The 144,179-nt window shown below is 29.1% G+C and overlaps 1 protein-coding gene across 1 annotated transcript; it reads right to left on the bottom strand.

Moving 5' to 3' along the window:
* Nucleotides 1-38,789: 38,789 nt before the first annotated feature.
* Nucleotides 38,790-132,411, bottom strand: LOC119662035 (neural cell adhesion molecule 2). Its single transcript, XM_038071573.1, has 7 exons — nucleotides 132,066-132,411; nucleotides 71,348-71,545; nucleotides 69,816-69,941; nucleotides 69,403-69,534; nucleotides 60,981-61,133; nucleotides 45,246-45,734; nucleotides 38,790-39,691 (listed from the first exon to the last, which is right to left on the bottom strand). The coding sequence occupies exons 1-7, from the start codon at nucleotides 132,109-132,111 to the stop codon at nucleotides 39,477-39,479; spliced, it is 1,359 nt and encodes a 452-aa protein (XP_037927501.1). The 5' UTR covers nucleotides 132,112-132,411; the 3' UTR covers nucleotides 38,790-39,476.
* Nucleotides 132,412-144,179: the final 11,768 nt, after the last annotated feature.

The following is a 144,179-nucleotide window of genomic DNA, read 5'->3' as shown; positions in this document are numbered from 1 at the left end:
GTGAAAATATCTCGTATTAAACAATCAATGAGCCATTTCTGGTTCTGGTAGTTTTTAGCAATTCAGACTATGATCGCCATTTGATTAGAAACTTAAAGTTGAATACATAGATTTATGGGCCCAAAAATTTTGGTTTTCATTGTTATTTTATTCGATGTTCATAGGTCGGTTATGATGAACCAAATCCATCAGTAGTGGGACAAGTAGTAGTAGTAGTAGTACATGATATGTATTAATACAGCACACCTTAACATTAAGTTTTTAATTAATAACGAGTAGTGTTCAACGAAAATCAATCCTTATGGAGCAATAAATCTCTAACATAGTAATAGTAGTAAAGGCCCTAACACATTAAAATCCACCATGCATTGATTTAGTAAACAATAATTTCTTCATTTTCCTACACTTTCACCCCCAAGGGTAATAATAATGGTAATTATAATAAAATGCAGTTGAATGTTTGTCCATAGATTAGGTTTTTTTGTCAAACTACCGCCTAGTATGGTTACCCATTTTCAAGTTGGAGTTCATCTGTATGTTGGACTTGCAAGCCCTTACTCATTTGACTGAGATACCCAATTTTTTCAGTTGGCAATGTCAATGTTGAGTTTCTGCACGAAGTCAAATTTTTGTGGTATATCATCAGCTATCTTAAAAAAAGGACAATCATACTTTCTTTAGTATACTCGAGTGACTCTGTCAGTCTTTTCGTATCATCTTACCAATGTTTCTAAGAAAAATTACAGCAGTAAAATCATTTTTTTAAATTTAAATAGTAAATGATGGAATAATTATGAAATCAAAAAGAACCATCATATAATATCTCTAGTATACTCAAGGGATTCCGTTAGTCTTTTCGTATCATCTTACCAATGTTTCTAAGACGAAATTCAGCAGTACATGGTTTTTTTTAAATTTGAATAGTAAATGATGGTATAAAGATGCTCATATATGGTAATTTTCGTAGTGTTTTAATGGGTTTAATTTTTATTATCTTATAAAATATCAGTAAGACCCATGCTTGGCTGAACAGCCATTGGCACACATAACACTACTATGTCGCTTTGTTGGCTGCTTTGTTGAAGGTATGTTATCAGGATTACATATTTTTGTACTGGGTCACAGAAATTAAAATGCTTATTATTATTTAATATATCTATTTTACTATACTTAATAGTACGCATATTTAAATTCTTGTTTGCTTCAAGATCATATTTATTATAATTTATAACTTAAAACTGCTGTGGCTCTCTAAATGACCTAGCTAGGCTTGTTAAGGTTAAACTCATTTGGGTTCCTGGTCACAGGGATATCTCGGGTAATTGTAGGGCAAGCGACCTCGTAAAGGTAGGCGCTCTTCTCCCTAACATTCTCTTGTCAGATATAAGCGTTCCACTTGCTACAGTTGAACTGGCAATCAAACAAAATTACCTGAGCATAGCGAAGAAATACTGGACTGATGAACTTCATTATAACATATCTAGATTAACTTGATCTAATTTAGACAAGAAACGAACTAGTCAGGTATTTAACTAAGGCGGAACCTGCTCAGTACCCCGGTATCTGCGCTGACGGGCCATTTCGAAATAGGAAGGCATGCTATGAGACTGGGTCTACCCTACAATGACTTTTCTCGATTTTGTGGCTCTGAGGATGAGGATACAGACCATGTTCCATCTCAGTCAGTGCTCCATTTCTCATCGATCTGACAGAGCCGATCATCCTGTGATGTTAGGGACCTGGCCAAGTTTATAGAACTGTCAGGTTGGTTTTTCTTTACCAAATGGGGGAGTCGTCATCGTTTTCGGCGTTGGCGGTATACTGATTTAAATATATGTACGTACCAATTCTATTCCTGTGGTACTACAATGGTACCTACCTTGCTTCATATTTGAATAAGAGCAATAATTATATCTTAATTAGCACCAATATAAAGTATAAATAAGACAATAAGACTATTTGGTGACTAATTATGGGTTTATTAAATAAAAATACAAAATATGTAGGAATCTGACAGGTAGTTTGTTTTAATATTTTTAATTTTTTTTTCATTTTTAAAGTAAAATAAAACACACAGCAGTCGTGGTTATATCCATAAAAATGACTATTGAAAAGATAATTGTATCTCATTAACGTACACATAAAATTGCTTCACATTTTTTTTTTTTTTTTGTTAAATGAAATTAAGAGATATTTACTTATCGGATAGTGGTTTATTATATCTACATTAGCCTCATTAGAGTCATTAGAGATATGTAAAACAATTTCGCATACCGCTTTGGTTTTCCACAAAATTACAATTTTATTCGGCTACTATTTCAAATAAAAAAAAAGTATATGATAAAAAAATTCACTAATGGACACAAAAGCTACTAAGTACGTCCTTCTAATAGAGCAAGTTGGGTATGTTTTTAATACAAACTCTGCTTTTTCTACATTTTCGTTTGTAAACAAATTTCGTTAATGAAATGCAAAAATAATAAAATTTAAAAATATTGTGTAATATGGAGAAATGGTAACAGGATATGCTTTGGTGACGCATATGTAAAAATGGAAATAGGATATGCTTAAGTGCCGTACATTAATAGCTGAATTAGCAACGTATGCGGATATGTGCATAGAGCATCAAACAAAGATACTTTACTCGTGTTTGTACTTCGAAGCTTAAATATACATTCTTGTCACATTAAATATTTGCTCGATTTTGGTACTGCACTCATTGACTCATTGCATCATTGAATTGGAATTGAATCCATGAATGCATCATATTCCTTTTTTTACTTCAAAATTCTTTCTTAAATAAAATAGTAAAATAAAAGTTCTTTTTGTGAAATTTTAGTTGGATACGATATTTTCTTTTACCTGAACAATGCAGGTTCCATTATCTACTAAGATGTAAACTCATAGTAAAAAGGACTTCAGCGAGGATGTCCTTTAGAAAATGAAAAGTAATATTTTTAATATGTACCTTTTCTGCAACTAAACGTATCAATCATGATTTACGGGATTATTAACATTTTCTCTATTATATCAAACTATTTAGCGTTATCAGCCAAAACATTGATGTAAAGTTATTTCCTAACAGCTGTGACCTCTTTTCCATTGCAGAAGTTCATATATTACACTCTGAACTTTAAACATTGTATTGCGCACTTTGAACTTATATTTTCGGATTTACATTTTACACGAAATATCAAACTAATCAATATTTTTTTTAATTTTTACACAATTTTCCAAAAAAAAATCTCAATAGAAATTATAATCTGTATTTTATATTTAATGGCAAAGTCTTTATTTCGAATGGAAGAATAGTCTATAATAGATAAAATTAAAAATTAATTTTTTTAATTATTTTAAATAGTACCAAATATTTAATATCTGGGGTCATTGAATTTATTCTCTAGATTTTAATTGGTTTTACGAACTAACGAATTAAATAGGCTACAAGGACTGACGTGCGTATATACAATTTGTGCCAAGCGGACTTGTCCAATGACATCTATTGAGGTCATTCTAGCACTCACACCTTTTATAAGCGGAAAGGGTAGTTCTAAGAATGTAGAAAAGAAACCAAACGGACAGCTAGCATAATCGCAAGAGGTTTGAAAGTCTTGGTAAACAGTGTCAATTCTGCTTCAGCAAACTCTTTAAAACTGAACTAAAAAAACAAAAAAAAGCTCGAAAGTTATGAAACAAACCTATCAGCTGATGGACAACATAATCGTATGATTCACTAACGGTTCGCTTACAGAGAAAGTTGCCAAAGTGGGCATAGTCGGACTATCAGACTGGAAGCGCTATGCAAAAACTCAAGCATCATTCAAAGGGAAATTAACGCTATAGTTAAGTGCGTAGTCTTTAATTTTAAAGGAGAATACCAGGGAAAAAGTATCGTTATATTGACAGACAAAAATTCAATTACTTAAAATGATATGAAAATAGTTTTTGTTGTTGTAATTCACTATTTTTCGAAATCTCTCTATGAAAATTTAGTGGTGATAAATTCTATTACCTTGATGGTCAGTTCACATCACTCTAGTGTGAAGTACATATCCGGAAAATTTCTCGAGCAAAAAAATCAAAATAGTACGTGTTTCATAGTTTGTGGCTCCGCCCTGATAAGATCACATATTCTTTGCAATCATATATTTTAGTTGACGCCAAAAAAAAAGGAAGTGACGATTTGTGGTAGAATTTTATCACTTAAAAAAACGCGATTTTCCAGGTTAAATGTCACTTCAAGTGTCATAGCAACATTTTGAGTATGTAATGGTCATTCTTCAGTTACTCTCGGATTTTTATTACCTCAAGTGCAATGTATCCATCAAGCGAAAACTCAGTTTATGCAACAGTAATTGTCATTTTTGTAGTTAGTTTTATAATATTCACAAGTTCAGCGGTTGTTAAACGTTCCATTTCATTAAATGGCAAATTTTAGTGCTGAAACATCAAGACCATGCAATGGATTGATCTTTACGACGGTCTTTTGGACTAACCTTTTTGTTCTCTGTTTAATAATAACAAATTCTACTAAGTTTTAAATTGTGATAGCATTCTTTCTTTTTTCAGTTGATCAACACTGGAAAAATTTGACAAACTTCATTACAGCTAGCAATCTTATTCTTTTCAGTTGATTGACAGTAAAACAAACTGACACATTATGTTACTTTACTAAATATATTTTTATGTAATATAACAGAGTGAATATCGGATATTATTATGTTAAAGCTGTTTTGAGCTAGTGCAGTTAAGCACTTATACTCTTTTTTAACTCGAGGTATTTTCAAAACTCCCCTTTACACCTTGACTAGATTATTGCTTATTACTTCATCAGACTAAGCAATAATTGACCTCAGATCTGCATACCTCCCCGAGGAGCCTGTAACCATTTAAAGATTTGATAACGCGGTTTTGGTAAGTCTGTCATGCGTCGTTTGAATTCTTTCATTCTGCGACCATCAGAATTGATGCGATGACCATCTATATTACTCAATAACTTAAACCCTTTAATCTTTTTATATTTTGAGATGGTTAGGATGGAAGATCTCTCTGTAGATGTATAGCGATTAGTTCATTCATTAATTTTCTGCTACTAGCTACAATAGTCCATACTGGTGCCACTGTACAGGTGATTTGAATTAATAAAGTTGACCAGTTTTCTTTCGTAAACTTTCGACCTCAAATATTTGACATAAAATTTGTAAGTGCTTGCTCTTTGCTTGCATTCCTGGGTTGCTATAGGTGAATTGAAGGTATTACATTTTGCCATCTTATGACTAGTAGTGTTTGTGACTAGTACATTGTGATGTGTTAGATGTTGATCACATTGTAATAACCAATTACGTGATGAATTGTATAGCTGAAGTTTAGAGCTGCCTCTGGCAATTGTTGAGTTAACAATATTACAACACACAATGTGTTCAGCGTAGCTAATTGATATTGATATTGACTTTTGTATACATTACACATAAACACACATTATATTCCATGGCAAAAGACCAAATACTGATCCCTAGGGCACGCCACCTCACCAGCAAGTTATCAAAATAGTCATGACGTTTTTACAATTGCCTAAATGATACGTATGAGTGTTGGTTTATGTTGGTCAGCTTAGTGGACACAACATATTGTGTTGAAAATCTTTTGTGGATTACCAACTGATTTTATCTACCAATCTATAAAAGAATCCAAATATCTCGAAAACAATTCTAATTAAGATTTATCTAATTTACACATAAAGTGTGTATGCGGTACGGGTACAAAATAACCATGGCGAGCTGAGACAAGTAATTACAAACATCAGGTGGAAAACTGTTTGTGGCATTGCACTCCCGTATGCTTTTAATAAGCGAATATGCTTTTAAATTTAATTAATTTCGTCTCTTTGGTATTCAGCACAATCTCAGCATGCAATCAATGGACAAACGAATTTATGATGTTTTTGTCTAGATACAATATATATATATATATATATATATACAGATACATGTGAATATGCATTTACATATATTTACATGTGGTTACGTATCACATATAATAAATAGAATAAAGTTTAAAAATTATTCCAACAATTAATGTATGCGTTCATAACATATGTAAATATTCAGATATATTTACATATATTCGTAAATTAATATAATTATTTTAATATAGAGCAGAAACACTAACAATAAAAAACCATACATTCACCGTTCTGGATATGAATTAATTATTCACATTTTTAATATATGATGTCCTTTTTATAATGTAATTATTAATCAATTGAAAAATTTTTTGGAATACAACTTTTACAAATTATTGAATGCAATAAATAAAATATAATTTTTTATTGATCATATAAGTAAATAATTAATTAATTTGTATTTAAGTGATTAATAAATTACCATAATTAAGAATTACTAGGCACGTACATGCACTTTCTACTGCATCAAACAGTTGACAAATCAGGAAAAGTAGGTGTCCATTAAGCACTCATTTAAATAAAAAAATTATTTTTATTTAGTGAAGGAAAAATTGTTTTTACATATTGCAGATATTGCAGAACTATATAAAATAAAACAAGAATAAAAATTACAAAATAATCTTTTATTTAAGCCTTTAAAAATCCTTTAAAAAACCCAAAATCAATAAAAAGTTAAAAAAAAAACTTTGACAAAAAAAAAACAAAATATTTTACAGTTATTTCATGATTTCGCAAATTTATTCAATTTATAAATATTTATAAATTTAAAAATAAAATACTACAAAATAGAGCATGCAGTCCAATAAAGCATTAAAGAATGGTTCAGATTTGTAATAAAGTAAAAATTTAACATTTTTAAATTTCGTCATGCAATAGAATAACTAATATATATCCATAGTAGAAAGAAAAATTAATAACCTCATCCAATAAAAGTGAGCTCATCTTCTACTGATAGAGAAATTGGCATACATAAGTCGTAGCTATGGACTAGGGATCAACGCTGCCAAAACAAAAGTTATGTTAGTTGACAGACAAGATAAAAACCAGCCAAATGTGACGATAATTGCAGAATTCAAGGTAGTTGATAAATTTAACTACTTGAGATCCCTCATAACTAATACTGCTGGCAGCTCTGAAGAAATTAAATATCGTATAATAATGGTAATTTCTGTAAAAACAATACTTATAAAAATATGGAATGATAGAACTATAATAAAATCTACAAAGTTTCATCTTGTGAACGCCCTAGTGTATTCTATAGTTACCCATAGTTACCCAGTCGAAACATGGACCATAAAAAATTGAACACGTAAAAGATTAAGGCCTTCGAATTATGGGTCTTTAGTAAAATGTTAAGAATTTCATGATATACACCGAACCTTCGAGTCTTTATACTCGAATAATTACATGTAAAGACCAGGCTCATGAAAATAACTTCTAACTCATATTTAACCTGCTTTCGCCACGTACCGAGGCGATCAGGAACTCTGGAACAATTGATTGTAAAGAGATAAGTAAGATGAAGCAAACGACGAGAACGGTGACCTACACGTTTAGTGGATTAATTGCAAGGTCTTCTTGAAAAAACACATTGCGCTAGTTTGAAATAATTTATTATGCTAAAAGAAAGATCCGTTGCTAACCGCAGGGAAAGAAGTGTAGAAGAAGAAAGAAGTGTTTCTTTTTCCGGTACGTATTCACAATTTCTGAAGAGAGTATTAAAAAGAATGCGCAGTTTCTCTGCATTTGTTCCTATATATAAGCGACCTCAGATAACTGCAGTAAGCCGTGAAATACTCATACGGTCCCTTTTAATGAGTTCCCAATAACTAATTTTGGTATATGAGGGCCATGTTAAGTAGGAAATTACACATGACAGGTGGTTTAGTTTGGAAATAAAATATATGAATTAATTAATCATATGAAATATTGTTAAAATGCAAAAAATTCTTTTTAATAATTTTAATAATAATTTGAATTAGACTTTTTATGATAAAAATTATTATTTTTTTTATTATTATATTATTATTCATTATTAATTCAAATTTAATTTTTTAATAATATCAAATTCAACCACAAGAGAATGGAAATATAAAAAATTAAATTTGCAATAATCCCAATAAAAAAAACAACAATTTTTTTTTATTTATTTATTTATTAGAGAACTTACAAAGTAATAAATTTTATAGTAAAGCTATTTACATATGACATGGCCACAAAGGCCTTCAACTTTGGTAATAAATATTGTCCTTATTATCTCAATAAAAAAAGAAAAAAACAATTGAAGTCAAATTAACACTACCAACAAAAGCGGTAGATATAAATGTTTTAATTAAAAGATATAAAAACAAGGAAATGCCTTGAAGTTCAATATAATATTTTCTTAACTAATTACTCATTAATGTTATATTATTTAACAATTTCTAAATTTAATTTTAACAAGCATATAGATTTTTTTATATTTACGTTAATAAATTTTAAATTTCATCTGGTATTATTAATTAAATAAAACATTCATTATTATATTTTTTTTTTATTTATAATTTTTTTTCTTTTCTACGTAAGCCTCTTTGTCTTATAAAATATTTTGAAGAATTTTTTTTATACACCTATTTTTATTTTTAGGTATTTGTTATTAATTAAACCATTTATTAACTATCTAACAAATCTTAATTTTTATCTGATATTATTTGTGAATAAAAAATTCCTTAATTTTTCTTATTTGTAGTGTTTTTTTATATTTTAAATTTTTTCTTTGTTTTTAAAATAGTATTTAATGAAATATTTTGAATAATTTTTTTACATATTAAAATTTTTAATATTATTAATTTCTCAACTCTCTTATTAACTGTCTAATGAATTTAATCTGATAGTACTAAGCTTTTAAGCTATTTGTATATATTTTTAATTATATTACATATATAATTTTATTATTTTATTACAATTTTATATATACATTTTATTGTTATAGACATAGGACATTTTTTATTAATAAAAATTTAATAAAAAATGAAAATGATATAATATATATAACGTACATACATATATATTTTTGAAGTCGTTGCATTTTTTTCGCATAATTCGTATGATAATATTAAAATATATTATTATATGTATATAGATCTACAAATTTACTATTGTTTGATACCGACATTTTTCTATTAGAGTTTATCTATAGAGTCTATTGACTCTATCTTTTAGAAACACGATCTATTTATATGTACATAGGTATTTATAAATTCAATAAAAAGTAAATACTATAAATCCTTATGATTTCGTATTAACTTTATTGTAACTGTATTGATGTATTTTGTTCTAATACTGCATGTGACTTACAAAAAATAAATAAAAATAAAATACCATTTAATTAATTTTTAATTAAATAAAGTACAACCTATAAAGTACACATGTTCTCATTATTAGTCTATAATAAAATTACAATTCTCAATCACTTTAAAGTGTTCTAACTATAAAAGGCTAATAAGTGGGATATGTCAATTAGGTTATCTATCTGACCAGTAGCAGCTGCTATACCCTTGAATAATTTGAAAATATCGTTTGAATTTTAAGTTCAAGTTCCTCATTTGCATTATTCTGCCTTCTTGGCGGAATTATTATATATAAATTGTACCAACATGACGTCATGCGCGAATGAAACAGAATTCAACTGTGTGATAATGCACTTTTATAAAACACCTTTTGTGCAGAAATGTCATGATTTTTTTTTTATTAGTGTTTAAATAAATAATAATTCTGATTCAATTTAAAAGGTTGTAATAGAAGTTATATAAAAACAATAAAGGCTTATATATCTGTAAGCTTTTATGTATTTCAGTTCAACATTTTGTCAATAAATTTTTTGTAATTTTGAAAACATATGTAAAAATCCAATTATTATTGCAAAATAACTTTATTTAAAAATTATTTTTGTTTGTGAAAAACACTCATTTTATTAAAAAAATTAATTAATAATAATGAATTATAATCAGCGCTTTGAATCGGAATTTTTACCGTTCTGGTTCAAAACAAAAAAAAATATATCGGTTCCTGTTTTCGCTACGACAAAAATGTTTTCGGTTCGGTTCGAAGTCCTGATTTTATTATTAATTTGATTGTAAAGTATAATAAACATATAAGTTATAATGAACGTATTTATTAAAACCTTATAACATACTATGAACATTAATATGTTTATTTTAAATTATGTTTAAAATAAATTTTTATTCCTTAATAATAAAATAATATTGTATATGAATAATACGATAGTTTAATATTTAAATTAATAATTAAGTAAATAGTTATATTGCTGTATTAAATTATTCTTATTACAATAAGTTATAATACAATTTATTCTATCGTGTGACATTAATTTTATTTTATTAAAAAAAATTAATTTATTTTGAAATTATATATGCAAACAACATTGATGAACACTGATGATCAATATCATCATTGTCAGCCAAAAATTTACTTAATTAAAAAAGAAAAAATTAGCGCATTGCGACTCTCAAAACTTCCATGTATTTTAATCTAAAGTACAACTTGCTTCTTATTTTCTATAACAATTAGTGACTTTAGTGTTTTAATAATAATAATAAATACTCCATTTAATTAAAAAAGGCAATATATGTGAAACACTTATATTTATTTTGTTACTATTTTTTTTGCATACTTTTTTCAACTTTAGTTTGCAGTTTCTTTTTTTTTTCTATTTACTTGATAAAGGCAAGTTGATATGCATATAACTAAAATTCTTCATACATTACTTTTATTCTAACTGATATTTTAAGGAGACATACACATATATCATCATCATCATCATCCATGACATGACAGTCTGTGTAGGGACCTAGGTCTCGCTTACAACAACCTTCCATTCTTCTCTGTCATTCTGGACACTGACTTGGCCATCTTTTTCTACTATTGCTTCTGCTATCATTCTCAAACGTCTTGAGTTACACTCGTGTTTTCTAGCATTCTTATAACGTTAACGAGCCCCTATGTATTTTAATGAATTTACTAATTAAATCATGTTAAACTAGTCATTCTAACTCTTGTTTGTGTCTTATGCGGTATACTCTATTTTCTTGTATAGGTCTTAAAATTTTTCTTAGAATTCTTCCCTTGAATACTGCTATCCTATATGCTTTAACTTCAGTTAATCTCCATATCTCGGAATCATACGTCACTACCGGCCGGATCAATGTTTTGTATATTTTAAGCTTCGTTGTTTGGGATATATTTTTGCTTGTCATTAATTCCTTCAGTCCATAGTAAGCTTTATTATCAAGTTCAATTCTGTTCTGTAGAGTGTATTGAAAATCACACCCAGGGTTGTATAGCTACTGACATCTGCTATTGCAAAGTTATCAATATTTAAAGTGCTAGGAGTTGTTTTAATGACTGATATTGATTTTTTTGTTTCCCTTTTTCCGATCTCTTCTTCAATTTTCTTGAAACTATTACTTATATATGTAGCGTTACGAGCAATCAATGCTAAATCTTCAGCATATCAACAAAGCTGCGTTGTTCTGTTTATTATTGTGCTCTTATGATGTATTTCTCCAATCTTCAATAATGCTATGTTGATGAATCAATTAAAGATCATTGCCGACAGAGTATCACGTTGAAGTGTTCGGTGTAAGAGATTTGAACTGCAATCCTTGCTACCGTATTTTCTAAACTCATAAGTATAGTATAAGATTTACGATTTTTCTCGGTATGCTTTGAATGTGTATTGAGTTTTTTATATATTTTCTATTGACACTATCAAAAGCCTGCATAAAGTCTATAAAAAGACAATACATGTCGAATCTATATTCTGTACATTTTTCACTGCTTGCGTTAATAGAAATAATTGATTTGCAGTTCAACCTCCTTGGCGAAAGTCACATTGGAATTCTCCAAGAGATCCTTCCGCAGTGCTTTAAATTCTATTTAGATATATTGTCCTGAGTATTTTGCATGTAACGCATAGCAGTGTTATTCCTCTGCAATTTGCATAGTCTAACTTGTCTCCTTTCTTAAGTACAAGGCATAGTATTCCAATTTTCCATTTGTAAGGCATTTTTTCATTTTTTTAGTTCGATTTTATAATCTCGTACATTAGCCGGTATGGCATTTCACCTCCGTATTTTATTAATCCTTTGTTTATTTAATCTGTAGTTACGAATTTATTGTTTTTTAGACTTTTAATAGATTTTGACACTTCTTCATATTCATCATATATCATATCATATCATTTCATATCATATCATCAACATCTTAGTCGCTACTATGTATAAGTGTACACATTTATAAATACTACACCCCGTTTTTATTTTGCTCTTCTTTTTGCTGGAGAAATTGACATACATAAGTTGAACTTATGGATTAGGGATCAACACTTTCAAAATTAAAGTTATAATAGTTGACAGATCAAACAACACCAAGCCAAATGTATCGATAATTGCAGGATTCAAGGTAGTTGATAAATTTAACTACTTGAGCTCCCTCAGTATTAATACTGGCGGCAGTTCTCAAGAAATTAAACATCGTATAACAATGGCAAGATCTGCAACAATAAAATTTATAAAAATATGAAAAGATAGAATTATAACAAGATCTGCAAAACTTCGTCTTGTAAATGCCTCGGTGTTTCCTAAAGCTACCTATGCAGTACTACAACAACAAGACTTATAAAAATATGGCAAGATAGATTTATAACACGATCTGCAAAGCATCGTCTTGTGAACTTCTTGGTGTTGCCTATAGCTATCTATGCAGCCGAAACATGGATCATAAAAAAAAGAAATGGGACATATAGAAGATTGAGGCCTTCAAACTGTGGGTTTATAGTAGGGTGTTAAGAATTTCATGGACTGCTTACGGACCCAAAGTCTCTGTACCCAAAAAACTAAATGTGAAGACTAAGGTTATGAAAATGATTTCCAACTCATATATAACCTATTTTGACCACATAGCGAGGTGATCAGTAACTCTAAAACAACTGGTTGTACAGGGAAAAATAACGACGATGATTGAAACTACACACTTTGCATAAGATTGAGCAACGTGGCGCCCCAAAACAACAACACGCCACCATGTTCTGTCAAGAGCAAAGCATTGAGAAGGTATGATTCATGTGATGAGAAATATTTTATCGTCATACAGACTCGTAGAGTGGAAACGGCTGCCCCACTATAAAGGTATTATGACTTCATACAGGCCTAGGGTCGATTATGATAAATTAATTTAATCAAACATTTAATGAAACAATTGCTGTTTAAAGTGTTGCATTTTAGAATTAATGTTATTCATGTCGTTATCTAAAGGAGTGCAGTGAGTTTAAAGCTTGGAGCTAATTTTATTAGATTTCCTGTCAACTAATATGCATTCAACTTTGTTTTAAACAATGAAATTACTTTTTCCAGCTTGCAGTTTTCGCGTGCCCCACTGTTCACTGATGTCACATTTTTCCTTTAATTAAAATGCAAATTGAATTCTGCTGTCATGTGTTAAAATTTAAGTTATTTAATTTTATATTAATATGTATTTAAAGTCATGTATACTAATTTGTGTGCAAATGCTTGCAGTTCAAAATGCATGTTACTCATACGCCACGTGTTACAAATGATGCTGTAATGCCTCAATATTGTGTTTTATATTTTAAGTATTGTAAAATAATTGTAAAATAGTGTTAAAAACATTTTTTATTATTTAACATATAACATTTAATATAAGGAAATACTTTTTAATTAAATAGAATTTCTTATTTATTCTGCACAAATTGATTGCATTAATGTAATTACGCAGCGTTTTTCATTTTTCTTCATTTTCTTCATTTTTTAAATGAATGCAACAAATAAATTATGATCTCCATTAATAGTTCATTTGCAATTGCGGTTAACTTATTGTTAAAATGTAATTAATTCATTTTTAATTTTTTTATTGACATTTGACCTGATATACACCAGATTCGGTATTTTTTTATTATACTAATTTGCAGCAATTTTTTTTTTTATAAGTTTGCATAACTGGTTACTGAAAAATTAATATTAAAAAATATACTTAATAACACATGCCAATTATTAATATTTTTATTATTTTTTTTTATGGTGCTTTTGTGTTTTTTTTTTTTTGGTTTTTTCAGAGAAAAAAACAATCAAACGAACAGATTCAAAATTTCATTAAGTTCGTGTTTGGCATACTTACACATCCGTAAATTCACATCGTCATACACATAAAAGTATTTGCTTTTGCCGTCTATATCGAGCCTTATCCATTCCATTCATTCTATGGCTTTGGCTTTCCATTATTGTCAAAAGTCAAATTTGTTTATAAATTTGCCTTTTAACATAAATATTTGCACAAATTTACATACTTGCACAAATCAAATGAAAGTCTGTCAATTAGTATCAAGTGCAGTGATTACATGAAAAAATACTTATGCACATATGTACATGACCTACCAGAGAGATAGATATATGCGGCGCACATTGTATGGCGAACAATATATATTTTGATTTTAAATAATTTTTTTTATTTTTTTATTTTTTTATTTTGTTATTTTTTTAATTATTTTACGAACTCCCTGAGGGCCACATTATTTAAAAGCTATTTTTTGCTGAATTATTTACACTTATTTATTTTTCATAGCAGATACCACCACTGCATGTGGTAGTCATAAACCGCTGGCCATCGGCAAGCGGCAACTGGCAACCGGCAACCGGCCACCAGCCACCAGCCACCAGCCGCCACTCCCACAATTCATTGATATTTGTTGATACTTTTTATAACAATGCTGATTTGCTATTATCTTGATGCACCAACAAGCGCATTTACATATACGCTTTATTAAATTTATTGAGCAAGAGCTCCCGTACCTTGGCCTCAGCATAAATGGGTGCATATTTAATTTATTTCACACACAAAGAATTCCATGAACAATAATTAATTATGCTAACGAGTTAAGCAGGTCCACACCAAAAACAAAAACGAAAAAAAATGGATGAGAAATGAAATGGATGAGATGTAAAAAATAATACAAAATATTAAAGTTGTGTTGAAAATTAAAAATTTTTAAATGGTAGATAAAAAAAATTAGTCAATATTTATCAATATATTATCTAAAGTGATAGGAGACATATATACAATATAAATGGAGATGTCTTGTTATTTGATGAATTTAGAGTTTCTTTATAAAATTGACACCTACTTCATATAACATATATAACATATATATAACATATGCCAATTAAAAGAACGTGGTAGTTAGATACGTAGTGCTGGTTGGTTGAAACCTCTCATACAACTAATAGATCCGTAGCGAAATCTTGTTGTTTGGTATTATTTGGCTTGGTGTTGTTTGGTTTGTTTTTGGATCTGAGAATTTTTTTACAGATACGAAATCAAAAAAACATGGCAGCTATATAGAAAACGCGGCTGGATATTACTTTATGCTTGGTGAATTTCATTTTTTTTGTAGAAGGGCTCGAACAGTAATAAAGAAAGAATAACAAATATTTTAATTAATTTATTGAATTTTGGCTGAACAAACAATGCTGCTTCAAGTATTGCCAACTACTTATCACTCATCATCAGTATGGTTAGCAAAATTTCAATAAATTAGTTAAATTATTTGTTGTTATTTCTTTATTACTGTTCGAACCTTTCTAACTTATAAATAGTTTCTTTTCAACACAAGTCGCATTACATTCGACATGTAAATATAAAAATTAAAAAACTTATTATTTTTCTTTAAAAAAAAATATTATACAAATTCATTAATTTGGATGTTGTGTCATAAGATAGTAAGAAAATAGAATCTTTCAGATATACCTATTTGATAAAGCCATATTTCTCGGCCGTATCCATTGATATAGCATAACAGTCAAATAGTCAGACTAAAGAGTATTTAAAATCTTAATACGATTGCAGATGTTTAGTACTATATAACAGGAAGTATATTCTGTATAAAATGAAAACATTTTATCTATGTTTAAGAATATATAAGAGTCACTATATATATTTATTGTTAATATTAAAAAGAAATTGTAATTAGAGAAATATAGTAAAAATTAAAATCATTTCTTTTCCGATGTTTTATTATATATTAATATTACTAATAATTTTAATCTTCTGCATACAAATTTCAGCACTTATATAATAGATTAATGCAAAAACCTAAATTAAATTGTCTCTATTGGAACATCTGTTAGGGATATATGTACATCTTATAATCCACAATTATAATTATATTAAACAATGAAGCATGTTAATATATCTGTCATTATTAAATAAATACCATTTTTATATAATTATACTTAATTCTTAACTAAATTGCTATATTGAAGCATATCTATGAAACTGCATCAGATTATCTATAGTGTTTTTACAAAATTCTACAAAATGTTTTAATCAGATGTTTTTTTATAAAAATATTTTGTGAAACACTCATCCATTTTTATTTTTTCATAGTATTAAGACTTTTGACTCGATTCGATTTCCCGGGTAACAAGATTTGACAACAGATTCCAAAAATATTCTACAGTCTAAGCAAATGTCGCTGTTACGTTATATGACAATATAACGTGTTTAGTGTGGAGACATCAAGTTAAAAAATTTTTTTGTTAATGTTTATTATTTGCTCTCTAAGTCCTCTTGCATTCCATTTAGTTCGAGTTTTGGAAAATTCGAGTCATAGAAGTTCGAGTTATGGAAGTTTGACTGCATGCATTTTTCAGAGTATTTTGACCATTTATCAATAATAAACAGAATAATAAGGTATAATATGTTATCTAGAAAAGTAAGTTGTTACCACGTAGATTACAAATAACGAAGTAATATTTTAATTACTTACTTTTTAATTATTAAATAATAGGCTATTTAAACACACCGAACTATGCACCTAAAGACCCAACTACAACCATTTTAGACTACTTATAAATGCCGTAATTGCTGTGGGCTTTTTTTACCTTTTTGATTTGGGACTAAGATCCCGCTTCCAAGGTAGTCGAGTTTACGACTTGTCGCCGCTGGGTAGTTGCATAGAATATGTTCTGATGTTTTCTTCTCCTCATAGCAGAGTCGATAGTTTCTATCGCAGCTATACTCTTCATGTGGTAATTAAGTCTGCAGTGTCCTGTAAGAAGTTCAACGTATATTTTAATTCGTTTCTGCTAAGGCCAATGTTAGCATGAAATTTGATGTGTTCAGGATCTCCACTGTTTAAATAGATATTGTTCCTCCCGTTCACATAATAAGTTATTTGTGAAGCTATTTGTTACCCCGAAGAAGGGCTCTGCATCAATGCAAGGAGTACATGTATCCTTTTATGCTAGAGAGTCTGCTATTTCATTGCCCTCATGCCCGTCATGTCCCGGTACCCACATAAGGGTAACATAGTTCCTTACTATGTTACTTACTTACTATTACTAACTTATGAGACTTAGATAAAGTCTCATAATCTTGCTTAGGATGACCAAAATGTAAGTTTAAGATTTTAATTTTCAAACTCCCTTGATTGGTTGATTTGATTTATGAGCACATAAATATTGTATCACATATTGTATCATTTCGTAGAGTAGCTTTACTTAAATGGTCAACACGACTATATGGACAGACATCAGGACGAATATCAAAATTGATCTAAAACGCCACACGAGAAGCCCAATTGCTGTGAAAAGCGTGGAATCACAGTTGATTGCTCCACAAAAATGGTCATGTTTTCATTGTTTGCTCCATTGGACGATTAAATTGACCAAAAGCATTACCAATTTCGTGAAATTTAGTTCTGGTAGAACATTGATTTTGATAATAAATTTTAATGATGCTAACACGTTATTTTTGTGTTAAACGCTAATAAAAAATGCAGTTATTTGAGAATAGTATTTATTATAATATGCGATATTAAAACTATAGTTGAAAATTCTTTATAATTATTTTGAGAGTCTATGTTTGATATATGTTTTGAAGAAAAGTTAGATAAAAGTTAAATTAGATAAAAGATTTTAATCCCATCAATAACTGCATATTTTTGCTTTATTGTCATGATAAAATTTTGATCAAATAACAATATTTACTACTCTTTGATTAAGTTACCGATTGGCAAAATCGGTAAATATAAATATAAATATTCATACATATTTATTAAATTAAATACATATAAAAAAGTGATATGATATTGCATATTAATGCAACATTTGTGTATAGCAAAACTCAATGCTTTAGGTTTATTATTACTTTTACTATATAAGAAGAGTAATATTCATGAAGCGTGTTGAAAACTTAATGGAGTTAATATATTGTACGACTTTTAAGAATGGATTCAATTATATTCTCTTCACAGACTGGCCGTATATCTTTGAATTTTTTTAACAACTTGCAGTATCGTATTAGCTTCACCGAGTCTTATTTCATTCGATACATAATACCTATAAATCTATTTTGTTTGTACATCAGTGACGAGCATTGTATTCGAAATTATATGTGAATATTAAGTGGAGGGTTATGCATTCTAACCTTGAGATCTATTGTGCCCCCTCATGAATTAAAGATTTATTTTTTATAAATTTCTTAAATTAATTACAGTATCACTTCTACTTTACCCAGTTTTAATTAACATTCGATATATTATCACCATTTAGAAATCTTCTTCGTTTGTGCATCAGTGATGAACAGAACGTGTTTTATATTTTTATTCTATTCTCCATAAATCATGAAAATAAATTCCAAATTTTGTTTCGTTAAGTGAAATTCTAAATAATTTTCATTGTAGTATCTCTGAACGCTTGATTCTGTACTTTCTCTTTTTTCGTTTTTATCTTTCTCATTAAATCCTATTGAAATTTCAGGAAATTGTTTTGCAAAAATATTATACTTATTTCGAATAAAACGCTATATTTAGTGACCCGCAGAGTGATCCCAATCGCTTGGGATCAAATGCTTTAAGAGAATTTCAATGATTCCAATCGGTTATGTATGTAAGACTTCCATGTTATAGAAATTTGTAAATATCTATATAATATTTACTACCCCGATCATTATTTATTGATTTTTGTAAATCTCTTCATCTCTTAAATCACTATTGCTCTAGAAAAAACGTGGATCTGACAATTACTCTATAAGTTTACCTCAATAATTTTCTTGTAGAAATCCAACTTTTTCCCACCTTGTATCTAAATTTCATAAAGATTTTGATAGCTTTGTTTATCAGTTTCTTAATGCGATAAACAAAGTTCGAATCTCAATATTATTCCTAAGAATTGTGCTATGTAATGTCCTTCTTATGTTATACCTTTTGTGCTTCTCTATGTCCTTCTTATGTTATACCCTTAAAGCTAATGGATTTAAGTTGATTAAGTATACTAGTTTTGGAAAAAAACTGTGTATGATAACGGTATTGTTCATCTATTTAATATTAGCAAGTTTGCTAAAGTATCGAATATTGTATCGTGAAAAATAAATAATATTTTATTAAATCTTTAAAACCGCAACTTTTGAATTTTTACCCATTATTGACAGAGACTGGGATGTCTGCTAGGAAAACTGTTTGTCTGGTTGCAGAATTGAGTTAAGTGTCTAGCAGAGTGGCCAAGTACGACTCACGTCTGTAATGGTCAACTAAGTAAGTACTAAGATCTGGCAGTTTAAAGTTGACAAGTAACCAATAAAAAGAAAACCATTTCAATTAATTTAAAAGTAAGAAAAAAATTAAATTTTTAATTGTGTCAAGAGTTCACAGTATCTTTACACCTTTCTACTTACCTTCTACAGGCACAATCATAAAGCATCAACATCCAACATCAACGTTGAGGGCGTATTCGGAATTCTTAATTTATATTATCACTAAATGGTTGCGATTAATTTTTAAAATCAGTAATATACTATAATATTACTAATATTCCTCTATAGAAATTCAAAAACAAAAAGTTCAATAAAAGTAAAAATAAAAGAGAACGGAACAAATAAGCAATAAAGCAACGGAGCGCCTTTTTGACGGCGCCAAAATTTATTAGCGAAAAAAGGAAAAATGCTCCTTATCAGTCTAGACTAAAACAACGAGACTATGGAACACTGGTGTGTTGCGCCCTGTCGTCGGCATTTTATTCCTTCTCTGTGCGTTTTCTGTGTCACTTTCAATACAAATTATTCTACTCTTAAATTCCAGCAAAATTTTCCCACAAATGTTTTGTATTTAGCGTGCTTTGTTTGTAACGTTCCATTTAATTCTAAGAGTTTTGTGACCTCTGTATAGAGTAACGTATCTTACTAATTTAGTTGTATACTTTCATATTGTTTCCAGTCATTTGCAGTACAAATAATGGATCTCATTTTGAATAGAGGACGCATTCATTTCTATGAGTGTATTTTGATTCTCGCAGCTATAGTCTATGCCACCAAGCTCCGAAAATTTCAATTTACTTGATTGCGAACTTTCCTCGTTTTTGATTTTCTTAGATGAAGTTTCGTTCTAGAATTGCCATTAGTCAAAAAAGAGTTCTTGATTGATTTGTATAGCGGAAGTTGGTTTCGCACACTTTATTTACAGAATTCTGAAATTACTTTGCCGAGTATAGCAATGTGTCTTGACACTTTTTCTTTCAGTGACCAATTTTTCAATTAATTTTTCAATTTTATCTGAGATGAATTTTCCGTTGTCAAGTTGCTAATTTTACTTACAATACAATTGAAAGATTTTAGTTTCCCGGTTAAATAACGTATTTCATCACTTCATGTTATAGAAATTTAGGTTTCTTATAAAGGGCTATCTATTTTCTGATTCAGCAAATAAATGTAAATAAATTGATTGTGATTTCAATCCATTTATTATTTAAATAGATTGGTTGGACTTTACTATTATGTGGTATGTAAATCATTCCCTATGATATCTTGTAGTACTGCATTTGTTTACGTTATGTAGTTAGGTTGGAGTAGCGGCTTTGTATACAAGAAACTACGCTTCAACTCAAAAAATGGACCACTGTCATACCACAGCAGTAGCGTTGGTTCGTACATAGACTAAAACGTCAATATACGACCATCGCCGAAAAATAGGTAACTGTACCCCATTAGGTAAAGGCAGATCAATGTAACAGTTCCAAGAATTTGGCTAAGTCCTTAATATTACATGATGATAGCTCTGTTGGGTTGGATGAAGAAAGGGCCATGAAGATTTTTGATCTTTTCCTATCACGTTATTTATATGGGATCGTTAAATGACTTTTGTTATATGCAAATGTAGTGGTGAAGTGACAAGCTACACTGATTTCAGTCAAGATTAAATATTTTTTCCGCAAACCAACTTTAGATGTAATCGATAGTCGATTTCTTTTTAAAGAATTTCTAACTAAATCTAACCTCAAATATCTCATTTCTGTATAAATCAAACCAAAATACAAAACCAAAAATTGCGTTAATTATAAGGAAAACACATACATTGTCCAACACTACTTGAAGCGAAATGGAAATAGTTAAGTTAAGAACCAAACCACAAAGATAAGTCAATTATTGATCAAAACTGTTTTGAGCACATCAAATATTTTCTCCCCACTATAGTAGCAAATATAATGCATATATACCATACTTATATTTATATTTAAGTATATGTATGTGTGTGTGTATGTGTGTACGCGTATGTATGTGTACATAGAAGATATGAGTTGCTAGCGACAAAGTTAGGAATTTAAATTCCTTCGACAACACAAAGCAATTACGAAGGATTTAATGGTACATTGAGCATTCATAAATCAGAAAGGAATGGAATCTTTTTACTGCATTTCAGGAGTGAATTTGTAAATATTTATTTTTCTGTTACATTTGTATTTATTTATTGATAAGAACTCTTATTTGTATGTTATGAAATTTTGATAAATTTTTCAAGCATGAATAATTAAAATTACAGAGTTCGCTTGGTTTGCGTTGACCAAATTTCTATATAAATACTCGCCGCACACACTGAAAAAGACCAAATAAAATCCCTTTTTGCGGATATTCCTTTACGTTTCGCAATTAATACACGTATACATGTATCCAGCGTATTTTATCCAGCATGTATGTCCACCATTGCAAGCTGAACATACTATCCTATATGGATAGGATAGGTGTGTGTGTGTGTGTGTGTGTGTGTGTGCATGGGCGAATAGTTATTTATGTGTCTGATTGAGTTGAACATTCATATTTTTACTATCACTTTTATTGTCGTTTTGGTTGATTTAAGCATTTAATGTTTGGTTTTTGTGGTAATTGAATCCTGAGTAATTATTGATGTGATTGAATTCCGATATTTGTTCCAATATTTGTTTATAAAATGTTATACAAACTGATTAAAAAATGTAGTACGAAAACCAAAGTTTGTTAGTTTTAAAAATATTTTTTAATATTGCTTTAGCTTATACGGACATTATTTGCATTCATATTGATTTAACTTTTCAATTTCAAATATTTTAAATTAAAAACAATTTAAAATGGAATTTTTTTGACGTGTCCAAATAATGTTCATAGATTTGTTGTGAAATTTTGGGAAATGATTGAGGTAAACAATTTAATCGAATGTAATAAAAGAATTGTCCAAAATTCGTATGTAATTCCCGAAACAATTTTAACAGGTATTTTAAAGCCTTTAAACTCACAAAACATTTGAGTTCAGTGCTTTTTGTCCATCAGGATTTTACATTTCCTTTTTTTTTTCTTTATTTTTTTTTTTTTTTTTTTTTTTTTGTCTTTTTTGTTATTTTCAATTTTAAATCGAAAAACTATTGAGTCTTTAACATTGCATGCACCTGTGAAAATACATCGCTTATCTCGAATACAACACATAATTTAAAATGTAGCTGCACCGGCACTTTATCCGTTATCCCTTTACCCCTTTAATCTTATTTCCTTCCTTCTCAACCAACAACATCCTTTTAATGTATAAATAAGGGCCACTTCCGTTTTTGTTTGTGCAGTAAATTAGCAAAAATAAGAAAAGAAATTAATTTCGCCTCTGCTGAAGCTCAAGCATCCTTCACACATTACTGCGTTAAAATTTATTTATTTGCTATGTAAAAACTTTTTAAATTTTATTGAACTCATGAAGTATTTATTGGTATTTACTTGGACTCGAATAGAGAGAAAAACTTGTGTTAATCAAAATATATCCAACATTGGTTTAAATACAAATTTAATAGAAATTTACTCAACAAATAACATATTTCTGTGTATTGTACATAATCATTATCAATTATAAAATATATAATAAATATAATAAATAATAAAAATAATAAATAATTATACGATTAATTATATTTACTAACTTAATTTAGGAAGTAATAGTATACTTTCTTACATAAGAAAGTATAATATAAAATTAAGCAACAAATAATGCCTCTACAAACAGAATAGTATTGAAATTTAAAAATTAAAAATAAAAAATATAATTAATTAATTAATTCAATTATTCTACAGCTGGTTTATGATTTCGTTATAATATAAACACAACAAGTGAATTTGTTAATAAAAACTTTCATAGCAAAAGCAACAAAACTCCAGTCAAGTGCGGCTTTGAGTCAGTTGATTAAGGAGCGCTGACTCTGAGCTTCGAATTTGGCAGGGCAAGAATTCAATTACTGATACTAGCAGTTTCAAAGAAAAAAAAATTATTTACAAATAATTAAATACAAGAAATAATTCCAAGAATACTAAGAATAAATATTTGGCAATACTCGCAACAGTTCTATATTGAATCAAAAATTGAATTAATTAAAATAATATAAAAAAAAATTTTTTGTTGTTGTAGTTCATTACTTTTGAAAAACTCTTTATGAAATATACTAGTTTCTATTAAAATTAATAATCACTCTGAGTCCGTCTGAAAAATTGACGTTAAATTGCAATATATATTTATATAAATAAAATTTGGATTAATTTTAAATTAATTCTTAATAGTTTAAAAATATGATATTGTCAAATTATTAGTTCAATTATTAATCGTATTGTTGTAGTAATTTCAAGTGTTTATTTGTTCACTTATTCATGATTTTGAATAACTTTAAATTTTATGTTAAGTTTTCTATGAACGTATGTATTTATTTCTAATTGGTACAGAAATTTGTATTGACCCGCGATCGTATATGGTCTGGACAGCCTTACTATATATATAACCACTACTTTATTCCCAATTCTAAAAAAATTGTAAATTGTAAAATTTTTTTTTAATAGTGAATAATTATTAATTTCACAAAAATAAAAATAATTTAATGACTTTAACTTTTAAGTTTTAAAAATAATTTTTTTATTAAACTTTCTGTTGAGATGAATTTTTGAGATGGATTTTAAAAAGAAAATTAAAATCTTCACAGCGCTGTCACTTCTATGACTTCAACTCTTTACAGTCACTTTAACTTGAACATTAACTTCTTTGAAAACAGATACTCGTATCTCTCCATCTCTGTTGATTAAAGTTTCAACGATATCAACTAATTACTCCCACATGCTGCCATCCACGTTCCGTATGGTCTCTAGCCGCACTTGTGGCGGAATAATTCGTTAATAAAAAATGTCGCTCGTTGAATGGAACTACTTTAAATAATAGCAATCCAATTCAATTTTCAATTTTTATTTTTATGCTAAAATTTTCCTGCCTGCCGCATAAGTAACCACAATTAAAAAATTTCGAATCGTTGATATCTGCAGTGAAATTAAGGGGGAAAATATGAAATTTTTTATTTCCTTATTCGAACTACATATGTCATGTGCAGGACATGTCAACTGTAGAAAAAATTACATTCAATTATTTCTTGCTCCGAGAAAAGTATCTCAAACTGCCTTTTTGAAAACGTTTGTTTTTTATATATTTTTTTTTTTTTGGGTTTTTTGTTTTTTTTGGTTTTTTTTTGCTCTTTTCAAATGACAATGAAAGGAAATGAAAATGTTGAAATTGCTGTAAAAAAGAAAAAAAAAATTAACAATTTGTACTTCACAGTGGCTGCACTGCCTGGTATATTTTGTAAGTTCAAAACTAATAAGCCGAATAGTTTTGTGAAAAGTTTTGCTCCAAAGAAGCTTAAATGTTGGATGTTATTCCATTTAATATTTTTATTAGAGTTTTCAGCAAAATCGTTCTCATCCCATTGTTACGTACTACAAGTTCGTTGAGTAACTGAGGAATTATCCAATAATGCCTGCAGCATGTTGAGTTGGAATAGAACAAAAACTACGAGCATTCCGAATTCATCAGTACGCTTACTGTTGCTTATGAGTATATCCAAGACGAATGGTGCTAGAATAATTGTTTGATGTTGATAATTCGGTTGCTAATAATTCGTAATTTTCAAAGACGCACTAACGTCTCAATGGAGTGATCATTATAGTTTTGTGAAAATTTATGCATTTAAATTATCAGAAGCTTTGAGATTAATCACATAAGGATATTACTTTGTTGTTAAATAATGAATTCGAATAAAGCAAAATTTTTGATTATTATTAGCATGAGCGAATATAGCTAGCCTTCTATGTTGTGGTCCAATTAACAAATTGCAATAAAAAAAATAAAAACGATTCAATATAGCAATTGATGATTAATATCTTCTTTGGACCAGGGACTGAAATTGATAAATACCTTTTTTGTTATTTCATTCGAATTCGTTATAAAAACTAGTACAGTCGCATCGTGATAATTCGTATCCAGATAAATCGAAAACCTCAATATTCCATAACAAACTGCTGATCCCTTTAAAAAACCTAATTAATTCGTACAATTTCCATACATTTTGGTCCACTCGTAAATTTGTATCTCTTATCATTCGTAATGCAAAACAAAAAACCTGTTTGCAAATTCAAGATTCTACAAGAACATTTGCCGCTTTCCAATGCTTAACCGACAAAATAAGAAGCCGTAGTTGACAATGGATCTATTTAACGAATGACTCCAGAAGCTGAATTATAGCATGAAAACTAAAAATCCGAAGATACTGTTATTTATGGACAATTGTATAGCGCATGATGGGTACTCTAATCTCAGCCACGTAAAGATAAACTTTTTGCTAGTAAACACCACTTCCATACTGCAGCCCCTTGATCGGGGTGTTATAAAAAATTTTAAATTATTTTACCGCAAGGAAATGGTTATTAATCTGGCTAATAGCATTAATGAAAAAAATGAGCTCAAATGTACTCAATTTATGGTAATGCAAATTGCTTATAAAGCGTGGAAAATGTCAGCTATCAGTTAGTTAAAGATAGTAGATATAGATAGATGAGGTTTCACTATCTGTGAAACTAGAGATTTATAGTGGTTTCGAAAATATATAAAATATATTAAAAAATTTCTGAAAAAACCCTACAATTTAACTTTAAGTTAATAAAAGCAGCCGATAAATGGAGAAATACTTAGCTGCAATTAAAAATCAGAAGGAACACCCTTTGTTCGTTTTGTGATATAAATATTAATTTTTAAAATTAATTATATACCAATTATAATAAATAAAACTAAAAAAACTACAATAATAATAATTAATTTTTTTTATCTGTATTGCATTTATAGATATATAAGTCTATATCTATTAAATTTATTATATTGTAAAAAGAGGCTAAGGGAAATCAGTGGATCGTTTTTGAATTACAATATAATCTTTTGGTTTTTTTTTTGGTTTGAAGATATTGAAGAGTGAAAGTTCAAAATTTATTTTTTTTCTATTTTTATGGCTAAGATGGACATGGATGATATATATACATAGCTTCAATCTTTTACTTCAGTTTCAGTTATTTTGTTTTAGGCATATATAATAATACATAGATAGGTAATTTGGCAGTGCGTTTTGCTCAAGTGAGACAAGTAAATTCGTTTATGTTTGATATCATGAAGTTGTGTATTGCTTTCTGGATAGTTCCATCACATCGAATCATTCCGCATGATATCATGATTTCAGTGCAAATGCATTTGTGTTGTTGCTACTTTTTGTATTAAATCAGCGTTCGAGTTTATATGCAGAGTGAAATATTAACAGCAAACGCAAATATTTGTAATATTTAGCACCATTTATACTGCCGTTAATTGCAGCAAAACACGTTTGTATTGAAATTGAATTCAGTTATTCACATTAAACTAAAAACTGAGCGAAATATTTAAAAAATAGTTAGATGTTCCTAACTTTATGTACTAAAATGGCACAATGTTAACGGATCTAAGGTTGTGAAAATTTTTGTGACCATATTTTGGTTGAGAATGAGAATGGTTGCCAAATTCAAATAGTTTTAAATAATAGGACAAAGAATAATGAGACAAAGAAACAATAATAAATTAAAATGTCTCGGCTTGGCTTATGATCATCATCATCATCAATTTGTGTGTCTCCCATTGAATCATAGGACTCATAGCACTTCCATCCGGTTCTGTTTTTTGCCAAAATCATCAATTCGTTCCACGCTTTCCCGGACTCCTCCATTCCCTTTCGCAATGTTTTTCCCTATGTGTTTTTAAATCAACAAATTTCCATGGTATCCTTTTACAAGGTGTGACCTAACCAGCAATATCTTTTTAGTCTTATATAACTGATTTAAATAAATTTCTAAAAAAAAATACATTTCGTAAGATATTATTTTTTTTTATTGTGGGCAAAGAAGGGTACATGTACTCCTTTCGTTGGTCCAAAGCCCTTCTGCGGCGTAACAAATAGCTTCATAAATATCTTAATATGTGAACGGGAGGAACAACATCTACTTGATGGAGAGTCCAAACAGGCATGCGGCAATCAAGAAAATTCATTGATCCTGAACAAGTCAAACTTTACGTAATCCTTTACCTTGGCAGAAATAAAATTAAACTCTACTCTACTATACTTCTTGCAGGACAATGTTGACTCTATTACCACATGATAAGGAAAAGGAGAAGTGGAGAAGGAACTATCAGAATATATTCTATGCAACTGCCCAGCGGCAACAAGTCGTAGACTCGACTATCTTGGAAGCGGGATCTTAGTCCCAAATTAAATAGGTAAAATTAAGTCCACAGTAATTACGGCATTTATAAATACACTAAAATTGTTTTAATTGGGCCTTTAGGCGCACAACAGATCTTTTAAATCGGACTGCATTCATAGCCTATTATTAAATAATAATAATAATTTTGTGTTTTCGACACCAAACAATTTCTTCGAAGTTAAAAAATTAAACATTTTATTTATTTAAAGCCTTCGCCTATTCTAATTTATTAATATTATTCGTATTCAAACAATTCGAATTAATTTTATAATTCAAAACGTTAGTTGTGCAGTGGGATTGTATTATAGAAACTAGTCCTCCTCAATTTGCCGTTTTTAATCCACAAAACTTGTAATAGTAGGTAGTCGAGTGAAGGTCAAGCTGAAACTAGCCAGAGACATTTATAAAGGCAAGAATCTGGCCAATGCTAATGCTGGAAATATCGCCCGGTGTGTTGAAGAAGAGGGCCCCCAGAAACTTAAGTTCTGACCAAACTTAGGCATTCACACATCAGGTATTCTGATTTTTCTTTTTCGAGAGTTGGTAGATACACATTGCCGGAGATACCACAGGATAGGCCAAGTCCAGCTCCATGTCGTCCAGTGTTCTATGAAGACAGATATTAACCTAGGTACCTCTGATTTGCTTCTGTGTATTAAGTCAGAGGTTTTACATTTGAAAACCTCAAAACTACTTCATTAAAATTTATTTTACATCTGACATAAGTTGCTTATCTGAAGATCTTAATAAGTGCATCAGTGCATTTTGTAGAGTCTCAGGCTTAATTTGCGACGACTTTTCTTTTAAAACTAAGTTACAGTTACAAAATTACTATAATAAGTTATTTGAACATCATATAACTGCTGATATTTCAATGTTACATTTTAATTCCTGGGTTATTATATTCGAAAATCATCTTCACAATTAATCCTCTGTGGGTGCGAAACTTTTTATACATATTTGTAATGGACACATTATAATATACCAAAAATCTCATTCATATACCAAATAATTGCTGAAGAGTTAATTAATTGCGTGTATAAAAAAAAATAGCATTTAAAACCAGGTTCATTCGGTTCATGATTCGTGCGTCATGCCCCATGACTCATGACTCCTGAGGCATGATCTATAATCTGTAATGATTTCGCAGACTTTACTTGAAACACCTAACAATGTAAAAAATTTTTAGCTTTTCCATTTGATGCGCTGCTCATTTCACAAATGCATTGCATTACCGGAAGGCAAAACAACAATAACGACTGCATTTTTAAGCCTACACGCAATTGCGAGGACTCCATTCAACGCAAGCCATTTAAAGCTTTTGGCTCAGGCTAGATTGCTTTCATTTGATTCCTGCTAATATGCAATGATGCCCAGCTTCAATAATTTTGCGAAAAGCATTGATATGCTCTTTTTTTTTTTGGTAACGACGGCAGTTCATCCACCACCTTCGCAAAATTCATCGCTGACAGGAGCATTGCATTGCTTGAATACTGCAAAACAATTATAAACTGCAGCTGGGATATTGTTCCATCACAAAAAGCCACTGCAACTTTTTCCGTTCAATGTTGCCGACCCAGCTCCAACCTACATGAAAAAAATCTATCTCAAGCCTTTGGGAGAAAATTCCATTTTTTCGCAACATTGCATTTGTAAAAATGCTTTATTAACTGAAAGAGCAACGCAAACTACATTCTGTTTTTCTGTGTACGTGATTTTAAATAAAGTGTAAACTTTTTCAAAAACTACACGAACAAATAAATCAAAAAAAAAAAAAACAAAAAAATTGTTATAATAGTATTTTCTTCAGATTCTAAAAACTTTCGAACTGACCTCTGTAGTTAATCAATTCTTTTCAAACAGTGAGTAAGGTTTTATCTTGATGTCACTAGGTTCGTTACATGTACAGAGTAAAGGAATATCGAGGACTCAGTTTGTTTTTACTTATTTGTTATCAGATGGATCAAAACTATTGTTATCCATTACTAGATGAAGCTCAAACTGTTGCACCATGTATCTGCTTCGACGTATTATTGCGAAATATTAAACTTCTGAGGATAGAACGAAGTGGATTGTTACAAAAATTTTTAAATAAACTTTGCTGAAAATATTTTTTCATTTATAAATATATTTCGATTAAATATAGATATATATTTAATAGCTTTTTTTAGAAATACAAATAGATTTTACTAGTTACCCGCAAGCTGCAACAAATAAACCTGCGGGTCATTAGTGGCATTAGTGGAGAATGTTTTAAGAGTCCTGAAAGTTAAACAATGATTAAAGTCAATCTATAATTAGTAAGTGATTGAAATATTGATTGAAACTTTATGAAATTAATAGTGAAAACTGATTGTGGAATTGTTGCCATCATAATGCATCTTAAAGCGACAATTTTTGAGTAGTTCTTGGAGCGTTAGATACAGCCGATTATAATACCAAAAGCTCCAGTCTAAAAACATTGCAAACTTACCTATATTAACTAAGAGTGTTATATATACATATAAAAAAACAATGTACTAGCGTAAACTCATACACCTTTGAAGAACAAACCACAGATTGGTTTCGTTAGATATTGCTGTCATCGAAGTCTTCCCTTAATGAATCGATGGTTTCGCTGTTGGTATGGCATCTGGTTATAGGTCACAGATTCGTTTCTATAAGTATTCGTATTATCAAACTTCTGTTTTAATACCTTAAAGAGCAAGCGTAAACTCTTACAGCTTTGAAGAGCAGACCACACACTGGTTTCGTTAGGTATAGCTGTCATCAAAGTATAGGTCTATAGGCTATAGGTCACAGATTCGTTTCAATAGGTATTCTAGTTATAAAATTTCTGTTTCAATAATTTAAAAATAACATGTTTTCTTGTATAGTTAAAGTAAAAATCAACCAACTTTAACTTTACCATTAACTGTTAACCAATAATATAATTACCCATTTCATAGGTTCATATGTTTTTGAAGAAAACATCAATAATCATGTCGGCAGCCATTGGTTGTGAGGTGCTACAGTTTCAATATCATGACTAGTTTTAAGAGGAATATATGTTAAGAGGTGCTCGTTAATGTTACTACAGAAAATCACCCAATTATTACTTTTGTTATGGGGTTTTAAGACGATATTCGAATAAATTACTGGCAGAAGAGGAGAGTGGTCAAATGAAGGATCTAATCACGACCGCAAAATTACATTACTTGTGGATACGCTCTTACAAATTCAAAAGTCAATGACATCTGGTGTTTTATTTAGGTCTGTCGGTCAGTAAGTGGGATCGCCAGTATAGAAATAAAATAATTTGTTTTTTTGTATTGTTTCTAACATCCCACGTCCTCTAGGTGTAATTAATTCTGAGCTACAATGAGTATGTTTGGCGTTAAATTGATTGATTAGTTGGACAGTAGATAGAGGCAATAGTTATTTTACCATAAATATCTCGTACTGTTATGGCTATTGATTGCAGATATTCTTATTAGTACACTCATAAAAAACCAAATATTAAAGCATATGAATGTTTTTCTCATATACTAACTATATGCACTCACATTCGCCACAGAAATGATTCATACGTATGTTCCTTAAAAAATGCCGGTGTTAAGGAATCAGCTTTACAAGAATACATATGATTCATGAATCATAGCATATGCTCAGGTGAGTATGAATAAACTCATCGAAAATTAATGACTCGATCATTTGTGGTATTCAAAATGATTTTGTGTGAGTGCTGTTATTTGCTAAGCAAAAAATTTGCATGTGTGAGTATCATATAAGCAGAGCGTTTTTCATTATAAATACCGTCAGTTGTATGTATAAATCAGATAGAGTCAAATATACGAAAAAGAGAGTCAGAATGCATATAAATGAAACACAGTCAATGATTCGAGTATGATTCGAGTATTTAGTACTCATTGCAGATCTCTGGTGTATACTTCGTCATAACTAATAACTTTTGCTACGTCTACAACAACTAATTCAGCCTTAAGGTTACGTACAATTTGCTGTACAACTTGCTGTCAGTTATTAAAAATCTTGGCTGTAAATATTTCCTTAACCGTATCTATTTCTCAAGCCATTGGTTGCCGTTTATAATGAGGAAAAACATTGTCTCAATCTGTGGATACCAATTTAATCTGAATTACTGTATTTCGATTTTCTTTTACCATGTATTTGACCTTTTTCTTATCGGATTGACAAAACTGATATAAAAAAGTATTTCCAAAGCCACTTAGAATCGAGTACATAACATTTTCACTACTTACTCATGAGATATGAGTAAGTATAGCATGCATTATATGATATTAATGTATTGTATAATTTTATAGAGAACATAATTTTAAATTCAGATTAAATATTATAAACAATTTAAATGAATAACTAAAACAATTAACAAATAAAATAAGCCAACAATAAAATTGATAAACGGATGCGAGCATCTAAATGAAGTAAAAGTTTTGGAAAAGTAAAAGTTACTCTAGCGCACCTACCAGAAATGCTGAGTTACATATGCTTGGGTCATGTTGCTAATTAAAGTTTGCACTTCCAAGGACTGCTATTGTTTGTCGACTAATTTTCATACAAGTTGTTTCCTAAAGTTGCCAATTGTCATTTGCTAATGCGCTTGTGGCATAAAAATAGCTCTGATGCAGATCCACCCTCAACCCAATTATTAGTTTACATACCAGATGCTAGATTCTGGATGCTGGATGCTGAAAACTTCGCTTCGATGCGCAGACACTTAACAAAATATAAAGTAACACAAAAACAACAACAAAAAACAACAAAAAAAAAAGAAATCAATTAAAACTTTTAATAACTTAAAAATATGTTTGGTGGTATGTTTTTATTTACAAATATATAAAACTACCTACATAGTATGTACATTGTACATACTTACGACAGGCATAAACTCAGTAAGCTGTTCACGAATTCGGTTAAAATATCGATTAAAACAACGTTTACCTTTGTTTGTTTCTTATTAAAGAGTTTGCCATTTGCGAGTATCTATCCACCATACCTTAAAGGCAAGCGTACGAGGCTTCGCTTACCTTTGATTTAAAACTTCATGAATATTAATTTAAATCCATTCTGCTGCCTGTGATACACTCGAATATCTCAGAGCTCTCCCGAAGTTGAACAGGTAAAGGCTCTTAGTTCATCATTTTTGAACCCGGGCGCTTCAAGCAAGCATAACCGTACACGTCATGCTACGAACTGCATAAGTGTGCAAATGCTTGCAAATTAAGTCGATTGCAGTAAAAAAGTGTATGCACTTGTGAGTGCACATGTATGTGTGAAAACTAAGTATAAACTGCACTATTGGGCAGTGTTTGGTTGTGTCTGGATTTAGGTTGAACACAATAAACTGAAAAATTGATACCATCATCCACGAATTTTATATTAACTACTGGTACTTATAAAACAAATGCAATTTTTTTTAAGCTTGAAAAAAGTATTTCATTTTAAATTCTTACTACTGATCATTATGAGCGTAGCTAGTAAGTGACCCAGCAGAACACATTTCTTTAAACTACTGAACTTATAATCATTAAAAATAATTAACATATATTACTTATTTCTAAACAGAGTTCATCAAATTGGAAACTTGATTTCGATTACTATCCTCATAGCTTCACCATTGGGATAAAAATTCCAATGACCGTGTTTTTACTATGAAATGTGATGAAAAATTACTTCAAATTACTTTCAAGAAATTGTCTCTATATAGAGGCATGTTGAGTAGTCAAGTAAGGCACTTGACTTCTTAGTAATCACTTACTTACTTAGTAACATTTGCCCATTACAGATGTGAGTCGTTCTTGGCCGCGTCGAGTAGCCTCTGCCAGCCTGCCCGAATCGTTGGATACCTGGTTTTTCCACCGTAGATGCGGATGTCCTCTACCGCATTTTCCATCTGCGGGTACTGAATCAAACACCTTTCTAGCCGGAGCACTTTCTTCCATTCGCATGACATGACCAAGCTAGCAAAGCCGCTAGCTTGACCGCTTGCACCAATTTCATGCGTTTATACGTTTACATCTTCCGAAAAATTTTTCTCTCGAATGCTCCTAACTCCTTCTCGTAACTGTTGTTTATTATCCTACCGAACCGAAGTCCAAAAACCACAACGACTTCGTCATTCAAAACATTGTTGGGAAATGTTTATGCACAATGTAGCTGATTGTGACCAAGAAGAGTTGAGTGGTGGCAATTGATGAAATAGGGATTCATTACTTCACACCTGAGCAAAAACAACAAGCCCCTGGCAGACCAAAAAGGCCACGCGTAGACCACTAAGGCTCATTGCGATACTAGATCAGAGTTTTAATTTTTTTTTTCTTATAACAACACATATTTTTTTTTCATTATTTTATCTTATATATTATATTGTACTGTATATCAATCAACGAATTAATATATATATATATATATATTATATATATATATATATTAACCATTACACGAAAACAACTAAAGGTTGATACATATATTTTCTATTGAAAAAGTTTTGAATATTTGAAGAATCTTCACTTTACTTTTATTCGTTATAATATATAAATTAAAATTAATTAAACTCAATTAAAATTATTAAAATTATTATTAATTAATATTGTTATCCAAACAACAAGGTGTCGTCTACCACCAAGCTACAAATCGTTCTTCAAGAAATTGAAGAATGTACAAATAAATGGAAACTGACAGTAAATAGTTCTAACCACGCAGACTTTACTAACAAAAGAGAAAATTAAATTCCATTATTTCTAAATAGCGTAAAAATTCCAGTTGCTGATTTGGTGAAATATCTGGGCATGAGCCTAGATGCCAAGCTGAGATGGAAGGCACACGTAAAGAAAAAATTAACTGGGCTAATTATAAGATATAAAAAGCTAACTTGGCTTATTGGAAGGAGCCATACTGGATCTTCAAGCCGTTATGGCCTTATGGTGTCCAAATTTGGGGCTGTGCAAAAGAACATATAATAGATATGATGCAAAGGTTCCAAAACAAAGCACTCAGGGATGCAGTTAACGCTTCGTGGTATGTGCGAAATGCTGATCTACATCGTGACCTTGAAATACCTACTGTCAAGCAAGAAATACACATTATGACAGGCCGAAACAACAGTTAAACAGCACCATTCCGGCGTTACTTTGCGATGTCACACACAGACGCTTATACCGGCTAAAACCAAATAACTTTTTGAAGCGTTTCAATCAGCAAGGAGATGATTAGCTCAGATCTATATGTCCACTTTAGATAAGTAAACTTACTAGTAATATTAATTAAAAAACCTCTTGTTAGTCAATATAACTAGTTGTTGTACATTTAAACTCTACATTTTGTTTAAATACATTAAAAAAAATTATATATAATTAAAATTAATATTAATTAATATTAAATTAAATAAAATTTCAACCGATGTAATATAAGCAATACCTTTGATTTGTCTACTTAAAGTCACCGAAATTTATGATAACTAAACCAAATTAATCTAAAACATAATCCTTTATAATAGAATAATAAATCCTATCTTAAATTCATTTAACTATTTAAATGCCGTTAAAATCATGCTTAATCCTTTTTTACACTTCCAACATGTAAATTACCCGCTTACTGGTCAGCAGTCATTATAAAGACATTAAGTAAAGTCCATATAACAATTAATTAAGACCTTCAAAGAGTGAAGAATTAAAAAGTAAATTAATTGCCACTAATGAAAATATAAACAACCAATAATAAATACAGAACACAGTCCACAGTCCATAGAGCACAGTTTATAGTGTACACTGTACAGTGTACAGTGTACAGTGTACAGAGCTCAGAGCTCAAAGCACAGAGCATAGAATACGGACAGGAAAGAAGGAAAACAGTGCGAACCCATAAGTTCATCTCGCGCACTGAAATCTGCTTGTTTCGGTTTCTGCTGCAGTGGCAGGATTAAAGCCTACAAATTAATTTATTCCTCTGTATTTTACGTATGTTTAAAAGGTAATGCAGCTATCGCAATACAAACATACAAGTATGGAAGTCCATATTGAAAGGAGAAGGGAATGAAAAGTATAGTTTGGAGTTATTGAAATCAAATTGCAAAAATAAATTATAGCCATCTTAAATATTTCTTCTTGAAATTATTTGTTTTAACTTAAACTTTAAAGATGTAATTGAAATGCAAATTATAAGTCATTTTATTTATTTACGCTCCATTGCGTGGATGGGTGAGCTTTTAAGTTATGAGTATATATCAGTCTATGCAAGATTCATTACATTTCATTCATCGTACACCATAACTCGACTTTGCCCAGAAGCAATGAAATGCGAACTTCGAATCCAATATTTATGAGATTCCATTTAAGACCAACATTAACGAAGCTTTGCAGAGGTCACCATTTACTGCGATGAAAATGTAAATTGTTATAAATTAAAAATGGAAATGTGTTTACATATTGACGTGTTCATACACACGTCATACAGAAAGTGCAAAAATGAGTTTAATATAAATTTTCAAAACGCGTACTAAAAGCTTTATATTTTCATATTTAATCTGCACGTATTTAAAATATTTTTGAAATACCAGAAATTCAGTTGCTTTTTATTTTACACTAGTTTTCAACTTAAATATGAAATTACAACGCTATTAGTGTATGTTTCGGAAATTCAATTAAACACATGTATATAATATATATATATTTCTTCTCAGGTATGAGTTCTAAACTAATTTAAAAAAATTTCAAATATTTGTTAAGACCACTTAGTACTTGACAATATTCGAAATAGCATTATATGATCAGCCAAATTTCAATAAATTAATTAAATTTTTGTTCTTGTCTTTTCTTTGCTATTCAACTACTTTTAAAATGTATATATTTTTTTTTGAATACTAGAAAATTAGAATTGTAAACTTTCACATTCATTAAACTATTTTTAGTTTATTTTTTTTTGTTTTTAGTAAACCAAAGTAATTCTGTTCATTTTTCAAAAATATATTCTTAATACTGGTCAAATACCTCTGTGAATTTTTTAGCAGTTGTTAAATTCCATGTTCATAAAAGTAGTAGTATTTATCGACAATCACTAATCTTAGTCATGCTTGGCTTCCATACGTAATGAAGGATAAGTACTTAAAGACCGGAACAGAAAATTCTCAAAAGTGTTTAGATTTGGAGCACATATTGTAATGATAAACAAATTGTTAAAATTTTTGGTAATTTGGCTGATATATCTTTTTATGGTAGTGAAACATCATACCTTTCCTTTTTAGCAACTCTGATCATTTTTGTTTGATTATGTTATTCAATTTGTTTAACCAATGACAATACCACTTACAATCGAACGTGATATTGTCTGGTAAAAGCTAGAAAAACAATGATTTTTTTTTAAATCCGACTAAAGATGCAGCAAAATTTTTTTATTCATATGTTATTCATATACCCTATGTCAAATTTTTATTAACATCCTATTTTTTATATGTAAATGTAATTCGCTTTAAATATCGATCCTTTTTAAAATGTATCACAGACGTCAATGTGTCAGAGCAAAGTTTAGACATTGAATCCAGGGATTTCTCGTGATCATGTCTACATTTAATAAAATAATAGATAAAAAATATTGTTTGAACTATCAAAACTTTCTCACTAACGAGTCCTTTCTCACATCATATATCTTGCGCCAATAATCGCTTAAGAATGAAGCTGTTTCTGAAAAATATATTTAAATCCTAAATTTAAAAAACAAAGAAATTTTTTTTTCAAATAACATGATATATTGACAAAAGCTGATAAAACAGTTTGCAGCTACCTTGTGCCATTTTTTAGTAATATATTTTCAAATCATACAACTGAAGGCTGAGAACCTGGCCTTCGGTGCGTATGAGTAACAAAATTTAAAATTGTATGCATTTATATGCTATTGTTAAAAAAGTATAAATCTAATTCTTTTAGGCGAGTATTCTACAAAAAATTTATGCAGTCATTATGTATAATTTATAATATTATTAATATTATTTTATTATATAATAATATTATAATTATAATAATTATTTTATTATATTACTATAATAAAACAGTAAAATACTAACACTATAAATGTTATAATATAATACTTATACTTATTACAATATTTTAGAATAGTAGGTCAGTGACACAAAAAACATCAAATTTAAATAAAAAAGTTGATCCTTCTAAATTTAGAGACAAATCCAATTTTTTTGTTTAGAAATTGGTCTTCCTAAATTCAGAACCAAACCAATTTTTTTTTGAAACATCATGGAAGAGTTTTTAAAAAAACTGTATCCAAATTGAATTATGATGACTAAACTAAACACAATTATTGTTAATTTTTGCACTTTCAAATAATAATATTAGTTGAATCACTGCACTTGAGCACTGCACTTCACTCTTTATTTACTGCAAGCTTTCTTCAAGACCCCCCTCTATGCCTTGACTGGTGTACTGTTTATCATTTCATCAGACTAAGCATTAATTGACCTCAGATCTGCATATTTCCCCGAGAACCCTGTAACCATTCTGTACTGATATTCTTACTTCTTATTTATAGTCCTTTAAAGATGAAATTTTGTATGGTGTCTGATAACTTAGTAATATCAGAATTGGCACACTTTCTCACATATCATCATTTCAAAAGCCGTATTGAAATTACTTAAGTTGAGCAAGAAATAATTACTTCTGTCTGTCAAGACCCTCTATAATACTTCTATCAATCTAAGAAGAAAGTAAATAATGTGATGCAATTGGAGTAGCACAAAATTTTACTGCACTGATCGTGTTAAATTCATTAGTATAGTAAGATCTGTAATAGAACTTTAAATAAAACACCAAAAAATCTTCACATTCAATAGAATTTATTAAATTAAATTATTTTTGCGTTACTTAATTGTAATGTCATCAATTCTCATAATCATTTTTGGTTTCTGGTATTTTAAGTATATTTAAGCTATATTTATTTCTTCATAATTTTTCTCGTACAATATTATAATTTAATATTATTTACTTTATTTGGACTTATTATGCATTAGTAAAATCTTCGAAGTTTGTCTTATGTTTCTTATGTTTTACATTTAACATTGATCAATAAATTTCATACAAAAATGAAAAACTTTGGTATCAAAATTATTCTTAATAATTAACGTTAATGATGGCAATAATCTTTTAAATTAGTAACAATCAAGCTTTAACAACTAACATAACCACGCACATATATATGTAACTATAGACTCATATTAAATAAATATATTTATATTTATATATAATAAAAATAGAAATTATGTCTTAATTAATGGAAATGCGGAATTTGTCAAACAAATCGGTCGGTCGTCGATTCTTGAGTGCGAAATCATAGTTCAAAGAATTGACTAAATCTATCACAGAAATACAAATAAATATTTTCGTGTATTTTCCTCAAACTTTAAGTATACGAAATAAATCAGGTACAGACAAAATAAATGAGATAATAACTTTGACGATTACAATAAGTATAGATTAGGTTTATAGTATATTTTTACTTTGTTGTTGTTCTTGATTTTATTGTTTTGTTTACGGTTTTTAGTTCTAAACAATTTAGCTTAGAAATGCTTGAAACGGTTTACGACGATAAATCCTACGAGAACTACGAGACACGTCTTCCATATCGAGACGTTTGATAATTTTATGGAGAAATTAGATAATGTAGCGAATTGCATGACTGGAGTCCAATCACTTAAACCAGCTAAGTTCCTTGATGAAGCACGCAAAAAATAAGTTGTATTTCGGTCTAGACCGACTATGATGAATCGGTTACCTAAAACGAAATTTAATAAAAATTAAAAATAATTTCAATAAACAATAATGTATAAGTCATGAAGAAGAAGATGAATTAAATTTTATAATAAATTTTAATTATTGAGAGTAAAATAAAATTAAGATTGTTAAGACGAGAGCTTTTTGAGTGAAACAAAAAAAAATAATTTTAATAGAGAAATTTTTTCAACAGTAGTAAATTTTATTTTATTTCGAAAAATTTTATTATTTGTTATTATTAATTATTAACAATCATTTCTATTAAAAAAACAGTTCCTTTCTTTATAATTAACGTCAAAATAAAAAAAAATGGAGTAGTAGACCTTTTTAAATCCTATAAAGTTTTGGGGTTTATTTTGGGAAAAATATCTAATACAACAGAAAAAATTAAATATTTCAATTAAATATTAAGAAATATTTTTATTAAAACCCTTCACAGTAAGTTAACTTAGAAATACTGAATAAGTTAAACTAACTAGTTAATGTTAATTATATTATATCTGTGGCTCTATTTCCGCCACAGATTTGTAGAATTAGTTGTTTAGTATATCTATATTCTCATTTACTTAGTAAAAACTCTTAGCATAGACATTACCATAGACTGGCAGTGACAGATGAAGGCCTATTGAAAACCAAATTAACCTAAAAAACCTAAAAATTATCTCAAAAAGGATATTTTATTTATATAGCTGATTGATATTATTTGAAATATTTCGCTTGTAACTAAAGTTGCCGATGTACAACTATATGTACATATTAGCAGAAGTATATATAATCATTAAACTATTTAAAGATAAATCTATATCTTTTGCCTTTCCTTTTATCTTCAAATTTTTATCTTTTATCCTTTATCTATTATCTCTTGTCATTTATGTTTCATCTTCTATTTTTTATCCTATATATTTTATCTTTTATCTTTTATATTATATGTTTTATATTTTATCTATTATATTTTATTTTTTATTTTTTGTCCTTTATTTAATATTTTTTACGCTTTGTCTTATCTCTCATCTTTTCACAGAATGATTTGCGACTTGTGAAAGAATCACCTGTTTTGCCTCAACAATCTGCCCTCTTGTTATCAGGTCAATATATAACCTATTATAAAGGAAATTCGAAGTTGTAAATTGGATTCTTAAATTTTTTTTCTCAAGAAATGTAAGTTTTGATAAAATTTAATAAAATATATTTTATATATTTTACTATATATTATAAATATGGCAAATAGGTATAAGCTTAAAAATTTAGAAATCGTTTTCACGAATTTTGTAAAAAGCTGTATCTCTGCATCTGTTACCACTTTTATAACCTACTCATACAAAAAGGAATTGATGACTTGAAAAACGTTCAGAAGAAAAACGTTCAGATTTTGTCTTTTCTTATGTCTAAATATGCATTCCCATCAAAATTGGAGAAATGAAATGTGATAATAGAAGATACTTACTCGTGTATATTATATATATATATTCTGTATAAAATATACCCGAAATATTTTTTTTCTAAAAGTATGTGTAAAAAAATATAAAACTTTACAGGAATAAGAACTCAAAAACGTAAGAAGTCATCGATTATAAATAATCAGGTACCATACTTACCTAACGAAGCCCCATATAAATATTATTTTGTACCAATTATGTTAGGTTAGGCGATCCCAAAGGTTTCGCTTAGTATTTTAGATCCATTGTGTTACCGTATAATTAAAAATTCAAGGGTTAGAACCACTTAGAACATTTCGCAATGCTTATAATGTTTTTCAGAGGAAGGTCTTACAGTTTGCCAAGATTCTCAAAAAAGAAAGCACCTAAAGTGATAAGGCGATACCGTGTATATGCTGGGCAGAAACAAAGCAGATGGGAGGCATTTTTATCGTCCTCTCTACAACTGTGGCAGGTATAGTTAAAAGAGAGATATCGTACCATATATGATAATAAAATATAATTATTTGAAGTAAGGCAATACACAATTCAGTTTAGAAAATATGTAAGGAGAATTGGGTTAACCATAGTTAACATAGCTGTATTGTAATTAAAAAGATTTACTTTTAAAGCAGTAAGGCATAAAATAATTGTTGAACATTTTTTTGCACGTTTTCTGTATATTTTTCTGTATATTTCTAATAGTTAAGTAAATTTATATAGCTGTTGTTTATGCGTTTATTCTAAAAATAGCACAGTTTTGTCAACAAAAACTGACAAAACTTGAAGTTTCATTAAGATATTGGTCTTACACGTTAGAATCCAAGCTCGTAACTTGCTATCGAGAAAATTATATGAAGAAGAAATAAACCCGTAGGTGTGTTCAACAATCTTTGATGATAAATATTTGATAGTTTTCAAAGCAGCTATACGTTTAACCCAAGAATACAGTCGGTTACACATAGAATTTAAGAAAGTTTTTGCTGGTAGTTCCTTTTCTTTTTCTGGGAATTATAATTCCTATCACAGTAGCTACAACTTAGTAATATTAATTACTTTGTAAATAAAGAATCATTAATAAATCCATTAGGAAAACTAACCATGAGAGAGAGGTAAACATTAAACAGCTCCAGTTGAATTAGTCTGAGAGATGCCAAACTATGTCTAAATTTATATCAAATGTATGAAATAGCAAATAAAACCTTTATAAAAACCATTTATTTAATTTATTAGTCTTTTTATCCTTTTTCCAACATGCGTTTTATATCAAATGTATTAGTGACAGTAATATAAGCTGAAAAAAAAATAAAAAAATAATTCCTCATGAATTTGATCCTGATTGATTAATTTCCATTGAGTTTATTAGTATTCAGAACTCATGTCTACGCATTCATTATATTAAGTAGAACAAGCCTTGATTCAATTAGTTTTATATTTTTATTTTATTTTAATTAAATTAAGTTTGTGTCTTTGGAAATATATTGAATTTTACAGAATTGAGCTTTTATTTAATTATTCTGCAAACTACGAAGTGCTTTTTTATTGTTAATTTTTGCTTTAATTAAAATTGATTTGATGCAATATTCGTTAATTACTTTAAAGCACTTATGCGGCATGCAAATGATTTAAAATATTTTAATAGAAATTTCAAATAATATATTAAAAAAAAAAAGAAAAATACGATTCAGAATTCATTTATATAAATAAATTATTTTTTTTTAATCGTTTGATGTACAGACTAAAAAATTCTGTGAATATAAATAAATAAAAGATGATTAAAAATTTTGTTTATTTTATTTGATTATTATTTATGTGCATGTCATTACTTTTATTTATATTTATTTATTATATATAGTTAAGTGTATGTTTACTTACATATTTGTGCAAAGACATATATACTATTTGAAAACACACTTCACTTATGTTTTCATTTGCTCGGATTACAAACTCTAATAATCCTTTCATCTGTTACAATAAGTAGAATTTCGGAAGGGAAAGAATAAACTCTACGAAAGGTCAGTTCACTTGATTAATAAATTATAAAGTTTATAAGAGAAAAATAACTATTTTTATTTGTAGAAAAATTTTATACATTGAAAATTGTGGCAACGAAGAAAACAAAAATAATTGTGCTTATCTATTAAACGCAGTCATTGGTCAGTAATATTTGCAAAGTTCCAAGTTAAAAGTGGTTGGGTAATACGTTATCATGGATCATAGTTTGGTATTACCTTCTCATCTTATACTATTCACTCGCAAAGTAAATAAGTTAAGAAACTCTTCAAATATAATGCCCAGTGCGAACAAAACTCAAATAAACAAAACTCCATAATGCACCCAATGGAAATGTTTAAGATGAACTTTACCACAACTAAGAATGAAAATGCAAAGAAAATATACTTCACAAAATTAAAAGAAATTAAACGAATGTAAAGGAGATCAGCATTATAAAATGAATATTTGCAAAATAAAGTTTTGTCTAATCAAAATTGCGTATATCCCATGAAAGGAGTTCAAAAAGTTTTTTTATTGAATTATTTGTAGTTTATGGTTTCCCTCATTGAGCGAAGTACATGCGGAATACTAGCAGAAATGAGCCTCACTCGAATTCCGAACTTTTTACTCACAACTAGGTTCTTAGCTAGAATTTTACTTGGAAGTGTTACTTTCTGCTCATTTCAATCATCTAAAATATTTTTCATGTTATTAAACAGACGATGAATTACGAATGATAAGGAAAATTTGTATGTGTACATATGGTTGATTATAGTGGCAGGCCATCAAATAACTTCCATGTACCTCAATTAGCGATTTTTCGCAGTTTGGTACCACATTCTACGCACGAATGCCTTATATAGAGAAGTATAGAGTAAATCCATCCCGTCGAATTTAGTTAATTTAATAGTTCTTTCGTCTTTACTGATAAACTATCGAAAAAATTACTTCCTAAAAACCTATATCTTCTGGACACCAAAGCGTGGCATTCACAAAGAAAGTGTTTTATGATTTCTTTTTCCTGCAGGTTTCCACAATTCCTACACTGAGGATTATGAGTAATGCGAATCTTTTAATGAGTTCCCAAAATCTAGTTTGTTTATAGGTTGTCCATGTTAATCTGGAAATTGCATATAACTTAAGTCCCTTTCAACTGTTATTGGCAAACTGAAGAATGTAAGACTTTCATTATTTTCTTTTACTACATCGCTAAAGCTGAGTGTCGCATTTATTTCGAATGGAAAACTATTTCTTAGGGAATTGAAAGTATATTGATGTAATAACTTGATCATTTCGATGACCCTTTTAAAAAACCATTAGCAAGCTAAAAATATCTTTAATCATAATCCCGTTTCATTCATAATAGTTTTGCCTTCCACTAACCTTGCAACATTGTTGCATTTATTAGCACCAAAGGACAAAAAAAAAGGCGAGTTTCTTTATTTATTTTCTTTTGTTTTTTTAAAAGCAATAACTTTTCGTTGAATAATCCGATTTCCGGTTTTTTATTTTGATTTGTGCTATTGAATGCCAACTGTCGAACCCATTGCCATCCATATCCAATAAATATTAGCCGTAAAGCCTTAAAAAGCAAAGCTGCAGTCGGCGCATATATATATATATATATAATGCTAGCGTACATATTATATATAAATATAGTATATATATATGTTAATATGTATATACAAGTATTCGTATATATACATATGTAATGTAATGAGACACATAAAGAGAAACGTAAGAATTTTAAATATTTTTGCTGCTTGCATTGAATTTCATACACTACATTCTCGTAAAGCAGGAAAAGCTTTCCGGATCTACGCTCCACTGCTTCGAAAAAAAAAAACAACGAATTCTAATATTCGTTGTCAACTTAACGTAATTTTTTATTAAAAATACAAGAATATATAAAAAAAAATCTTTATAAAAACAGTAGCTTTGCTAATGCATGTGCATGGCTGGACACAGCTATCATCGGACGGATTAAATAAGGAATAAAATGCATCTTCTAATGACTATTAAAAGCTTAAGTTACTCCATTTCCTCCCAAAAAAAAAAACAAAAAGAGAAAAAAGGAAGATAAATCCGTCTCGTTCAAACTTAAAACTATTTGAAAGCAATTAACAAGTTTGTGTTTGGGCTTACCTTGATGGAATGAGAATTCCTTTTTTTTTGCATAGCTCCAATTTCCTGCGCTGTATTTGAAATCATTGTCACTCATGTACTCAACGCAATAACCAAAAATTTGCATGTTTTCCTCCACATTGGAGTATTTAACTGATTTAATATCTAGTTCGAATCCATCAACGAATAAGCGTTTTAGCTGAAAGCGTGTTGGCCTGCCAGGTTTTTGTCCCTTGCTCAGATTAATGGTACGCTCCAACATGCCCAAAGGATTTGAAACTTTGCACTTGTAATCGCCAAATTGCGTTTCGTTTTTCACATGGATTTGCAATGTAGAACCATAATCGGCGTAGAAAACACGATAATTGCGACCAGCTAATGCGCTGCCATCATGCACCCATTTGAAAGACGGCGGTGGTTCGCCCATGGCTTCGCATGATATGTTTACTGTCCCACCAACGTAGGCGAATTGTATGCGCTCACTTTCATTAAAGGTCCAATGCGGCTTATCTGCAAAATGTGAAAAGGAAATTCAGAAACAATGTGTGTGCGGGATATATAGAAAAAATTTGGTAAAAAACTAAAAACTCAAATATAAAATCAAAGTGGAAATGTAAAATTCTGCATAAATTTCAATGCTTGCCAAAGAATTTTATTTGATTTTCTTTTGTTTTGTTCAGTTAAACATTTTAATACACCACATGCATTTTTATTTTCTCTGTTGCTCTGCTTTCAAATTTACTCACTATTCACATACTTTATATCCTTGTCAAAGGCTTTTATTCTTCGACTAGGAGTTTAAGTACCTTTCTTTTTTTCTTCTACTTTTAGTTTTTCAACTTATTGTGTGTGCGAAAATAGTTTGTGAAAACTTTATTTAAATGTGCCATCTGCATTGCAATGTGCAACAAATACACAAAATTACACTCCAATATGTTTAAACTTACCCACCAACCAACAAGCGCACAAATGCTTTCGCAACAAATATACAGACATTGTTTTGTATTGCTCACTTTCACCTGCTTTACAAAACCCTACAGCAGCGGCAATGGCAACGGCAACGGCAACGGCAACAGCAACGGCAACAGCAACGGTGGCGGCATCGACAGCGGAAGGAGTTCGACCCAATCAACCAATCAATATGATCGTAAATCCTTAAGGTAATTTTGTGCATCAGGTACGCTTTTGTATTGAGAATTGGGAATTATTTGCTTCGAATTCTAACCATATATACATACTTATACATATATATATATAAACACATATATATATATTCATATTTGGATATATAAAAATATTGGTATATATATATATATACATAAGTACTCCTTCAGTTTAGCTGTTGTGGGAGTAAGCTCACCTATTTTTGTTTTTAGTTTTAGTTAAAGCTTTCAGTAAGGGTTCATTTAAAAAGTTGAGCTCTATTAAGAAGGACATTATTTTACTTTGTCCTAACATGGCAAATCTGTTTAGTTTTTGTTCATACTGAAAAGTTTTAAATAATTCAGTTTCTAAACAATTCAAAAAGAAAATATCAAAACACAGAATTTCGAATTTTCTGTATTTTATTTTTTTATTTGTTTTTGTTTTTTGTTTTTTGTTACAATAGAAAATAAAATTTCTAATTTAAAAATATTTTAAACTTTAACAAAATCTTTCTTCTTCCTTTGTCGATTTTCACTAGCAAAAGTTAGTCTTGCACTGAAGGAATCCAGTATCAAAACAAAACAAAATACAGGAAATTTCTATTTCTGCACGCAATTAATCGAAACGAGTTCCAAAGTTCCTTCTAACAATTAAACTTTCAGGGATCGAACATTTTTATTTGCTTTTATTTCTCTGGGTTTGTACAGCGAATAATATTGTCTTATAGTCAAGGTTCAATTATCTTAAATTTAAATACTCCATAAGACAATAACATTAAACGCTACATACAAAGATAAAGATAAATACATATGTAAATAAATATGTACATTCTCATAAAGTACTTATATATTATAACAATTTTATTAATATAAAATATTAATATAAAAAGTGTGTACATAACACTCATAAGGTATATATACTATATATTATAACAATAATATATGTTATTACATATATATACATATCCATTCATATACGTACGTCTTTATACATTCTCATATATGCTACATGTATACACGACCGTACTCCTTAACTGCCGACTGCTGACTGCTCACTTCACTATTACTACCATTACCACTTGACTATAAAACTGCTTAACCGACTTTTACTTGACTGCTTAACTTAACCACTGCTACTGCTTGACTATAATATATAACTACTTAACAGGCTGACATGTATTGTATAATAATATTATATGTTATTACATATATATACGTATCCATTCATATACTTTATACTTTCTCATACAGATATATTGTATAACAATATTATATGTTGTTATATATATATACTCCATATTATTATTATTATTATTACGACGTGTTCTATTAATTACAATCACAATTCAAGAACGTAGTCTATTCACATATACTTTCCAGACACCCCTTTTACGCGCTAATGCTTTAAGCTCGCTAATTGATTTGTTGGTTTCCCCATTTATCGATCTTCTCCACGTACTTTTTGGCCGTCCACGATTCCTTCTATCTTGTGGATTCCATTTTAATGCTGAGTATGCAATTTTACTCCATATAACAATATTAATATATTTTCACTGACAACAATTCAACATTTCAAGCACTCCGCTCACCTCGAGTGACTTCAAAACTAGTGTGCGAATGCCTTCAACCCAAAGTTTCGCTGGAAGGAACAGAATCTACTTAATATGAATTCCAGGATAAAGCGAATTTGAAAGAAACGAGAAAGGCGATGAACAAGCCAAAAAAAGGCTGCCTTAAATTATATTGGACCAAAACTATTCTGCGTTCATTCATGGAGTTTTTCAAATTCGAAATTAATGAGTGGCTAGAAATAGTAGCTCAGATTGATTGGAATAATGTAATTGGCTGCAGACAATCTAAGGAATGCATGCCGAACCAATCAAAAGCCAGAACTAGAAAGCTACTAATGCTGATAAGGCAACCGACATGTCATAGGATTTCTAACTCAACATTCCGCAGTTAAGAAACAGCTATTGAATTTAGGTATTAGAAGTGACGTTAACTGCAGACTTTGTCACAAAGAAGAGGAAACAACAGAACACATTATGTGTCACTATGATAGTCTTGCTAAATTCCGACTTCGGTACTTATCAACTGCCTAACCACTTATAATGAAATTAGGCAACATCTCTACAAAGGATGTATTGGCGTGGTGACATAGTTCACATCCCTTTCAAAATCTTTCCAGGTAGATGGAAACATTATTAAAAACTACATATAAAGATATATACGTAAATATTCTTATAATGTACATACAATATATTATATTATATGTATTATTATATATGTCAAGAGAGTTATGTTAAATAGTTTATGTTACGAATTCTAGATTTAGGAAGTTATGTTAAGTAAAATAATTCCATTATATCGGGACTAAAAGTCCTAAAAAAATTGTATAAAAACAGCAGAAATTTGAATAAAATTATCAGTTAAAATCGATCTTATATATCTAGAGTATCTAGATGGGCTAGATGGACTCTAGAAATATCTAGAGTGTTATAAATTAATCATGAGTATTAAACATTTTGCCCAGCTTTACCAATCTAAAAATGCAATGAAAGTGCAGCTCGATTAAAAAAAATTACCCTAGACTTACCAATTGAAAACGTTATGAATAAAAATTAAACTTAAATGAATAATATTTTCTTAATTAAAACGGTTTTAAATGATAATAAATTTTATTTTATTTTTTAATTATTAAATTTATGTTTGATAATAAAAGTGTTTCAAGTATTGTCAAACACCCATCATTCGTAAATAATTTCTTAGAAAGCCCGTGTCAACTTGTGAACCCTGTCAAATTTAAAGTTCGGAGTCACGTTTATATGCAACTGAGTTTTGACAATTTGTCACTAATTATCATTAATAGATTCACTTGCTTTGTTATATTGAAATCAAAGCATGAATCACTGCCATCTATTAATTAAATTAGCTTATTATTATCATTGTTTCTAGATTTCAGTAGTATTCTTTTCGTAGAGAGAAGATGTAATTGTTTGAATGTAATTGTATTTAATTAATAACAATACATTGTAATTATATTCAATTATATTTTGCTTATGATTTTTATCAGAAAAAAATATCTTCGTATGTAAACATCATTATGAAGTACGGAAGTATGTAAATATTTGACATCAATACTATGTCAATATTGTCTATATTCCTTCGGTTTAAATAAAAATAAAGATTTTTCTTTCCTTTTGATTTGTATATACATAAGTATTTTTTTCTATTGATTTGTATGTATTCCATTTATTATTATATATATAAATATATATTATATGCATACATTTTTAAATACATAATTCTGTATAAATTTGATTTACCATAGCACGCAACCCTTAGATTGGACGCAAATTCTTTAGGGGAAAACTTAGCATAGAGAGATAATGAGTTCAAACACTTTGAGTGGGAAAACCACATTTTCCAGATGTCTTGTCAGTGAAGCCAGTCATTTATTCTATAGTGACAATCTAACCGACATAAATTTGTAACGTATCTGAAATGTCATACGGAGCAAAAGACATTTAAGCACATATGGCAAGATTCGAGTACGCAAAATTTGTGGGGACGCTGCGGTAACTGACAAGTATGCCAATAATAAATTCTGCATAAAAGTATTAATATAAAAAATTGGTGGCTTCGATATAAATTGCAGATCACGTTAAGGGACACTTAACATATGAAAGCCACTACACTAGCGCTGTCGCACTCCATGTCGATAACATTTAAATGCGTTCTAAAGTATTACAAAAATATTTAACATATACGAGTGCACATCTGCGGTGCAACAACGGATACACGCAACAAGAATAAAACATTCGCATATCCGGGAAGGTGTTTCCACCTCAAATTTCCAATTGCATACCAAACACGTGAATTTTTATTAAATAAATTTATATTTATTTATTGTGAAACCTTAACATAAGGTGGTTCAGTTCAACAGAATATGGGCAAGAAATTGTTTTATTTATCACTTCAATAAAATTGAATTGAAATTTTTCACATTAAATTATATGATCGACGTAACTCCGGAGTTACATGCAAAAATTGCATTTATTAAATAAGATGAATACAAAAATGATTTTTATTTTTTAAATAATTCCCTGGTGACACCGATGCCTGTAACATCTAAAATACAATTAAATATGTTAAATGAGTTCTGACATATTAAATTGACTCACGAACTAAGTTACATTGGTATGAGAATGCTTTTGGAAAAAAAATAAAACTTATTAAATAATTTAATATGGACTAATTTCAGAGTACTTCACGTTGACCGTTTAGTGGACAATCTGTTCTTTAAAGATATTTCATATGAAACAGTAATTTCAAATTATAAAGTCAATCGTTGGCATATTAAATTGACTCATGAACTGAGTTACATTAGTATCAAAGATCTTTTTGTTTCAGAATAAAACTTATTAAATAATTTAACCGGGATTAGTTTCAGAGTAGTTCATGTTGCCCGTTAAGTGGACAGACAACCTGTTCTTTTAAGATATTTCGATCGAAACAATGTTATCAAATTATAAAATATTTTTTTTATATATAAATTATAGATTATTATAACGAATAAATTATAAATCGTTGCCAAATCAATCGATGGCATATTATATTAACTCATAAACTAAGTTACATTAATATCAGAATGTTTTTTGTTTTTGAATGAAACTTATTAAATAATTTAACATAAACTAGTTTAAGAGTAGTTTATGAAGAACAGTTAGCGAATAATCTGTTCTGAAGACATTTCAAATAAAACAATAAATACACATTTGTTAATAAAACTTTCATAGCAAATTAAAAAACTCCAGAAAAATGTGCGAACATAAAAGTCAAATACGACTTTGGATTAGATTGTTAAGGAGCGCTGACTCTGAGCTTCAAATTTGGCAGGGCACGAGTTCGATTCATGGTACTTACAGTTTCAAAAAAAAAAATTATTTACGAATAATTAATTACAAGAAATATTTCTTTTATTTCAAGACCACTAATGATGAGTATTTGGTAATATTCGAAACAGCAGTATAGGCAGCCAAAAATTAAATAAACTAACTACTTTCCTCAAACCTCTTAATAAATGCGTATTATATAAAATTATAAATTATTTTATTTTATATAAAAAGCATAGATTAATTAATCAAATTTTAATTATAGTAGACTTAAATTAAAAAGTTTAATGCACACATTTTATAAATCGTTACGTATTTTATTTAATGTCTTCACCTATAAATCATTATTATTTATATTATCTTCGACTGGCAAATCTGTAATTGCTTTTGATCTTTCAACTTTTACTGGAATGTTTTAGCTTAACCGAACTTGTTTAGGGTAATCCTAACAGACCAAATATATTTCAATTTTATTAATTTGGCAAAATATCTTGAGTCTTATATATTAATTTCGAGTGTTATACACCTTATCTGAGCAAATAAAAGTGATAATTATACTAAAATTAAATCTCGGATGAAAAAGTTATCCAAGATGTGCCAATCAAAAACGATATTAGATTTAACTTAGCTGGCAAAAGATAATTTTTAAACAAATAATAAAAAAAAAAAACAAAGAAAAAATAAATAAAATAAAATAAAATGAATTTTTTAATTTAATAAAATAAAAGCGCAAATAAAATTGTAGAGTATTGAAAATAAATATTTACATTCGTTGATCTTTTATGTGATTGATTGAGCTCTTATTAAAGTAAGCCATCAGGACCGATCTTACACCAGCTCTTATAAGCTATTGGCTCATCTTTTATGGGATCAATTCAATTCAAATAGTCCGGCTACATTAATGATGGGTCCAGAACCTTTCTGCGGTCTAGGCAAACGAACTCTATTCCTTTTTATGAACGGTATAGAAGAAAAGGAAAGAGAACTCTATTGAGAAAAGTTACCAGGATAATCACAATCTAAAATGGTTTTAGGGACTTACAACCTGAAATGCTTCTTGGATTGGATAGAACAAACAAAGAATACTCTAAGAATTATTACGAGACTACTAACTGGTCGCTCTAGATTGAATAATCACTAAACAAAGTTATGAATCCAACCCCACTCAGACTGCAGATACTGTAAAAAAGAGAGAGAAATCGCATATTATGTGCTAGAAAAAATGACCTAGAAGGACATTTCGTGAAACATAGGGATTCAAGACTAGGAAAGATAGGCTCTATACTGTCTTTCATTAAAAAAATCGGACTTTGAGATACACTCTAATCCGACCAAGGGGCATAATAGCTATTTTAGGTCGCAGTGCACTATCCCTTTTTCGAAATAACATGAGACAATACCATTACCATTATTTCAATTAACAAAGTTAAGAGAGTAAAAAAAAAAATAGTGGCGAGTAGTTGCACTAGTATTAAAGTTTTTTATTTTAACGAGGACACTAACGAGGACAGTGTACCCAATCCATTATTACGACATTTTGCTGATTTATTCGAGAAGGTCTTTAATTATTGCTTTATATATTTGATTCGATCGATCGCTATGTATGTCAGCATATCTTGACAGATCGATCCGTTTCCAACTGGATTTTTATATACTCATTAATGAGGCTAAGTTGCGTGTACACCATCGATTATTACGACATTTTGCTGATTTATTCGAGAAGGTCTTTAATTATTGCTTTATATATTTGAAGCGATCGATCATTATGTATATAATCATATCTTGACCGATACGTTTCCAACTGGATTTTTATATACTCATTAATGACGCTGAGTTGCGTGTACTCCATCGATTATTACGACATTTTGCTGATTTATTAGAGAAGGTCTTTAATGACTGTTATATATTTGAATCCATCTATCGCCATGTATGTCAGCATATCTTGACAGATAGATGCGTTTCCAATTGGATTGTTATATACTAAGTAATGACGTTTGTGTGACACTTATATGAATAATATGAGAGTATGTCTATTTATATCTTATTACTTCATTCAAAAATTATATCAGTTATAATTGAGGAGATCATATAGAATGTGTAAAAAATATATTTTATAGTGAAAAAGCTAACTTTACCTTATGTATATGTTTCCTAAAATTTAAGTGATATGTATTTACTGTAGCTACTTTAGAAAAATTATTAAACTAAATTCTTAAATATTTTCTTGTAAAATTTTCCTTGTGTTCATTTTTCTTTCCAATAAAACACGTAGTTGACACCTATAGAATGCGTCTGTTTGTCTAGTGGCGAAACGAGATGATAAGTCATTTACTTACTCGATTACACTGACAAGACACTAAACCAACTTCACTTAAGTTCATGTTATATTACCAAAGGAGATATCAATCATTGCGATATGAGCTCAAAATGGTCCCTCATGCTAAACTCTGGCAGAGTTGGAGTTGACAGAAGAATAGCAAAGAAGAAGAAACTTTTATTAAAACGAAGGCGCGCTGCTGTTAAATGATGAGTTTTGTTCTTATTGTTGGTATTGGTGTTGTTGTTGTTGCTGTTTAAGTCCATTTTACCTCAAAAATGGTTAAAATTTTGGTTATCTTTTGTTGCTAAATAAGATAGAATTTAAATATGAAGAGAATTTTGATGCGGATTTCAAAAAGGTTTCTTGTTTCTTGCATTTCATTAAATAATAAGATTTTATAATTTATGTTTTCATTCTTGTCTTTAATTCTGCAATCAAGTTAAATTGTCATAATCATAAAAAGATTAAAAGCAATTAATCCATTTTTGGAATTTCGTTTTATAACTTTTTCACATTAACATAAACCTATTTTAGTGTTAAAGTAAAATTGCCATAAATAATTTATTTGCCTAGTAATTGCACAGGAGCGGTTCATAAATTATTCACCAGAGAGAAAAAAGGTATATTCCTATGAATTGAATTGTTAATGCAGAGGAAACGATAAAAGTTCTAAAACAAATTTAGAGAAAATTTCATTTTTTGAACAATGAAAATCAATTGAGGACAATTTAAATAGCAGTTGACAGCTATTAATAAAATGCTTCCAAAATTTCTTCAGCACTTAAATACTTTAATATGACATACACAAATATACGACTATACCACTATACCACTACACGACTATACGAATTAAGGTGTATTTTAAGCAAAATTTAGCAGCGTTGTGGTTTCATTAAAGTTTCTAACAACTTTTAATCGCAATTTGTCTTGGAAAGGCTTTACAATTAAGAAGTTATTGAATCTTCATAAAAATGTTTCTACTCGTCATAGGGTGAAACTTAATTTTTTGACAAGACTGTGTTCGAGAAGCTATAGAAAATTGTCAACTTAAGTTATATTAAACGAGGGAAGTAAATGTAGTAGATTGGCGTGAAATTATGAAGTTAATTTATGTCACAAGATAGTAGATACTCTATTAAAGTATCTACCTTATACATAGTTGGCATACTTGAAACTTACTTAACATCTGTTTAACTACTCTAATACAATATTTTATTTATTTATTTGTGAGTTAACACTAAAATTAATTTTAAAGTTAACTAAGAGTAAGGAACAGCTGGTTCATCCCTACAGTTAGGGTAAGGTATCCTTCTTTAGCAGAACAGATTTAAGGTTGATGGTAGGATATTTAACGGGTCACCATGCACTGCGTATTATCACAGAAGACATTCAGAAGAACAGAGTTGAAGTTACTGGTGGGATAATAAACGGGTCTGTCCAAAGAGATGGATTGTCAACTCTACTTAGAAGCAGACGAAACTTTTAGTCACATTTTTTGTGACTGTCCAATCTTGATCTGGGCCAATAGGTGGTCACTGAGTCGAGAACTACTCTCCCCTTCTGACATTAGGAGGTTCTTAACGGTCGACATTCTGGCTTTCAGTCAGATGGCAAAATGTCTTCTGTTCAGTTAGGTTCTGTTGCAGCACAAAAGGTCAATCATTTTTGCAGTGTTCCGCTCCGTTGGGAGCTAGTGCCCCGTTTATCTCTATTCCTACTCCTAAGAATAAGGAACTGAACTACTAGGACTTTCGCCATACTCTAATACAATATACTTTACATAAATTATTTTATTTGGAATTAGAATTAAAAATTATTATGATGTTTAAGCAGTAAACTAATTATTTTTAATAAAGAAGTATTCAAAAGTAGTGAACTACAACAACAAAAATTATTATTATAGTAGAAGTAGTAGTAGTAAGTTTATTTACGATTAATAAATTATAACATATTAATAGCAATTTTAATATTTAACTTATTTTACAAATTAATAATATGGAACATAAGAACAACAGAATATTCAAGACAATAACTATTAAGTTGTCTGTCTATAACTATTAAGTTTAAACGCGATTCGAACAAATTCTTTTTATATTATTTTAATTAATTGAATTTTTGGCTGAGCATATAACTGTTTCGTGTATTTGTCAAATACGCATTATCAGTGGTCTTGGAATTTTTTTTTTATTTAATTATTCGTAAATAATTTTTTGAGCCTGCAAGTACCAGACATCGAACTCGTGCCCTGCCAAATTTGAAGCTCAGAGTCAGCGTTCATTAGCCAACTGACACAAAACCAAAACACAAATTATTTAATGAAAATGTTTATTTAATATTATTTCTATTAACTATTTTTTTGATTTTTTTTTTCAGTCTTGAAATATTTCATAGTATTTCATAAAAAACTGCTATTTCGAGTTCAGGAATTTTATGAAGTGCATTACTCTTTAAAATTCCATACAAGTCAATAATTTCGAGTATAAATTGTTTAAAGAGTTAAGGCTAGCAGCGATCCCTGGGTAAAAGAACGACGACTTTTTAGCGTATATCAAATGGTTGCGTTATTTTTCCGTAGTTTAAGTTCAGCAGACACGCACTGCGAAGGAACAAAAAATTTGCTGTTAAAACATTTTAACAGAATCGATGTGCTGCGCTCATACATAGCGCAAGTAAACGTTATTAATGAATGCAATAACAAAGTAATAATTTACGATGCAAACTCCTTAATAAGAACGGAAGGAAAAACGCTCTTCTTTGGTAAAAAAGTAGTAAAATAACACTACTCGTATTTGGAAACATACGGGAAAATTCGCATGCGTTCGTTCGTTCGTTCGCAAGGATATGTATGGTTTCTCCTCACAGCACATTAATTCCGAACGCAAGCTGGACTAAGCAACCCCAGCAACAGTATCAGATTACAAATCATATCGATGTTGTTATTAATGCTCACAAATAAGCTGTTTTTCTGTTTACAGGTCCCTGTTCCATATTTGTAAACAATTTGTTGGCACTATGTAAGTGTAAACATAATTTTATTATCAACCATTTAACTAAAAATATTCCACAACACGCAATTCGTTACACTAATATTCACGTAAAACAATCTATTTTTTTTTGTTTCCTTTTTTTTTTATTTTTGGTTTATCTGTTTTAATCTTCTCCCATCTATTCTTCTTTCCCTACTCAACCATCACTTTTACTTCATATTTAGGCTGTTAGATTGTTTTATTCCATATCTCCCATCTATGCCCTTTATAAATCATTCTCTAAGTCTTTCTCAATTCATTTCTCTACTTTACTTTTCATTCAGTTTTCTACGGCAGTACATATTTCAATATCCGCTTAATGGCTTTTTCCCTTTACTACCATTCCTTTACTTTTCATTCCACTTTAGATGTCATGTATGTCCGTATCAAAAAAATTATTATTCTTCGTATGATCAATAGTACCCAAAGTAGAAATAAATACAATATAATAAAACTAAAAACGGTAAAAGAAACTATTATTCGAGAAATACTGATATATTCGAAAGAACTATAATATAAAACTGGATGTAATTTTTATTGTGCTCATAACTCAGTTTTAGACAAATTTGAAAGGATTTGATGAAATCAAAAACTCATAGCAACTATTTAAGAACTACGGATATTATTCGAGAATTACTGATATATTCGAAAGAACTATAATATCAAACTGGATATAATTTTTATTGTGCTCATAACTCAGTTTTAGACAAATTTGAAAGGATTTGAAAAAATCAAAAACTCATAGCAACTATTTAAGAACTACGGATATTATTCGAGAATTACTGATATATTCGAAATAACTAGAACATCAAACTGGATGTAATTTTATTCACAATCCAGTTTTAGACAAATTTGAAAGGATTTGAAAAAATCAAAAACTCATAGCAACTATTTAAGAACTACCGATATTATTCGAGAATTACTGATATATTCGAAATAACTAGAACATCAAACTGGATGTAATTTTTATTGTGCTCATAACTCAGTTTTAGACAAATTTGATAGGAAACGATTAAATCAAATACACATAGCAACCATTAAATGAATAGAGTTTACAGATGATAATGCATATATCAATATTTTTTAAAAAGTATCTTAAATAAAAATATCTAAGTAAGCATCTTATATCGCATGTATTTATAAGACTTAGTAAAAATCGGACGTGGAAAAATACTCTGAACCCATTAAGTAATAATAATAGCTGTAATTTTTGTCTTTCAGAGTAGCAAAAAAATATTCACCACTTGCGAAAGAAACTATGTAAAGCAACAACAATGCTCTTAAATTCTGCAGAGTAAGTTTTTACTCGCAAATACTTTTATGTCTTAAATTTTAGTGCAGCCAAATTCAAAAGTTAGTTTATTGTGAATGTTCACTGGAAAAATTTCAGTCATCCGTTAAAATCATGTGAAGATTTTATTTTACTAATAAATTTAAATACATAAATAAATAAATAAATTAAAATATATAAGATAAAAGTGCTTATCATTGCCTTTCTAATATTCATTTTGTTTTCTTTTATTTAAATTAATTAATTTTTAGTGTTAACAATTTTTATTTTTTATTTTGTACAAAACACAACAAAAAACATAAGCATTTAACATTTTTAAAAGTGATGCCAATTTCTTTCAATCAGACTTAATGCTGTTTTTTTACAACTCTGGAAGAAAAAATTATGCCAAGTAATACTTTACAATATACACTGTTTTTTCATCACCAATGAATTCCTACAAGTATTTTATAAAACTACATAATATAGTGAATTATATTATGGAGAATATTCTAATCATGTCCATTTGAATATATCTCTGTAGTTATGGTTAAACTTGCTAGACTACTTATATATACCAAAGATATTGAATCGCTTGAAGAGCTTCTTATGTAAAGTCATTGCGGCATATGCGGCCCAAAAACAACGCACGTATGCCCTTAATCTTATCAAAATAATTATGATATACCATTTCTTTTTAATAAAGGCATTTATAGAAATATTACAATCATTTAAAAAAAAATCAAAAAAATAATTCGCCAACTTCATCTATCTTCAGCGCAATGAATTATTCGACAATAAATTGATCTACGCTTTTTCACTTCAGTATGTATTAATTTTTTTTTTGCATTTCAATAAGAGTTTAAAAAAAATTTATCAATCAAAGTATATTTTAAAAGATATGCAATAAATATACGAAATTAAAATTGTGTTTTACTTTTAAGTAAAACCTTACCTGGTACTGCTTTATAAACGAAAAGGTACCTAGGTGTAATCTCATATCAGATGAAATAATAACCTTTTGTTGAGTTAATTCAATACTATAACTTATTGAGAAAATCGGGCAAATAATTAACTTAATAATTAAAATAATTTATGGATTGATAATTTCCTTGAAAACAAAAATATAATAAGGAAATCTTGATTATATGGCATTAGTTAATAAAATCAGTTAACATTTGGATGATAAACAAAAAGACTCATTCTATATTGGCTTCAGATGAATGTATGATATTCAGACATTTGGTAATAATTAGAATATATAAAGAGTCTATGCTGTCACATGTTTTTATTGTTAAAATGCAATGCAAAGCAATGTATTAATGAAATATTAATATTAATATATATTATTAGTTATTGTTTCTAATTTGACAGGCACGAGTTCTAAGTCTAGCGCTTGCAGTGCAAACAAATTATATATGGACTTCAAACCAATTAAAAAGAAATTCGAATATTTCCTAAGACTACTGATGATGAGTACTTGACAATACTCGAAACAGCATTATATAGTCAGCCAGATTTCAATAAATAAATGAAATTTTTGTTCTTGTCTTTTCTTTACTATTTGACCACTTCTAACTTTAAAAAAAAATAACTTCTTCTTTGTCGTTAAGCATTAATTTGGCAAAAATAATTAACTTTAAAAATGTTTTTTGTGTTTAAAAAGTTTCATTAAATGAAAAAGTCAATTAATTAAAATTTGTTTATATATGATCATCATAAACAATTATTTTTAAGAAGCTATAAGTTATTTAAATGGCACATGCTATGTTTGTAGAAATATATTATTAAACGAAGAATTCAGTCATATACTCTGTATAACTGAACGAAATATACTATTAAAAAAACGTGTAAAGTAAATGAGAATTATATTAGTTTACATTATTTAATTGAATCTAATTTATATAGGAAAATTATGGAGGGTTACTAATTTTTTTCATAGTATAAAATTCATGATTGGTAATGTAACTTGATCTAATGAATAAGCAAAGTAGTGATATTATAAGGTAAAAAAAAAGCTTAAGAATGCGGTGGGTGATTACTCAGAGCAATGTTGCACTTTGAACTTTACAAAATATGTTTATCAAAATCAGCTGTTTGTATCTATTAATTTAGAATTTCTCGGCTTTATGATATTCACTACCAGTTTAATCCCTAGAAAAGTTGCATTAAAGCGTTTCTGGCTTATAGGAAGGAATGGTTGCGTGATTTAGCTGCCATACGTGACATAAGTTGTCTTCACCAAGCATGGCCATTGCTCATTTATTACTACGTCACTTATCAATAATTACTCGCCATTTTTATTCTGAAGTCTTAGTCCGCTAATTTATCTTTCGACATGTATAGCACGTACCGCTTTACTAACGTTACGTGCAATACTCGTACCATTTACGTAAGTACAGTACACGTGTGAAATTGCGTCGTATGTCTTACAACATACGCTTATGTGCGAAAGTTTTCGCATTAAATGTCCTTTGTGCTGTCGTCAGTTTTTGCTGTAACAACAATTTTAATACTTTTTTTTTGGTGCAATTATATTAGTGCTACTCGTCTTCCGTTAGAGCAGATGGTGCAGTTACGGTTTAAGTTGGAGGTGCAAATGGAAATAGTAATGATGGTACAGATACGATAGTTGAGTGAGATGGTGGTAATGGTGACGTTGGTGATGATGGTGGCTATGTTGGCAATGGTGGTAATGGAGGTGTAGTTAGAGTTGGAGCTTCACGCAACTTTATGGAGTTTAAACCAAAGTTGGATGTGCGCTTGCTGTACAAGTTTTAGTTTAAGTGTAGGTGTAACTACGTCAAGCCCTTTGTGGACACATAATTTAACCGACACACTTACCGCATTCAAACTCACAACTCCTGCACAACTATACACTACACACTACACGCTACACACTACACACTATACAGTACACAGTACACACTACACACTACACACTATAGACGGGCATAACTATGCAACCAGTATATATAATCATATATACAACTAACTATGTATTTATTATTCCTTTATGTATATGCATTCATGTATAAATAAAGGTATATATATGTATTTGGATAAAAACGCAAAAACTAAGTGCAAAATGTATACTTACGTTGTATCCTTAGCAATATCGTAATTTGATCGGAATCCGAAAAGGTTGGTGTTATTCGCATGGCGCGACATGTGTACTCGCCAGCATCCGCCTGCGTAACGTTCTTAATGAAGAGTCCATCAGAGAGCCTTTTGTGTTTGGTCGAACTGGCAGCTGTAAATCAAATAAAACTCATGTTCAATTTGTTGTTAAAATTGTTGTTCTTGTCGTTCATGTTATTGGTGTTATTGTGTGGTTGTTGCCTGAACTTTAGTTGAATTAACATGGGAACGTAACAAAAGTAGTGTGTAATGATGAAATAAAGTTGCATGGTCATTTATGCCTCAACGGATGTATACTTGCCTCTGGCCAAACTGGCAAAATTGGCAGAACGGGCAGGACGGGCAGAACGGGCAGAACGGGCAGAATGGTCGCAGTGCATATACGGAAACACTTCCATGTGGTGGGAAATGGTTCATTTTTGCACCTGAATTTATTGTTGCTGTGTGAAACAATTAACGTCGAAAATTTCGTCAAATTGTTTACACGAAAGTAAATTAATTAATGTTGTTTAATAAATTTAATTGATTTTTTTATGGCATTTTCTTTCATTTTTATTCTACCTTAATTATACAGTTAAGGGCTCTCTTATTGCGAATTAATGGAGCTCCTTTTGCAACAATAAAGCAACAAAAAAGTGTTTATTTGTTTTCTTCCGTACTTTGATCTCTGTTACACGAGGAGGTGTGTGAAATGGCATCACTCGGCAGGATATGCACATCAAGAGGAATATTTAAGTTTTGACTCATCAGTGTCGTAAGACGGAAGGATAGAGAATATATTCTTGATATGCTTGATAAAGAATATTAGCAACATTTTAACAATATTTTGTATATTCATAAAAACCGAAACGAGTTTAACACATTTTTCTTCATAGTCGTAATAAGAGAGAATGCAAGACCATCGATAAACGTTGAAATTTTGTGTAAGGAAATTTAATCTTTTCATTAAAATGGAGACAGCAAAGGAAAAAGTATTTTGTAGTTTTTTTTTAATTCTTATTAGTCAATTTTTTTTTTGTTTTTTGAGCTCATTACTTCTACTAAATGAATGTAGAAGAAATGTATATCTAAGAACTACTTCCACTAACAACACCTAATCGTTTTTATACTGCATAATTAAATTAGTTTTCTAATAAGTTTAAAAGTTTCAGTTTTTAGCTATTAACACTAACAAAAGATTTATTTTAATTTAAGTACAATTTAATTATTAAAGATTATAATCTTATATATTTTGACTGAAAATTAAAAGAGATAATACACATCTAGTACAAAAACTCATAAGTACACTTGGAGAAGCAATTAGTTTATAAGGAGTATTTTTTATATTTATATAAACATAAGAGTAGAAAAATTTATAATATAAAGTTTTAAAATATAAAAAAAATATATAAACACTTTTAAAACTGCTTCCTATATCTGTTAATAAATAGTTTGAAAAAAGAATATGTTTACCATCATGAGCGTACCCGTACCCGATGGGGGGTTGGGGTTGCTGGTATGCTTAAACAACAATATCATATACTTTATGCAACCATAAAGTGGAAAAACTACTATTTAAGAAGTATTTAATATTTGTATGTCATATATATGTATGCGCCCCTACCAGTGTACGCCCATGTTTTTCATAATACCATGATTACCATGATATCATGATGACTTGGCAATACTCTAAACAGCGTTGTGTGGTCAGCCAAATTTCAATAAATTAACTAAATTTTTGTTCTTTTATTTTCATTGCTATTCGAACCCTTTCAGCATTTAAATAATTTCTTTTTGTCATGAGACGCACCACTTTTGGCAAGAAAAAATTTCATTGCAGTAATCTCAACTTGTATTACTAAAATTTGCTTATTTCTAAAAATGTTACTAGGATCATTCGATATGACACCAATGGACTTTTTAATGGGATTACATAGATCGTATTTGTACAAAAATCTTTAACACAAATATAATAAATATACAAAGGTCATGTTAAGTCTTTATTTCAGCGAAATATTATAAAGGACTTTGCCTATCTATGGTACATAGAGTTTTATTTTCAAGAACTTTTATAGGCGTAACCAAAGTAGACTTAAGACTCGCTAGTTCCTCGTGAAAATGTCTTCGACGTAATATTTTTAAATGAGAAGAACGCTTATGGGGTTAAATCTACTAATCGACATAGAGTGGATTTCAACCACGAAGAGTTTCCATTTTGTCTCAGCTGTGAAGGGCTTATTGAGTGTGCGAACCACATTCTTTTCTCTTGGCAACATTTCAACGAAGCCAGAGAGAGATGAGTGAGTCTATTGGCAAGCCATAATGCACGGGAAACTTCATCTTGAAGATGATAAGCTCGCCGGATGCATGGCGAATACTATCGACGGCAGCTATGAGAATCGGTACTCAACTGAGAGTCACTGAACGAATACATGCCAGCGAAAACGCTGCAACAGAGATCCCCTCTCAAGAAGGTATATGTATATTTGTATAAACAAGTTTTATTGAAATAATATTTAGAAAAATGCTTACTTTTTAATTCAACGTTGACAAAAGCAAAATTTACCACAACTTCAGATGCATCTTTAACTACCATATTTAAAGTTTTTTAAGCAATTTAAAAAGAAAACAAATTTTAAATACTGCCAATAGCTACCAGAAGTTTTATTCTAATAATTAAGGTATTCGGACTGAGATGGGCAAACTAAGAAATAAAACAAGTATTGCATGAATGTAAATAATATTTACGAAAACGAAAAATAAAATCTAAATAAGATGTAACAATTTTGGCAATATATGCTCAAAATTTTGGACAAAAATTCCTTCTTCCTCAGTGAGTCAGCAAAACTTGTTTTACCTCAAAGTTTGTGGACCATTCATAATTGACTGAACAAGACATTACCATCTACCGCAAGGACTGAATGTATGTGCACTTTTTTACTTCTTAAAAATGTTTCCCATTCTCAACGTACGTAAAAGGATATGAGAAGAAGTATTTTAGGACAGAAATAAAGAAAGTAAAACAATGAAACGAAACTTATAGCTTAGATTCCTTCTCTAGATTTTTGATATTTTTTTCTGTTTTTCTGTTGAATTTTTCAGATTTTTTTTTATTTTTTTTCTGTTTTTGTTATAGTGATATGTCCTTCCTTCGGTTGGAACATTTTTAAGTACATTCTTAACTAAGTATTAAGTTTCATTTTTTGCTTTCTTGTATTTCCATATATGTTTCTATTTTTATATTTCAAGCCATAAATGTTTAAGAAGATTTAACAATACCCTGAATTCACTGTAATACCCAGAGTTCTGTAAAACATCAAACAACGTCTTCATTGCAGCTACAAGCACTACTAGTAATTCCGTGGCAGAGGGCGTAACATTTTAATTAAAAGTACAATTCCGTACCTCAGTTTTAGTTTCAAATTAGAATTTTTTTTTGTATTTCTGGGTTAAGAAGTATCTCTACGCAGACAATGATAATGTTTATATAGAATATATTAATATTAAAGTGGAACCACGTGCTGAGTTCTAGTGGAGAAATGTGGTAAAGCGGTTAAAACTTCGACACCAACACAGACATTCCCACTTTAATTTACTCCCTTTAACTTCTTGCTCCTTGCCAACTGCAAACTGCCAACTACCAACTACCAACTGCCAACTGCGAACTGCTCACTGTTCACTGTTCACTGCTTACTACTGACTGCTGCGCTTGTTTGAAAAGTGTTTTGTGGTAAGTTAAGTAAAATTTTGGGAACATAATTGCCAACAAAAGTATTCATGTGACAAAAAGTCACTTTTAGTTTCTTGTTGTCTTTTTATTGTATTATATTTTCCTCACCTCTCTCTCTCACTCTCACTCTCTCTCGCTCTTATTATTATTTTTTGTCTCTTCAACTTATATTTTATTGCAATATATTGCAGGATATTTCCGGATATTGCAGCATATTGCACTTAATTGCAGGATATGATGGTTTAATTAAAAAGTGCAATGGCAACGAATAAATAAAAATAGAACCCCTCTAACAAAGTTAGATGACGACTCAGATTTATGAAAATTAATAGATAGATATATAAGCGCGTATATAACATGAGAAACTTAGACAATTGTTTCTGAAAGTGCAACTTACACTTTTGTATGCAGTTATCTCAAGTGTCGTGTACCAAAGGTTGCCTCAGCAATATAATATGACTATTTTGTTGTCTTATGCTTTTGTTTAGAATTCAATTGAAAATCAGTATATAATATCAACAAAGTTTTAATTATTTCTCGAATTAGAAGTTTCTGAAAGTTTTTTACACCCTCGAGTAGCAGATTTCTTGTGGTTGATGTTTACAATGACAATCAAACTTTGTTGGCACAAGACTAAAGGACAACAACTTCTCTAGTAATTTTAAACGAAAGCTTACCAACTATATGGTATATTGTACATACATAAGCAAAACATTTATATGAATAAAATTTAATTAAAATACTGAAATTAATAGTTTTTAGCAGCGTTAAAATTCTATTCCTAAAAAGCATCTTATGAACAAGAATTAATTGAACTCATCCACAGGTAAGTCCTTCTTAAATATACTATTTAAGTAAATGGGCGACATATTCATTTAACGATTATTTGGAAATTAATAACAACAAAACCAATCAAGTAGATTAGATAAGGTTAGATTTTGAAAGGGTTGAGAACTATGTCACAATAATCCGTTATTGTAACAAATCCACTTTTACTCCATAGGCACCTAGCAGTTAAAAATGCCTTTATGTCCCTTGGAGAAATGTTACTTACTTCCGTTATAAGTGAATAGGTAGTTAATAAGTACCGAAGTCTGAGTCTGGCGAGACTATTACAGTGACACAGAATGTGTTCTGCTCTTTCCTCTTCTTCGTAACAAAGTCTGCAGCTAACGTCCCTTGTAATACCTAAGTTCGATAAATGTTTTTTGACTCCGGAATGTCTAGTAAGAATAGGAACAAACTGGGTACTAGCTCCGAATGGAACAGAGCACTGCGACCAGATTGGTCTTTTGTGCTATGTCCTGTGAGAAACTCTGTGACAATTCGGATGCTTTTTCTATTCGGCATTAGTAGCTCCCTAGTTCTGGCTTTTGATCGATTTGGCATGAATTCTTGAGCTTGTCTGCAGGCAATTACATTCCCCCAAACAATCTCAGCTGCTATTTTCAGCTGCTATTTCATGTATTAATTTTAAGTTTGAAAAAGCTCCATGAAGAACATGGAATATACAAAAATTCATTTTACACATTAAAAAACAATATGCAGATTATTTTTGCACAAACAAGTTGCCGTCATAAAAGAGAGAGAGAGAGAAATGTATATAACTCAGAATGGTTTTGACCCAATAAAATATGTGGCCGTCCGTTTTCTGGCTAGTTCATGGGCTTTTTCATTTCCCTCAAATCCGTTGTGTCCTGGGATCCATAAAAGCAATCAAGTTATTAAGATAGTGAACAAAGTGATAAATAGTTGTTAATCACAATTTAACTAATAAGTCATAAAGTGTACTCCGACTAAGTCAAATTGAACTATTCCTGCCATAAGACAAAATTATTATACATTTATTCTGTATTTAGTATGTTTTATAATAATCTGTAAAATGGTCAACTCTTCGGAGATGACTAGGGATGTGAGCCGATATATTGAAAAATTTATTTAAAATTATTATTATTATTTAAAACTAATATAATTATTGTAAGTTGATGAATATATTGAATTCAGATTATTTATGCTGTTATCATAAACAATTCTCAAGTTTTCAAGAAATATGATACCGTGGATAGTCTTAAACTATTTTGTTTATAGTATAAGACAACGAATCACCTCACGAAATGAATGAATGTGTCAATATTTTATTTTGAGCATTTATAAAAAAATGTTAAGTTATTTCAACATTTGTTTTACAGAAGCAATAATATCTTTTGCTGCTGACTGTTGAGATTTTATATATAACATGTCTTAAAATCTATTTTACAAAACCGATAATTATTGGTCTATATCTTTAAGGTCGTATTTGGCACGTTGTGTTTAGATGTTTAAAAAAGCAATGTATAATTAAACTAATCTAAACAATAATCTTTTTAAGGATCTCGGCGAACTGCAAGATCTCCCTCTAAATAGCATTATAAGCTATGTAAAATGTTGTAAGTGGTTCTAACCCTTGAGTTTTTAACTATACGGTATTATAATGAATCTATAGGTCTAAGTGGATCCCTTGGGATCGTCGTTATATTCCAACCTAACCTATAATTAAACTACTCCATAATCTGCTGGTACGGAGTTCCTAGGTTGCAGTTTCTTATATATCTGCCATACATTTCTGAACTGATTTGTTTAATATAACTAGTCCGTGATCTGCACGCATGGACTAGTTTCCTATATACCTGTCATAAATTTTTTACTGGAATTGTTTTATTGAACTAGTACGTGATCTTAAGGCACTGATAAGTAAGGTTTTTAATTTTTAAGGTGATTTGTTTTATATAACTATTCCATGATCTGCAGGCGTGGACTTGTTTCCGAAATACCTGCTTTACATTTTTGAGTTAATCAAAGAATCAGAAAAAAGAAAAAAAAAATTTATAAAGGCAGATTTATTTTCAATATTTATCAATATACTAGAGGTGAAAAAAAAAGAGTACTCCGAACAAACATACAAAAAAATCAAAAAAATTTCCAATCTTTTTTGTGAAAAATCTTATTTAGTTCAAAATTTTTGCTAAATCTTATTGACTCATTTTTTATATAGCGTTACCTTATTATTTTGCAAACATTTTGCAATAAAGACCTCTCTATGTAACATGCACACTTTTTCTGGAAACGTCCACTAAAATCCATTGCATATTGTTTTTTCAACAAAAACTCATAATTTTCACAGGACGTATGAGACTTTTTCAATTAATTTGTGCATATTTATGTTATAGAAATATGATATATATATATATGTGTATAAAGAATTAACTACTATTATGTACTATTATTATAACTACAATATTAGGAATTTGCCGAAATACGTGTAGAGATATATAAAATACGACGTACGAAATAAAAGTTGAAATTCCAGTAAACAAAACCGACTTTACATTGTGACCGAAAGGTTTTCGGAAATTCTCATTTAAAATTCGCGCGCTGTATATTTTTCGATATTTTAAGTTTATGTAGTTTGGCAGCATGACTTACTTACTATGCCAAAAATGAGCGCGATCTGTCGGACAGTTCGTTTACGGCAGCTGTTGAAACCAGTTCACCTCAGTAGTGCGTTGCGAAAAAAACAATGGAAAAAAATATTGAACAAAGAGTTTGCATCAAATTTTGTTTTTCGAACGAAATTTCGTGTGCAGAATCGTTGCGAATGCTACAAAAGGCTTATGGGGAATCAGTTTTATCGAAAACTCAAGTTTATGAGTGGTACAAAGCCTTTCAGGACTGTCGTACGACCGTCGAAGACATGCCGCGTTCTGGACGACCTTCGACCTCTACCACCGACGAAAACATTGAAAAGGCAAAGGAAATCGTGTTCAAAAATCCTCATGTGAGTGTTAGAGAGATAGCACGAGAGCTAGGCATCGGTCGTGAGATGGCTCGTTTGATTTTGGTGGACAATTTGTGTATGCGACGTGTCAACGCCCGGCTTGTTCCGATTCACCTCAATTTGTTCAACATTATCAACGATTTTAAGGCCAAACATTCAATAAATACCATCGAACAGCCACCGTATTCACCTGATCTTGCACCGTGTGACTTTTTCCTGTTTCCCAACCTCAAATTACCACTCAGAGGAACGCGTTTTGAATCCATAGAAGACGTAAAACAGAATTCGCAGAGGGAACTCAAAGCCATACCGGAAAGCGCCTATAAAAAATGTTTTGATGATTGGAAGAAACGTTGGCATTTGTGTATCGCTTCTAATGGAGCATATTTTGAAGGAGATAAAATAAATATTGATGAAGGTTAAGAATTTTGCGTTTTATTTAAAATTTCCCGAAAACTTTTCGGTCACAATGTATAATTCTATTTTAAGATTTTGTGTAACAACTACTCGTATAAGAATATTAAAAATAAAATTTCTAATACATATTTAATAAATTTAATTTCCTAATTTCGTAATTTCGTAATTTTCTTTAATACTTTAATAACCGAAGTGCTTCATAAATTTACGATGTATAATTTCTTCTAATTTTGCTCATCATGATTTATAATTCATGTTTAAGTGCTTGAGGAGCTTGAAGTGTGGTAATAAATTGTATTGGGACAACAATAATGAAGCTCAGGTGTTTCTAATGAAAATTGAGGGCCTTGCATAAAAAATAAATGCCTTAATTATTGTTAACAAAACGTATTTGGCAAAGTTATTAATTTTGACGTCAAGTGGATTCATAAGGATACTTACTGTTAATGTACTCGCCATTGTATAGCCAGGAGATATCTGGCATGGGATCGCCTTTAACGAAACAATATACAGTTGCGTCCCGACCTTCGCGTGCTGATTGCACCATTTCCGTTTTGTCGAATGAGATTTTTTCTTTCGAAGCAAAATTAATGTTGTTGACCAATAGCACAAAGCGAACCATGGAAAACGTACAAAATTATGCAGAAAAAAGATAAAGAGAAAAAATGTGAAAAGTTATGGGATAATAAATTTTAGCAAAGATACAAAATATACAAAAACATAACAAAAACATAATTTTAAATGCTTTTTCCAAGCGCGAGAAATAAATAAAGTTTATCAGCAATGTGCAGTTGAATGCATGCAAAATTTATTCAAATTAAAGCAGTGATTTTATTAATTAATTCAACACATACGATTCACAAGCAGCTCGAAGGATTTTTTTGCCTCTCGTGCAGCAGCACCATCTGCCAGTGATGCTTCGCAAGTCCAATTGCCTTTGTCCTCGAGGGCAATATGCGTGAAGACCAGAGCCCAGCCACCTAAAGTGGAAATAAGTCAAGTAATTGCATGCATAAATAAATGTGTAATGAAGGCCAAATTAAATCACATTGAAATTGAAATCAAATTAATTAAAAAGATAATATCCGATTTTATTAATATTTAAAAATAAATTGGATTTCTTAACTCCTTAACTGAATTCATTTCGCGTTGCTTGCATAACATTTGGTTTTTCACAGGTACTTCTCTTCTTACATAAAATACATATAATTACAAAACCGAGTCACTATAAGCATGACTTTGTATGTAGTATGTAATTAAGAAGCAACACTCATCCGCAGACATTATATTCGTAGCTGTAATTCTACGAATACGTGTACGTATGTATCTACATTGTGACCGAAAAGTTTCCGGAAATAAATAAATAAAACGCAAAATTCTTAATCTTCATCAATATTTATTTTATCTCCTTCAAAATATGCTCCATTAGAAGCGATACACAAATGCCAACGTTTCTTCCAATCATCAAAACATTTTTTATAGGCGCTTTCCGGTATGGCTTTGAGTTCCCTCTGCGAATTCTGTTTTACGTCTTCTATGGATTCAAAACGCGTTCCTCTGAGTGGTAATTTGAGGTTGGGAAACAGGAAAAAGTCACACGGTGCAAGATCAGGTGAATACGGTGGCTGTTCGATGGTATTTATTGAATGTTTGGCCTTAAAATCGTTGATAATGTTGAACAAATTGAGGTGAATCGGAACAAGCCGGGCGTTGACACGTCGCATACACAAATTGTCCACCAAAATCAAACGAGCCATCTCACGACCGATGCCTAGCTCTCGTGCTATCTCTCTAACACTCACATGAGGATTTTTGAACACGATTTCCTTTGCCTTTTCAATGTTTTCGTCGGTGGTAGAGGTCGAAGGTCGTCCAGAACGCGGCATGTCTTCGACGGTCGTACGACAGTCCTGAAAGGCTTTGTACCACTCATAAACTTGAGTTTTCGATAAAACTGATTCCCCATAAGCCTTTTGTAGCATTCGCAACGATTCTGCACACGAAATTTCGTTCGAAAAACAAAATTTGATGCAAACTCTTTGTTCAATATTTTTTTCCATTGTTTTTTTCGCAACGCACTACTGAGGTGAACTGGTTTCAACAGCTGCCGTAAACGAACTGTCTGACAGATCGCGCTCATTTTTGGCATAGTAATTAAGGACAGTGCTGCCAAACTACATAAACTTAAAATATCGAAAAATATACAGCGCGCGAATTTTAAATGAGAATTTCCGAAAGCTTTTCGGTCACAATGTATGTATCTCTATCAAAGGTCCTTTTAGCAGTAGCAGTAGCGGTAGTGGCAGCATTGGCAGCAGTGGCAGCACTGGCTACAACAACGCGGTGCCAATACCGACTGACATAATTCATTAAATGATGAACTCACTTTTATCGCGCTGCTCGATATGAACACGTCCTTTTTTATTCTCGAATGTTATGCCCTTCGGATCCCTCCATTTGACGTTGATATCCTTTTGTAGGGGGTTGCACTTTATGATAAAGGAGTCGTTTACGAAATGCGTTATTGATGGCGTCGATGGGGTCAACATGATTAAACTGCCACCCAATTGTCCAAATACTGTGACTGAAATAGCAAAAGAAAAGAAAACAGGATAAGAACACATGAGCACAGTATGAACAAGAATACAAAGAACCGAAAATAGTAAGAAAAATGACAAGGAAAATGGTTGTAGATGAGGGAAGAGGTATATAGGAAGAGGGAAGATTCTAGCTAGTGAGGAAATTGAAAATATGCATATATATTTATGCATTATTTGCTCGAAATGAGTTTTCAAAAAGGATGAAAAGACGAAGAAAAGGACACCAAAAACTAAAGGAAATACTAAATTAAAATAAATTTAGTTTCGCAGTAACTTTGTCATAGTTTGTATGAGGGCAGATATTTAAGTTTGCCTTTTGACTAGTTTGTGCTGGGAGCAATGTAAGCAATTTCGTCCTTTCGTTCTGAAGTAGTTGTACTTTTCTTTTTTTATTTTTATAGAATCTGAAATCTGTTCTATGTGAACATAGTAACTTACACACTTTCACAACTATTTACAAGCAAATTGTATTAATTTAGTTTTTCTTCTTCTGTAGTCTATTACGGATGGCTTCATATTTATATAGTACTTATTTACATACTAACATATTAATTAATTAACAAACTTTTAATGTTTATTTTAGTGCCGTGTAATTTGTAAGAAGGGCAATTATTAAAATGACTAACATTTTATGCACGTCATCCAAATAGTTTTAGCTTTAGTAAATAAAGTTCGCCAATTTTATCTTTTTTTGCAATTACTACAAAAAAATTCAATATTTTAAATCAGGATAGCACAGTAAAAACTCTATTGAACGGATACCGAATCCACTAGCAAATCCAGCAGATTAAGGTGCATTATACGTTTAAAAGAACAAACAAACAAAATTAACTGATTTGCCAGTGTACCCTATTACCGAGAAAGTATTAAAAAGATGGTTTCGGACAAACGTCTATCATTTAATAACGTTACCGTTTACACTGTTACTGACTCACAGCTACATACCTATATTCATTTATTGCAATTAAAAAAATCGTATAAATATTCTAAATACATCTACTATTATAAGATATAAATACTCTTAGGCAAATATAGAAAAACAAATGGAAATAAGTGTATATACTTTCACAGTTATATATGGTATATAAAATCATTTTACTTAAAATACTAATAGTTACTTTGTAGACATTAACAAGAATTCGCAAAAAGTATATTTATATTATTTTTAAGGATGTGGCACTGCGACTATCGGGGCTGTTGTGCCCCCTTTTGATTTTTAACCCTGTTTCGTCAATAAAAAATAGTATAGAACCTACTTCACAGAGTTTTATTGCCCCTTCCGTACGAATATACAATTCCCGTAGTCTATTTCGTAGGCATTCTAACTGGTGCTATTCGCAGAATCTACAGTTTGCATTCATATGTATACCCAGTCCGGTAAGGTGGTAGTCTACAGTGCCGCGCAAAATATATAAGACAGCCAATTCTTTTTTGTTTTTTGTTGTATCAAATTTCAAAGCTCTTTTCTATCAAATGCAAATGATTACAAATCTTTACCATAAAATTGTATTAAGAAGTAGTAGTTACAATATATTTAGCTTTTGACCCACTAAACCAACTATTAGAAATTAATAGAGAAAATTTCCATCGCTATCGACTGTTGGACGACGATGGGTGGGAAACTGTTGATATAGGCACGCTTTTTACTTAAAAGTTTAGATTTATCTATAATCCGAAAGGCATTAGCGTGATATAAAAGGAATGGTATCTATTGTAACTATATGCCGGAAATAGTTGTTTTTCTCGTACTATAATCTACAGTTAATATATAAATTTACAATAATTTTATATCTTTTTATTTGTTCTGGTTTTATTTTAATTTTTCTGTGTAAGTTTCAAGAGTTTTCCATAAAATCACTGTAGTCATCAGTGAAGGATATGTTATTTGACACAATTGTTTCAAAAAGGAAATCCTTTAATATCCGTTAATTCTACTATAATTTTTTTCAAGTATTTTGTGAGTTGCATTACTCAGTTTTAATTTGGCTTTTAAATACGTATGAAATTGCCAATCTGATCAATAAAACATTATCGGATATGGTGTAATCAAAATTTCTTTCTCTCGTTTTAAAATATAAATTGTGGTTTATGACTGTATTCCAAACAAAATGTCAAACTTGCAGAGCCCCTTTTTTCGCTCCATTTATCAAGAGATATAAAAAAACAAGACTAAAGAAAAAATAACCTTGCACAGCTGGCTTTTTTTTAAAGTTCAGCCTATTTTTATTTCCAAAAAATGTTGGCGCCGCCGTTAGGGCGCTGCTTTGTTTTTTAATGGCATTTTTTTGTCATTTTCCGTCCAAATAATTTTTTTTCTTAAATTCTAGCAAAGAAATATTGGGCAAATAAATAATTGAAATAAAACGTTTAAAAACTTTATATGGGTTTATTGTGGCCGCTGCTCTTTGATGTCAAAAAACTGTTATAAATTCCGCAACCACTTTATTGAGAATCTGTAATTGCTTTTAAAAGTGTTATTTACATATATATAGATATATGTTCTAATATACGTATATATACTCAAACACATTGATACACAATAGATAGAGATACAAATGTGGGGTTTATAAAACATTTTTGACATCAAACTGCAGTATTCACAACGGGTGTACTGTTTTTAAGTGCTTGATTCTAATCACTTGTGTGTTTTTTTGTACATTCAACGCAGACAAGTCTATCAAAAATAATTTATAATAAATAAATAGACATCTAAAAACGAAAATGTTTGACAACTGACGTACTCTATGAGGCTTTACTACTTTAATTCAAATTAATAAATTCATTGGAATACAATTTTAATACAGTGATGTATTGGTTTAAAAGTATTGGACCATCAACATGCACTTTCAAACGTCCTATTATATCCAAATCAACTGTAATAGTAGAAAATATTTACCATTGGAACCCACATTAAAAATTTTATAACATATGACAAATTAAAGGATGAATTTCTTAGTTTAACCAGAAGCAACGGCAATTTGCCTACTTATTTTATCATAGGTTGTTGCTGGAGACAGACGCAACTAGATTGATCAGTTATAGTAATAATATTTTTCAAAAAAGAAAACTGGTGATAATTTTTTATATCACCCTCCTGCACTATCGCTAAAGCAGAACACTCTCGACACAATCAGGTTTTTGCTGAGTACGTAATTCTTCGAATACAGAACGTCTCGGAACGTCTCTGAGTACGTAATTCTTAGAACGTCTTTGTTATTCGAAGAATTACGTACTCATCAAAAACTCGATGAGCAGTCCATGTAATTCTTAACAGTCTTCTATAGACTCACAATTCGAAGGTCTCAATTCGAAGGTTTATATTTCAGCTGCATAGGTAGCTAGAGAAAACAGCGACGCGTTTACAAGACGAAGCTTCATAAATTTTGTTATAGTTCTATCTTTTCATATTTTTATAAATTTTGTTCTTGCAGATCTTGTTATTGTTATACGCTATTTAGTTTTTTTTGAGCTACCGCCAATTTTAGTACTAAGGGATCCCAAGTAGTTAAGGTAGTTATCTACTACCTTGGTTGTTATTTTGTCTGTCAACTATCATAACTTTTGTGTTTTGAAAATATTGATCTGTAGTCCACACTGTAGACTTATGGATGTGAATTTCTCTATCAGTATGGTGGTGAGTACACTTTCATTGCATGCCAAAATGAGTGTGTCGCTCGCATAATGCAAGTTATTAATTTTTCTCCTCATATAAATATGCTATCATACCAATTTTCGAGTACAAGTCACATAATATACTCAACATATACGTTAAACAGTATTGGTGAAAGGATGCAAACCGTGCTTAGTGCCAGCTTCAGCTTTGAACATATAGGAAATTATTTGGTTCACTGTCACCTTCGCTTCATTGTTATCATAATGGTTTTTTACCATATTGATCAGTTGATTTGATACACCAAGTTCTCCAAAAACCGACTATGAATGATTCCACTTCTGTCCAAGATTCCACCAAGCTCTTCAAAAATCGATCCTAAATGATTCCATTTAACGGAATCGAACGTTTTAGTATATTCCACAAAACAAAGGTAATCTGGGATTTATAATTTTTTAATTTTCATTATTACTGCTTTGTATAAAACAAAATAATTATTGAATTTCAAAGTATGTACTATCAAAAATATTTATTTTTTATATTAAATTTGGAGTTATCAAGTGGGTTTGCGAATAGTAATGAACTACAACAACAAAAAATTATTTTATATTATTTTAAATAATTAAATTTTTGGCCATCATAAGTGGGTGTTTGAATTATTTCTGGTATTTAATTATTCGTAATTCATTGTAATTTGTAAATAATTTTTTCACTAATTTTTTTTTAAACTGCAAATACCAGAAATCGAATTTGTGTCCTGCTAAATTTAAAGCTCAGTGTCAGCGCACCTTAACCAACTGACCCAAAGCCGTACTTGACTTTTATGGTTGGAGTTATCAATATTAGTCAAAACTGTCAATTCTTAAGATCTCTTAGTTTTTTTTTTATTTTTTTATAATTACTGCCTATATAAATATCGTCGAAATTTCGAAATTTATTTGATTTTTTCCTCATAACGAAGTATTATTACAACTGTTTTTAAAAACATATAATTTTATTTATACTATTTGTACTAAAATAGTAATTTTAGTTTATTTCTATCAAATTATACAAAAGACCACATCCAAATATGGGTGGGCTGATGTTCTATTAAAGAAAAATAAAATGGAAAAGGATTTCATACAAGTCAATTTACAATTATTATAAAAATCATTTTGGTGTAAAAAGTGGAATTGCTTTTCATTGCCAACCTACAAGCACTCAAACAACTTGAAAATAATCATTTTAATTTATATTTTATATAATTACAATATCATTTCCTACTCTCTCCTTTTTGTGGAAGAAAAGAAAAAATAAAAATAAACAATTGCATTAAAATTGAGCCTCAAACTTAATTATAAATTATAAAGCAATCTTGCAACTTTTTGGCAGGATGTGCACGAAATATGAATGTGGGTTAGTTGGATTCCAGTAATTGCGACATTCAGCTAATGACATGAGAACTGAGTCTTTACTGCTTCCTTTTCTTCATCTTGCATCAGTTCTGTGTATCTCATCTAAAGCTTTTGGCAACGCATCTCTAACTCAGTTAGATTATGACAAACTCACACTCAGACTCACACTGAGACTCACACTGAAATTCAAACTCAAACACAAACAAAATTTTATAATTTAATTTATATCAAAAAAACAAGCACGTCTAAATATTTACACTTCAGAACATCATTATTTGTATGCTCATACATATACATATATATATATATATATATATAATCATACATGAATCTATATGCGGAGGTTGATTATATACACCCATATAAGTGCACATAAAATATTTACTTAAGGCAAGAAACTCACAAACCTACATAGATATTTCGGATATATGGTATGTTTGCTGTTAAATACTTTCTCTTATGGAAAACTCTTTACAAAGTTAATATAAATTATTTAGAACATGAAAGTTAAATTGAATAAAATTCTCAAATAGAAAATATCAAATTATATCTGCTATGCGAGGAGCCAGCTATACGAGCTATACGAGCTATATAGCAGCTATAACAGCTATACAAGCTGTACGAGGTATACGAGCTTCAGGAGCTCGTCGAGTGAGCGTCTAAGAAAGTTGCCAAACATACGAGAACAATGCACACCAAATAATTTCGATTTGTGTCACATTCTGTAAATCTATCACTTCAATTCAACAATTTAATTATTTTGCAAAATTTTAGAACTTGTATTTCGGCTAAATAGCTGAAACGACAAGTGAAATGTCTGTCTATATGTCTATATGTCCATATGTCTATCTGTCTATCTGTCAGCTTGTTTGAGTGGGTTTGAGCGTGTAACATAGTGTTGCATAGTGCACATAAAAGCATCTATCTAAATGTCTGACGGTCTAACTCTTTGTCTATCTAACTATTTGACTATCTAACTATCTGACTATCTTACTGCCAAAATGTATGTATGATTGTCTGTCTGTTTGTTTGTCTGTTGGTCTGTTAGTCTGTTTGTCTGTTTTTCTGGCGTTTTGTTCGCCTGTTTAAAATTTTTGTCCATTTGTGTTTGTGTGTTTGTGTGTTGCGTGTTGTGTGAAATGGTAAATGGTAAATGGCAGCAATGCTGGTAGCTTAGCCAAAATATTTTGTTTCATAACGTTTCTACAATATTCACAGTCAGATTCAGTGTTTGTGAATTCGCACAGAATACAATATAATAAACTCTTCTATTAAAATAGAATCCTCATACAGCAAGTACAGCATCCCAACTGCTGCATCCCAACTGCCGGCAAACTAACATTTCAACTATCCTGCAAACATATTTTGTGTATGTAGCGTGCCAAGTTGTAATTTTATTTGACAAAATCGAGCAAGAGCAACACACTGAAATCGTATCGAGCAATTCGAGCAATTCGAACACTGATGTTATTTTTTCTTTGAAAAACAAGCCAACAAGCCAACAATCCATAAAAAAAAACAAAAAAAAAATCAGCTTTTCTAACTTCTCATATATCACACAAAAAATATAAGATGAAAATAAATAAACGAAAAAATCCCTGTAAAGTCCTTAAAATCACAACACTTGTTCAAGTAAAAACTTTTGCACTTAAAAATTTTTTAAAATAAAATCTTTTATAAGTGAAATGCATGCAAGTGGTGAAGTGAAGAGTGCACGTCTGCAATGAACTTCAGATTGTCTGTCGAGAAATTTAAGTTATGATTTTTCGAGCATTGTAACAGAGTCTGAAGGAAAAACACTTTTTAAGATACTCTTATTATAAGAGTGTCAAAATTTGTAAGTATTTCAATAAAAATACAAGCTATATTCAAAACTACAAAAAAAAAAAATTAGAAAAAAAAAAAATAATAATATGGTTCTCCCATAGCTATTCAATCTAATACTACACGTATTAGGCTCATCAGGATCAGCATTTAGGCACATAGTTCAATCTGAACTTATGCTGATTTTATGGCTTTCTATTTTGTACTTAGATATGAGGATACGTTATTTTTAGTTGGAAAAATTTTGGCAAATTTACAATTTTTTCTCCTTCTACTCTATCTGTATCTAATGTATGTATCTATCTGGTTTTTACTTTTACGAATTTTACTTGCCTCATGATTGCTCGCGATTTTATCTCTTCTCCATTTAAACGTATAGTATTTTAGTTTATTAACCTTAGCTTTTTCTTCTTCTTTAGCATTTTATTTTATGCAAAGCGATGACCTTTTGATTTGTGAAATTTGACTGTTCTATGAAATTCCACCATCAGATTTAACCTTAGAATTTTGTATATAGTTAAGTGGTAATTTTACTATTCTTTATTCTTATACTCTACACCAGGGCTTCACAGACCACATAAGATCACGGGACTATACAAATCACTGAATAGGTTGGACGGTCGCAGAAAGAAATACATACGTTCATAATTTTATAGGAGTAGAATCAATATATGGTACAACCATAATGTTAAATTTAGTCCAAGCAAATTATATACCAACTATAAACTAATTAAAAAAATTCGAATTCGTTATTCTACTACCTTTCTATCTTGTCTATCTTGTCTATATAATAAAGACGATAGAACAAAGAGATATATAGAGTATACTAAAAAATATTGAACGTTTTATTATTTAACAGGAAGGGATCTACAGTTAGAATAAAAATATATAAAAAACCATTTTAATAAGGTCGAAAAATAAATTTATATAATTTAACTAACAAAATTGTCATATCTAGGACAGTGAAAATCCTTACCTCAAAAAATTATTTATTAGATCAATCAATCATAGGCTTGTTGAACTCAATGGACTTCGAATTTGTCGTACCGAACTTTGTTTTAATATGAAAATCGTATTAATTGTCGGTATATTTTTTTGGAATACCTTCAAGTAATTTAATTATATAGATATAATTTTGACAATATTTTTAAAAATTTTTTTAGTATTGTGGCTAGAAGAAAAGACTTAATCTTTTTTTTATTTTAGTTTTGGCATGTAAGACTCTAACTAACCACTTTGGCTGGAGTTTTGCTAATGTTTCGGTATTTACTAATATAGTATCTAATAGAGGTATCTTTTTTTAATATTGGTACTGTACATATTACTCATTAAAAATGCTTTTTAACTGTCAATACTATACTTCATTCTAACTGTCATTTAAGTCGTCTTTTGTATTTGAAGAGATGGCAGTATACTTACATATCAGATTTTTACCAGTATTGCTATTTTATACTAATTATTCTAATTATTCTTAATTTGTATATTAAATAACATCTTCTCAAGTAGAAGAAATATTTTTCAAGTATATCACATCATTTTTAACTATAGTATAATGACTGACAATTATATTACTTCAGGGCGAAGGACCTAGTAGGCTAGTTCCTCATTCTTACTTAACTTTAAAATTAATTTTAGTATTAACTCACAAATAAATAAATATATTACTTGTATCTATTACTTATATTCTTGTGATTTCACTAAATATTATTATAATATTTAGTGCTAACAAAACGGCGTCTATAGTCTACTTGGCTAGAAGAGAAAGCTACGCGACACAGTGTGTGAAAATGAATATTAGATAATCAAAATTATGAACCAGTAGAGATATTGAAATGAACTTTTTCTGAAATATAGTTTTTGGTGTATTTTAAGTTCAATTGCCTTACCAACACCCATCCAAATTTGGTTCCATACATAGTCAACTTTCAAATTTTTTTATGTACGTCAAAAACTATGACAAGTACAAAGTTAAAATTTGGTATACCATGACTATTGTAGTTATTGAATTTTGATCGTCTAATCTCCATTTTGACACACTGTGCGCCGCCACCAAATACCAACCAATCAATCGTTTATCTTCAATTCATTTGACTTGTGCAAAATAATGAGATTGTGGCCATTATAAATACTTTTGAAGATTTTGATGATATCACTTTCAAAATGAGCAAAAAAGTTCCATTGCACAATAATATATCGAAAATTATATTCTCTTTGTATATTTGGAGAAACATTTAACGAAACTTATTAGAGAAATATACTGACGATATATTTGTAGTCTATTATTTATAGTCTTTTGTAATTTATAACTTTTTAGTTTATATGTATTAAAACAAAGAGAATTGTTGCAAAAAGAAATTAAAAATAATTTTTAGAAAGTCACTTAAAAATGCTCCGAAAAAGTTCACCAAACAATAAAGAAATAAATAATTGCAGAAATGCAGTTTCAAAGTAATTTATTTAAAAAATATTTTTTAAAAAAATTAAATTAAAATTTTTTCCATTTTTATTCAAAAGAATTATTTATAAATATTAATTAAAAATATGTAAATTATAATTAAATATTATGCTAGATTTGATGAAGCTACATGTTATCTACTTTTTCCAAAAAGATACTTTTTAAATGCATTTGCAGAATTGCAGTTTCAAAGTAATTTATTGTTTAATTAAACTTTTAAAAGAAATAAGATAAAAATTTATTTAATTTTTTTTAAAGATTTATTTATAAATATTAATTATAAATATGTAAATTATAATTAAATATTATGCTAGATTTGATGAAGCTACATGTTATCTACTTTTTCCAAAAAGATACTTTTTAAATGCATGCCGTGTTCTATAAATCACAGGTTGCGAACTTTGCATTAAAAATTTCTAAATCTATCCCTCAACTCTACTCATTATTCCGCAACAAACACGTCCTCGTAACCCCGCACTCTGGGTTCATGCACTGTGCTAAATTTATGCACTTATGTTTATGATGACACAACACTTCTGAAGTGTTTGTGCATTTTGAAGCGGTCCTGTATAAAAATTGTTGTTAAATTTGTTTCTCCCACTTTGACTGACACAACAATTATAAACTCGTTCCAAACAGGCAACGACACAAATTTTTCAATCCATAATCCTCCCTGGCTTCAAAAAAATAGTTCTGAAAAAAGTTCCAGTAACAATACAAAGCCCCATAAAGCACTTTTGTTTAGTTTTTTTGCTTGTGTTTTGTATTGTGTTTTTAATCGTTATTGATCGAAATTAGTTTACGTATGCCCTGAAACTATTTCGTCGAAATTGCACATAAAGCATCTCAGTTGGAGTGAGAAATCATCACGGCTAAAACTGAAAAATCAAAACAATTGATTGTGAATTCAAAGCCAAACAATCCCGCAGACTTTTTTCTAAATTCATTTGCCTTTTATTCAATTAGCATATCTCAGAATTCTCAACTATGTGAGTTAAAAGGCGAGGGTTATGACTTAAGTCGCCACTTAAAATAATTAAAAATTTATTGAAGCCATAATTTTAATTACAAAAACTGCATAATAACTTTGAGATACAAATACCACGAGCGTAATATAAGTAATTTATAATGCTTTTGTTATGACTTTGATATACAAATAGTACGCACCTTGTACCAGATGCACTGCAACTTTGTTCTTGCATTCAACTACTTAGTCTCATGAAGCCTCCTAAATAACATCAAAACATGGTTGCTATTTTTCACACTCTATGTGTAAACACTCTATGTGTTTCTGTATGAATAAGTTACGGCATCTCCTTGAAACAAAATTTATTAGTAGTTAATTCTTTCTCAGTCTTTTGTTTCTTCTTTTTATTCTATTCTATTTAGCATGTACATATATCAGTGACTTAAACGGAAATATATTATTGAAAAATTTGCAATAAAAAATTAATATCTTCAACTAACCATAGATCTGTTACGAATACTACTTTAAAATTTTCAGACTTACTTGTCTCTAGATAGATATAGCACCTAGTACAGCATTTGCAATAAAAAATTTATATATTTAACTAACCATAGATCTGTTACGAATAATATCAATAAACTATTCACTGCGCTGTCCTACTTTAAAGTATTCAGACTTAGTTGTCTCTAGATATATAGCAGCTAGTGCTGCATTTGGAATAAAAAATTTATATATTCAACTAACCATAGATCTGTTACGAATAATATCAATAAACTATTCACTGCGCTGTCCTACTTTAAAGTATTCAGACTTACTTGTCTTTAGATATATAGCACCTAGTGCTGCATTTGCAATAAAAAATTAAAATCTTCAACTAACCATATATCTGTTACGAATACTGTTGATAAATTATTCTTTGCGCTGTCCTACTTTAAAATTTTCAGATCTACCAATCTCTAGATATAAAGCAACAAATGCTAAAACTTAATCCTAAAAAATCTTATTTGAAAAACCATAAATTCATTATAACAAACTATTCCTATAATTACTTTTAAAACATTGTTTGTTTGTGTCGTTGTATATAAAAGGTCTGTATTCAGTTATATTGTTCCACTCAATGGGAGATAGTATCTTAATTATTTTGTATCTTTTCTATTTAAGTAAGTATAGTGAGAATGTAAATAAAAATGTCTGTATTTATTTTTATATATTAAAGAGGTTTCGTGCTGTAGTGAATTACAGCAACAATCATTTTTTTTATTTTATTTTAATTAATTTAATTTTTGGCTGATCATACAGCTATTTCGAATATTGTCAAATAGCCATTATCAGTGGTGTTGGAAATAATTCATGTATTTAATTATTTGTAAATAATTTTTTTTTTTTTGACTAACAGAGATTGAACTCGTGCCCTGCCAAAGTTGAAGCTTAGAGTCAGTGTTTATTTGCCAACTGACCCAAAGCTGTATTTGACTTGTATGTTCGCACATTTTTCTGGAGTTTTCTTAATTTACTGTGAAAGTTTATTAACAAATTCACTTCCTTTGTTTGTATTAGAACGAAATCATAAACCAGCTGTAGAATAATTGTATTAATTAATTATATTTTATTTTTAAGTGCTAAATTTGAATACTATTTTGTTTATATTTTGATTTATGTAATCGGCTTATAACTTTATTATCTATGTGAAGATTAGACAAAGCTTAATTTAACTGACTCACATTTTTAGATGACAAATGTTAAATACAAACGCATACCTGCTTGTAAAATGCCTTTGTGGGGTGGTGAACGGTTGTCTCAGCCTTTCTTAGAAAATTTTTTTTTTTTTCTCCACTTACTTTTAATTTACCACTACTACCACACCCTCCTCCCACAATCAATCAACCATCACCTGTCCACATCCTAACTCATGCATTCATATTGTAAATCCCTTCAGGTTATCTGCTTTCTAGATTCTAGCGGCCTCCAACAATAACAACATTCTTCATTTTTATTATGAAGTCAGTCAAATTCTTAATAAAATTTAAGATATTCTATGAAACTTAACAATGAATTTTGACATTTTATCTCATATTTAAAGATATATGCTAGTTATAGTAAATGTAACTAAAATAATTTTGAAAAGCTCAAATATGTTTATTTTTTAAATAATTAATCTTAGAAAATATTTTACTGAGCAACAAGTTCCGAAAATAAAAAAGGAACTCATTTAGAATGTAGCTAAATACGGATAACGAACATAATAGTTAATATCTTATTGTAGTGCTTTAACAAAACCTAAATAAACAAACTGGCTACATAAAAGCTTCGATATATCATGTTTATAATATGCGACAGTGGCACAAAGGGTGTCTTGTAACTATCCGTATCCGTAGCTCAACACAGTTCTAACACAGTTCCAACACAGTGCACAATTTTAAACTAAACCAACCTTTATTTATTATCGCCACTTATCTTATCATAAATTACATGACTAATGATATTTTGCGTCATGTGCTACTAATGTAGTAACATAAATAACAATTAAGAAAAATCCTTTTAGAATCAAATTTAGCATACACAAAGTAGTTGTACAAATTCCTTACATTCGTTCACACATTTTTATACAATTTATAGATGATGAACTTCCACTTTGTGATTTGTGTGTTTTGCACACTGACAAAAAATGACCCTATTTGTTTTTTGAATGCTCCTAATCATCCAGTCGTTTGCCATTGTGCTGGGGCATGATGACCCACATCAGCTGCAAAGTACATAGTATAATGGCTTAAGCCAGCTTTCTTCAATGAAAGATGGAATAATAAAAACGATATACAAATTAATCCCTCATGTATAAGAGAAAAGGATTTAAAAATGGAAATTTAAAAATTGCACTAAACGAATACAATGAATGGAACAAATTCCAACGTCATTACAGTAATGCAGATAAAAACAAAGAACCAAATCCATGTTGACTATAAAAAGGATATTCTCGGCTTGCAAACAGAAGTTTTTTACACTTTGGCATTTATTTCTCTCTCTCTCTCTCCATCTCCCTCTCCATCTTCCTCTCCATCTTCATCTGCATCTCCATCTCCATCTCTAAATTAGACATTGAATTTTATTTTGTGGGGCAAATTTACCAGAAGAAAAAAATTCCAAAAAATTTAATAAAATCTAAAAACTTAAATGAAACAATCAATGTCCATTTCTATTCGTCCTTTGTTTGATTATTAAAAACGAAATTTAAAAATAAATTGTGAAATTCCCATCTTGTGACCAAGTTCTACTCAAAAAAATAACTAAAATTATTTCCTTACCACAATGAATTTAATCGCTTAAAATTAAATAAATTGTGACTCGATTTGGTTTTCATTTGCTGGCATATCTCTTCAAACAACTCCAGGTCATATCTCGCAGCCCGACTTCTGCAAGTCGAGCTGTGAGATATAACTTTAATTTTTCAATTACAGCTGCAGTACTTCACTATAAATATTTTTTTAATGTTCGAGTTATTTATCCGTAAGTTTATGAAGTCAAACGACAAAAATATTTTACTTTACTTATTTATTGCTTTATTATCCTCTTTTTTTTCTTTGCATTTTAAGTTTATTGTATTTTCGGAGAAAAATGCACAAATAATTCGAAATGTCATACTGATTCCTTTAACCGGACACAATCCAATGCTCGGAATGATTTTAAAATATTTTAGAGCTTAAATTGCTGTATTTAAGTGAAAATAAAGAAGAAGAATGTAAACTGGAAAATAATGAAAAATAATTTTTAAAATTTTCATTATTTTAATTCTATTTTATTTATGAATACTAAGCATTTGATATCATAAATATCATTCACAAAATGATATATATATATATGTATATGTATATACATACATATACAGGATATATTTTAGCAAGGATGCCAAGATAGATGAGACAACTTTTTAGTCTAAATAACGAAAAAACAAACATTTTTAATACTTAACAAGATACAAGGTGTAAAGAAAAAATCATCTTAAATCTAACAATCAGTTAAAGAAATCTTTAATACTAAAGGATTTTACAGAAGTCTTCTCTTTTAAATACTAATACCAAGTCAAAGATACATTAAAAAAATTTTTAGATACAAAGTGTAAAGAAAAAATCATCACAAATCTAACATTCTAACATTAACACTAAAGGATTTTATAAAAATCCTCTCCTTCAAATACCAATACCAAGTCGAAGTATTGGTATTTGAAAATTTTTAGATACAAGATACAAAGTATAAAGAAAAAATTAACTTAAATCTAACAATCAGTTGAAGAAATCTTTAACACTAAAGGATTTTACAAAAGTCTTCTCTTTTAAATACTAATATCAAGTTAAAGATACATTAGAAAATTTTTAGATACAAAGTATAAAGAAAAAAAGCAACTCAAATCTAACATTCAGTTCAAGAAGTCTTTAACACTATAGGGGTTTATAAAAATCCTCTCTTTTAAATGCTAATAGCTTATTATTAAGGAATTTTTTTATATCTACGGTTTTTCATCAAATACTATATATTATAGTATATTGACTAATTTTGTATATATCCTCTTACCTTTTTTCAATAGCGTCATAATTCGATCGGCGTAAAACAACATTAAAATAGTACTACAGAGACCAAAACAAATGGTAGTTAAACGATGATAGATTCAGAGTATATAGTGGATGTGCGTAGCTTGGTATTTTCAAGATAGAACACAACTGTTCTTCTGTCAGTTAAATATAATCAATTATCTTTGATTGTTTTATTCAAGCAAGCTCCGCCGATATCTCAATTAGAGATGTGTACCAGTCAAAGACTGTCCTTGATGTAAATTGGACTGAGCTCAAGGACCATAAAGTAGTTTGACTGTTCAATAGTATGTATATATTGCTATTAAGTATATCATCTACTTCTAGACAAGCTATAGGTAGCTTCACTTGTAGTGATCTGGCCGCCTAAATTAAAATAATATATACAACCCATCTGAGGAAACTTAATAGAAAACACTCTTTTCAGGTTACTGCTCTAGGCTTTAATCTTTGAGTCAGGTGTTTGATTTTTTGATGAAACTTACGGGCATCATTTCTTTTTCTACATACTTTAATTTATTGAAGTTTAGTTTAAAAAAAGACATTTTTTTTTTGTTTTATATCCATTATTTAAATTATAAATTAAATTAAATTGCTTGTTAGTTAATTTCTAAGTTGTGGTTTTATTAAACTTTATAAACATTATAATACCTTAAAATATTATTATGCTTAAAATTAGAGAGGTTTCGAAAAGTAGCGAATTACAACAAAAATTCTTTTTATATTACTTTAAATTATTTTAATTAACTAATTACGGCTCTGGGTCAGTTGGAACAGGTGCGCTGACTCTTAGCTTTAAATTTGACAGCGCACTTGCAGTCTCAAAAAATTTATTTACAAATAACTAAATACGAGAATTGTTTCCAAGACCACTGATGATGGGTATTTGGCAATACTGGAAACAGCTGTATGGTCAGCCAAAAATTCAATTAATTAAAATAATATAAAAATTAATGATGTTGTAGTGCATTACTTTTCCAAAAAATCTCTTAATTATATACTTAAAAAAAATTAAAAGTGCGTTTACAGTAAGTATAAATTGTATGCATTATTTGGACGTACAATCTCATGTACAATTTTGCATGGATCATTAAAAAAAGTGCAAAGTTAACTCCTACATATGTTCATTTCTGTTTTACTGCATTTAAGCTTAACTTAAATAATTTTAGATATCCAAAACAAAAGAATCAAGAACACCTACTATCATTGAAGCATTTTACTCTGAATTAAAGTATCAATTCCTTCAGAAGTTGTTTATAGTGCTTAGACTATTCAGTAGCATTAAACCGCTTATGTTTTGCAAAGTTGACTTCTTTGTTCTAGTAAATATATGTATATATCACACTTTCAGAAAATTTTGAAAATGCTATTCTTTTCCTGTGTTGTGAACTATAGAATGTGATTTTCTTCTATTTGACTTATGTTTCATATTAAATCATCTTAATTACTAAAGAGCCTGTTACAGTATCGATAGTTGTAATATGAAGTATAAGTAAGTGAGTAAGTAAGTAAGTAAGTAAGTGAGTAAGTAAGTAAATGTGGAAGAGCTTCGAGAAAAATGAAGTTTTGCTAAGAATTTGTAGTTTTCTGCATATAAGTGTGTAGTACTTTTAGTCGAATTTTGTTTTAGGATTTATTCAACCACATTCATATCAAGTAAAGGGAGTTTATTTTGACTTTAAACAAAAATTGCATCAATGTAAGTGCATAAGTCAAGCAACAGAAATGACACCAAAAATGCATTACCAAAGCATGTGCATGAGAAAAATCTACAACTGGGACTATATAGCTCCCATCAGTAAAAGCTAAGCTCTTAATGGTAACCAAATTGCAGTAAATATTCCAGTAAGGCACAGAAAGCGTAACATCATTTCTGCATTGCATAAACTAGGAGATAGTAAGCTCATCCTTAACCAACTCGCACATTGCACAACTAAGGTGCCACCTTTGCAACAATGGAACACTCATGATAGAGAACATAAAAGAGGAATGCCTAAATGCAAAACAAATTTGCCAGAAATTGAAATTTTAAAACCTTAAAAATTTCACCAAATTTACGGAGCCAATTTAAAAAAGAAAATCTCGTATGTGCATTTAGCACAGAGCACGAACATTAATACCGGCACACACAACTGTTCTTAATATCCCTACTTATTTGAAATGTAAAAATAATAGAAATTTACAATGAACATGATGCATGGTAAGGGCTGCCTAATATCCTTACTTATTTCAAATCAAAAAATAATAGAAATTTTCAACGGAGCATGATTTGTGCAATGCAAAATAATTTCAGTATTGTGGTTTAATGGGAATAGGACAAAAAACTCTACGCCCCGCTGCGTGTTCGATATGACAAAGGCAGTGCGTTCTCATAGTGGACACCCAAACTAAAATATTACCCAAATGAGTGATATAGTTGATGTTAAGCCATCAACCTCCATTCGGCCACATTTTGAAGCATTGCACATTTGTTTCAACAGTGCAGTGACAGTGTATACAACAGAAAAAATCTGAATCTACATGCCTACGAGCCTGTATTGCCGCAGGACTCCAAAACAATAGACCATAAACAGTGTCGCAATTTCCGCAAAGATGATAACGATTTTTCACGTAAAAAGTACATCTTCCACGTTGAAGTCCATTTTCAACTGACTGCATTGAATGCGTGGTTATTCCAAAAGAGTGAAATTCGCATGCAATCATCGTATATCTACGTATCATTCCTCACCAAACCAATCCAGCTGCAATAAATTACTAATTAGCAAGGATTTTGGTTTGTGCTTTTTTTTTGAATATTTTTAGTTCATTTGTACTATAACTATTAAAAGGCGAAAGTATCTCTCCATGTTCATAAATTTTAAATATGTACTTAGAAAATATGCGATGGCGCCATCTGCGGAATGGCACTGTTATTGCATACAAGCGTTTCCGAATTTATCATCTGACGCTTGGCAACAAAAATTTTTACTCAGATTGCGTCATATTACGCTACCGAGTTCGTTCCATTTTCTTTTTTTTCGGATTACGTGCCCGAAATGCGCATGCCAGCAACCCTCCACAGCTAAATGACGTAATGCGAAGATTTATAATTCAATTAATTCAGATTTGTTTAGAAAATTAAAGAAATATTTCTTATGCCATATACTCGTATAAATAAATTTACACCAACTGCTATATTAAGAAATTTGCTTTGGAGCTGAGCTGCTGTACGTGTTGCATGGTCGTTCAGAAAATGTGCCTTCAACGAAAGCGTAAATTAAATCTCTTCTATTAGACCCCTTTCGACAACCTCTCACAAATTATTGAAGTTAAGAGTCGGAAAATTAGAAAATATTTTCAAACCTTTGCCATGAGTTTCCTTTAGAATGTCTGTGTATAAAATGTCAAATTTAAGTCCAAAGAAAATGGATTCTAAGTAATTCCAAAGACGACGAAATAAGAATTGCATCGAATTATATTGAAAATTTCTTGTATTCATATCGGAATATATATGAATATATATGAATATATATGATCGCATTAAGATCGTAACAGATTTCAGTTTATTGATCATTAATATTATTTTTGGTTTCTTTGCTATAAATTCTGCAAAACACGCTCTCTAGACAGAGATGCACCCTCCAGGAATTGAATATATTTAATCTAATATATAACTTTTATTATTATTATGACAAAGGAATAGTACGCTGCGACCTAATATATCTATTATACCCTTTATTCGGATTAAAGTACTTCTCCAAGTCGATTTCTTTAATGAAAGACAGTATAAGACCTATCTTCTCTAGTCTTGAATCCCTATGTTCCATGAATCACCCTCCTAGGTATTTCTTCCGCTTGTGTATCAGTGCCAAGCACTCCCTAGCACTCTCTCTTCTCTGCAGTATCTGCAGTCTGAGTTGGATTGCATTCCTAACTTTAATAGGTTATTATTCAATATAAAGTGACTGGTTAATAATCCCGTAATAATTTTTAGGTTATTCTTGGTTTGTTCTATGAAATCCTTGAAGCGTTTTAGATTGGGATAGTCTTGCTAGGCTTTCCCAACAGAATTCTCTTTCTTTTTCCTCTACGCCGTTCTACCGTCTAAACAGTAGAAAGGTTTTGGATCTATCATATATATAACTTAAGTAAATTAAATATCTAATTATTATAAATTAATTGTATCAATATCAAAATTAATAAAACGCCATCTTTAAACACATAAGTCAAGTACAACTTTGGATCTAATGAACGCTGACTCTGAGCCTCACATTTAGCAGGACACGAGTTCAATTCTTGGTACTTACAGCCTTAAAAAATTAAAAAAAATTATTTACGAATAATTAAATTCATGAATTATTTCCGAGACCACTGTTGACGGGTATTTTGCAATACTCGAAACAACTGTGGGGTCAACCCAAATTTCAATTAATCAAAATAATATAAAAATAACTTTTGTTGTTGTTCTGAAACTTTTCTATTTATTATATATTTAATAAAATTATCTTTAACACAAAAAAGAACTTCACGTAATCTGGCACACAGCTCGAGTTAGTTTTTGTCTTATAAATAGTTTTCATTTCCAAATGCTCAATACACAATTCTTTCCTAATACGCAACATTGGTCTTTCCTCCGAAGCTGAAATATTTCATCCAGCATTTTTATTGGCATTCCTTCATTTTGGTTTATGTACTCGTACTTTCCAAACTGAGTTTTCGCACTGCCCACTTTATTATTACCCACCCAAATCTTGCTACCTTGACAGATGTGTTTAGATTTTTCCGTAAAACGGTTTTTTTATTTTTGTTTATTCCCCATTTTTTTTTCGATTTCAGCTCTAAGAGCTCTTCATATGCATTTTTTCGAGGTTTTTCTAATCATTTTTTTGCATCTGAATAATACGATTTTCAAAACGTGTAAAATTTTCATCAGTTTTCCATTGAATTTTCTCATGCAAAAAATGTCTTTCAAACAATACATTTTTTCATATTTGAAAACAGAAAACAACCGCTGGGTGCCAAATCTGATGAACACTGCGCATTTGATAGCAATGCGTGCCACAATTGATGCAATTTGGCAACACAAAAGTTGCATGTTGTTGTTAGGCCGGGCCGGGCCGGGCCGGGACGGTGTATTGTCGTCATATCGGAACACCTTTTTTGATGAATGTTTTTCATTTTCGATTCAGAAAGTAAAGTTATCAGTGCATGAAATTCGGTTTGAGCTATTGCTTCAAAAAACCCAATAGGTGTTTACTCTCTACCAGTTAAGCTAGCGATTATATCCCAAAACATAACAGCTTAAAAAATAATTTAGTAACAATTTAAAATGATCACAAAATGCCTATGAGATTAAATTGATTTAAATTTAACTAAACTATAAACCTTTATATCCGAATATACACAAAATACTCTTAACTATAAATATCTAATATTTAAATAAATTGAATTTAATATTTTTAACATGATTTCATTAAGTATAACTGTCGATATGAGTAGAGTTCATATCACAATATATTTAATAAATTTTTTTTTAATTTCAAAAAGAATGACTTACTAAAATTGCTTAAATGGTCACAGATAAATTTAACAAGAAATTTTAATATGGCTACAGCTCACCATTCTCTATATATTAATATGCTATTTTGTTTTTATATTATAGAATTTTAAAAAATTAAATTAGATATAATATTAGATATATTCGGCCGATCTGTAGTATTCCAAAAAATAACAAGCGACAAAAAACAATTAGCGACTTTAAGCGAACGTAAAGTCGCTAATTTGTACGCAAAACAACAACAGTACTCCCTCTATCTAACCGACTAGTTATAAATTGCATAATTATCTTAGCGACTGTTAAAAAAAATGTTACCAAAGCGATAAACGATCTATTGTGTACCTTCATTGGAAATTTCCACGAATATTCCAGGAATCTGTCAAAAGTTTCTAAACAAAAACTCAAACAAAATTAAAAAGTTTTACAAATTTGAAAATTGTGGAAATAAAATATTTTAAAAATATGCAAAATTGAAGAAAATAAATATTTTAAAAACATACAAACATTTTTAAGAGTAAATAAATTATAATTGAAAAGTGCTTTAAATTTTTTAACTTTTTAGTTGGTAACAAGTTAACGATTAGTCAGGTATAAATAGTCTAAACTATTATTAATTTTAAAAGAGTTTGAATAGAAATAAAGAGTCAACAACAAAAATTTTAGTTGATTTATTGAAATTTGGCTGACCATACAAGTACTCATCATCAGTGGTCTTAGTAAATATTCGAACTTTTTACAAAGTTTATAGTCCATACATAATATGTTTGGAGTGCAAGTTTTAGAACTCATGCCTGGCACTTCATTTCTATGCGAACTTTTCTAACGTTTAAGTATTTTATTTTCGATATAAGACGCCTCACTTTCGACATATGTGCACATACCTATGTAAGATTTGCACTTCAAAAAACATAACATTTGACAGATTGCAACCTTGAAGCCAATACGTTACTTAGCGACTTTAAGAAGCGACTTGCTGTTTTTTGTCACTGTTTGAAGCGAAAGAATACACCTATAATTAATTTGCATATAAGCGGTTAAGCCCCGAAGAAAACATTACTTGAAGAACACAAGTTTTGAAGAATATTTCCACAATTTATGTATGATGAATGATGAATTAAATATTTTGACGATTTGATTAGAATATTTGCGAATAGTTTTATTTGTTTAAGCATTTCTGTGTGTTTGTAAGTGTGAGAATAAATATTAATAGAAGTATCCATTTCACCCATGTATTTTCAAATAAGCGAATAAATAAACATGACTTTTAGGACAACTAATACCTGGTTTAAACACATTCAGTGGTGTAAATAATATTTAGCAAGAATTTATCGAATAGAAGATGTTTCTACCTACAATTCATCGCTCTTTTTGGTTCAATATATTTTTAGATGTCTCGGAACCTTGACCAGAGAAACATTGTGCAATTCACTTAAAATAGTCATGCTCTACGTGTTAACATTAAACGTCTTTTATTATTAAATGCAGAGCTTGAATTCAGCAGAATTGAATTCTAGCCTGACCATCTAGAATGGAATAGATAGATATTCTAGTTTAATTTATATATTTTAACTTAATATATAAAGATATTTTATTTTAATTTATTGAATAAATTGATAAATTAACTAAAATTTTTCTTGTTGCTTTCTCATTTCTATTCGAACTCTTCTAACTTTTAAATAGTTTCTTTTAGTCATAAGACGTCTCACAATCGACAAATCAATTGTAATCATGTCAGTCATTCTAACAGGTACTGGACAGGTGGACTGACTATCCACCAAAATACATCAAATTGATTTTTATTTTAATAAAGAAATAAAAACAAAATTTGTAATAAGAAATTTTATATATAAAGTCAATTGTAACGAAAGAAAACTTCTTCACTAAAATGATTAATTTTTCAGTATACATTTTACAAATATATCTAACGACTTGAGAGTACTATGTTAAATAATTAACATATATTATAGAATAAGTACTCTAAGTCTACTTTGAGAATTGCAATAAAATAGAAATAGCAAAATTCGGTGGAATTTCTTGTCGTAGGCAATTTATTTTCAGTATTATTATTAATTTTACTTATTTTCTCAGCATTCGTTTGAGTTTTTTATTGGTCTCACGACTTTATTTAAAATTCTCTACGATACTGTCACATAAGAAATTATTAAATTAAAACAACAAAACAAGCATAAATTAGCAAAAAAAAAGCTCCTTCAAATTTACTATTGTCCTCGATAGAGTACAGGAACGTGCTCCGAATTGTTGAGCAGCAGAAATGGATAACTTTTTCAGTGAATATTAATTTGCAGCTATTCGAACATAAATTTTTTTGCTAATAATAGTGTGTCCCGTTCTAATTTAATTAATAAAAAACATAGTTTCCGTTTTTGTTCTTGACTTCCCCTATTGGTCGCATGACTCAAACAGGATAGCTATCAAACCATGAAACAAAAGTATTAAAAATTGGCAAAAAACATGCTAAACTTGTTGAAATAATACATTTCCTAATTGTTTCATTTACTTTACTTATTTTGGTTATTTTGGTCATTTTGGTCTCAAGTACTCTTTTCCATTATTTGCTACTTTCTATAAGAGCCGGCCAGAAGTGAAAAGTTAACCGTCCTTAAGTCCGCCAGAACAATAGCAAAACGCTTTACGAAAATATAAGAATTAAACATTTTAAACGTCAATTCCCAGTTTTAATTCTTATATTGCATCCGAAAAGTTTTTTAGCAAATAAAAAAATCATCAACTAGAGCAGCCTTAAATAGTCTTAAGAGAGTCCTGAATGTGAATTCTAGTGTCTGTCCGTCCATCGTACTTTCTCTTTACGTATTGAAATTCATACTTGCTTACACACTTCACTGATTATCAGGATTTCTTCTTCAATATTTTTCTTTTTCCTTGTGTAGATAAAGATAAAAGATAAAAATTACAATTAAATTAGCAAAAAATTAGGAAAGAAAATTAAAAAAAAGAAAACTTTTAATAATACTTAGTAAAATTTTTTTATTTGAATTTAAATTTCAGCTTAAAAACTGAAATATTATTGGAAAAGCAGAATAAAGCAAAAGATATTATTGTTGCACTTCATTAGAGTTTCAACAAATTAATTTTTTGAAACAATGAAATATTGCTATATAAGTACTTAAATTTTCTCAACAAATTTAATCCATTAACTCAGTCTTCCGTATTCACTCTAAGATGCTTCAAATACAGTCATGTAACATTCTATCAACCCAGAGCATATCCCTGGCTTTAGATAAGCTTTAATATCCTTAACACTTGCGTATTTATTTTGAAATTTATTTTCCAAATTTTTCAGAATCTTAAGCATCGATAACTTTAACTCCTTTATAAGCATGAGATCTTGTTAAAATATTTTAGTCGTTTTCACATTTTCTCACATTTTCTTTTTATTAATAACATCCATTGCAATTAAATAGAGAGGTTTGCGAGGAACAAAAACTCTTTTCCTTATCAAGTTCGAATATGATGCATTACTCCAAGAAATTAAAAAAGTCATTTTATATATTAGTGCTAAGATCTCCTTCCACAAAACGATCACTCAAATAATCTTCCAACAATGAAGTCTTTCATCGCTAACGGAAAAAATGCCATGTCGATGATACTGAAGTAACATAACAAGTAACCTCCAGAACAAAGAAAACTTGATCTCTCATTTGATAGTAACCTCCAGAACAAAAAACTATATCTTTCATTTGACAACAAAAAGAACATCTTTCTAAAGCAGCGCAGAAATGTGGTTGACGGCGGTATACCTGTTTGGTTATCAAAACTTGTACTAACCTCCCAACAAGTGAGATCTGTTCTTTAATGAAAAATGTCGTATCTGTTTGGAGGAGACAGAGACACTTAAACGGAATTTAAACCAAGATATCTGATGCTTCCTTCCGTGAAAGCTTACTGATTTTACTGATTCAAAGCACTAAGAAATTTGTGATTTTTTTTTAAAAAAAACTATAACCTACGCTTTAAAAATGAAGAATGAAGAAGAACGATGAGAATGAACACTAAGGAGCGATAGAATGTAAGTTAAAGGTGATGAAGCATATAGCCAAACTTTTTGTTAGATGTTTGATGGTCAGATTGATTTAATACTTAGAAACACCGTACACAATAACTTTAAGCTTAACAGAAAGTTAAGTCAAAGTTTCTCTGAACTAAAATTAATCAATGGATGTTGGCTAGTGCACATACGCTTTTAAACTACGTACGGTTTTTATTTAAAGGATGGGACTAAAGAGCGTTTATATATTTAAATGAAAAATTAAAAAATATCTATTGTACGTCATCAGTTGTATACATTAATCTGGCTTGTTTTAGAAAACTTTGTCTAGAAATTAAGCAATAATTCTAATAGCTCGATATTTACCAGTTTTTCAGTTTCAAATATTTACTTCATTGATTTAAATTTTTTTTTACAAATTTCCTTAAAGCTACGATTACATAGTTTTCAGATAGTTCTTAACATAGACTAAGTTTTTATCTAAAAGTATTTATTTTTTTTTGATAGTTAGTTGTTTCCTTCGGTTATAGTTTTATAATTACATTTTTTAAAATTTTTCTTGAATATTTATATACTATTCTTTCTTCATTAGATATATAATATTTTTATGAAAAATTATTATATATATTAATAGCATTTATTTTTTTGGGTTAACTTAAGAAACTGTGTCCAGGAATAGTACAAAAATTTAATAGGCTGAGATATGCCATTATCTCTTCTTATACTGATAATATTAAATAAATTTATTAAAAATTGTTCATACGATTGTCATCTATTATTGATACATGGATTATCCAATTTTTTTGCAACTACTTAAGTTCGAATATATTTGACACCTATTCTCACTATCCAATGCCCACATAACGGATTCAAACATAGTGACTTGACATTATTTCTTCTAATATTGATTTTATTAAATAAATTCATAAAGAGTTTTTTATATATACGATTGTCATCTATTATTGCTACATGGCCTATCCAATTTTTTTGCAAGTTCGAATATATTTCACACCTATTCTCATTATCCAATAGCCCACATAACGGATTCAAACATAGTGACTTGAAGTTTTGTAGTTTTTAAAATTTTCAACATTTTCACATTTTGAACAAAAGTTTACCAAAGTAAACCGATTACTATGGACAAAGTAAATTTTGTTTGCTTCAACTTAGCAGTTAGGAACATATTCGGAGATATTGAGACCTTTTCATTGTTTTAAACATATACCTTCTGCAACATTCTTGTATTGGTGCTTCTGAAGGCTACCATAAATATACTCAGTTTTCTTGTTACTAACGAGCATATCAATCTCTTTTATTGCGTTTTACTATTCTCGTAAAATTCTTCGCTGTAGAGAAAGAAGTACTAAATCGTCTGTGCACGTAATTGTCAATATTGATCGATCGAGCGTATTTACTGATGTATTATACATCCTATTGTGTGATGTGGACAAACAATTAAAATCTTTATTCTTAATATTTTACTTTAATTTAGTTGATATGAGAAAATGCTTTCACTGCATGTTAAATGTTCAAAAACTCTTATTCTTTTGTATTCCTTTGATCTATTTTCTACCTGACAGCTATTCTATGCATGCAGTTAATAAAAATCATATCTGTTATTATGCTAAAAAGACACAGATCTTTTGGTTGAAAAGTACTAAAATGAGATTTTACAGTTTGAAATAATAAACCTATAATGTAAACGAATATCAGGAATAGAATAAAATAGTTAAGCTAAATAAAAGTTTACTTAGTATATAAAAAAAAAAATTACTATTATTAAAGAACCTCAATTAAAGTACGGAAAACCAAAGCAAATACTGTATATTTCTTTAACAAAAAGCTAAACAATAACTAAAGTCTTTTGTTCAGTAATTTTGGAAGTGCCAATAATCCTTATTTTCAAATGGAATACCTCAAATTTAATACATATTCTCTTACATGACATATCTGAAAATTTATCTTTTCACATGTCCAGCTTCAGCATGTTTAATTATTCCCTTGTGAGCTTAAGAGTTAATCCTAAACAAATCCATTCCAAGACGTGTTCACAAATCCAACCGCAATTCGTTCAGCCAAATTGCATTGAGCAATGTAACAAATTAAATTACGTTTTGAGTTATCAATGGAAGTAATGCAATACTTGCTTTTACTTATTACACCTCCAGGGAGCATAGCGTCTGCATTTTTTTCTCATCAACTGTTGATTAATCAATCACAACCGGAGATATTTACTGCAACTGCCAACTAACGTCAGTAAGGAATGACGCTTTTATATAAAGCTACTGAGAAACCTAGGAATGAAATTCTGATGGAAGGACGGGAAGGACGGGAAGGAACACCAGCATAACTACTACATTGTCCGACGAGCTGCAAACCTCATTTACTGACGTCAACAAAATTTTAACGTCAACAAAAATTAATGGAAAAAAAATGCTTGATTCTTCTGTTTTGTTTTTTTAAATAATAAATTTAAAAGACTTTATACAAAGTAATTATTAATTAAATTAATGGAAAATAAACTTTTTATATGAAATTCTGTGACAAGATAAGTGAGCATATTTATGTGAAAACACATATAACATCACATACTTGGTATTACATAGCAATTAATTTAATGAATATCCTTACAGAATATATAAGGCTAAAGTTAAATGCTATATACTGCGTTATTTATAAATATTGCCGTATCGTTTTAGCATTCGATTAATTATTCATAATACGAGAATGAGTGATAGTATTGGGCAATAATCTGTAATCTGTAATTAAATATTGTTTACTTTGATGGTTTCAAGGAGATTTATTTCTTTATTAGCAGAATTATTAGCATAAGGAGATTGTTCTTTGTAGATTAAAATTCAATCCAATTTAAAACTTTTATAAAACATTAAAATAATATTTTCTGCATAATATTTTAGTTATGCATTTATACAGAATACAAATCTTTATAAAGCGCATTTTCAGTAAATAGAGGTATTCGATGAAGTGCGAACATACATACAGAAGATCTGGACTATGCTGATGACATTGTCTTACTAGTGTCAAAGTGGGAATATTTGCAAGCCCAAATCAATGCAAAAGCTGTAGACATTCAAATTTATATAAACAAAACAAAAAGTTATTCAGTCAAAAGTACGCAAATACTATCGCTTATGTTTAAACCCAGGCCATCAAACCGTAAACAACTTCTGTTACCTCGATAACGTTGTCACAACCGATGGCGATATAGCAAGCGATATTGACAGCAGCATACAGAAGGCAAGGGTGACTTTTGGATATCTTTGCGGTATATGGAGGTGAAATGAACTCTCACCAAAAATGAAAATATATGTTTATAAAGCCTGTGTGAAGTCTATACTATTGTATGAATGTGAAACCTGGCTGGTTAACTCTACAATAGCGCAAAAGCTACATAGTTTCACGAAAAGATGCTTAAGAAATATTCCGCGAATGCAAACTATGATCTGTTACAACCTGTAGGCTAAGAAAAAATCAACACACAAATTAGAAGACGAATGTATTCCTGGCTGGGACATACCATACACTAAGAAAACCATAATACGAAATATGTCAAGCTACTCTGGAATGGAACCCGCAGTGGAGCAGAATTGGGAGCAGAATCAAGGTTATATGGAGACGCACTATGTTTAAGGAAATCGGTAAATATTTTAATGCACTACGACACTTAGCTTTAAAGAAATCGAAGTGGAGATTTTATATAAATGACCTTTGTTTCTATTGGAATACGGTCAATAAATAATACACAGCCATTGAGTTTAATTGCTGTTTTAAATAACTCGCTGCAGAAGACCAATTGCAAGTAAAGGATGGATTGTTAGATTGAAATTTCATTAGCAAAAATGTTCGCTAGATTCTAAAGTCTATATATGAAAAAGGAAAAAAAATTTTAAGCATTTTTTGAAGAATTTTGAAGAAAATAACTATAATTAAAAAAAAATACTTTTAAGCCAATATAGTTTCTGAATCCATAACATACAAAACTAAATAAAAAGCAATTTGTTTGAATTATTTTTGAATGATTCAAAGTTTTTGATAGGAAGTCTTTTAAAGGTAGACTTTTCTTTCTCACTTTGTATTTTTGTTAATATTGTACATGATATTGTACAATATTGTACATACTGCAGCAACCGAATCATTTATTTTTTATCAAAGGAATACCCACAAATTATGACTATTTTACACATATAAAATACTAACTGAAAGCAGCCTGAAGCGCACTTCAAATACAGTGATCAGCACATTCCAAATATTTTAAGTTACTCTACAAAGTAAGTGATATCAGCGGTTGGTCTTAATAAAAATACTGCAGTATAGTTTACTAGAAAACATAATCTACAATCTACAGAATTCAAAGTGATTTAATTGTAATAATGTAGGAATTTCGTATATACAGAAAGTCATATATGTACCTATGTATATTAGAATTACAATAGAGAAGAAGATTTAATCGAATACACATTCTGACAACATTACAATGTCCAGGCCACTATCGCTCTGACAACATGAAAATGCATTGCGTGCTGGGATGCATTCCAAAAAAGAAAAAAAAAACATGAGATGATGTGCAGTGCGATTGTTACAACAATAACAATCTATGGCAACGCTCTTGAGCTTGGGCCAAGAAAATACGACAGGAAATCCAAACGAAATTAAAGAGCTACAAAGGTTAGGCTACATCTGCATGACTGGTGCAATGTGCATGTGCCCATCGGCAGTGCTGAATGTGATAATCAACCACACTGCATTGCACCGCACATACAAACACAAAGTACTGCGCCAAAACAATGAAAATGCAATATGCAAGCAGGGGAGCAATTCTCTGCTTCATTGTCCGAATGATTTCATGAAATTAAAGTTTAACTTCAAAGAAACAAAGAAATTTAAACTGGCGACTACTAAGCAAGAAGAAACACTGCGTTGGCTTGACAAGCACAAATCAAGTGAAATCATAGCCTACAAAGTGATGTTCTGACGGTTCATTAACGTGACCCGGGAAAAGCAGCTTACATCACTACTTCAAAGTGAAGTTATTCACAATCATTAGACAATAGCTGCACGTTCAACGTTCAACGTTCAACGTCCAACGTTTACAGAGAACATGACACGAAGGATATATGTGACCAAAAATTAGAAAATAGGATAAACAGAATAATGAAACACGCTGTAATTTTGATGGTAAATAGCTTAAAACACTTTGTTGAGTACAAAGTCAAACTACCTTTCAAGCAAAATGATGTAGGAAGCATATGGACGAGTCTTTAAACTTCAGATAATGAAAATATAAACATATAAAGATATACATTTATATCAAAAGAACAATTAAAAAGTGCCTTTATTATATAAAACAAGATAGATATTTAGATAAATAAATAATAAAATGAAATAGTTTTTGTTCTACTACAAAACCTATACACTGCTGCCAGCAGCTATATGAGAAGGAAAGAGAATCTTCTTTTTATACGGAACATATTAAATCACCAAAAGCGAGAGGAAATCAAGGTGTGTAAAATCAGGAATCGAGATTGTAAATTTTTTATCTCTGCCTACGGACTTATACCTTTAGACCTTGAGCAATAACCTGATAAAAATTGTATTCTAGTTAAGAATATACAGAATGTACTAAAACATTGAAAATATTATTGAGTAATGAAAACATCAATTCCGCTTTTCGAAAAATGCTTTTGGAGTCCCCAATCGAAAATAATGCACTCAGAAAAATAATGTGGTTCATTTGACCAGATTTTAACTAAATCTCAGTTCAAAATATTCAACTCTTACTTGTTGGTTGAACCATACCACATGTTGGTTTTTATATCTTCTTTACCGCAGGAGCTGAAATGTTTCTAATAAAATGATCAGGTCAATTTAGCTAGTATGTGGTGAGAGCATATTTTTCTAAGTGTGATTTTAAAATTCTATCACAAAAGAACAATAAGGCGGCAGACATAGATAGCCTATCTGCAGAATTGAAAGAAAGCATGCAGCACTTTATCTGCAGAATATGATTGGATAAAAGTATGCTACACGATTGAAATCCCAGTAACTTCTGTTCTTTCTTGAAAAAAGAAGCTGACAATTTGGTGTTCTATGAGTTGGCGACAACTACCGCATCCGAATGAACCAGGAGCTGTACGAGCTCTATCACGACATTGTTATAATTCAACGAAACAACATCCAGTGGTTTCACCGGCTTAATCATATCGTGAGAATTGATAAATGGAGTATGGATAAACGTTCTAACAAAATGGTTTTTTAAGCGATAGCTAAAAGAAAAAAGGGCAAAGTTAAAAAAGGCGTAGAGGCATGTCTTCAATAGAATGTTCCAGTTAAGAGAGCTTGATTTGATCCGCATTTGATTTACGAGGCTGGAGAAAGCACGAACACAGCAAATGGACATGCAGAAACAGGCTGCATCAGTCCGAAACTCTTAGTGAAGTAAGTTAGTAAGTACCAGATCCGTATATATAAAATTTTTGTTACATCAGCTATAACAGATATTGCATAAATAACGGTTTACGAAATACTGTCCAATCCATTGGATCTTAAAAATTGCGTTTATATCAGATTTGAAAATAGCCATCTGCAGCATGGAAACACTTTTGCTACAAAGGATTCGGTCATTTTAGTTGCATATGATCTTAGGTCTTACAACGGTTCGCACATTTTAGGTACGTACCCTTTATTCTAAGTCTTTTAATGGTTATTGGTCTTGTCAACCGAGTTAGGGTTCACCATTGGAGGCATTGCTGTTTGATTCACAGAATATATTCTTATGCTGTGAGCTGCAAGCATAACATGAAGTATTGTATTCCCCTGCAAGCATTAATTCACTATTGACGATTGTTTCTGCCTGTTCTAAAAGGATTACTTGGAGATAGACTGTCAGCGTATACGAAGACAAATGGATTGCTGGTGTTCGCGAAGTGAAATAAAATCCATTTTTTAAAGAATTGGAAATAATTAATACTTAAAAATTAATATTTTATTAAAATGGAACTTAGGAATTCTTAAATTCCAATAAAAAAATTTTGAAGAAATTAAGTGACGTGTTTAGTATTAAATGTTTTTCCTCTACTTTACCAAAATTCTAAAATTCGCCTTTAAAATAATAAAAAAAAAATATGTTATGAATGCAAAACTGAATTCGTTAAATGCGATTTATTTAATGCGGAAGTTTTTTATATGAGGTTAAGCTGTGTATGTATGAATGAATTCTGTTATTTATATTGCGATATTATACCCAACAGAAGCAACTATTTCAATCCACAATCTCTCTTTTATATGTCAAAGTTAGAGATTTCACGCTGAGAAAAATATAGTTTCGCGATTGGAAATAGTCCGACTATGCACAACGGCACAAGTCGCAGTGGATACGAAAATTCACTTTTTCACTCACAACAAAATTGTTTTTCAAAATATATGAGATAGTTTCTTCAAGCTTTCACTAATTACTTATGCGTTCTCATGAATTCATTCATAATATTAAAAACTGCATATACTCAAATATATATATTTAAAAGTATGTATGTTTTTTTTCACATTTTATGAAATGCTATTCGCATAAGATTTTAAATTGCAAGGATATGACGAAAATGTTGAGCTTTAGTAAGACATTGTATTTATAAGATTATCTAGTGAAACCAACAATAAGGCTTTTTAAAAAGCAATTATAAATACGAGTACCTTCTGCTCAAAAAGTACTCGAATTTTTTAAATAAAACACACAAATTTAAATTTTATTCCAAATTTATTTTATCTCCTTCAAAATATGCTCCTTCTGAAGCGATACACATATGCCAACGCTTAACCCATCTTCCATACACTTTTCGTAGGCCCGTGAAGGTATGGCTTTTAGTTCCTTCAGCGAATTCTCTTTTACCGATTCAATCGACTCAAAACGCTTACCACGAAGGGGCAATTTGAGTTTCGGGAACAGGAAAAAGTTGCAAGGACCCAGATCTGGCGAATATGGTGCCATATGGTGCCTGAGCGATGACAGTGGTGCCGTGTTTGGTCAAGAAATCGCGTGCAACAAGAATTTTCCATAGTAAAAATCGCTAAATGCACTTAAGGTAGTCTCACATTAACAGCTGCGGTAAACAAACTAATTGACAGATGGCATTTAAATTTGTATCATATGTCAAGAAAGGGTGTACTAACATAACAAAAAATTTTTGAAAAAGGTCTATTACTTAAGGAGTAGTTAACAAACAACAAAATCCGGATACTTTTTGAGCAGAAGGTATTACACTAGAGAAAAGATTTTTAAGGCAAATATGAGTTAGAAGTCTTCCAAAGTCATTTGAATTGCGGATTATAAATACATTTTATTCTACTACGTAGCTTACATATATAATAGAATTTGCTAATACTAGACGAACATTTCAGACTAAGTCACTGGCGATCCCGCATGCTGTATGAGAACCAGCTAAATCGTGACTATGGTTAACAACAGCTTAGAATATCAAATTGTGTTGACATTTTTGTTTGGTAAGATTTGGCAATTTATCCAAATTGTGGTAATTTGCTTTAAAGAAATAAATCTGTAACTTCTATTACGAGGGTTAGTTTTTAATATATTTCTATAAGTATTTCGGTAAATTCGCTTTTGCCTTCTACAGGAGAATCCCAAATATTCATCTTTAAGAAATAAAATCTTCTTCTTCTTTATCTTTTGTATAATTTTCCCAAAAATTTGAAAGACCTATATGTATACGAGTATATGTTATTACTTCTATGTACATGTATTCTGTGTATATTGTATTTTGAGTTTACAATTTGTAAAATATTTGAATGGAATACTGCGTTTTACAAGTGGTTTCCACAATAGAAAACTCAACAACCGTGTTCCACGAAGCAGTAAAATTATCTGGCAGTTCTTCGTATAAATTTACCACTTGCAGGCAGGCGCTTCGAGTCGATTGAAGCCATAACAGCAAACTCTCAGGCAAAGCTAAAGGTCGTACCTAAATCAACCTATGAAGATTGCATTGAGATTTAGGTCAATCGCTGGCATAATTGTATTGCACTCAATAGGGCCACTTTAAAGGCAACGAAATAAGTTTTAATTGATTAATAATTTTTTCGCTATGGTATTAAATAACTTTGGTTATTTTACTGGCTTTTATTTTTGGCAGTAGTCAGTATTTCTCATTATTAGAAGAAAAAAGAAGCTATAAAAGTTTTGATTAGTAAGCTGTTTGATAGAATTTGAAATTTGCATTCAATGTAATAAAATCTAAATATCTATTTCGTTTTTAGATTTAAAACGATTATAAGAAATAATTTAATTGGAATGTCGAGCATCATAAAATTTAAAGCCAATTTTACACCATAAGAGCCTTGCCTTGAGTAACATTTAGAAACTGTAAGAAGAAAAATATAAAGCTGGAAACTACTTTAGAGTTTCATTCAGGCAATCTAAAAACTCTTCAAAAACTACAGACAAACTTTAAGCTTTTTCAACAAATAAAAGAACAAATATTTTCGTAAAGAACGATTTTGGAAAATTGTATTTATTTTACATATTATTTTTCGGTTTTTATTTTTTACGATTTTATTCTTGTTTTTTTTTTTATTTTTTTTATCATTTTTAGATAAGAATAATGGAAATATGAAATTAGATATGAATTTTTTGGTAAAAGAATTGAAAATAAATACGGAAATATATATTAACTGTTTCCAATGCAGTAGCGACTATATGAAAATATAAAATATTTTTAAATGCAAATTCTATTAAATTGCAGTATGTTTTTTAAACTATCTACGCTATACGCTTATGAAGCATATACATATATTGTGTTATTATTTTATTTTTTATATAAAACGCATCTGTTACAGTTTATATTTTATTTTGCAAATAGCATCGCCAATATACAAACAAATTTAGTTATTACTAACTCAAAACTGTTCGAAACAAAAATGTTACTCATACGCCCCCGATAAAAATTCCCAAACTGAATAGACTAAAAAATAGAGCACTATGCCATCACAATATATATGCATGTATATATGCATATGCGTTTGTGTATAGAATAAAAATAAATAAATATAAAATAATATAGAATAAAATAAAAAAAAAACAATCTAGTGAATACGTTATGTTACTGTGAGTTATTAAGGGAATTCACACTATCCCCGTTGACTTACAGTTCATTACATAAGAGCAAAACTTTGTGAGCATTTTTGAATATTTTTCGCTTATGACAACTTCCAACTTTTAATGTAGAGAAGAGAAGTATAATTTCATTCACAATGTTTACATATATTTACGTTACAGTACAGTTTTAAAAATGGACAGAAATAAAAATATGGAAAAACTTAAAATGGAAATGCTTTTCCAATATATTCGTTTATGTAAATATATTTTTAGACAATCAAAATAATAGTTTAGTGTGAGTACTGAAATTTTAAGTAATCTTCAATTTTATGAAAGTACTTCAAAAATATTTTAGATTTAGATATCCAAATGTTTCTCTTTAAGCATGCAGAAGTAATAAATCAACAGATTAAATTGTATGCACATTTTCACTTACACTAAAAGTAAAGGTATCGTAAAGGTAACTTATCGTTAAAGTAATAACACTGCATTACCGAAAATTTGAAATTCATAAGATTTACCACAGAAGACATCATTCAAATAACTTTAAGTTACTGTCTTTTCCATAGAGAGAATGGATAATGGAAAAAACGTAGACATAAACTTTTTGAAAGCACATTACCTGCACAAACATTAAGGATCTGCCCTAAATCATACAGCATTCCTTACGAAAAACACTAGCCAATGTAAAAGGTTATAGGAACGCTTATAGGAACCAAAAAATTTTTCCCGATAACTGCATCTTGTAGCATAGAGATATTTTTTATTACAAAAAAGGATTTATTCCAATTGATATATTGTTGCCTTGCCGTACCAAGTCAAAGGAATGTAAGAAAAATTTATATTAGAAATTTAATAAAAAAGTCACTGCCATTGGCGTGACAGAAGTTAAAAAAGTGCTTAAGCGCTGTCACATTAAACAAAAGTAAAGCAAAGACATTCGAATCCGAGGTGCGAAATTAAAAAAAGTATTTAAGTAGTGTAATTTTTAGTATGAACAGACGGAATATTGTTTTTGCCAATTGCCAAATGAGTGCAAATTTATTCAGCCATATTAATCGGACTCTCCACAGTAAGGAATTATGCTATAATTACTATTTGATCAGGAAATCGAATAAAATTATGCTTATTAAAATTCCTCAACTTATTTATGATATATATTTATAACCAATGACTGATTTTTGTAAACGTTAGCGGCAATGCTAGTGATATCTAATTCATAGACGAAAAATATTATTTTATTCAATTGGAATGTTCAAATCATTCAATTTCAGGCAGCATATTTGATCCGTTGTTATATCTTTTATATATCAGTGATACTCCGATTACATATAATACAACTGTAGCTACTTTTGCTGATGATATAACGTTAATTACAGTGGGCGAGACAGAAGTAACATCAACACCTAACCTTCAAGTTGCTCTCAAGGCTATGTCAGAATGGTTAAAGAAATGTAAGATAAAACTCAATAGCTAAAAAACCTCAATGATGACTACAAAATCTGTATATAAACTGTTTGAAAAGAAATTTTTCCATCCTAATATAAGAAATCTAATTCGAATGGAAAAGAAGTTATAGTAAAGAAACTTTAGAATCCAAATTTAGAATTAATTTCAAACAACTGAAATTCAAGGCTGCGACAATTGTATCGGACAAGTGACATATAATAGTCTATGTGCAGTTTCTGTCCGCACGAAGCTAACCTTGGAACACCTTCGTTATTATTTGAAAGATGTACCACTCGTCGAACTAACCCCATCAGACAATGTCCTTGAATTTTCCTATCATACCTGAGTGTTGGAATTATACCAAATGTTAATTAACAATAAAAGTATGAATTATTATAGTGAAAGTTCTAATAGAAGTAAGCGCTTTTCAGATGACCAGAATTCGTTCCCGAATAGTACGTGTCCGTGTCCAAAGTTTAATTCGAAATGTTAAAAAACTAAGAGAGTTTAATCAATTACATATATATCACCTGTTCGTCTGGAACAGGGCTAAATAAACTCAGCCTAGCCCAATTGGCTATATATATTATGCCATTTACGAAGTTTCTTTCAATGCTTTTCAAAAATGTTGACAAACCTAATTAAGCCTTTTTGCACTTTTTTATATAAAGTGTATAAGAATCCACTTAAGGATTGCAGCATAGCAAATTTATTAGTTTAAATTATATGTGACATTTTTAAGACAAATACTTTATTCTTTGAAATAAATATGATTAATATAATCCATTTACATTTCAAATAAAAAGAATCTTAAAGTACTTATAACGTGAAGTGTATATTTTGATTTTGAGTGCAGTATATAGAAATTGATAGGAAGTATCTTACTTCTTAAGCAAGATATTCTTAAAAATTTAAAATTGAAATATTAAATATCAATAAATTAACTAAAATTGTTGTTGTTGTCTCTTCATATATATTCAAACCCTTCTAACTTTTAAATAGTTTCTTTTCGTCATTAGATGCGTCACTTTCGGCAAAAAAAATTAACTTTTTAAATATTTTATTTTGATTTTGTTTCTAATGTACAGAAATGGATGTGTCATTAATTTTTATGCCAGGTATTTGCAGTATTATTTAAACCTAAATTCGATGAAACGGACTGATGACAAGCCACACATATAAGTATATATTGGTTTGTCAAGAAACATGTTGGAAAATAACCGTTATATGGTTATATAGCGAGCAGCTTATTATAAGTGTATGGTATCCTTAAAGTCCTATTCAATGATGATGAGTTGCATCATTCCTTTTCTTAAACTGTAAATCCCCTTTCTCAAATATTTTAAATATTTTCTTATTCAATAAAGTCCATTGAATTCATTGCATAACATTTAAATTTAATTGCTAAAGGCATACATTCATTCCTCAGTTATTCACTTGCATTAATTTCAGATTTATATGACATTATATCATATTAATTAATATAATAAATTCAAAACTTCTTCATCTATGTAATGTACAAATTTTTCTTTATGAATTTATCAATTTAACATTCAAAATAAATACTCGGAAATTCCCTTAAGCCATTCACCTTTGAATCATAACTATGCAAACTAAGATTTGCAAACTGTTATTTTGTTAATTAAAAATAACTTAATACTTCAATTAATACATAAATTGGTTAAGTTAATGTAGAAGTGCACAAAGTGAATATTTTATATTTGAACATTTTCATAGCAAATTGCACAAATCAAATCAAGCAAAAAGTCCTATATAACATAACATAGATATTTTACTGAAGCACTGCGAAAACACTTAGTTACGAAAATTCTCTCATATCTGCTGCAATGTGAGTTGAGTGAGCACTAAGTCAATTAGATAAATATTATTTGTGCTTCAGTTATGAGAATATACTAAAGTCCACATAAATACAATATCAAAACAAGCCATGGCAGCAATTATTACGTACAATAACTAAATCAATTAAGCCACTCCCGGTCAGTTTTCGTTCCATTATCAGTACGTCCAGTACGTGTACGTCAGGAGACAAGCGGATGACAAAATTGGAATTAAATTTCGTTTGGATACTGCGTTCTGTTGCCACTCAACCATGGTTGGTGCACCTATGAGATGAACCGAACCATTGGCGCACCGAGCATTGGTGCAAACGTCAAATGGATATCGTGACAATTATTGTCAAAAATAGTAAAATTGATTCGATACTTTTTGGCTTGTTTCTGTAGGAGAGTCCTCGAATTCCACAAAAAAGGAAGACAAAAGACTACATTTACTGTAAAAATATGAAATAAAATATTAAGCGAACCAGACATTTACAGCATTTACAGCATTTACAGCATTTACAAGATAAATAAATGTTTTCAGCGAATGTCACAGACATTCGAAAATAAATTGAAAGGTGAAAAGAGAAAAAAATAGAAATGAATGAAATAATGGCAGATGACAAATATTTTTGTTTTAAATGCTTGAGATATTAATTACAAATTATTATTTTTACAAAACGGGTAATGAATGAAGTAAAAGATTTGAAAGGAAAAATCGTAACATTTCTGACGCCTGTCAGGAAACATCACAGAAATTCGCAATGCTCTGAAGTCAGTGCGATTCAAACGAAATGAAGCAATTATAGATTTTTACTCGCACACGATGTGTAATAGTGAATTAAGGTTAATTACTATAAAATACTACTAATCAATAAATTAGTAAATTAAATAAACTAACTCAAATCTATAGCCATAGCACCTATGCTCCAATGGTGGCGAGTTCCAACAAGCGGATTATGCAGAAGTTGCCAAGATGAAGAGGAGGTAGAATCTATCAATCACTTCCTTTGTCTCTATCCAGGACTTCAGATAAGGCGACTTCAATGTCTCGGGGATAGGTTAGCAAGTCGCCTCTCCCGGCAAAAATTTTTTGAAGGCATCACATTGGGCAATATATGCCTCCGAGTAGAAGTGCTGACAACGTTCAGCACGCGCCTTTCGAACCTAACCTAACTCAAGTCTAAATATATAAAACAAATAAAACACAAAATCAAAAACTCATAAAACATTAAAAAGAGATTTTTCGAAAAGTAGTTAACTACAACAACAAAAATGCATTTTAATAATATTTTATTTTAAGACCACTGATGATGGATATTTGGCAATACTCGAAATAGCTGTATGGTCCATCTCTTGGAGCTTGTGTGAACCAAGAATGTTGAAAAAATATCATGTTCCACATTCTTTTCGCCCAGACAATGGCTGTCGAATTCGCAAAATGCAAATTCGAGAAAGGTGAGAGTTAAAAAATATGCCAGTATGACAGTATGGATGCGCTGAAGAAAGCCATTGTTTAGAAATGGGCGAAAATACCGGAAGATCACATTTGTGAAGCAAGCAACTCATTTTTTAACCCCTTTTAAGGCCATAGTCAAAGCAAAAGGTGGCTACATTGAACTAGACTTTATAATGGATTTTGAAATTTTAATTGTTTCCACAAATTTTTGTAATATGAATGAATAAAAAATAATTCCACACAAAAAGGATATAGTCACTTGAATCGGAAACACTTCAGTCGCTTTAGTGGTTTTAGATAATTCAAACAAACTCTAAACTTACTTTACGAATTATGGAAATGTTTGTTATAATACTGCAATTCAGATAAAATTTTAAGATGGCTTATATATCTTTTTTAGATAATCAGATCTGATAAAACTGTATAGCAAATAAATTTTTAATATATTTAACATTTAAATGAAATCATTACATATAACCTATTCTTATATATATCTTATATATCTTTTTTAAATAATTTTCTTATGAAACTGTATACCAAATAAATTTTAATTATATTTAACATTTAAATGAAATCATTACAAATAATATATTCTTATTTATATATATACATCTTATATATCTTTTTTAGATAATTTTCTTATGAAACTGTATATCAAATAAATTTTAAATATATTTGACATTTAAATGAAATCATTACATATTATCTGTTCTTATATATATATCTTGTATATCTTTTTTAGATAATTTTCTTATGAAACTGTATACCAAATAAATTTTAAATATATTTAACATTTAAATGAAATTATTACGTATAATATATTCTTATATACATATATCTTGTATATCTTTTTTAGATAATTTTCTTATGAAACTGTATACCAAATAAATTTTAAATATATTTAACATTTAAATGAAATCATTACGTATAATATATTCTTATATACATATATCTTGTATATCTTTTTTAGATAATTTTCTTATGAAACTGTATACCAAATAAATTTTAAATATATTTAACATTTAAATGAAATCATTATGTATAATATATTCTTATATAAATATATCTTAGATATCTTTTTTAGATAATTTTCTTATGAAACTGTATATCAAATAAATTTTAATTATATTTAACACTTCAATGAAATCATTACGTATAATATATTCTTATTTATATATATATATATCTTGTATATCTTTTTTAAATAATTTTCTTATGAAACTGTATACCAAATAAATTTTAAATATATTTAACATTTAAATGAAATCATTACGTATAATATATTCTTATATATATGGTATATATCTTATATATCTTTTTTAAATAATTTTCTTATAAACCTGTATACCAAATAAATTTTAATTATATTTAACATTTAAATGAAATCATTACGTATAATATATTCTTATATATATATATATATATGTTATATATATCTTATATATCTTTTTTAAATAATTGTCTTATGAAACTGTATATCAAATAAATTTTAAATATATTTAACATTTAAATGAAATCATTACATATAACCTATTCTTATATATATCTTATATATCTTTTTTAAATAATTTTCTTATGAAACTGTATACCAAATAAATTTTAATTATATTTAACATTTAAATGAAATCATTACAAATAATATATTCTTATTTATATATATACATCTTATATATCTTTTTTAGATAATTTTCTTATGAAACTGTATATCAAATAAATTTTAAATATATTTGACATTTAAATGAAATCATTACATATTATCTGTTCTTATATATATATCTTGTATATCTTTTTTAGATAATTTTCTTATGAAACTGTATACCAAATAAATTTTAAATATATTTAACATTTAAATGAAATTATTACGTATAATATATTCTTATATATATATATATCTTATATATCTTTTTTAGATAATTTTCTTATGAAACTGTATACCAAATAAGTTTTAATTATATTTAACATTTAAATGAAATCATCACGTATAGTATATTCAGCTACCAGCACACACTTAATATTAAACTTAAAATTTTAACTAAATATTTAAACAAAAATGTTTTGGATTAAGAGAAGAAAGCATCCGAAGCTTCAGAAAAATATCTATAGAATAGGTTATGTATTTTAATTTTAATTTTAATTTTAATAACTCATATTTAATATTTTTGGTGTTGGTGTTGGTGTTGGTACTTAAATAAACGCAATTCAAATGTTCGTTTTTGTTAACCGGAATCTATCTTTTTTTCATTTGAAAGTGTTCGCTACAATAACTTTCAGTACTAAAATTTAAAAATTTCTTAAAATTCAAATAAGAACTTGGTTTGGTTTCTCCTAAATAGAAAAGAAAAAAATTAAATTAAAATATTGTAAAATCTGTTCCGCATAGTGCACTCAATGTGCACCACCAACGCCTCTCAATGTCAACAAAGGAAATAAGTACTTTTAAACTTTTCATTCACACTAATTTTAGAAAGATATTACTACAAAAGTTTATGAAGTAAAAACGTAAAGCAACAATGATATCGCACTTCAACAGCTGTGGCAAGACTTTGACTTAAAGGACAATACTTACGTACCGGTATATAAAATCATGTTCCCAGCAGACACACTCAATGGATATAATATCTTCACTATAAATGCATTCTACTTTACGGAATTACCAAATATATGAACATAATATTTAGCATTTTTGGATTAAGTCTAGAAATTTACACTATTTAAAATCAGTGAAGTCGAATAAAAAATGGAATTTGGCAACAGTTTGAGATTTTGAATTAAAATTCAACTGATTCAAATGATTTGGTCGCCTAGTTATATTTATTTGACTGTCCATTAGTCACGTTTAGACATGTTGTATGCTACCGATGTCCGCCGGCTTAAGATAAGATAATTATAAAGAGGTTTTCGAACAGAAGTGAAACAACAACAAAAATTTATTTTTTTAAATTATTTTAATTAATTGAAGGTCGTCGGAATGGTGCGCCCGGGCTCCCTAACATTAATATGTAGTAGCGAGACTTATCCCTCGGAACCACTTTCACATTACTGCGAGTAGGGTATCTTTTGTGTTAGCATTTCAAACCACGCTCTCGTTATTTTCGATCTGTTGTCTATTTGAAGGTCCTGATTTGACAGCAGTGTTTTTGTGGCATATGTCAAATAAAACTATCTTACAAGGCATCATATATTTGATTAAATATTTGTCATAAGTCGTTTAATAACCACAAAACGTATTCAAATTGTGAAAGTTTGCTAAAGAAATCTTTATCATTAGTGATGAGGCTCGTTTTTCGCTTGGTGATCAAACAAAACTGTACCATCTGGAGCAGCAGATCATAATATCCACAAAAACTAAAGTGTGATAGGTCTTTAGGTTGTAGAAAAATCAGTAAGGTGTGACGTTGATTCTGTTTACTATCATCATACAATTTTAGCAGATTAATTATTTTAAAACAAATGTTCAATTCTGATCACTTTAGTAATATGATTTCCATTCTTTTTACAGTGACATGGATATGAAATATAAATGGTTTTAGAAAGACGGTGCCACAAATCACATAGCATGTCCTATTTTGGTTTTTTATAGTTTCACATTTTTGTGATTTGAATCGATCTGTTAAATTAGACGATTTATTATCACTGTACTTTTTTTGTGAGATTACTCAGAAAGTTGTATTTATACAGACAATCCTCTCAACACTTGAAGGATTTTAACTAACAAGCTTTAGGTTATGGCATGTCTATTGTCAGCTATATAATAACAAGTTATTAAAATTCATCCCAAAGGATCCAGTACTGAAAGATATTCTTTGAAAAATATTTATGAAGTCCAAATAATATATTGAAATAAAAATATGTTCGAAAATCTTAATCCAAAATTAAAAGTATATATTTTAGTTTTATGCTAAAATAATTGATAAATGTATACTTATAACAAATGACAATGACTGAATTAAATGCTTTTAGAATCTTTTCTTAGCACCGAATAAGGACTATTTCATCCATATATATGACGGATATTTTTGAATTTCTTGTCAAAAAAGCGCAAGTTAAAAATGTGCAGAAGGTTTTCAGATCAATGTGCACGAATGGATCCGTAACTTAAGTAATAACTGATCGGAAATGTTAACGTTAATAATTATTGAATTCAAGATCTTGAAAAAAATGTTAGGCTAATATATATTTTTTACTAATAAAAAAAGAGGAGTGAGTGCAATCAATCCAAAATGAAGTTCATTTGTTGTACAGAGAAAACAAATGTGAAATGCTCCTTCTGTAGCTCTAGCTAAATGTAGGGCAAGCTTCTTGAGCTAATACCCATGTAGTCTAAGTGATGTTAAGTTTCTAAGATTGTAAGATCCTGAACTCTAAAGTTTGTGGTTTAAACCTCAAATAATAAGGTTTGAGGTGTGATTATGAGGTATAATAAATTTAATTTATTTTAATTCTATTGTAAATAACTCACCATTAATAATTTTAATTATTTTAGTTAATATTTAAGATGAATATGTTTAAGATAAGTATAACAGAACTTACATATGTACTGAAATATATGTATAAGATGTAAACATTTGTTTAATTAAGTGAAATCTATCCCTGAATGTTAGCTTTTAAACTACATAATACTACATAATACATATCTATAATTTCATAAGGAATTTAAGAAAATATATATTTCTATCATCACTTCGAATTTAAGTTTTTTTTCTTAATGATACTTTAAATTTGAATGTACTTAATAAACGATAGGTAAAGCTATACACAAGTAGCAAAAATATTTTGAAATGAAAACTTTGAATTTTGCATGCAATGGTACAAAAACGTTTTCCATTCGACAAGTTTTAAACAATAAGGAAAATTATTCGTATAGACAATGATTTGATTAGAAACTAAACCCGTAATATGCATAAACAAATTTTCTACTAAAATTAATTTATTCCGTTTCAATTTAATAACATTTGCTATAGATTCTAAGGCACAACGATAGTCACTATCGAATAGATCAAAATTGCAGTAGACTCATTCGAATGAAAATGTTTGCTTATAAGTCCAAGTCAGTAATTTTCAATAAATCAAGAATAATAAAATCTATCTTAACAAATTTAATTGCAACAATTTAAGAAAACAATATTTCGAATATTTAAAAATGTTGAATTCTAAATTTCAATATTCAGTATTTAAGGACAAAAATAAATTATTATTTGCTGCATTATAATAAATTTTTCACATTTCTAATGAAATACAATACAACAAAATAAAATATATTAAATATAATTAAATAAAATTAAATTAAATTCAAATAAATTAAATAATAAAAAAAAAAAACAAAATGAAACTAAATAAAACTAAATTAAATAAGACGAAATAAAAAAAAATATAGTTAATTAAAATTATATTTAATTAAATAAAATTAAATAAAATTAAATAATATTAAATATAACAAAATTAAATTTAATTAAATAATAAAACAAAATAAAATTAAATAAAATGAAATTAAATAATATAGAACAAAATTGTATGAAATGCATAAAAATTAAATAAAACAAAGTAAAATAAAATTAAATTAAATAAAACTAAATAAAATTAAATAAAATCGAATAAAATAAAATATTGCAAAAATTTTTTTGAAATGAATAAAAATTAAATTAAATTATATAATATAAAATAAAATTTTATAATTTTATAAAAAAGATAAATAAATTTTTATAAAAATAATAAAAACCAAAAAAAAAGGGAATAAAAGAGAATAAAAATAAATAAAGTTAAATAAAATAAGACAAAGAAAATAAAATAAAATAAAATTAAATTATATAAAATTAAATTATATAAAATTAAATAAAATAAGACAAAATAAAAGAAAATTAAGCAAAACATAAATAAATTAATATAAGTTAAATTTAATTAAATTAAATGAAATAAAAAAAATAAAACTAAATAAAATTAAAAAAACTTAAATAAAATTCAATTAAATTCAATTAAATAATAAAAAAAATTAAATTAAATGAAATAAAATTAAATTAAATAAGATCAAATAAAACAAAAAATAATTAAATAAAGTTACATTTAATAATAAAATAAAAGAAAATCAAGTAAAACAAAGATGAATTAAATTAAGTAATAAAAAAAAAATTAAATTTAAAAGAATTAAATAAAATAAAATTTAACTATATTAAATAAAATTTTTTGAAATTAATAAAAATTAAATATAATAAAAAAAAATACTCGAAACAGATGTAAAAATTCAATTAATTAAAATAATATAAACAATATAAAAAAATTTGCTGTTGTAATTAACTACTGTTCGAAGAAAACCTCTTTATAAAAAAATTAAAAAATGTACTACGTTGAATCTAAGTCATCATAAACACATTTTGAAAATAAACATAAATTTTGACTATACTTTTGACTATATATTAGTACTGGCATTCTTTGATGTCTAAGATAACTCAACCAATTTTGATGAGGTTAGATACTTCATAAAAAAACAAAAATATTATCAACGTAACTCTACAAGTTTTTATATTAAGTATACCGTCTATACGAATAATAATTACATATAGATAACAAAGTTAGGTTGTGAATTTATTCAAAACTTGACAGGCTTTAATACACTAGACATTAGACAAAATACTCGTATACTAACTTAAGTTAATGATTCAGTCTTAGAAACTACTATATACACACTTTATTCTTATGCTTCAGTATATATTTCAATAGCTTGATATTTTGAAATAGAGCCAAACGTTAGAAATTGCAATTAAAATTATGATTGTATTGTTTGGATACTGCATAATCGCCTCAAACATAAACCTGTACCTATATTTTTCTACACATATTGTATTCTGACAAGTCTATTATATTTTATATTACGCCAATAACATAATTAAGATACTTGTATATAATTAAAAATTAATAATATAGCTTTTGTCATTTATTAATTGATAAGAGACAAATTCCGTGTACAAAAGTGGACCAAACCAATCTACAAATTCGAAGTGAACTTCTAATAATCAATTATATTAACATTATAAACACCTTTTCTAGTTAGCAAATCGACTTCTTATATACCTAAAATTTTTAAAAAGTGCTGTTGTGAAGCATATTAAACCATTTTCATATACCACATTGATTACACAATGGTAACAAAATTTATGTAGTATTTCCTTACCTAATTTAATGGTTTTCATCTAATTAAATTTTCTACGATTTGAAACAGAAAGTCAGTTTTAAGCGCCAAAGAGGTTAAAGTATATAAAATTACTACTGGATTAAAGAAATAATGAACTTAGTCACCAAAACAGAGTCCCTACACCCAGAATCCCTGCCTCAGCTTTCTTTAACCATGTTTAGACGTACGGAATACACCTGCCGAGCAGTGCACTAGCATCTTTACCCTGAAATTCTGCAAATATTTAGAAAATAAATTAAAAATGATTCTAAGAAAGTTCCTACAATTTAATAAAAAAATTAAGAAATGCACTACATTGAATCTAAATCATCATAAACACCTTTTAAAGATAAACATAAATTTTGATCGCACTATATTAGTTCTAGCATTCTTAGATGTCTAAGATAACTCAACCAATTTTGATGAGGTTAGATACTTAATAAGGAAACAAAAAGAATGTCAACGTAACTCTACAATTTTTTATATTAAGTATACCGTCTACACGAATGATAATTACATACATATAGATAACAAGGTTAGGTTGTGAATTTATTCAAAACTTGACAGGCTAAAATACACTAGACATTAGACAAAATACTCGTATACTAACTTAAGGTTTTAAGTTAGTATACAAATGATTCACTCTTAGAAACTACTATATACACACTTTATTCTTATGCTTCAGTATATATTTCAATAGCTTGATATTTTGAAATAGAGCCAAACGTTAGAAATTGCAATTAAAATTATGATTGTATTGTTTGGATACTGCATAATCGCCTCAAACATAAACCTGTACCTATATTTTTCTACACATATTGTATTCTGACAAGTCTATTATATTTTATATTACGCCAATAACATAATTAAGATACTCGTATATAATTAAAAATTAATAATATAGCTTTTGTCATTTAGTAATTGATAAGAGACAAATTCCATGTACCAAAGTGGACCAAACCAATCTACAAATTCGAAGTGAACTTCTAATAATCAATTATATTAACATTATAAACACCTTTTCTAGTTAGCAAATCGACTTCTTATATACCTAAAATTTTTAAAAAGTGCTGTTGTGAAGCATATTAAACCATTTTCATATACCACATTAATTACACAATGGTAACAAAATTTATGTAGTATTTCCTTACCTAATTTAATGGTTTTCATCTAATTAAATTTTCTTCGATTTGAAACAGAAAATCAGTTTAAAGCGCCAAAGAGGTTAAAGCATATAAAATTACTACTGGATTAAAGAAATGATGAACTTAGTCACCAAAACAGAGTCCCTACACCCAGAATCCCTGCCTCAGCTTTCTTTAACCATGTTTAGACGTACGGAATACACCTGCCGAGCAGTGCACTAGCATCTTTACCCTGAAATTCTGCAAATATTTAGAAAATAAATTAAAAATGATTCTAAGAAAGTTCCTACAATTTAATAAAAAAATTAAGAAATGCACTACATTGAATCTAAATCATCATAAACACCTTTTAAAGATAAACATAAATTTTGATCGCACTATATTAGTTCTAGCATTCTTAGATGTCTAAGATAACTCAACCAATTTTGATGAGGTTAGATACTTAATAAGGAAACAAAAAGAATGTCAACGTAACTCTACAATTTTTTATATTAAGTATACCGTCTACACGAATGATAATTACATATAGATAACAAGGTTAGGTTGTGAATTTATTCAAAACTTGACAGGCTAAAATACACTAGACATTAGACAAAATACTCGTATACTAACTTAAGGTTTTAAGTTAGTATACAAATGATTCACTCTTAGAAACTACTATATACACACTTTATTCTTATGCTTCAGTATATATTTCAATAGCTTGATATTTTGAAATAGAGCCAAGCGTTAAAAATTAAAATTAAAACTATGGTTGTATTGTCTGGATACTCCATAATCGCCTCAAACATAAACCTGTATCTATATTTTTCTACACATATTGTATTCTGACAAGTCTATTATATTTTATATTACGCCAATAACATAATTAAGATACTCGTATATAATTAAAAATTAATAATATAGCTTTTGTCATTTAGTAATTGATAAGAGACAAATTCCATGTACCAAAGTGGACCAAACCAATCTACAAATTCGAAGTGAACTTCTAATAATCAATTATATTAACATTATAAACACCTTTTCTAGTTAGCAAATCGACTTCTTATATACCTAAAATTTTTAAAAAGTGCTGTTGTGAAGCATATTAAACCATTTTCATATACCACATTGATTACACAATGGTAACAAAATTTATGTAGTATTTCCTTACCTAATTTAATGGTTTTCATCTAATTAAATTTTCTTCGATTTGAAACAGAAAATCAGTTTAAAGCGCCAAAGAGGTTAAAGCATATAAAATTACTACTGGATTAAAGAAATGATGAACTTAGTCACCAAAACAGAGTCCCTACACCCAGAATCCCTGCCTCAGCTTTCTTTAACCATGTTTAGACGTACGGAATACACCTGCCGAGCAGTGCACTAGCATCTTTACCCTGAAATTCTGCAAATATTTAGAAAATAAATTAAAAATGATTCTAAGAAAGTTCCTACAATTTAATAAAAAAATTAAGAAATGCACTACATTGAATCTAAATCATCATAAACACCTTTTAAAGATAAACATAAATTTTGATCGCACTATATTAGTTCTAGCATTCTTAGATGTCTAAGATAACTCAACCAATTTTGATGAGGTTAGATACTTAATAAGGAAACAAAAAGAATGTCAACGTAACTCTACAATTTTTTATATTAAGTATACCGTCTACACGAATGATAATTACATACATATAGATAACAAGGTTAGGTTGTGAATTTATTCAAAACTTGACAGGCTAAAATACACTAGACATTAGACAAAATACTCGTATACTAACTTAAGGTTTTAAGTTAGTATACAAATGATTCACTCTTAGAAACTACTATATACACACTTTATTCTTATGCTTCAGTATATATTTCAATAGCTTGATATTTTGAAATAGAGCCAAACGTTAGAAATTGCAATTAAAATTATGATTGTATTGTTTGGATACTGCATAATCGCCTCAAACATAAACCTGTACCTATATTTTTCTACACATATTGTATTCTGACAAGTCTATTATATTTTATATTACGCCAATAACATAATTAAGATACTCGTATATAATTAAAAATTAATAATATAGCTTTTGTCATTTAGTAATTGATAAGAGACAAATTCCATGTACCAAAGTGGACCAAACCAATCTACAAATTCGAAGTGAACTTCTAATAATCAATTATATTAACATTATAAACACCTTTTCTAGTTAGCAAATCGACTTCTTATATACCTAAAATTTTTAAAAAGTGCTGTTGTGAAGCATATTAAACCATTTTCATATACCACATTGATTACACAATGGTAACAAAATTTATGTAGTATTTCCTTACCTAATTTAATGGTTTTCATCTAATTAAATTTTCTTCGATTTGAAACAGAAAATCAGTTTAAAGCGCCAAAGAGGTTAAAGCATATAAAATTACTACTGGATTAAAGAAATGATGAACTTAGTCACCAAAACAGAGTCCCTACACCCAGAATCCCTGCCTCAGCTTTCTTTAACCATGTTTAGACGTACGGAATACACCTGCCGAGCAGTGCACTAGCATCTTTACCCTGAAATTCTGCAAATATTTAGAAAATAAATTAAAAATGATTCTAAGAAAGTTCCTACAATTTAATAAAAAAATTAAGAAATGCACTACATTGAATCTAAATCATCATAAACACCTTTTAAAGATAAACATAAATTTTGATCGCACTATATTAGTTCTAGCATTCTTAGATGTCTAAGATAACTCAACCAATTTTGATGAGGTTAGATACTTAATAAGGAAACAAAAAGAATGTCAACGTAACTCTACAATTTTTTATATTAAGTATACCGTCTACACGAATGATAATTACATACATATAGATAACAAGGTTAGGTTGTGAATTTATTCAAAACTTGACAGGCTAAAATACACTAGACATTAGACAAAATACTCGTATACTAACTTAAGGTTTTAAGTTAGTATACAAATGATTCACTCTTAGAAACTACTATATACACACTTTATTCTTATGCTTCAGTATATATTTCAATAGCTTGATATTTTGAAATAGAGCCAAACGTTAGAAATTGCAATTAAAATTATGATTGTATTGTTTGGATACTGCATAATCGCCTCAAACATAAACCTGTACCTATATTTTTCTACACATATTGTATTCTGACAAGTCTATTATATTTTATATTACGCCAATAACATAATTAAGATACTCGTATATAATTAAAAATTAATAATATAGCTTTTGTCATTTAGTAATTGATAAGAGACAAATTCCGTGTACAAAAGTGGACCAAACCAATCTACAAATTCGAAGTGAACTTCTTATAACCAATTATATTAAAATTATAAACACCTTTTCTAGTTAGCAAATCGACTTCTTATATACCTAAAATTTTTAAAAAGTGCTGTTGTGAAGCATATTAAACCATTTTTATATACCACATTGATTACACAATGGTAACAAAAATTATGTAGTATTTCCTTACCTAATTTAATGGTTTTCATCTAATTAAATTTTCTTCGATTTGAAACAGAAAATCAGTTTAAAGCGCCAAAGAGGTTAAAGCATATAAAATTACTACTGGATTAAAGAAATGATGAACTTAGTCACCAAAACAGAGTCCCTACACCCAGAATGCCTGTCTCAGCTTTCTTTAACCATGTTTAGACGTACGGAATAAACCTGCCGAGCATTGCAGTAGCATCTTCACAGTAGCATCTGAAATTCGGCAAATATTTAGAAAATAAATTAAAATTAAATTAAATTAGAAGGTTCCTACAATTTAATAAAAAAATTGTAGAGTAACATTAGCATGACTTTCTCAGCATTACGTTCCTAGATTAGGTTCTATACATAAGAAAGAACAAATCATGCAACAAATAATGCCTCTACGAACGGAATAGTATTGAAATTTAACAATTGAAACTAAAAATATAATTAATTAATTAATTCAATTATTTTACAGATGGTTTATGATTTCGTTCTAATATAAACACAGCAAGTAAAACTGTCAATAAAAACTTTCGAACAAAAAAAACAAAGTCAAGTACGGCTTTAGATAAGTTGATTAAAGTGCGCTGATTCTGAGCTTCACATTTGGCAGACCCGAGTTCGGTTCCTGGTACTTGCAGTCTCAAAAATAATTATTTACGAATAATTAAATACAAGAATTATTTCCAGGACCACTGATGAAGGGTATTTGGCAATACTCGAAACATCTGTATGGTCAGCCAAAAATTCAATTAATCAAAATAATATAAAAATAATAAAAAATTGTGTTGTTGTGGTTCACAACTGTTCAAAAAAAAACCCCTACAAAAAAAAATAAAATTAAATTAAATTAAATAAAACTAAATAAAATTATATAATATCAAATAATATAAAACGATACAATACAATTTTTTTAAATTAATAAAAATTAAATTAAATAAATTAAATAACATAAAATTAAACGTAATTAAATAATATAATATGAAATAAAATCATATATAATAGAATAAAATCATATAATTTAAAGTAATTAAAAAAATTAAATAAATTAAAATAATAAAAATAAATAAAATTAAATAGTATGATATAAAACGCAATGGAATAAAATAAAAAAATAAAATATAATTATAAAAATATTATTCTTTATCTATTTCACTAAATTCTATGCTCTGAAGTTTTAAGAGAAACTTTCGAGGGTTCACCATGTCGTATGATAAACTTTTCTAACTTTATTTTCTTATTTTCATTTACAGATTAATTTTAATTTTATTTTATTTGATTTTAATGAAATAAAATAATACAATACAATTTTTCAAAATTAATAGAAATGAAATTGAACAAATTTTAATAAAATAAAATTAAATTAAATATAATTAAATAATATGAAATGAAAAAAAATAATATATAATAAAATAAAATAATATATAATAGAATAAAATCATATAATTTAAAGTATTTAAAAAAATTAAATAATAATAATGGTAAATAAAAATAATACAAATAAATAAAACTAAATAGTATGATATAAAACGCAATGGAATAAAATAAAAAAATAAAATATAATTAAATAAAAAACTTTACTTTATCTTTTTCATTAAATTCTACGTTATGAAGTTTTAAGAGAAACTTTCGAGGGTTCACCATGTCGTATGATAAACTTTTCTAACTTTATTTTCTTATTTACTTCTGCAGATTTCAATTAATTTTCTGTTTACAATACGCTTATATGGTTTTAAATAAAATAAAGAATTGATAACTTTATTTAATAGCAAGGCTTTTTTTAATAAATTTTAAACATTTAATATTACAAATTAGTATTCTTCCAATTTTCAATAATATACCAGTTATATACAGGGTGTTTCATTTTAAAGTGCTTTAAAATGCCCATAAAATCATTTCCCTGGTCCAACAAAAGAAAAAAAGTCACATAGAAATGGAATGAGATATATTTTTAATAATAATTAAGATAATCGGTGTGAACAAATGTCTCCTCAAATCAATTTTTAATCAAAGAATATCAAATCAACAAAGTTGATGTGCACTAATTCGTCTGCCGACATTTGGAAGGAAAAGTTTTTTTTCAAATGATAATTTAATTTTAATCTGATAATTAATTGATGATTTACAATAGTTCAAGTAACGTTACTTTCGTAATTTGTGATGAAGAATTGGGTTTTAATAAAGAAAGTAACGCTTCAAAATGAAATAGCTTAACAAATAATATCCGGACTTTGTACTATTGAAATGAATTATTAATTAATGTTCAAAGGAAGGTTAATATTGAACATTAAAGACTGGGGCTGTCCAAATTTGATGATTGTTTCCAAAAACATAAAAACAATCCAAAAAATAATTGAAAATGATCCTAATTTGCTTGTGTGTTTCTTTTTATTTTTTTAATTAAAGAATTATCATCGTAATATTAAATATTAAAATATTTAAATTAACTCTTTTCGAGTTATTTTGCTTTTTTGGCTGTATTTTTTTTTGGGGTAGACTAAGAAGTAGAATTGATTTCAATTTTTTTGGACTTAACTTTTTTAATATTAATAGTCAACCTCAAAAATTAATGTTTAATTCGTTGAAGTTGTGTTTCCAAATAAAACTGTAGTTTATAAGCTCGTTCAAATTTAAAATCACAGCTAGTACTTTGATTAGTGTCACTGTAAAAAATAAAAGTGACAAAAAAAACTTAAAATTCATTTGACAGGCACGACTTATACGCCTAGCACTTGTAGTCCAAATAAATTATAAACGGACTATACCATAAACTAATTATAAAAAAAATTTCGAATAATTCGTAAGAACACCGATGATAGGTATTTGGCAATACTCGAAACAGCGTTGTATGATCAGCCGTGTTTAAATAAATTAACTATAATTTTTGTTATTGTCTTTTCATTTCTATTCGTAGCCTTCTAACTTTTAAATAGTTTCTTAAATAGTTGTTATAGGTTTGTTAAGAGAAAATGAATTTTCGAATAGGCTTTATTTTATAACGTAACAGTTCTTATTTTTTTCTTATTTTTTGGATTTAGTAGTGATTGCATTTAAAATGAAATGTAACAAAAATGCCCTTATAAAATGCGTAACTTTGAGGAAAATATTAAATATTAAAATATTTGGAAGCATCATTTTTAAGATATATTAAGTTTTTATGACTAGAAGTTTTATGGACAGACTAGAAACTAGTATTAGACTTTAATTATTTGGACGAAAGTTTCAAAAATATTATGAGTGTTGTGTATGACACAATAAAATAAATAACAATAAAACAAATAAGATTGTATAATATTAAATAAAATTTTATTAAGTTAATAAATATTAAATAATACAAAATAAAAGAAAAGAAAATTAAACAAAATAAGACAAAATAAAATAAAATAATATTAAATAAAATCAAATTTAATTAAATAATGAAATAAAATAAAAGGCACTAAAATAAAATTAAAGATTATAATATACAATTTTATGAAATGAATGAAAATTAAATAAAACAAAATAAAATAAAATTAAATAAAATAAAATAAAATTAAATAAAACTAAATAAAATTATATAAAATCATGTAAATAAAATAAATAAAATAATCAATAACTTTTTTAATTATTAAAATTTAATTAAATAAAATTAATGTATAAATTTGATTTTTAAAATTAATAAAAATTAAAATCAAAATTAGTAAATAAAAGAAATAAATACTAAAACTAAATAAATTTATAAACAAATGTGTTATTTTATTTTATTTTATTTTATTTTATTTTATTTTTTTTATTTTATTTTATTTTATTTTATTTTATTTTATATTATTTTATTTTATTTTATTTATTTTATTTTTATTTTTATTTTTATTTTATTTATTTTTATTTTATTTTATTTTATTTTATTTTATTTTATTTTATTATATTATAACTATTACGTTATTATATTACTTGTTTATTTATTTATTTATTATATTATTAATTATAATATTATAATTATTTAAGTGAATTTTTTTTTTTTCTTACAGAAACTGAAAATGAAAATTATTTCCACCTCTTAAAAACACCTTTTTTTTGTATTTTTTTGGACCAACGAATCACTTCCCATACTGTATATAAAAGTAACCTTTAACCCATAATAGAAAATGTGACTTTGAAGAAATTGCGTACACTTTACATTGTTGGAAATTAGAAAATCTGAGCAAAGGCAATTATAAAATGTCCTTGTTGAAGTAATAAGAAATCAAATAAACAGAAATTTAGACAAAAACAACACAAAAAAAAAACATTAACAAAACAAGACAACAAAAGAGTCATAGAGAAATAGAATGAAACAAAATAGAGTTGGTTGACTTTTATTTGCCAAAAAATACGTTCCCGTTCACGTTCACGTAAAGTCCTTTGAAGTAGGACTATTTGATAGCTAAAAATAGTATTCAAACATTTTATGAGTCGAAAGAGCTAAAGTTTGGCAGTTAACTTGAAAGCATTGTATGAGAAAAACAACGAATGAAAAAATGCAAAAATTGCGATTGTTCAATATTGGCTCAGACTTCTTTAAAAGCATTTAGTCTTTGAGAACTCGAAAGGAAGCAGTTGAAAATTATTTACCAAAAATAATAAAGTTTTACGCTAACAATATTAAAAACTTTATGTGTTCAACAAAGGATTCCTCTATCTTTCGAAGAGCTTCGAACATACATTATGGTTTAGCACTTTATTTTGTTTTTTTTTCTACTTCTTTTTTTTTTTTAATTTTTATTATAACAACACATATTTAATTCATAATTTAATAAATATCATTACTTCGTTTGTCGTTTCTTGTCTGTCTTTTGTCGTTTGTCGTACCCATATATGCAATGTCAATAGCACAGAAAATAAAAACTTACCACACCAGCAGCCACAAAGCCACCACCGACGCCGACGCCATATGCACTGAAAGCAATAACAAGCAATGCACTGCACAAATTTGTAAAACAAGCACAAATAGCATAACACCGAAAAGTATACACATACACACACACTCACACACACGCATACAAACAAACAAACAAACAAACAAATGAACGAACAGAAGAACATAAGAACAATATAACACTAGAATACTAGAATAGTAGAGCAGTAGTAGAAGTAGTGGAAGTAGTAGAAGTAAGGAACCGGGGAGGAATACAACTCTGCAACTCTTTTACAAGTGGCCCGCTGAAACGATCTTAAATATTTAATAACAACTTGTGTTCAAGTTTAGGAATGAAGGTTTATTCATATTGCATTTGTTTTGTTGTTGTTGATTAAGGAAAAACATAGTAAAGAACAATAAGATCCAGGCTGCGCTATAAGGTACGAGGCATGAGGCATAAGGCATGAGATACGAAATACGAAATGCAGGGGGGGAACAAGCAAGTTGCATTCGATGCCATTGTGAAAAGTATTGTGCAGTTTGCATTGAAATCACATATGCGTAAATACTGCAATCTTATATATAATTCAAATTCTTTACACAGATACAATGCGGGATGTAACAACTGCACTCAAAAAGTGGGAATTAGTTTAATCTCATAATATACACAATCGATTATGGGAATAATTGATGCAAAGTAAGCAAGTAAGCAAGCACGTCAATATGCGGTGAAAAAGTGGCGCATAATCCAATGGAGTACGTTTACCCTAAACTATAATAGTGTGATATCATAGTACCAATACAATATATAAACATATACATATTATATATATCATTTATCTTCTTACATCTTAGTGTAATTAAATATTATTACCAATCTGTAGTACTACAGCTTAAGCTAAGCTTTTGCTTTGTACTTTTCTTATTTATGCAAATCATTTCAGCTGTGAATGGTAATACCATATCTAATATTTCCTTTTTCTTATTAGCAAGCGAATACTAAATAAGATAAATGTAAGGAACGATAAACACTTTTTATTTAGAATATTCAATTAAGTTGAATATGTACGATGAAGTTAAATATCATCTACAGATTCAGAGTAATTTCCAGAAAAAAGTGGTTTATAGACTATATATTCTGGAATACTACCGTAAAATGATTTTCTTAAATTAATTTTAACTGGTTGTGTTGTTAGTTCCTTCATCTTCTTGAGGAGCATTAAGCCGCTTGATATGTAGCGTTCGTCTTCAGAATGTTTTTGGACGTTTTCTTTTTTTTCTACTTTGTAGATTACAATCCAGTGCTTGAAGACATACTTCAGTTGAATCGTATGGGCAATCCAGCGTTATTAGCGTCTTTTTATAAAGTTTGGCATTGGTTTGATGTTGCTTTTCGGGTAAAGTTTTTTATTGGTTATAACATTTGACTACCAAACTCGTATATTTCGTCTCAGGCATCTGCTTTGTATTTTCTGTATAATTGTTTCTTTTGTAACCCATGTTTCACAACCATATAATAGCACTGGGATGACGTGCGGATTGAAAAATAAAAGTTTAGTATGTCAAACCTTTCTTAACTGAGCGTATGCGCCCCTTGCTTTGTCTATGTAGGCAAGTATATCCTTTTTAGAAAAAGAATCCAGCGTTTCAATCATGTCGTTTCCTATTATATAGTCTGTGTTACCTGTGGTGTTTATTTTAATCGCTTTGGTTTTATTTATCTTATTGCATTTGTATGTATCTTCAGTCCAATTTTATCGGCAGCCGAGCATAGATCATTTATTTTTAACTGCATATCAGAGTGCTTAACTGAAAGCAGATAGACTTCATGAGCATAAGCAAGGTCTTCAAGATGTTTATGGAAGTTCCAGGGCAGATCTCTTCGTTTGTCATCAATATACATTTAATCTGGTATTATATTAAAATTTGGAGAATATTAACTTTCATGTATATTTTTTTATTTCATTTGGCGTATGGACTATAGTCACTAATAACGAAATCACGTATAAACACAGTGGGTGATCGGCAAAAACAATATTTTTTTTGGTCAAGAATTCTGATATCATGATGGATTTATACAATGGTATATTATCGAACAACAAAAACAAATTAAATATCGCTTGATATTTCGATTCAATTCTGACCCATAACTGTTTAGAGCAGTTTAAGTGTCCACCATTCACGTATAAGGTACACTAAATGTTATATTGAGAAGGGACGCCTCATTGTAATTGTAAAGACAAACCAACGTTTTATTCAGGAAGTTACCCGATATATCTTTTTAGTGGAGACTACCGACAAGTTTCTAACAGTGATTTTGTTATAAAGCTACTGATTTCACAATACCGCTATATAGTATTATTATAAAGAAATATTCATGTTTTCTCCCACAAATATTGATACAAGATTTTAAGTTGTCTAGAAGTGTAGTTGTGTGGCTTTGTAATAGTACAAAGAAAGCAAGCAACAAGAGATTTCGTTTATGCCGACATATCTGAGCTCGGTATCTTTGCACAGTTAATACGTCTCCGCAGTATGACGTTGATCAGTATCCATATTTTCGTCAAAGTAGGATTGAGTATTTGCGAATATTTAAATGCTATACGAGGCTTCAAACAAGCTCATCATCTATCATGTGATCTTTTTCATTTCATCATATGTCCAGCTCCTGACTAACGCCGATATTATCGAATCATGTCAAGCATGACTTTATACCTACTTTTATTGCTATCGAGAAAGAATTTACGAAAGTGAGCTGAGTGAAGCACTAACTGCTCTTAATATAGGTGATTAGAGAAGGTGCGCAGACAATAGCGGCGCCTAGGGAGAAACGCTGCGTCATGTCGCAACCCAGTAACAAGTTGTTATGAGCTTTTAAGTAAGTAAATAGTTAAGTAAGCAGCTAGCTTCAGTAACTAAAAATGCTACTAAGGGTATTCAGTTCCTATAGTGAAAGTGTGTAGTTTAATTGTGAGTTGGATATAATTCAAAACACCTGTGGTACTTCTGTGTCACCACTACATTATTTATTAAAACACTTTCAAATGTATTAAAACACTTTTTGTAAATATTTATTGTAAATACTTATTGCTTCGGAGAAGACGCGCTAAATACTAATGAACGCTGGACCATTAAGTTAGATGCTGTTTGTACTTTGATACGTACATTACGCCAGATGGCATTGCACTGGTTTATATATTCGCCACAGACCCTTAATTTTAGAAACAGCCAGAACAGACTTTATTAGTTTTAATTTTCTATTGATTGAAAAATCTTTGAATAGCGCCTATATTTCATTTAAATTTGACATAATTTGACATAATTTTTGTTTAGTCTTCTATTTCTTGTTCTATATTCTGCAGTCCTCAGGAAAAAACTAAATTTTGAACTTATAATTTTTTTAGTATCTTTATATAAAATTGCGCTTGGTAATGCATTTTTCACTCTAATTTGGTATTATCAAGAATTAACTTTTTTACTAAGTAAGCCATCCACCCCTACTCTACTCATGGCTCTACACTATGAGCCAGTGTAACCTATTCTTACACGATTACTCATTTAACAATGTGTAAAATTAGAGTTAAGTTTCATATAAAGGCGATCCTGATCCTTTGTGTTTGCAAATTTAAGTAACGAAATAATTATTTCGTGCTTGAGGCACTTTTTGTTGAAATCCTTGTAACATTAAGTGCACATAGCGTGTTAAAGGCTAAAAGCAAAACAATAAGAGAAATATGGAAAGCTTATAAATATGGTTGAATTAAATGATTAAAACATTTCCGGTTTCCGGCTTGTTCTATTCCGCACAATTTTAATGCTCATTTGCTGCTGCTGTCAAGCACTCACACATACACACATACACTCATGCTGATACAGTTACACAAACTCAAACACAAACACAGCAACAGCAACAGCAATAGCAACAACAGTCAAGTAAAGGATATGTGAAGAAACTTTTAATGAAGTATGAATGTCCTAAGTAAATAGCGTTCGCATTTCCAAAACATTTAATCGTAACATTATAATAATACTGAATTACATAATAGATACTAGATACTAGATAGGAGTACGGGAACGGTTACGATTACTGGAACGGGAATGGGAACGGGAATGGGAACGTATAACTTTCGTATGTTATTGTTTCGAGTAACAAAAGCAAAAACAAATCCTGGCTTAGAAAATCTTTACAGTTACACAAAATAAACAAAAGAAAATAAAAGCAAAATGGATAATATAAAAAAAAATAATAAAAAAAAAAACAGAGAGAATGGTGAATGGTAAATGGTAAATGGGGAAATGAAAGCGAAAAAATAAAAATGAAACTGAAATGTTACAATATAAAAATTTAATCTTTTAACTCTGCTTATAATAGATATGACTGAAAAAATAGAGCAGGATATATATATGAAAAGACTCTCCTGGTTGTGTTTATAACTTGGTATGCATTAAGCACATTATCGGCTTGGATGAATATATGTTTTGATATGGCAAAATATAGATAGATATATATGTATATATATGTGAACAAAAAAAAAACAACAAAAACAAACAGTAAAAAAAATATTAAAAAGTATAAAGAAATGAACAAGTTAAGTTGCGTACCAGTTTTGTTTAAGAGCAGCAAACATAATAAAAACCATAAATCCATTGTGTAGTCCTGCCTGGCAATGATGTTGACGCTGATGTTGATGTTGATGTTGTTGCTGATAGTGCGAATATGGAAGATGGTGTGGAATTAGACGCTTACGATATAAAACCGCTATGCCAACTTCGTAGTTCCAACCAACTACGATTCGATTCTGATTGCTGCAACCGTTAAAGTTGCAACTGTCGCCAGTGCCACAATTGCGGCTTGTTTTATTCTAAGGTGCTTCTTACTTGGCAAGTTTGTTGTTGTTTACTTTTTACTTTTTGCTTATGTTATTATTGTTGTTATTGTTATTGTTGTTTTTTATTGTTTCTTTACAAATATTTTTATGTGCTTTCTGGTTTTGTGGTGTTTTTGTTTTTCTTTGTTTTGAATTAACTTAGTTTAATGGACTTAAAATGCTCTCTCTCGAACGTATTGCAATGTTATGATATCCTTTTTAATGAGTACGTAATCCTTTATGGGTAATTAAATCCAACCGGCAAGATGAGATAAATGTTTTAAAATTTTTGTTTGTCTGTTTGTTTGTTATTTCTCGTTAATGTTGTTATTACTGTTATTTCAGTTATTTCAGTTATTTCAGTTATTATAAGTGCTGTTGTTCTTGTTATTGTTGTTGTTGTTCTTGTTTGCTGTTGTTGTACTTACTGTGTTGTTGATATTACTACTCTTCTATTACAGTCCCTACTGATGATGCTGTTTACATTGGTATTACTGTTGTTGGTATTACCGTTATTGTTGTTATTATTGTTGTTGTTGCTGTTGTTGTAGCTGTAGAAATTCACTTAAAATAAAAAGCGCAGCATAAATACACGATTTTTGTTTTTAGCACAAATTAGTTAGTTATTTCTTTTTTTCTGTGTTTTTCGTTTTTTTTTTCGTTTTTGTCTTTTGTTTATTTTGTTGTTTTGTCTCTTTGTTTTGTCATTTATTTACATTTTAATATAAAAGCTGCTTAACAAGCGTAATAATTATTTAGTTTGTTTGTAATTGTCTCACTGTGTGTATGTATGTCAGTATGAGTGTGTGTGTGTGGGTGCGGGTGCGGGTGTGCGTGTGTTTTGCACTTATCTATCCTCAACGACTTGTTAATGCTTAAATATTAAATAAGTTTGTTATCACACAAACAAATACGCTTAAATATAATTTTATACTACAAATTTCTTATTTTTTTTCAAATTTATTTTTTAATTTATTTTTTTTTTTTTCTTCCGTAATATAATTTAAATTTTATTTCATGTTTTTGCAAAAGTCAACCAAAAAAAAAAACAAATAATTTTCGTAAATATGTAAAATATAAGACAGCAGCAGCACAGCAATAGCATGACATCATTTTTTATGAGCGCACACAGTAACAATACCAACAACAGCAACAAGAAAGACAACAACAGCAACAATAACAGCAGCAGCAGCAGCAAAGTAGCAAACATTTTTTGCCAACGCGAAGGACATAAAATTAACAAACTAAAAATACAACAGAAAAAAGCTCAACGACAAACATCAAAAAATGACACTGCCACATACACTCAAACACTCAACTCTGAAACACTCAAGCATACAGAGGCATACACTATAGCAAACATACACACAAGCGAACACATACGCAAGCATGCACACACATTCAAATATAAACCTCTTTTGCACTTCTAGGCAAACTGACAGCAGTAAGAAGAAACAGAAGTTGGCTTACGCGACTAAGAAAAATAGTAACACGAGTAAAGACAAAAACAAAACAATAATAACAAAAACACCAAAAACAACGAAAGCTATTTGCTTTACGAAAAAACAACAACAATTAGCACAACTATAAAGTTGGCAATATTAGCACTGATGACAACATTTTCTTGTGGACATAACCTTTGAATGTGTGCGTAATTCCCTCAACAGAAGTGTACACTGTACACTATACCTATACTATACACTGTACAGTACGTTAACGTATTTTGCGTCACTGCAACTTGCCAGTTAGTTGAAAAGTGAGCAAGCAGCTCTCGTAAATGTACCAAAAATTAAAAAATCAAAAATTTATTAGAAATTCCGTAAAGCAGAAATTAAATTGAATTTTCTAACAAAGTTTGTGCAAGTAAATTATAATTTGTTAAATTAATTCTATTCATTAACTACTACAAAATTGATAAATGACGACAGTTGTAAAGGACAATATGGGAAACTAGCTAAAGCCATGCGTAAAAGTATTTTTAATGGAACTCTTCTGATGTTCTAGTGATAGAACTAGCGCAGTGTTATAAAGTGCTATATAGAAAATAGTGTTATTTACTAAGATATATCCTTTTTCTTTTTGCAAAAACGTTTCTTGAAAACCATATATTTATAGGATACTATAATTCTGAATTATCATCTTAGTCCTCATATTGGTTTCAAAATATTTGCTTTATTTTTTTTGTGATCTATCGTACCACATACAACAAACTTATTGGGATTATATATATTAGAGAGTCGATAATGGTACTCCTTATCGTAAAAGATGATACGGCTCAATTATGGTTTAAAAATTAGCCTCTTATAATACGACAGCTTTAAAGCAAGTTTGCTGTTCTATTGAACATATATTCTGTTTAACACCTTAATTTGCTCTTTTTGTGCTTCATATAAGTTAGCTACTCAAAGGTACGTGTTTACGTGTTTTGGACTAATATTTCCGTTTTTGGTTCATTGTGCAAATTCACTGTTTTAAGAAACATTTAGATAACGAAATTCATGTATTTGATCCTTTAGTTAATAATATTTATATCTTGGACTGATTTTTTTCTCTTCGTGAAAATATTTTGAGGAAATGTTTTTATTGACTATACCGGTGATATTGAACAGACACTTAAAGAGAAAAATTCAAAAATAAATATACACCATTTGAAAAGTGTTAGACGTTACCAATAAGAATGAGTAGAATTTGGTTTGCTCCCTCTGTTTCACAACTGCTATAGTAATTAACGAAAAGTGATCCTAGCCGGTTCGCATGTAGGCTTATTAAAAAATGTAGGCTAAAAAATATAACTCAAACTAATGGATAATAAACATATATTGAAATTGATGTTATGAAAATCATGTGCCACTTATGTTCAATTTATTGAACTTATAGTTGATAATAATATCTCTATGACAATAAACGCACCAACATCTCGTGGTTGTTTGACTACAATTAAAAATAGAAATATTTTTGCTAATAATATTGCAATAAATGCTGAATAATATTAAATAATTATTTTCTACTGAATGCCAGCTTTTGATCTATTTTTTAAAAGAATAGTTTATAACATATGGAGCCACTTGTATTTGGAAACCTTTATAATGATCCGTTTGTTGGAATAATAGTTTGTGGTGGTCGACAACCATTTTTGGAAGTAATACTTTACAATGATCTATTTATTGGTAGAATAGTTTGTGTTGAGAGGTAACTACTTTCACAAGAAAAGGTTTACAATGATCTGGTTGTTGAAGAAATGTATAAGTTTATAGTGGATAACATCTACTTTTACTAAGAATACTTTATAATTAACCATTTAAAGGATAAATATATTGTAGTGAATGACAGTCACTTTTACTAAGAAAATTTTACAATGATCCAATTATTGAAAAAAGAGCTTATAGTGGATGTCATCTATTGTACTCAGAATATTTTACAATTATTCATTTATTGAAAGAATAGTATGCAGTCAATGACAGCCAGGAAATTCACAATTATTTATTTATTGGAAGATTAGTTTGGGTTCTTTGGAAAATATTCCTCTACCAACTTTTACCTCATTTGTGTATAGATCGAGAATCCTTTCAATATAGTCATAGTATGTGAAGAATTCAATATAGATGTGAAGTTGTCTCCTTTTAGATATTTTAAACTAAGAATATGTGGTACACATAGAGTTTATAGGAGATTTAGAAATGTTCAGATAATTTGTAGAGCCAATTATTAAACATAACATATTAAACATAAACTTTATTTAATTATATGAACTATATCTGATATTTAAAATGTTTAATGTGCAATTAGTCATAGAATCATTATTCTTTTCTATTGATGGAACCAAAAATATCAGACTGCATTAACAACAATTGAGAGTGGGGACTCATACGACAATACCTTCCTGGTATGGAAAACAGATCCTCGTCTCAGTCTGTTTATTTGTTGTATTTATTAGAAGTACTAAATCTTTAATAAACACAAAAAAATATATATATGAATAAAATAACTGTACTAAAACATATGCATACATGTATATATTATAACAAAAATAAAACTACTAATGAGAAGTACACTTAAATGTCAAGTTTAGTGCATTTGAACATGGAGAGTGTTTTTTGTGACACCAATCCAATAATTCTCATGTTTTTCTTGGAAAACTCACCATTAAACAAGGTAAAAATAGTAAGAAAGCAGAACTCAAAAGATGCAATAACAATTATAACAGTTGATGACGCATGGAACAATGGCTGTTATTTGATCTGTTGTTATTGTGTTGTGCTGTACTTATTTATGTCAGTGTTTGTGTAAGTGAATGTAACGTCTCTGTTTTTATAAGAATTGCTTTCTTAAGTTATTTTTCATTGAAAAAGAAAACTCCCAATGAAAGCAACGTCACTTAAATGTTAAATTAAGTGTAACGTTTTTGTGTTTACAGCTCAGCAATTGAATAATTTGAATATTTTTTTTTAATTACCCAAACAAATACATAGAATAATTCATATTTATTCAAAGCGGATTGTAATACATAAAATATTAAGTAAATGAAATTGGAAATAGTTTGCAATATTAGTAATTTAAAAAAGGAAACATAAGTCAAAGCATAAAAAGCATAAGGACAAGTTTTAAAAAACAAAACCAGATACACTCTAGTGTATTAACCAAAGACTTGTATATTTCATACTGAAACAAACCGAATACCTAGAACAGTTTATACCGAATTATGTTAACATGGCCTCTCTACTAATACGGGTATTTAAAAATTTAGAAATGGATTTCACCAATGCGCCGTCATGTCATTTTATGAAAACATGTCCCCCCATCTTATTTATTCTGTCAAATTCTGATTATCTTCTTATCACGATATATATTTTTATTCTATTATTATTTAGTGCTATTAAAAATAAAAATAATTATTATCAATATTTATAATGATTTTAAACAACATCATAAAAAAATATATATGAAAAAACATATCTGGATAACCAACGAAAACAAATCTAAAAAAATGTGCGAACATAAAAAGTCAAGTACGGCCTTGGCTCAGTTGGCTAATGAACACTAACTCTGAGCTTCAAATTTGGCAGGGCACGAGTTCGATTCCTGGTACTTGCAGTCTCAAAAATAATTATTTACGAATAATTAAATACAAGAATTATTTCTTGTATTTCAAGAGCACAGATGATGGGTATTTAGCAATATTCGAAATAGCTGTATGGTTAGCCAAAAATTCAATCAATTAAAATAATATTAAAAGAATTTTTACATCACATACAGTGGTCTCTTAAAAATCTACATAATGAATATTTGTGGATTTTTTAAAGCTTAGTATTCTTTTCTTTCAAACTCTTACATATTGTGTAACTGTCCAGTTTTGCTTTGGAGTAGGACTTTAATTCTTGGAAACCCCTTTTTTGAGACCTCAAAAGCAAATACATTAGTTAAAATGATATCGTTAACTCGTGATTTAGGAACACATATGTAATAAAAAATTCTCTAGAAAATAAATCATTTAGAAGTAAAAATTCAGAGCCCTAGGATAACAAAGTAGATCTATATGCGATCTACGTGCATTTTGCTGCAAACTCATCATCCTCGAAAGTTAATGAAACTCTTCGCAATAATATACGATAGAGAAGGCATGACCTGCTGACTTTAAATATGATTGCTTCAATTTTATTAGTTACACCAGAGCCCCTCTACTGAGATTCTGATATAACAGTTAAAGCGAGACAAAGTGAAATTTTTATGCAGAGTTAGATTAAGACATTCAATGTAGACTTGTTCTCTAGAACAACTGTCGATTTTTTGCAACCAGTGCGTTTATCATAGTCGGTTTTTATACGATAGTGTACAAACTCAGCATAGTTGACTTCCTTGGTACAGAGTTTCAATAGCGCTTATTACAACACTATTTGAATTTAAAAGTATTTTGCTATTTTCCACCATCGAAAAATCGCATATCATTTGAGTTACATACAAAATCCATTGTTTTGACAATTACAAAAGTGTGGTCACCGAAACCACTTTGACTTGTAAACTAATTATCTGAGTGTCATGAAATTTTGACATGCCTCATTTGAAGAATGTTACTTTCCATACATTATATAGGTTTGTCAATAATGTTGCCATCTATGTGTGTGACGTACAACTTATTGAGTGTTCTGATATTTTATTTTAATTTCCATAAATTTTTTTATGTCACTCAAAATTTTTCATACCAATTAAATTTGAATATGGAGTACATTTAAAATAAATTACAATAGTAATTCCTGGAGTGAAATAATATTAGATACCCACTACTGCAATTCAAAGTATTCTGTTGTGATATTATGGACGTGTGCGAATTAGGCTAAGTTGATGCTAAACCAAATGGGAGATTTTTTGGGATTTTTTGCACTGCACACATTTAGCCATTTATCAACACGTATCGACACATCACTACATTATCGGCACAACTTAGTATTTCTCTCATTTAGAACGCAACTTAGCCTAACTCGCACACGACCTATATTGGCTGCTCGCTTTGACACAGTACTATGTATCTATCAAAACTGACAGCTGTGCAAACTCTCTAAAGTGGGCTCTAATTGTCGATCAAGTTGGTTCGTTTAATATACAGAGTATGAAGTTATTCCAAATATTGAGAAAAAATTTTCAAATTTAGAAAATGTATACATCCAAGGAAAATTGTCCATAAATGATAAAAAGTACTCAAGTTTAAGAAAATTATACATCCAAAAATAATTGCCAATACATTACAAAAAAAAAAATTCGAGTTTAGAGAAACTATCCATTCAAGAAGTATAATCCACTAACAATTTTCGAGTTTACAATAGTTATCCCTGCAAAAAGAACTATCCTCTAATGATAAAAGAAGTTCGAGTTTAGGAAAGTTGTCCATGTAAGAAGAATTCTCCGTTAATAATAAAAAAGGTTTTAGTCTAGAAAAGTTATCCATACAAGAAGAATTCTCCATTAAAAATAAAAAAAGGTTTTAGTTTAGAAAAGTTTGCCTTCCAAGAAGCATTATTCACTAATAATATACAATATTCGAGCTTACAAAAATTAAGCATCCAAAAAGGATTGTCCGTTTATGATAAAAAAGTTCGAGTTTAGAAAAATTAGTCATCCGAGAAAAATTATCCACTAATGATAAAAAATTTTCAAGTTTACAAAAGTTATCCCTTCAAGCAAAATTGTCTCTAAATGTTAAAAAATATTTGAGCTCACAAAAATTGGACATCCAAGAAGGATTGTACATTAAAGATAAAAAAAATGTTTGAGTTTAGAAAAATTAGTCATCCAAGATATATTATCCACAACCAATAAGTAATTTTTGAGTTTACAAAAATTATCCCTCCAAGAAGAATTATCCGTTAATGATAACAATTATTCGAGTTTATGAAAATTATCGGTCTAAGAAGAATAAATTGTTAACGATAAAACAGTTTCGAATTTAAGAAAGTTATTAGAATTGTCCGTTAATGACAAAACAAAACTTTGAGTTTAGAAAAGTATCCATCCAAGAAGGATTATCCACTAATTATTAAAAATGTACGAGCTTAGAAAAATTAGCCATCTAAGAAGAATTATCCACTAATGATAAAAAATGTGTTAATGTAGAAAAGTTATCCGTCTAAGAAAAATTATCCGTTAATGGTAAAAATTTTCAAGTTAAGTAAAAATCGGCTATCCAAGAAGAAGAATTATCCGGTGGCATGGTTTACACTCTATTACTATTATTACAATTATAATTATATATATATCTAAAATTATATTTAATAAAACTTTATATTACAAATGCTACCTGTTGTAATCTTATATATCTCTAATAAAAATCCATCATTTAGCAAATACTAAAATGTTTTTCTCTCGCCGATCTATAACAGAATTAAACCACTGACATCTGTGTAGCTTAATGCACTACAGCAGCAACAGGATTTAATTATATAAATAAATTTAATGCAACTTTAAATTAATGTTTTAATGGCACTCGCTGTACCATCCTTTGAAAAGGAAGTGCGCACTATATAAGTAATTATAAATAAAATAGCGAAAAGTATTCAGAACCGATTCGTATATGAACTCATCAGAGTACACATATAATTGCGCATTCATAATGAGTTTCATACCCATATGACCATTGGTTTACTTTGTAATTGCAGAACAACCAGTGAACTGAGCCATTAAAATTTTCTAATGCCCACATAAGTGTCAACATGACAAGGAAATTTTTATATCCAAAGCTTAACATTCACTGGAACACTTCCTTTTGGGTGTGACTGTCATTGGCGTTAACTTCATCGAGCATTTCCCAAAGCATGCAGGACATTTAAATAGTATGAAATTAAAAAATTACTCAGTACATTTAGCATTGCAAAGTTCAATTAAATTACAAAAAATTACATTTTCATTGAAATTAAGTTACAAATTTATGTTGCAAAAATTAAATAAAATATAAAATATATATATAGTATAAAAGCATATTGAAATAAAATTGAAGTTTTATTATTAAACAAGTAAAAGCTATTTCTTCAAACATTTTTATTCATTTAAATAAATTGAAAAATATTATGAAAAAAAGAGATTACAAAATCATATAAAAATATATATTTATGTATATAATAAAATTATAAATTATATTAAATTTCTTCAGAGTTACATTTTTCAACCTTCTTTATGATTCCAATATTTTCCTATATATCATACCAAGGAGGGTTTGGAAAGACAAGCGGATTAATCCCTTTTCGATGAATCACGTACGGTATTCTTCATTTTTTCTAAATTAGAACCTATGTGACAAAACTTTCTGGCAGACTATTGTGCGAAAATTAACAATTAATAATCAAATTGTCCAAAGTAAGGCATACGCCCCACGTCAAGAAAAAATGCTAGAGAATCTCATTTAATTCAATTAAAATGAACTAATCCTTCAAGAAATCCTTAACAAGACAAACTCTTGCGTTCCTTCCCTTTCTATTAGGTCTCTAATAGCCGACCTACTAAGGTCGTAGTGTGTCAGTCGAAAATTGTTTATCATTAATGGATAATACTTCTTGAAAAAATAATAAAATTGGTCGGATTCAGTGCAAACAGATGTGGGTGTTATAACTCGTTTAATTATGAGAACATACTCGCTATATATCTCATTTTGCTTTTCCTTGCTTTTCTTATGCTCAAGATCTCTACTAACTCAGCGAAATTGTATATGCTATACAACTAGAACTATTGACATACTTCTATGGTGACAACATCATCATATCGTAAATTCCGAAAATCACATAAGTCGTCCGTGCATACTATCAAACTTATATCTCAAAAGTCAATTCCAAAAATCTATTAACACAATGTTCTCAATGAGACATAAATGAGAAAAAGTATTTAGTACAACGAAATGGCATTACCATATTTTCCAGGAAATTCATCCGCTAACATCCGGTTAGCTCAGAAAGCAATAATAAAAGTAATGAGTGAATCGCTCATTAAGCTTAATTAAACTCAGCTGAAATCTTTATTATCAAGAAGTCAAGACCGCTAATTATAGGAAAAAAAACAACGTACACTGTCTATGTCCTTCTTTTACACTATTTTTGCGCTAACTAACCATAGTACAAAATTATAGAGAGTCAAGCAATACAAACCAATACATAATATTATTGAATGGGTTTCAGGGTACCGCTGAATACAAGCAGATGAAATTAAGAATAACCAAACAACTATCGGAAATATCTTCAACTAGGAAACAAAAACTGATGCTACTAAAAACTATTCTAATACATATTCAAAACCACATTTTAAGATTACCAGAAGATTCTTGGAAAATCGTAGAAAAAAAAAGCGATTAATTTGTTGAACTCCAGAACAAGCAAGTTTTTAAGAAAATCAAAATTATTTATTAAAAAGTCTAAATTATACCGGAGGGATTTAATTTATACCTTTTTCTATATCTTAAGGTTTTAGGTGAGGAAAATATGTTCTAGCATGTCACCGCAACGACCCAACTAACCATGGATAGCTGTGAAAAATCTAAACTAAGTTGACCAAATTACACCTCAAAGAACTGAAGAACTGAAATCCAACTCAACAGGATTAAGTACGGGGTGGTAAAAGTCTTAACTCATAAAAACTCATAAACTCATAAAACTAAATCTATTTTGAAGTTAAAAAAACTTCGTTCTACAAAAAAAGACGATTTCTCTTTTATTCTGAATAGAGACTATACCATATTAGTAAATAAAGTCGAATTCTTCTTAAAAGGATTTACTTTATAAGTCATTCCATAAATTTATTTAGAAAAAGTTTACCCTTATACCACTGAGTGAATCAGAGTGCCAGATAACGCTGTATATCACACGCTGTATGGAGAGGAAAAAGGGACTACAAAAAGAGTAGTTAGTTGTTGCGCTGTACTAAACGCAAATGTGAATACTTAACGCCTGATTGTAAATTAAGACTGATAAAATTAAACAAATACAACAAATAATTGAAAAAATTATATTGAGTTAATTCAAAAAATCTATGATGAAGTCGCAATAGATCTTAATATCACAGTGTTGCAAGATGTCATACTCATATTAAAAACAATAATTATAGTAATAAAGCAATCAGAAATAATTGATATAGATTATGACTTCACAAAAAGAAATTACTATATTTAAAAATACAGTCGAAACTATTACCTGAACCTTCCTGTGTATAAATGATTATTGAATATGTTACTAACGATTAAATAATTAGATCTTATAATATGCAACTAAAAAAGGCAACGAATTTTCAGAAGAAGATTATTTATAAATTGTTTTTACAGAACACAACATGAAGAATTGTCTATCCTCTTACTTTTCCTCCTACTCCTACTAATGCGGTAATAATTTATTATATATTGCATATTTTTAGGATAAATAAAATTTATGTTGTGTATTTTTGAGATTAAAAGACTTGCAGGTGATATATAATTGATATCTATTTTTGAGTAATTTTTTTAATTATCCTATAAATATACAACTTAAATTAATATTAAATAGCGAGAAATAATCATAAGTTTTAAAATAATTTTCTGAAACTCTCTTTTAGCGAGTCTATGTATACGTCATTTATACAAAACTTCGTTGAATGATTAGGGCAAGAAAACAAGCGAAAAAATTTTTTTAGACATATAATTATCTCTCTGTTTTATAAACTTTATTTTGTCAACATGGAACAAATTGAAGCTGTATTAGCAAGCCGTAAAGCAAATCTGGAGCATACAATATTGACATTCAACATTTATGTTAGGTCCACCCTATAATCTTAAAACTAAATAGCACTCTTAAAACCAAGTCCTGAGGTGGTATATACTAAGTACGCTGTAGTTTTTGACAACAGTAGATCAACATAATGATCAAGGCGTTAGTATTATTGTGAGTGAAGTAATGAAATAGACAAGTTCTTACGATAAGAAACTCAAAAATCATATGAACGATGAAGTATTTAATTTTTTGAAAATATCTAACAAAAAAATAGACGAAATCTCAAATTCCTGTGAATTATTAAAACAATTTTTAAAATTAAAAAAAAAAATAAAATAAATAAAAATAAAATATATATAAAATTAAATTTTAATTGAATTAATTAAAAATATTTTTAATTATAAATTAAATATATTTTTTAAATCTAAAGCATATTAATTATTAATAGGGTAAAAACAAAAAATGAATTAAATATTAATTAACATCTAAAAAAAATTTTTAGCTATTAATTAAATTTCTTTACTTAATCAAAAGGTAAATAATAAAAAACTATATTAAAAAAATTAAATTAAATATTCATTAAGACATAAACAACAGTTTTATAATTAAAAATCAAATATTTTTAGTAAACCATGAGTTTA

Source organism: Teleopsis dalmanni, chromosome X (genome assembly GCF_002237135.1).
Source record: "Teleopsis dalmanni isolate 2A chromosome X, ASM223713v2, whole genome shotgun sequence".
Taxonomy (NCBI): Eukaryota; Metazoa; Arthropoda; class Insecta; order Diptera; family Diopsidae; genus Teleopsis; species Teleopsis dalmanni.
The sequence above is the reverse complement of the archived record's forward strand: the minus strand, read 5'-3'. Positions and strand labels throughout refer to the sequence as shown.

Bases quoted from the DNA above. Each gene is read 5' to 3' on its own strand.
- LOC119662035 (XM_038071573.1), bottom strand. From the start codon at position 132,111: ATGGATTTATGGTTTTTATTATGTTTGCTGCTCTTAAACAAAACTG. The intron at 69,942-71,347 runs GTGAGTTCATCA...TTTCCACTTTAG, and splicing joins TATCGAGCAGCGCGATAAAA to GTGGCTGGGCTCTGGTCTTC. The intron at 45,735-60,980 runs GTAAGTATACAT...CACATTTTGCAG, and splicing joins GATATTGCTAAGGATACAAC to ATAAGCCGCATTGGACCTTT.